Source organism: Gambusia affinis, linkage group LG04 (assembly GCF_019740435.1).
Source record: "Gambusia affinis linkage group LG04, SWU_Gaff_1.0, whole genome shotgun sequence".
Classification (NCBI taxonomy): domain Eukaryota; kingdom Metazoa; phylum Chordata; class Actinopteri; order Cyprinodontiformes; family Poeciliidae; genus Gambusia; species Gambusia affinis.
Window position 1 is genome coordinate 26,780,429 of NC_057871.1, and position 142,699 is coordinate 26,923,127.

The 142,699-nt window shown below is 39.4% G+C and overlaps 5 protein-coding genes and 1 long non-coding RNA gene across 8 annotated transcripts; 3 read left to right on the top strand and 3 right to left on the bottom strand.

The window, feature by feature from the left end:
* Positions 1–1,040: 1,040 nt before the first annotated feature.
* Positions 1,041–76,718, bottom strand: LOC122830330 (voltage-dependent calcium channel gamma-2 subunit-like). The gene is made up of 4 exons (XM_044115600.1): positions 74,617–76,718; positions 18,143–18,226; positions 5,561–5,701; positions 1,041–3,405 (listed from the first exon to the last, which is right to left on the bottom strand). Exons 1-4 carry the CDS (start codon positions 74,825–74,827, stop codon positions 2,888–2,890), a joined length of 954 nt encoding a protein of 317 aa, XP_043971535.1. The 5' UTR covers positions 74,828–76,718; the 3' UTR covers positions 1,041–2,887.
* Positions 76,719–87,379: 10,661 nt separating this feature from the next.
* On the top strand, positions 87,380–92,684 carry LOC122830332 (protein CutA homolog). 3 transcript variants are annotated; one of them, XM_044115603.1, is made up of 9 exons: positions 87,380–87,957; positions 88,940–89,035; positions 89,273–89,461; positions 89,534–89,599; positions 90,551–90,699; positions 90,928–90,987; positions 91,098–91,143; positions 92,105–92,154; positions 92,348–92,684. In XM_044115603.1, exons 4-9 carry the CDS (start codon positions 89,537–89,539, stop codon positions 92,445–92,447), a joined length of 468 nt encoding a protein of 155 aa, XP_043971538.1. In that variant the 5' UTR covers positions 87,380–87,957; positions 88,940–89,035; positions 89,273–89,461; positions 89,534–89,536; the 3' UTR covers positions 92,448–92,684. The 3 variants fall into 3 exon arrangements, with proteins under 3 accessions (XP_043971538.1, XP_043971537.1, XP_043971539.1); XM_044115602.1 differs by lacking the exons at positions 87,380–87,957; positions 89,273–89,461; XM_044115604.1 differs by lacking the exons at positions 87,380–87,957; positions 89,273–89,461; positions 89,534–89,599.
* Positions 92,685–92,803: 119 nt separating this feature from the next.
* Positions 92,804–95,808, bottom strand: si:zfos-169g10.2 (somatostatin receptor type 5). Its single transcript, XM_044115601.1, has 2 exons — positions 95,009–95,808; positions 92,804–94,511 (listed from the first exon to the last, which is right to left on the bottom strand). Exons 1-2 carry the CDS (start codon positions 95,792–95,794, stop codon positions 93,837–93,839), a joined length of 1,461 nt encoding a protein of 486 aa, XP_043971536.1. The 5' UTR covers positions 95,795–95,808; the 3' UTR covers positions 92,804–93,836.
* Positions 95,809–115,559: 19,751 nt separating this feature from the next.
* Positions 115,560–116,625, top strand: LOC122830333 (anionic trypsin-like). Its single transcript, XM_044115606.1, has 4 exons — positions 115,560–115,626; positions 116,056–116,242; positions 116,413–116,444; positions 116,528–116,625. Exons 1-4 carry the CDS (start codon positions 115,587–115,589, stop codon positions 116,533–116,535), a joined length of 267 nt encoding a protein of 88 aa, XP_043971541.1. The 5' UTR covers positions 115,560–115,586; the 3' UTR covers positions 116,536–116,625.
* A 543-nt stretch (positions 116,626–117,168) lies between these two features.
* Positions 117,169–117,682, top strand: LOC122830334. The gene is made up of 2 exons (XR_006370508.1): positions 117,169–117,300; positions 117,414–117,682. It is a non-coding gene; the product is annotated as an uncharacterized LOC122830334 (long non-coding RNA).
* A 1,984-nt stretch (positions 117,683–119,666) lies between these two features.
* On the bottom strand, positions 119,667–139,137 carry rac2 (Rac family small GTPase 2). The gene is made up of 7 exons (XM_044115607.1): positions 138,981–139,137; positions 133,200–133,271; positions 123,701–123,818; positions 123,212–123,274; positions 122,172–122,331; positions 121,697–121,830; positions 119,667–120,220 (listed from the first exon to the last, which is right to left on the bottom strand). Exons 1-6 carry the CDS (start codon positions 139,013–139,015, stop codon positions 121,700–121,702), a joined length of 579 nt encoding a protein of 192 aa, XP_043971542.1. The 5' UTR covers positions 139,016–139,137; the 3' UTR covers positions 119,667–120,220; positions 121,697–121,699.
* Between the last annotated feature and the right edge of the window lie 3,562 nt (positions 139,138–142,699).

Consider the following 142,699-nt stretch of genomic DNA (forward strand, 5'->3'; position numbering starts at 1 on the left):
ACTGCTCTTCCTGAATCCGAGGTTCGACAATCCGACGGACCCTCCTCTCCAGAACCCCCGAATAGACCTTGCCAGGGAGGCTTAAGAGTGTGACCCCCCCTATAATTGTAGCACACCCTCCTGTCCCCCTTTTTGAATAGGGGGACCACCACCCCAGTCTGCCAATCCAGGGGAACTGCCCCCGATGTCCATGCGATATTGCAGAGTCGCGTTAGCCAACACAACCCTACAACATCCAGAGCCTTGAGGAACTCCGGGCGGATCTCATCCACCCCCGGGGCCCTGCCACGGAGGAACTTTTTAACCACCTCGGCGACCTCGACCCCAGAGATTGGAGAGCCCAACCCAGAGTTCCCAGGCTCAGCTTCCAAAATAGAAGGCATGTCGATGGGATTGAGGAGGTCTTCGAAGTATTCTGCCCACCGGCCCACAACATCCCGAGTTGAGGTCAGCAGCACACCATCCCCACTGTAGACAGTGTTGGTGCTGCACTGCTTCCCCCTCCTGAGACGCCGGATGGTGGACCAGAATCGCCTCGAAGCCGTACGGAAGTCTTCGTCCATGGCCTCTCCAAACTCCTCCCACACCCGGGTTTTTGCCTCAGCAACCACCCGAGACCTCCTTTCGCCGCTAAAAACAATTTTTTTCTGATCAAAAATTGCCGTTATGTTGAAACGGCAGTTAAACCTGTTGCTACCTTCGTGAGCCAAATTCAATTCCTGTACGATTTTTGAAAATACGCAAGTCTGGTTTTAAACCTCAATCGTTTTAAATGATTGAGGTTTAAGCCATTCCACAGTTTTAACAGGTTCGCCGTTACACACTTTGACTGATCTAGTCGTATCCAACCTGGTGCATTTTAATTTTTTAAAAAAAACTGCTGTTTAACATCTATTTGCTCCCAAATTAGTCATAGAATCACATTTGGATGAATAAGAGTCTCAGCAAACCACCCACTTAGCAAAGTAAAGGCTAACGCAAATAAAATAATTTAAAAACAAAAGTATATTGTGTTTTTTTTTGAGCACATATAAACAACACACTCACTTGGGTTCTTACAGGGGAGGGGTGAATTTTTATTCGTCATCAGGACTTGAAGCATCCAAGTTCAGAATCATTCAGTTTTGGCACCCTGAAAGATGTTAGACTTTTTTTTTTATTCTTTTTTTTTCCTTTTTTAAATATATATTCTCATTTACAACAACACAATGTTAAACCAAAGAAGCAAGAGAACTGAGATAAAGAAAAAGAGAGAGAGAGAAAAAAAAGACTAAGGCTGTATTTGAGTTGAACTTGAGATCATGAAAACAAAATGAAATAAAGGCAAAGATTTTCTTCTCTTAAAAATAGCCTTGATACGTTTGTCCAAAGTTTCGTTTTTGTTCCAAGCGAAGTAAAGCCCCCACTCCGAAGCCCTGAGCCCCCACCCCTAAAACAGGAAGAAAAATGGAAGAGACACAGTACTGTAACAGTTATTTCTATTTTTCCACTGCCCTTACTCGTACCATAGTCTAATTGTTCAAAAAGATAGGTTTCCTTAAAAGCAGATTTGATGATTTGTTTTATTTTTTTGATCAGCATGCATGTAAGTTGATAACTTCTGTTTCTTTTCCTTTGTTTTTTTTTTTCTTTTTGGAGTCACTTCCCTTCAGCTCGCCGGTAGCTGTGTTCTCTCACGCACTACCTTGTGTCTTTGGCAGTAGTGGCGTTTCATTGTCCACAGTCGTCTTCAAGTTTGCAGAGAAACTTATTCCCCTCGCCACCACAGTTCATTTCCTCGCTACCCCTTCCAGGGGCCAAAAGTAAATAAGTAAATAAATAGATACATTAATAAATTAAAACAGAAAAAGACGACAAACGGAAAAAAAAGGTAAACTTTTCACCTGTTAACCCTGAACAAATATGGCGGCCAGGGTTTTTTTTTTTCTTTTTTAATGGACTTCCAAATTGTTTTTTATATATATATATTTTACTTTATTATCATAACAAAATGTGATAATGTGTCTAATACTAACCAATTTCTATTGAATAGGCAGAAGTCCAACAGATGAACTAGTCATGCTGAAACCTCCATCTTGGTTTCAGTTTCCATGACGATTTTAGTTTTACTACAGTAACTCTTCCGTTACTTTACATTTTTTCTCTTGTGGATATTTTATATATAATTTTTGCACCAGGGAAGGCTAGTCATGATATAGTAACATATATATATTTATATATAATCAGTAGTAACTTATGTATCTTTTTTTTTTTAATGCAGCCTGAATTGCTCCCTGCTTGAATCCTTGAATCCCAAACCGCAGTAGGTTCACAGTTTAATGCGATTAAAGAACAAAATCAAGAGGAAACGCCAACTCAACGAAGGGGCAGGGTGTATGGGACTACACTGTGTGTGTGTGTGTGTGTGTGTGTGTGTAAGAGGGTGTGTGGTATGACAGTGCAAGGGCAGTTTCATAGGCTGGGCCAAAGGGGCAAATTGTGCACCCAGTAGATTTCGATTAGGAATTAAAGAAAACAAAACAAAACCTAATAACCTTGATAAAGGCAGTCTGGCCCAGCCTACCACTCCATGGATCCACAGCCCTGAGACAGCCACAGACCCCAGACACCCCCTCCTGTTTATCAACCTCCTCAAACATGTTTAAAACTCGTTAAACATTGTTCATGGGAAAATCATGCATGTTTCTTTTTTTTTTTTTATGCAATTTTACTTCTTTACGTTTTTTTCTTGTTTTTCTTTTAACCAGAAGCGCAACGATTATCTGAGGACCTCTGAAGAGCTCAGAACCTCGCCTCCATCCCCCCTTTTCCTCTCCAGTCTAATTCTGTCTGCCCTTCTTTACATTTGCTACTCTCCCCCAAAATCTATGGTCCGCCTTCCTCTTTCTCATACAGGTGTGGTGCGCCGGTTGGCCGCTGAGTCTTTGAGGTCCTTTTGAACGCAGTTGTGGACCTGTAGGAAGTTGTGGTCCCTTTCCGTAGAGTTATAGGTCGCTGTTGGGGTGCCCGTTTGGCCCTTGGGCAGAGTGTACATAGACAGCTCGGTGGAAGGCAGCGTCCCAAAGGCCTTCAGGCCCACCGGCGAGGCCTCGCGAGAGTGCGAGGGGTCCGTGGAGCGGGACGAAGAGCGCGAGCGGCGTCGATAGCGGTAACGGTAGCTCGGAATGCGCGTGATGGCAGCCCCTTGGAGGTAGTCTGCGGCCCGTGCGCCAACTCGCAACTCTCTGTGGCGGTCGATGAACATGTGCACCGCCAGCACACCAACCATCTCGGCCATGATGAAGGAGAGGGCGCCAAAGTAAAAGGACCAGCCGTACGAGTAGCTGTTCTTCTTGGAGTCACTCTTTGAAGGGTCACCGGCGTTGGCTGATATATATACAATGATTCCTATAATGTTGCTCAGTCCTGAAAGGAAGAAGTAAATATTGAATCAATAAAATTCAGTAAAAATCCAAATACATTTCTGTATTAAGAAAATAACAAGTTACCAGTAGAAGAGGGGTGATCAATAGGGTGATTGTAATCTACAAGTTGATTGTCAAGGAAATAAGGGTAGATCACATGACAAAAAAAAAAAAAAATAAATAAAATAGTCTATCATTCATCCTGTCACTTGATTGATATACAGCCTTACCAGTTGGTGGCGGTAAAGATCCTTTAGTTGCTGCCAACCAGCATTATAACATAAGAAGAAGGGAATTTTTTATAACACCTACGTCACTGTGCATGCACAAACAATGATGCTAAATGCAGCAGAATTGGCTGGCTAGCGAGTAACCTCCAATTTCTAGCTCTGGGTTTTTCCTCTTAAATTTAAGAAAGGTTATAAAAGAAAGAGGGGGAAGCTGGACCAAGTAAGAAGACAAAAATCTTTCACTTTCATGTGGAATTAAACGTTTAAAGAATTTCCAATATAATTGTAAATGAATTCTACAAATAGTAATTTTGTAGCATGGAGTGAATGTTTTTGACTTGTCATTTGTCATTTTCTAAGTAGCTTGCATGCTGAAAAAGTGTGAGCAGCCTGCTATAGAACGCCCAGCTGTACTTTGAGTGGTATTAACAAGTGAAACTTTCATCCAATATTAAGTACTCAGTAGTGGGGACCGCTAACTAAAAAGCTAGTCGCACTAAAAATAAAACACTAGACTGTAGTTCTACTAACGTGCTACACCAACATGGTATTTAACAGAATTTAATGCTAAAGTGCTAAAAGTAAATCAGCACTTTAGCATTTATCCACAAAAAATAACTTAGGGGGGGAGCTAAGTGCACTAATACGGAAGAGGATTAGGGCCACCGAAAAAAAGAACGAAATAAAGTCAGAATTCTGAGTTTAAAGTCAAGATTCTTTTTTATTTTTATTTTTTATTTATTTTTTTGGTGGCACTAATCCTCTTCCCTACACTAAAGATGATTCCTTGACAAATTAAACCAAACTGTCACTGAGAGGTGATCTGTGGAAAACACGTCTGAGCAGAAATTGTCTCGACTACCACAATATTTGTTCCTGGCAGGAGCAGAAGATTATAATGTAAAATGTATTATTTCTCAATATTAAAAATCTCTGACCTATAGGTATGTCTTTGCCCTTTACCTGTAGCTAATTACATTGTGTCTGTATGTGAAAAATACACATTTAATGGGAAAATAAAGAGTAAGGATGACTTAAAAAGAACCCTTAAAAGAAGATGGAATTGTTTTTAACTTTAGGATTGTTTCTATCTTTGCATCTTATTGAGCACAAAGCGCATTTAGGACATGACTGTATCTCAGCGGGTAGGACCTTCTCTCAACAGGAATGTAAATCAATATAATTTAATGCTAGGTCCATCCATGATGCCAGAGTGCAGCTCTAGGTAGAACACGCCATACCACTTTATTTCTACAACAAAACGTTTTATTTCACACCTTTTGTAAATCTTTTCAATCTGGTCCGGAATCAAAAGGACAAATCAGACCCAGCTAAAGAACTGTGCTTGTTTGAATTCTTGTTTCCCTGATTTCTCAAAGACCTGATTGAGATGGATCAAAGTAAACGAGTATCAGGGACGCCTTATTTTTAGAGTGCAATCCCAGTGGCCTCCTCCGAGCCGAGCAACAGGGTGAGAAAGAGAGACAGACGCAGCAAAAACCACAGAACAACAAAGACTTCTCAACTCGGAGGAGAACTAGTTATGTAGCGCAGCGCAGTAGGCCACGGCCTAGAAACGTAGCACACAGTTAGACACAAAGTGTTCGCAAACATGGCAACCTGCCCTCTCGTAGTCCGCACGGCTTCATCCCGAGGCACTCGTGACACGTACATCGAGCGCCAGGCAACTGACGGCCATCAGCATCAAGTCTAAACTTCTACTTCGTATTTTCGATCCACCTTGTCGGAGTTGTAAATTCTAACTTTTAAAGGAGTTCATTCTTACTCAAGAATGTCAATTCACCTCGCACCATCAAGTTTTATTTCTCATTTTCTCTTGGCCCGTTACTCGTCCTCCTTCAGTCCCTTCCTCCCTGTCCTGTCTTCACCCCTCCCCCACTCCTCTTCCTCGTCCTCCCTGCGTACCTGCAGAGACGAACAGAATGCCGGCGCTGAGGATGATGTTGTGGCGTGACTTGTAGAACTCACTGGCGGCGATGCAGAGCCCCCCCATGAAGAGGAGGATCACACTCAGGATGGGGAAGATGCTGGAGGCTCGTACGGCACCTGGGGGGACAAAGAGGCAAATTTTTTTTTTAAAAAGTCCTTACCGCTGCGCACAAGCCGGACATTTGTTTGATTTCGTATTAGTGCAGTTGTATGTAAGGGAAGAGGGGATAAAAGGAGTAAATTTCTGGCAAAAATGAAGAAATTTCTGAGCTCCAAAGGTTGAAAATATACGGTACCTAAAAAAAACCCCTCAGAAATTTCAATATGTCTTTTAGAGAAACATCTCAAAATTTCAGTTTCAAAAGTAAAAAACTTTTACCCATCATTTCTTTTCTGTTTTATTTTTTTAAGCAAAAATGAACCCCCCGTTGTGAATCACTATTTGTGAATGTTGCTTGTGCCTCAGATTTGCGAGTGTACCATAAATGCAAAGGTTCCCCTAGGAACCAGTGTAGTTGCAATAATTAAAGTGACTAATTATTTAAAATTATTAAAATTTATTGCGTTCAAATCAATAGCCTTCTTAGAATAACTTATGTATTTTATCGGTTAGGCGACGTCTAGAGACGGTCGGTTGCACTAGATTTCATTTGGGAGTCAGAATTAGACGGGATGAATACAAATGTAGAGTAGACTTTTCATAATTTTAGAAAAATGGGTATTCTTTTTCTCACTTTATAGTTATGTACTGCTTCATGTTTGTTTATTAGTCAAATTCCAAAAAAGACTCCAGTATGTGGTGGCAAGGTGACAAAAGTAGGAAAGCTAAAGAGCGTGAATATTTTTTCCAAGCCCCTGTCCTCGCGTCTGATAGGATTTATATTGGTAGTGGATGTAGACAGAGCTGAAAATCCATCATGCGAATTCATTCTGACTTGCCGAAGCTAGCACCTGTATGAACCAATGCCTGAATTGATGCCTAAGAAAACAGACACATTAAAGGAAAATGTGTAAAAAAAAATCCTGAAATTGTGAAAATACAACTGGTTTTAAACAATAAATTAACCGCCCCCCCTGCATATTAAAGAGAAATGTGAGAGCAGACAGGCAAAGGGGAAGACGAGAGGAAGAGCTCAAAGACTGCAGGCCTTCACTTCTCTGTGAAGCTGCTTTGCCTCCAGCAGTCGTCGTCTCACTGTCTCTCCCCGCTCTTTTTGCTCTTGTGCTTTAAGCTGAAGGAAGGCAGTTTAAAAGGAGGATTTTTTTATTTATTATTTTTTAAATATGCGAGCCTCCAGGCACACCCTGCCACCAAGCCGATCATGGCATAGACACAGAACGACGGAGAGGATTGAGCTGCGAGCGAATGCGCCGCATGGCAGCGGCATCAAGAGACACGCTCAGTATGTTTTTGGTTTCCTTTTAAAGCCTCCTTGAGGCCGCCGTGGAGGCTGACACTCCGTCTTTCTGGTTGTTGATTGATGTCGCGTTTTACATAATGCTAGCTTTCCACAGTCTACTGTGCCACTCACACAGCTATGCATGCAAACTCAAACTTTTCACACACATCTACAGGATCTGGAGGTAGGGCAATCTGATATGAGCATTTTTCTACTCAAGTCAAAACGTTACTGTACGGTTGTATGTTTGTAGCCTTCTGAAGCATACACTTTGTACTAAGAGAGTGGGGAATTTACTGGTAGTTATTTTGGAGCCTCTCTGTTGAATTATGTTCAGTCATAGTGAACAGTAAATCCCTAAATGTGTAAATTGGTGTTGTAGGCAGTATGTACATAGTTGGTTTGGTTTTCTGATTTGTCAGTTCCATTACTAGAATAACTGATTTTTGGTAAATCTCTGCTGACTACACCTTTAAATGTGTTTTAAAGAGACTCATCAAGCTCATTGCTTGTGTGTAGTGATAGATGAATGAAAGAAATCCAACAGGATATATGAAAGAAAACTGTGTTTTACCCTACAAGTCTGGTTTTTCTTTGGATACCCTTTGAAAATGCCTTTAGGAACCACATTCATGCGTTCCATTATAAATACTATGGGAATGTTTCACTACCAAATGGTAGGTAGGAGGCAGATTATGTGCTACATAGATGAACGTATTTTGCTACAAAATATGACAGATTATGTAGAAGTGTCTAGTGGGCTTTAGGTCCACATTGTTCCACATAGAGTATGTGCAAACCTTCAAAGAGAAAAGTGCACCAGAGTGTTTTGGGAGCTTTGTGTCCGATGGACATCTGGTCTGAGTCCGTCTCAAGTATGCGTGGAAGTCCAAGGAGTGGAGTACGCTCGAGTATGTTTGGAGCAACCTGAAATTGCTGCCAGATCAGTCACTCAACAGGTTGTTGCTAGGTAACAAAAGAACGGGTAAGTTAGTTGATGCCACCAACCTTTCTTAACTGGTCCGTAGGAGGTTGACCGGCTGAAGCCTTTCCTCTACCTACATCCCTCAGAGTGCTGTGCAGTTCTGGTTCATGGTTGTATCAGATGGATTTTCTATTGATATTGGTCAAGTGTCTATCACAACAGATATCCTTTTATTGACCAGCCATATGGGATTGGTTTCATGGACTCATAACTGGAGCCAAGCCCTACATTATCAAAGCTAAATGTTGGAATGAATGGTGGAAAGCCTGCTGCCACTGGACTTCAAAGCAGTGGAAAAACGTTCTCCAGCACTTGACCTATCAGACCTCCTCTGTCTGCATCTGGAAATACACCAGACGAGTCTGGGTTTGGCATTTGCCAGAAGACCAGCACTTGTGTGATTTCTTTGCATCAAGTTTAAAGATTGTCAGCAAGCATGAAAACAACCTGGGGCTGTGTTCAGGAATTGAACCTGGGGTCTTCGTTCCTTAGTGCATCACGCGAACATATTTTGAGCAATGTACCCAGCTTTGAGGGAACTGTTTGGGAATGGCCTCTTCATGTTCCAACTTAACTGTGAACCACTGTACAAAGCCAGGTCAATAAAGAGATGCACCAGTGGGTTTGGTGAGGAAGAACTTGCCTTGTACAACATCAGTGTCTCACAAGTCTGCTTCTGGAAGGATTGCTAAAACATTCCTGTGAAGACGATCCTTGACATCATGGAAAGTCTTTGCAGAAGGTGCCATAGCTACAGAGGGTGGCCGAGATAATATTGATTTCTGTGGATTAGGAAAGAGAGGCCACTTAAATCCTATGAGCAGCAAGGCAAAAATAGCACATATGGATAAATGGTGTCCAAATGTTTGATGCGGTAAGCAACTAAGATTCAAAGAAAAATTTGTCATCTTATGATTGTTGGTGGCTACACTGGTAGGAATTTGCCTCATAATGGATGGGTTGCCAGTTGCTCTTGAGCACGAAACTTCAGCTGCCTTGCCCGTGGGTGATGACCAGAGGGCCCAGTGCACGGCAGCCTCTCCTCTCATCAGACTGCTCCAGCGCAGCTGTGGCTATTTTACAGTATCTTGCCACCATTGGTACATCAATGTGTGTGTGAATGTAGCATGAAGCATTTTGTGGTCTTCTGGACTTGATAAAGCACTATACAAGTACTAAACCGTCATCCCCCTGTTTTGACTGTACAGGACTGTGAGGTGATTGAGTTTTTCATGGGAGGCTTACTAACTCTAGACTATTTACTGCCATGAAATTGGTTTGTAATATTGTTTCAATTTTTCCCCCTTGGACATTACAAGATTAATGAGTCAGCGATGTTTCGAAGTAGGCCTATTACAATAAATCAAAAGTCAAGTCTATTTATCCAAAAGGACGGGGTAGAAAATCTCAATGAGGTTGTTATTGATTAGGATTTTCCTAATGGTCAAAGGAAGAATCTAGCAGCTCAGTAATGTTGTTTTTGCTTATAAATCTTAACCTAAACTAAATTGCTAGGTTGAGTTTATCTTTAAGCAGCACCCACACTTATACAACGGATGCACAACACAATAGAGGTCAGTCCTGCATCTTCTCCTTCCATCGTCCCTTTATTCGTCCCTCTTCCTGGATGCTTCTGCTGCAGTGGTGTGTGTTTGTTTGTGTGTGTCTCTCACTGACTTATGGTTTCATTAGTTGCAGCAAAGGGGAGCCTTGTAATTGTTGCTGAATTATGGAGGCGGGGGTGGACATTGCCATGGGAGCTCCCCAGGTTCACACAAACCCACAGTTTAATGTGTATGCACAATCCATCGTCCATAAACCCTCCTATTACTTCATCTCTCTCTCTCACACACACACACACGTAGAAACTCATCCTCACTCAACAAGCTACAAAGTGAACACATTCATCGATCAACCTACCACCTACTCACTCACTCTCTAAAGTGGGGTGTTTCCTATACACACTGCACGTTGCTCATGCAGGAGCAGTCTGCTCGCTCTGCCACATGCGCGCTCTTTCTCTCTCTCACACACACACACACACAAACACACACGCATAATTCGCCCACGAAGGAGAACCCAGCAGCAAAGAACATGTGGGATCAGGAACTCAGTGAAACAGCTTCAAGGGAGTAGCTCTCCACACGCACGCGTGTGTGTGTGCATCTGCATGCAGGGTTGAGAAGCATGGAGTCGTGTCGCTGGAATGGAAGAAAGTAACCAGAACGAGCGCTGTACGCTGACCATCGGACGAGTGTTTGCATGTGCCTGGTTGAATATGTGCAGATGTTGTGCGTTTTGTAATGACTATAGTACACACACACACACACACACACACACACACACACACACACACACGGAGTTCACACAGCCTGCCAGTCATTATCATGCCATATTACTCATGTAAATCGTGATATGCCCCCAATGTCAGGACTCGGGAGCCAAAAATAGCAGCAGAGGCAGAAATGAGTCAGATGACGTCATCAAAGCGGGGTGAGGGAGGACGGGTGACGTCACGTGTTTCCTAGCATCCCGACCCGAAACATTAGCATTTTCAACAAGCATCCAGCTTTCTAATTTTAGCAACACAAACAGAAACACAGCCGCAGCACTTCTGCTTCGGCGGTTTCGGAGCAAATTGGGAGTCATCAAGTTTGTTTTTTTTGTTGTTTTTTTTTTGGTTTCTGTCTTTGTGAGTTTTAGATGTTAGGATCGAGCAGATGTTTGAGATACAAATCCCGTTGAAAGCAACTGGACAAAAACAAACTTACATCTCAAAAAGTTTCATCTGAAAATCACACAAGTGTGTTAACAACAAATACCTTTATTTGCAGCCTTCATTGACAGACTGGAAATGGGTAGAGAGAGAGAGAGAGAGACATGCAGCACAAATCGAGCCGGACAACATGACTAAAAACGTATCACCATCAAAGGGTGCTATATCTGCCAATCTCAATGATTATTAATCAGTTTTTTGTTTTAAATATCTCAAATACAGTCAGGCTGGTGTCGTGACCTTTCCTGTTTTATCCACAGTTTAACCCCACAATGTTTTTTTTTTTCTATTTTTATGCAGTTATGAGGCACGTTAGAGAAACGTGAAGCTACTACTGCATCGGTTACTCAACAGGTTGTTGCTAGGTAACCAGTTGAATGAGTGCGTTAGCTGATCCCTCGAATCTTTTTGATCTTTTTAGCTAGGCTGAAGCCTTTCCTCTGTCTAGATTCCCCAGAATGCTGTGCGGTCCCAGATCAAAGTTTGGTGAAATTATTGAACATTGTATCAGACGTATTATATATATGTCCAAATATATATCCTTACACATGACACCCCAACAAATTTACAATTTTTCAGAAGATGCTAATAAACATTTCTTTGTTTCTCTCATCCTGCTTCTCATGTTTTTGAATCAATTTATTTTTTTTTAACAATCTGTTCAAGAGTCTAAAAGTATTACAGCCTCGTTTTTGTCTCCACGGCGTTACATTCATTTAGTCGTCTCTTTTATCAAACGTGGTTAGCAAATGTCAGTCATTCAAAGGACTACCCGCTGAATGCTCTGTTTGCAGTTGAATTCAACAAAAATCTCTGCTTTAAATCAAATTCTTATTTAAACAGAGGCCAAAAAGCAAGAATAATCCATGTACAAAGTGAAAGAACATAGAAAATTTATAAAACAATATCACAAAAGCACAACTACCCCGAGAAACATTTGAAAAAATTGGCTAAATTTGAAGTTGCTGAACATTTATACAAAACAATGGCTCAGGACATAGAAAGATATGAGAGTCATGTTTGCTCATGAGACTTTTGTTACACCGTCAGTCTCCGGTCTTCATTTTATTAACTGCCTCAGTTGAACTCCCTCCAAATCCTTCTAACAATCTTGTGACCTGGTGTCTATTTTAAGCCACCAATGGTCCGCCGCCTGCAGCCATTTTTAAAGCCGCCCGTTCCCACGGCATTTAGGTTGGGATCCAAATCCCAATGCAGGACTCCAATTCACAGAAAAAGACGCATCCTGAGCCCCCAAAATAAAAATCTGAAAACGTCTTTTATTTAATAGCATTTTTTTTTTTTTATCTCCAGCATAAACATTTAAATGTTATAAAAATCCCTCACGCTGTGCGCCCAAATAACTTTGCACTTTAGGGTGACCTTATTCATTTTAGTAATTACTTGACTTGACTGTTTCTGAACGTTGTAAGCCAAAAAAATATATAAAAATTAGCACCCAGGACGCCCACTGTCTTTAAATGGACCTGAAATGACCTCACGTCCAGACAACATGCCAACATTTCCGTACAAAGTGGATCTGACTTTGGAGTAAAATCCACCTGAGCAGGCTTGGCGCCGTCATTGAGCTACGTTTTATTTATAACCAACATAAAGCAGTAACAAAATGAGCCTGTTCCTGAGAGGCGCGAATTAAATACAGGATATGAAAAATGAGGAAGAAATAACGCGACAAAGAAAAATAAAGTATTAAAAACAGAATGATAACAGAGGAAAAATGAACAATGAATCAAAAAAGTAAACTAATGAAGGAGAGATTTCAAAAAATGGAAAATTAAGTAGTCCTATAATGCTGTTAAAATTTTTTTTAAAAATGGTACATTTTATAATCAAATAAGTTGGTAAAGTTAATTTTTGGGGTACAATATTTGGCACATAAATGACTTTATCAAGCCTTTTATTTATTTCTATATTATTGCCAGTTTTTACAGGATCGCCATACAACGAGGCATTCTGTCTCTAGTTTTTTCTCACCATCATAAAACACAATCTGTTTATTAAAACTAGAGTCTGAATAAAGAAACTCTATCAAAATTACAGACTTCTCTTGTTTTCTGGCAACAAAAGCTGAAATAGAGAACTGCTTTACTTTACTTATTCCTTTTAAAGTGCCAAGAACAGATGATTTAAACAGATTTTAAAAGCATAATGTGTACTTGGATGATTCATGATGATTTGTTTTTTGGAGATATAAGTTAACAAAAAAAAAATATCCTTAAATTATGTTTGTCACATTGTTTAGGGTTTTGATTTTTCTTATTTCCAGACCAAACTAATATTGACTGCAAACTTAGTCGATATTTCATTAATGTAACCCCCCCACACGCACACACACAATTTTACAATTCCATTAAATAAGAACCGCAATTAAAATCACTTGTGAATAGATTTGTTTACTCGATGAATCATAAAAAAAAAAAAAAACACCTTCCAGCTTCGTGTCGTCTTCGTCTTTTTCAGTAGTTGTTGATCATGTGACTTGTATGATGCGAAACATTGTGCTTCCAATGCAATTTTGCAAAATACACTAATTTCGATACAGCCGAAAAAAAAAACACCTCATCCTAGTGCAAAAACTTTTCATCAAAAAACAAAAACGTGATTCTTTTTTTTTTTTTTTTTTCAAAATTACAGCGTTTCCAAAAAGCAAATTGAATTTCCTAAATCCAATTTGCCCAATTAGCTGGTGAATGGAAACGCAGCGCTCTGGCGTAAACGACGTAACACGAGAAAGCTCGAGCTAAAGCGAAAGACCAAAAGCGGCTGGTGCAGCGTGAGGTCGAACACGCTGAAACGAAGGATGGCTGCGTCTCGTAGTACAACTGCAGCAGCATGAAGGCTGACTGCTCTCTCTGTTACATAACCACGCATGCAAATTCACCAGGAGAGGAGCAGAGAGGAAGAGGAGGGGGCGAGGGGAGACTGAAGAGACCCCCGGGTTGGGGGGGAAGCGAGAGACGGAGAATGAGAGAACAGGAGGAGATGAAGAATTCAAACTGAATGACAGCTTCCAGCCTTTACGTCACAGTGACCCGCTACCGTTTCGGTCGTCGCACGCCGTCTAACGTGCTTCGCTTTTGTTTGTGATTAATCACGTTCCTGTTCTTCTCTGAAAATGTCAGCCACGTTCAGGGATGAGGATTTCCTTTGATTTTTTTCCCTGAATTTCCAGACCTGCTGCAGCGTCTTCACAACTCGGTCCTGAGGCAGGCAGATTCAGCTGCATCAAGCACAAATGTATCGGCGCTTTAGTCGAGACGTGTTGATGCCAGAGTGAGATTGAAAGGAGGATCCGTGTGATATTAACCATGTTGGAACTAGCTACAGTTTTTTTTTTAACCTATTGGAATTTATAACAACTTGTGAGTCACTGAAATACATGCATTTTTCATTAACACCTTAATTCGTTGAAGTTCCACTTTGTAACAATACGTAAAACTCAAAGCGTTTCGTCTTTTTACAAGAACATTTCTTGTTTTTACAACAAAAAGTCCATTCTTCTGACACTGAACGACTTTTTAAAAAGGCATAAAGGGCATCTCTCTCTGACTCGCCGACTCCAAGCGTCCCACAAGGTGTTGCCGTTTTACTGTTACAACCTTTCTAGTTAAAAGGAGGACATGCTTTGGTTTTAACGAGATACAAAACCAGTTTTACAAAGCTTCTCGTTTTAACAGATGTTACTCCTGCATTCATTTTCTATCTGTGGCAGTTCGACGCTTCCGTAAAAATGTTATTGATTGTTCAAATTTTAACTCTGAACAATCGCAAAACCCCCCTAAAACATTCATATGATAATATTTTAGCATGTTCTGCTCTGCAGGTAATTTGTAACGTCCAACCTCAAAGACATGGAGCTCATTGAACGTAACTCTTCAAAATAACAGTGGAAACGAGCAAAACTGGTCTGCAGCTAGAACAAGGGCTTGATTGCAGTAATTCATTGCTTTATGAGAAAGTATGGATAACACGTGACACATCAGTTAAAAACAAAAGTTAAATTTTTGTTTTAAACTGAGGTGATCCACTTCTCACATTGTTTCACTGTCTTGTGAGGGTTGCCTTTCTCATTTCTTAGTCAACTGAGCCATGTTTTATGCCATTGCATATAAGGTTTTTAGGAAACGCTTAGCTTAATCGTGACTATAATCTCCCCGTATAATTGAAAATGATAAACCCTGCTTAATTATTTGTTTCTCCAAATTTTGGACCGAAAGCGGTTTGATGGTTGCCAGGTAGTTTTCAACACGAAATCCTTAATCTGTTAGCGACATCCAATGTTTTAAAGCAAAAATCAGACAAAAATCTGCAAAACAGCACAACTTTAGTAGCAATGATGCCGTTTCAACAGAGAGAGTTCTCATATATAAATATTGTAGAACGATAAAGTGCTGTGGAGGACTCTGCAACCAAACCTTTCATTTAATTATCATTTGCCATAAAAGACAGTTTTTTTGTTTGTTTTTTTGTCATTGAGATTATTATTGCTGTTGTAGACATGCTTCAGCACTGATTTACTGATCAAAGTCGTCTGGAAAACAGATAGAAGGAATGAATAAGAAAGAGCCTGAAAGCCTGTTTGGGTTTTAGTGCCTAATGGGTTGTGTTACTAATGAATGAAATAATTATTGTGCAGTAGTTTCTTCACGTAGAGAAACATCTGCCGTAACAAAACTGCCATTTGTGAAGAATTTTCAGTGAAATCAAAAAATATACAAAGACAAAAACATCAGTTATTTCTCCTCTATGAACTACCGTCTTCTATAACCTGCATGGTAGTTTAAGAAAGCTTCCAGATTATGAAACTAGTTCAGGTGAACAACCATACACTCACCAGAACAATAATTTATCACCCCTAAAGATTGTGCGTAACTTCTTTTTCAGTCCATTTTCAGCCTAGTCAGCCTTTCTGGAATTACTAATTACAGACTAGCTGCGTTTCAATTGACCATATTATTGCGCAAATCGGAAGCATGAAAATAAATTTGCGCAATGGAAACAATCTAGTAAAAAACTTATATTCCTTTGATAAAATGTTTTTGAGGTGGTTCTACGAATCTGTCGAAATGATCGTATTTCGCAAAAATACACGAGTCACGTGATCAACAACCAGATGTTACTACTGGCAGAAACGACGAAGAAGTCGACAGGAAGCAGCGGGAGGATGATGGCACAGTCGGTTTTTTTGTTTTTTTTTTAGCGGCTTATGGTGTAAGCAAACTTATTCACTTGTGATTTTAATTGCCTTTCTTGTGTTTTTTATACAACATTTTGCGCACATTTGTAATGAAACGCAGCTAGTGAAACACATCAATTGACCAAGTCAGCAAACATCGTAACCCTCTCTATTATTTTTCAGAAAAAAATGAAGAAACACCATTTTGATGGAATAATAAGTATGCACAACAATACCATAAAATCTAATCTTTTTAAGTTATTAAAATAAACTAATTTGGGTGTTTGGTGGAAAGTTTTTATTTGAAAAGGTTCAAAAACTTTCCAAAAAAAATAAAATAAATAAAGTTTGAACACTGGCTAATGTTTCTCTCCTATTCTGCCATCTTCCCATGCTCCACCTCACCGTCTCCATCCGGCTGCGTTCAGACAGGCTTGAAGGCCAGAGACGGACAGACAGATGGGTGGAAAGAAAAGCGAGAGGAGGTTGAGAGAGAGACATACGGGAGGAAGGAGGAGAGTGAGACGTGTGACCCACTTTGCAGAGCCTAGAGTATTTATAGAAGTAAGTGTCCTAATTGGTGAGCCACTGGGAGAGCAACAGCACCGAACTGGTGCCCTACTCCCAGTCCTTCACCTCTTCAACCTTTTCCTCCTGCAGTCCTTTCACTTTCCTCCCTTGCCCCGTTCCTCCTGTATTCAGTCTGAAGACCTCATCACTCTTTCTTGTGCCATTTCCGCCTCCTACACTTCACTGATCAGTGACCTTCTCTTCATCCTTGTTCTTCCATTTCACCCCTCCTCCTCCTCCGCTGCTCGGATTTTTACCTCGCCCTCTCTCCGGTTTCACCTCCTCATCAGTGATCATTCATAGTAAAAATATTTGAAGAACCAACTTTTGCGAGAATTATTGGATTAAGAGCATCTGTTGGCATCAATCCTGAAATCCTCAGTTTCATATTTGATTTAAAAGAGCTTTGTGAGCTTCTCAGAGCTAGCTTGGAAAAAACCAGCTCTTTGATTGGCCCGGCTGAAATTCTGCCGGAGAAATCCACTTCAATGGGAGAAAGCCCAAACAGAGCAGCGATGTCAATTTTCTGTAGTCCGCCTGAAGGTTTTGGAGCGGAGGAAGTGAACTAAGCCGTTCTGTTCTGTCCATGTTAGCCACTCTTCCAAACACTGAATCAACATCAACAGCCACCTCGTTTGGATCGCCACTTCTCTTTTGCGCAGGCAATTTCCGGTAAGCTTCGTAGCGTCAAACTGATGGATTACACACGTCACAGGCAAACGTTAGCAGCTGAGTAAAATTTAAAAACCCCAACAGAATCCACGCCTCCAGGAAGCAATCATTTGTTAACAGGCGGGGGTCCAGACTCACTGCACGAAGGGGAGCGTACAACAAGGGTCTGGTTTTTACCAGGCTCTCCCTGACCTGGCTGGAGGTTTTTTTTTTTTTTTTTTTGCTTAAACACTATTTACAAATATTAGGTCTGCTAATGTTAAAGCATTATATCAACATGGTATTTATTGGAAGCTAATGGAAATTAGCCAAAGCGCTGAACTGAACCGTCTGTCAATGACAACCCTTTTCAAAGTTGGAAAAAGAAGCTAAAGCGCTAAATGAAAAATTAGCTCTGCTATAAGCATATTATCAGACTATTCTGTCATACACTAAATAGATAAGTAAAAGTAGATAATCCTACGAAAGAATTTAATTACACACATGGCGTCAAAGGTTATTGATTACAGTACAGGGCTAAATAAAAATTGTCCTGTTTTTCAGCTGTTTTTATGTAAGATAAAAACATTTCAGTTGGAGGATAAAGTGCATTAAAGTTTGTTGATGGATTTTGATAGTTAATTATCAAAATCATAATTTTGATAATTATGATTATAATTATATAATCATAATTATAAGTGCCTTGAAAAGTGCCTTTTCAAGGCACTTATAATTTTCTTGTAATTTTCTTATTTTCTTGTAATTTTCTTATAATTTTCTTATAATTTTCTTATAATTTTCTTGTAATTTTCTTGTAATTTTCTTGTAATTTTCTTGTAATTTTCTTATAATTTTCTTGTCCTTCAGTGCCTTTTCAGGGCACTGAAGGACAAGAAAACCCAAACTCCCTCCATCTGAGGCCAAGGAATAAATAAAACCGTGGAATAAAACACAAATATGGAGGAAAGGGAGAACTCACGTAGGAAGTACTCTGAAGCATCTGCCTCATAGTCCGCATCCTCGGGGAAGTGGTCTATCTGCTTACACATCCCCTTAAAAGAACCTGGATGAGGGAAGAAAATAAAGAAAACTTAGAAAAATTGGCAGCTAAAAACAAACAACAAAATGGGTAGATGTGTAAAATCAGTGTTTCCCAGAGAAAACCGACTGGAAAGTGAAGGGAATAACATTAGAAACGATTGTCATCTTTGGAAATAAAAAACATTAAAAGGACAAACGGCTGTCAAGGGGGTGAAACGTGTCGAGGGCTTCTGCTAAATGAAGGCGTGTCCTTGTGTGAGGGATGATGGAGTTGAGGGCAGGAGAGAATTAGCCAAGAAAATAGAAGGACAGAATGCAGCTCATTAAGACAGAGCGTGTGAGGGGGAGTTCGTGTGTGTGTGTGTCGGTGTGTGTGTGCGCGCGCGTATGTGTGTGGCTTGGTTCAGCTCCAGTGCTAATTGTATGCCCTCCCAAACCACTGCAATTAAACCGGCCCTTGTTAATTGGCAATTAGAGGACGAAAGAGCAGCACTTGGCTTTCAGATGGGCAGCAGTTAACATAAACACACACACACACACACACACTTAAATATACCTCACGCTAGCAGCCATATGCTACACATGCGAGTACTTAAGGCTGCAGCGCTGCGTCTCGGTGAAGGAACTGAAATGGAAACTTAAAATCTGGACATTTGAGACATAATCAATTAAATTGCACCCTCAACTATAAATGTTGTGAATTTGATTATTTTCATTACCTCAGACAAAAAATATTCTTCTTTTTTTTTTCTCTCTTTTTGTATTAGTGAACTTTATTGAAAAGGTTTAAGAAAATAAATCAGCATTTTGCATAATTATTAGTCAAATTTCAGCTTACAAATTCTGTTCTTTTCCATGGAGAACGGTGGTGAATGTCAGTGGCATGCAAGTCAGGAATAGCTTATGAAATAATTTCACATAAAATAAGTGAAGGATTTCAGTTGTTACGTTGTGACCATAGTTTGCTTATCGCTCTGAAAATTGTGCTCATTGGGTTCATTTGCCAATTTGCCGTCTGTCGTTGACGTTTGCTTCTTCCTTATGGTACTAGAAAATAAACCATTTCATACATACAAACTTAACTCCTCATGTACAGGTTTGTTTCAGTTTATTATTGTCATGAAATATGAGGATTAAGATTCAAATCTTGAAGAGGGAAAAAGGATGCATCTATGGTCAGTACAAACCAGGACAAAACATAAATGTACATATTCAAAAAGCACTGGATCTCTTCCGTTTGTGGCAACATTTTTATTTCTCCACCGGATTCACTAAATACAAACAGCTGCAAATACACCAATCAAATCGACCAGATGGGAGCAGAGCGCACCTCCATTACTTTGTCAGACCACAGACGTTTTACCTTTAGCCACAAACGGAACGAAGTCAATGAATTGATTAAAAGCGATAAATTGTATTTTTATTAACTTAGAAGGTTGGGTTTAGCTAAAAGGACCAGAAGAACCAGAAGAATAGCATCAGAGTCGCATTTCTAAACCAATTTGATGTCGCAGATTGAAAGACATCTGGAAATGAAAAGCCGTGAAGTTAAAAATGTACCACATAATAAGTTTGTCACATGTAGTCAATCCAAAATGTCAGTACTATCTTCTAACGACATGAAAATAAAAGCACAGCACATTTGCTTCATTACATATTTAAAAACAGGGCTCAGTCAAGCAAAGAGATTATTCAATGTGCTTCGCCTTGTTATCAAGTCTTCTCTGCTGAGATTAGTTCTGTTTATTAATCTCTGCATGTGAACAGTGCTGAATGCCTTAATGTGTGTGTGTGTGTGTGTGTTTTTGAAAAGCTTTGCGATTTTAAAAAATATCGTTTGATAGGAGAAAATATGAGATTCTTATTTTTGTACAGCTACCAGTTTAGCAAGTTTCTGTTCTATGCCTCAATTAGCACCGGCATTCAGAAGATGTTGTGTTTCTGATCCTTGACAATGCAAAGTTATTTGCTTTGACGGTAATTTCCATATTTTCAAATGAAACCAGGCCTTTCCTTAAAAGCATGAATAACTTCCACATTGGTGCTAATTGCTCTTTTTGGCTGTATTTAGCTATTTTTAGTTTTAACTAGGCACATTTTTTCAAGTTGTGTGTCCAACAAAAACATTTCTTACTCATAAAATAAACTGCAGTATTCTAGTACTCCGACAAGGTATTCTGGTCTAGCATTTTGCAACATAAATTGTTTGCTTTAGCTACTTTTTTTAGGGTACAGTTAACCTTTGAATTCTTAAATTGCTGTACTTAACACGTTTATGAGAGTAGTTTTATAATTTACGTCTTAATAGGTGAAATTTGAGTTTCCTTTCAGAAAGAAAACAGTGTTGTTCATAAGGTTTAAACAACCTTGTATTTTTCTCTTTCCTCCACGTCCTGTCCTTACGGAAGAGGATTAGGGCCACCGAAAAAAAAAAAAAAATTCTGACTTTATTCTCAGAATTCTGACTTTAAAGTCAGAATTATTATTTTTTTTTTTTTCGGTGGCCCTAATCCTCTTCCATATGTCCAGCAGCATCTTATCTGGGGGCCAAAAATGGTTTAGTTTTCAAAAGTGGAACTTTGCAACCCAATCCTGCACCGGATAAAGGAAAAAAAAACAAAAAAACAACAACTTTATTTACTCATATTGAAATATATCAAAAGTTTAGCAAAGCAACAGATGTAATACTTCACTCACAATACAATTATTGATTTAAATTTTTTTTTTTTTTTTTTTACTAAAACAGTAGAATTGCAGCCTCTCTGTGATCCCCTTTTGTTAGATTTTACTGAGTAACTTAGGTAAATATGTTCATATATTTTATCAAAAACCGATATTGTTGCGTTGTGATGTGTTAACACATTCTCCAAATAACAACAGTGACCGCTTTGCGAATGGCGTACTCCGTGAATCGGTACACCAAATGACTATAATTTAACACGTCTGCGCCTACCAGCGTCATAAAACTTTCGATATAGCGATTGCTAGGTGACATACAAAGTAGAAGATTCAGCGAAGACATTGTTCACATCACTCCCACTGCTTTAATTACAATACTATTTGTGTCTGTGTTTGTGTTTAATTTATTGCTGTGAGCGCCGGTGCTTTCATGTGATTATCTCACAATTTGACAAACGCATCACTGTGTAGGAATTCCATCGTGCTTTTCATTTTTCCACCAACACAGTCCCCTCTCTCTCTCTCTCTGTCTGTTTCTCTCTCTTGTTCTTCTCTCCGTCTATCCCGTTCACACGCTCCCTCACTTACTCCAACACATGCCCACCCACGCTGCACCACAAGCACATGTAATCTGGAACTGCATTTTCCCTGTCCTTCTCGCTTCTGTCTCACTCGCTCACACACAGCCTCCTCTCTGAGTCTTTCACCTGTCCTCCCGTCGGTCTTTCACATGCGTAGATGTTGCCGCCTGCACTCTGGAGACCAGATTCTCATTGGAACGGAGCTGGCTGCCACGAGCCCTTCCTTCATCCTCTGCTCTTCTCTTTGTCCTTATGCCTTGTGCGGTTCAAGTTAAAAGAACATTTTACTGCACCAACGTTGAAGAAGCTTGTACAGTACATTTTGTGTTAGCTTTGTGAGCCATCTGAAAGAAGCATCTGAAGGCTTTTGGATTAAATGTCTCTGAGATTTTGAAGAAGATCTTCAAACACTAGACTAGAGTGATAAAATGTTATTGAAGACTTGATGCACCATGAGCCATTCCTCCCTCCAGCTTCTGACTCTTGTTTTTGGTTGCATTTACCCAGAATGCCCTGCACTACGGTTCGCTTCCTGGTTTTGGAGCGGCATCCAGTCTGCTTGACATTCAAACCGCGCCAGAGTTCACTTCAATCAAACCAAGATCTAGGTTTTTGTCAGAATTCGAGATTCATTTCTTTTGGTTGTGCAGGTGTGAGTACACTCAACTGAGCCCTGGTTCGGTCCAAACATCCGGAACCAGAGCCACTTTTTGAGGCGTCTCTGTCCGCTTCCAAACAAATTCTGGTGCGAGTACAGATTGGTTGAATCCAAACCAAATGCAGGAACTGCGTCTTTTTGGACTTCACGAGTCACCGCTGCTGGATAACCTGATCAGATTTGAATATCCTACTCTAATTGTACCCTATCTGCCATTTTCTGTTTAGCGATGCTGCTACCAGCATGTTGTGGGCCTGGGCATGCAGAGCTTCTAGTCTCATCACGAAACATGTGTTTGACATTTTGTTTCATTTCTTTATTTCAGTTTGTTTGGTGTTGGATTAATTGACTCTTACCTTTCTGGTGTGTCTCTTCAGAAGGGTGGAGCAGAAAGGGAGCATGCCATGTCAACTAAGAGGGGCAATGCTCCGGAAGTTATATTAAGTTTAATTTAATTTCTTGATTGACCATTTAGATTAGTTTGTTTCTAATTTGCATGCATGTAAACATTTATTTGTACCATTTATTTTGTGTTGGGTTTGTTTGTCACCCCTTCACCTGGTGTGGGTGGAATTGGCCAAAAGATGAAGCCGGCTCCTTTGTTTCGCAGTGTAGAATGGGCGTCGGTGTAATGGTGACCTGCAGCACCAATAAAGCTACTCGTACTATATTTTGTTTCCTTGCCTCACCTCGTTTCGACGCAGTGCCTCCGTTGGTCAAAGGGACATTAACCCATTCCCACACAAAACAACCGAGGCAGACAACAAACCGGCAACCCCCTGTTTATAGGATGAACTCCTACCACCGTCGCCCCCATCGTCCCAAATGCAACAAGCAGGACTTCCAAAGGTTGTTTTCTCTCTGTGCTTTGTCCTGCAACTGTCCTTTCTGTCCAATTGATGGCCACCCACATGGCTTTGTTTGCAAAGTGTAGTCCACATGCAAAAACACACATTGTAAAAGCAAACCGCACCAAATGGAAAACATAAAGTCCACTTTTGTTCCTGACCAAACAAGTGAATACATCAAATATATAGAATAAACTAGCTCAAGGCATAGGTAGGTAACCTAGGTAACCCCAAGCCACCAGGGGGCTCCCTAAAACACATAATGTTTCACAAGAGAAAAAATATGCCAAAACTTCGAATTCCTAGTTATGTTTATAAAAAAAGAATACAAAATGTACATGGACATCTTATAGAAAAATGTACTATAAGTTTATTAAAAAATTCAAATTTAGCATGGATTTAAAAGAACTGAGAGATAAGCTAATTGTAGCCATGCGGCCATTTGTTCAACATTACCTTAAGTTTTTGTTTTTATGTACACTAGACTTGTACATTGACAATGAATAATTAAAATTTTCCACATATATTCCTGAAACTAATTAACCGCACCTTTCAATCTGGTCTCTAAACCACCAAAAGCCTTTTTAGAATGACTCATCTTCTGTCACGTGTAATGATAATCTATGGCCTTGATGCGCTGAGCACAGCAACCACCTTGGTGTAGAGATAGATGTACACACTACTGTCAAAGTTGAGATTTCACACACAAACACACACGCAATGACACTCAGGTCATAGCATCTCACCAGGAGTTTCTCTCCCTTCTTGTTTTTCTTTCTCTGTGTGACCCTATCAGAGGTCAGTTCTCAGACAGCTCATTAGGGCAGAAGATCTCGAAGGGTTAATCACCCTGGTGGTGTTTAATACCTTCTTGGTTACTGAAAGGTCCAGTGACCAGTTCTGTCTCTTTGCACTCCAGGACAACCTGCCCATTATTACTGTAAATAGCAAGAAATGATGCATTGCACCACAGTGATCTGTTTGCTTTTTACATTACATCCCCAGACCCGCTGGTCAAAGACACCATCTGCAGTTGACACATTAAACAAACCAGTCAAAAATAAAACCATGACCATCTCTCTTGGCATGCCAAAGGCACAACAGCAGCAAAATTATGGCTGCGCCAATACACTATCGAGATTGGAAATTGGCCTGATGTCAGCCAAAAAACGATTAGCCCACATGCAAACCCACTGGTTAATAATAAATGGGCCAGTTGTTTTCATAGCGATTATTGTTGGCTTTGCTTTGTTTGAGTAATATCACTTGATCGAGCCGTTTCTAACATTCCACTCCACAAAATAAGTAATACAAGTATGTAAGATTCATGCTGATATTGCATTGACCAATACTTAAAGCTGTAGAATCGGTATCGTAGTGGAAGTGAAAAAGGGTGTGTCGAGACACTCCTGACTTTAACGCCACACATTCAACCAGCTCTTTTAAAAAAAAAACGTCATCGAAAGGTTTGAGTTTTTAGTGGTTAGTAGAATAGATGTTTAATAAATAACATAACGTCATTTGCTTTTGTGTCAAGCAAACCACATTCTTTGATTTGGTCGGTTTTATTGAAGGTACAAAGCGCAGACAAGAAAGCGTGGTGAATTTTTGGGTGTTGTGCTTTGGGACGCACCATTAATCTCACGGACAAAAATGTGATGTGCCAGACAAATTTGTGAAAATACAATTCCCCTATATGGGTTAGAGAGCCAACGTGAGCCAATGATTACAATAAGAGGCAACATTGATAATACAGTTAACATTAAGGTTTTTTTTTTTCATGTACAGCGAAGCACCAATCCACTTTTTTCACTTTCATCTGAGGTTTAGTATCGACCGATACAGAAAATCAAATTTTACATACTTTAAGTATGTTAACAACATAACTTTAATTTATTATTCAGTGGAGTTGGGAGTAGAATGTAAAAGAAACAAAGAAACTGAAACTGCAACTAACTTTCTTTCAAACGTTTCAGAAAGTGCAATTAGGTATTGTGAATATAATGTAAAATGAACAATAATAACTGACGTGACTCAGAGTACTAAGCATCGAATATAGAGAGCAGCCCTTCTGGATTGGCCACATTATCACAAGACCAGAGCATCTCTAGCTGTGGAGGGTTTACCTGAACCCAAAACCTGCTTAGACTGCCAATCTGCTTTAGATCGTGAAGGATCTCTGCAAAAAGAAAACGCGCGCGAGCACATAAATATTTCATTTTGTTTACTCTGTACACGCCCTTCCTATATTTTAATTTGGCGTTTTCAACAACTGTTGTGTCATGACATAACCAGCATGTCTTTGTTAACACAACCATCTGCATATTTCAGATATGCGCCGACGTCGACCCGGCTTTCCCCTCTTCTCTGTGAAACCATTCTGTTCTCCCTCCGTCTCTGGGCCTGTTGTCATAATGAAGCGTCGCTCTCCCAAATTGCCCCTTTTAAATTATACATTCAGCTTAAACGTGGAAGAGATACTATTATTCTAAAATCAGCCTGCACCTCTGGGGTCAAAGTGGCTTTGGCATCCGCTTACAAGGTGGGGGGGTAAGGGAGCTGATTTATGCTAATACAAGGAGACCTTAATGACCCTCTTCTCATGAGCCAATCAGAGCCCTGCTGACAGGCTGACCTCACAGCCGTTGAGGATAAGTTAATGTAATGTGATAAAGCACTCACAGGCAACCTTTTATATGGTATTAACATCTTAACCCTTATTGCAATATGAAATGTATTTTTCTTTCTGTGTATGTGTGTGTGTGTGTGTGTGTGTGTGTGTGTGTGTCTTTTCTCAACCAGCTGTTATGTAAATACTTGGCTACGTTTTTTTCTCTTATTTCATACAGTAATTACAGATCAGTCTATCTGTGTACTAAACTGCTAATTAGAGACCTTACAGCCAAAGTGTTTCATTAGCTCAGGCTGTAGGATTACAAAGGTGAGCCACAGAAAATTTCACAAGTCTTTTTTTTTCTTTTTCTTCATCTATTAATATAAATTCATAGCTGACTTTTTGCACATCGTTCATAATCTTTAAACAATTACTGCGTTTGTGCTTCAAAAGAAGCTCCATTTGCAAATTGACTTAGTCGTTTCCTTTCTTCCTCTCTTTTGGTCCTTTCTTTCTTTCTGAATCTATCCTATTGTTTTTCTGTCTTTACTTCGGTCTTTCTTTCATTATGTCTGTCTCTTTCTTTCTTTCCATCATTGTTTTTTTTCTTTTTCTACTTCTCTTTCTTTCTTTCCAGCTAATAATGCCACATTCATGGGTGTTTGAAAAGTCAGAGTTTCCAGTTACTTACCTCCCCACCCCAAAAAAAAATTTCCCAAATCCTCAACAAGAAGTTTATTTTAATAGTAGAAATAAACAAAATGCTCTCAAAGGTAGTAGGCAAGTGACTGGCAGAATCTTTTTTTTTTTTTTTTTATCAATTTTTTAACTGTGGACGCAGGTTTGCATTTAAAAGAATAGTAGAACAAGCAAAACAGTCTGGATTTTTAAAACATCTAAGTTGTAACCCCAAGTTGTAAACTTGTGGCGTAAAAACACTGAAGCAAAAGCACATCAAACTGAGTTCAGGATTTTTGTCCAAAGCTTAGAGACATATAGGGAGCATTCAGACCAACCCAGGATTAGAGTCCTGAACCAGACTCTAATCCGTTTGTCTAAAAAGTCTGAATTTTTTGGGGGAGGTCAGAATGCAAATTTGAATTCCAAACCGGACTTAGAAAGCAAACTCCGATCCGCTTAAAAAGCCAGATCTCTGTCCGGTTTGAAAACCTGTCTGAATGCAACCTGACTAGAGACCGTTCCAAAAGCCGGAAGTTAGCAGGACATTCTGGTCAATATATTACTCTCTGCTCTGCGGGTTAACGAAGATGCTGTGTCGGTTGTCATGCCAACGGGTTTGCGTTCCGACACCAAGCATGGAAAAGCAGAATATAAATGGTCTGAAGTTGTTTTACAACTTTTTATCAGCGTATTGTCCCATTGCCGCAGTGCTCTGCAGCTGCTGTAATTTTTTAAACCTTTAATAAATAACAAAAACGGGACTAATTGCCTCGTTTGTTTGAACATAATCATCAAATAGGATGGAGGAATTTGCTTAGTCCTCTCTTGCATCTTGATAGAAACCAAGATGTTTTTAAACCTGACCTGAATCTGACTGAAAACAAAAGAAGTTCAGTCCTTCTTCCCCTGACCAAAATGTGAGTTGACTTTAAATATATTAATCAAAGGTCTTATATTTTTTTCTCATATGTAGTTTTTCTTTCTCGTGGGACTTTTCTGTCTGCATTGCGTTCCGTGAAGTTAATATCTTTGGACCTAAAGAGGAACAATCTGGAATCAAAGCATAGGTTCAGTTATTACAGCTGGAAAGATCAGAAACCTGAGAGAAGTGATGGACTCTGACTTAAACCCTCAGAGTCGCACAAAGACGATTACAAAGTCGGCCTTCTATCGCCCAAAGAATATTTCCAGGATTAAACAGCTAACGTCTAGAGAAGTGTTTCTCAAACCTTTTCAGGCTGACGACCACTTAACCCATTTAACAAACACTCACGGATTACCGGACCTGAAATTGCCCTGCGATAACACATCTTAATCTAAAACTCAACCTGAAATGAAAATATTAGTCTCTTAACTCACTCACTGTTGCTTTCTTTTCTCATCCTAATAAGAAGAGTGGTGCTGTTTGGTAAATGTGATTGGCCACAACAAAGCCATGAACAGGTCTGCTTTGGCATTTTGAGTTATTTACAGAAACTGAAAGTGTCTAAGCTTTCCAATGATGTAAAAAAAATAAATAAAAAGAAGAAGTTGTGCTTTACTACCAAGTGTGTGTATTAATGACATTTAGGGCTATTTGTGATTTAGAAGAATAGATTTGAGTTTCTTTAGCAGGAACAAAAACTCCTTTTCTGTACCGTTACATATAAAAATAATTCACCCATTTCTATAAATTGCATTTATTTATTTTATTAATCAAATTGAATCATTTTTAATTGAATAAAAATAATAGCTTTGAGCGTGTGAGCAGAACATACTAAGCAACTCCTGTTCTTGCCTCTCGGAAAGAAAAGGTCACGCTGAGGAAAACGAGGAACTCGAGGAGATGATGGAAAACCTTCGGAGAAAAACCGAGCGTTCCGAAGACAGAAAAGATTCCACGTCACGAGACCTTGAGTCAGAATATGAGATGCTCATCAGTGAAAACAACACTCTCAAAACACAGCTCAAGTCTCTATAGAAAATATAGAAAGTAGAGTTTAAAAACAAGTACTTGCGAAGTAGGGTGGAATGCTCGGGGGAAATAAGATCCAACCTGTGTTGTTCAAACTGTCATAAAAAGATCAGATACAGGTCGCATTACGGCAAAAAAAAAAGAAAAAAAAAAAAAGATGGAATTGGGCCACTTCAGTAACGCATTACTCTAATCTGACCTCTTGTTTCAGAAACAAGGAATTTAGCGCGTTACTATTTGTAATCCAATAATCAGATTAAGGTTGCGCATCCAAGTCACTGTGTGTTACTATATATTTCTCATTTTATTTTGTAAAAACATATATTGTCGCTTTCCTCATTTTTTTCTTGAGGAGTTGTGTCTCGTTTGTAACATCAGCGACACAAGCGTAAATAATGGAGGGGAAAGTTATGTGCGTTTTCTAGCTGGATAGATTTTTCATTGACTAATCAAGTTCCCTTTTCAAAGTAATTAACTGCAGCATGTATCATATGCACGAGTTTTATGATCTCAAAGTGGCACACTGTCCCAAAAAGCATCTTTTTCCATTTCCTCTTGAAGAAAACCTGTTGATTTCTAAACCTCCACCCTTCACACTCTCTTCCCTGACCTGCTATTTTCATAGTAAAAAGAGCTGCTTTAGTTGATTTAAAAAGTAATAACAGGTTACACCCATTTAAATAAACTAACTGAAGACCTCACCTGAGCTTCCTCAGTCTCTTCACCTTTCTTCAACGGCATCACTATTCTAGCACTGCCTTTCTCCCGATGAGATATTACACATAATATAATATAATATACATGTTGATAAATAGTGGAGGATGATCCGGCGTTGCGCAGCCATTGCTCGCACTGACATTACACTTTAAACAACACAAGTCTGCAATTTAGTGATGTCTCATTTATGTAGGAGCCGATTCTTCTGACCGGCTCTTTAATGTGAACGATGGGCCTGGAGTCTCACTGAGAACTGCTCTTTGTTTTGGTAAAGCTCTGCAGTAGCTATTATTACTCTATTTTATATATAAAAAAAAAATAAAATAAATGTAATCGTCGAATAAGCCTCTAATTGAAGACTAGTTGGTGTTGCGGTACGTGCGCCCGTGTTACGCTGCAGCTGTTGGGCTGCGTGTTGCTAACCTTTAAAAATAAAAAACTAAAAGGCCTCCGAGCGTCAAGCGTCACGGAGAATCATCAGCAGGTTGAAACAGAGATGCAGAGGGTTATTTGGTGTGTGACAGCAGTGTATTTTATTCTGCAACACAAAATAACTCAATTAGAAGTTATAGCCTACGTTGTGTAGCGGTAATTCACTACGAAACGTATAACCGCTACACGGTGGTTATGCGCATCCGTCTTAGCAACGGTTGTCCTTACCTCGCGTATTTTCCCAGATCAACATGTAGTCAAATACAGTAGACATTGTCTGTTTTAACAAAACCCTATAACGTAACTTAACTCAAGAAGTACCGCTACACAGCAGTTACACACGTCCGTCTGTTGTCTCCTAGCAACGGTCATCTTAATCATTGGTGGAGCGATACTGACCCCTATTGGCAACTATGTGAAACTCCGACTAGTGATGAATAATATGTTCCGTATTTTTATGACCAAAATTCTGAAATCTTTCTGATCTAACCCCAAGAACACAACGAGTAAACATCACAAAAAACACAAAACAATATTAATTTACATCAACTATTAGTCCAATGTGGCCTATGTGCCTCGCCTGTCTGTTCTGAACCTTTGTAGAAGCAGAAAATTCCTCATCCATGTACAGTCTTGTGTTTGCATCACTGCTATGTATTGACATTTATCATCATATGATTCCTCAGTCAACATATTGACATTTTTCAGTTCATACCTGTCTGTGTGGGCTTCATTCTCACATTTTTGTCATCTTTGTTCCTCACTATCTGCCTGCACTTTCACATGTTTGCTGTAGTTCAACTTGGTGGGTTGGTCTTTCAGTCATACACTTTTCTTTATGAACCTGTTGTACGTGGGTCATGGAAAGTTATAGTGAAGGTAATGGAGAGTCATGAAAAAGTCATGAAATTGTTTTTCTAAATACCAGTGGGAACCCTGTTTTAGTCTTAACCTTGACAGCTTTAATGAAACCTTTATTCAATAGACATTTGTTTATTTCACAAAATTTTACATGAACATAAATAGATTTATGGAATTGCATTGTGGGCTGCACAGTGGCGCAGTTGGTAGAGCTGTTGCCTTGCAGCAAGAAGGTCCTGGGTTCGATTCCCGGCCCGGGGTCTTTCTGCATGGAGTTTGCATGTTCTCCCTGTGCATGCGTGGGTTCTCTCCGGGTTCTCCGGCTTCCTCCCACAGTCCAAAAACATGAGTGTCAGGTTAATTGGTTTCTCTAAATTCTCCCTAGGTGTGAGTGTGTGTGTGAGTGTGTTGTTTGTCTTGTATGTCTCTGTGTTGCCCTGCGACAGACTGGTGAACCCCGCCTCTCGCCCGGGACGCAGCTGGAGATAGGAACCAGCAACCCTCCCGACCCCATTAGGGAAGAAGGGTGTTCAGATAATGGATGGATGGATGGATGGATGGAATTGCATTGTGCCATACAAATAATCTTGGGATTATTTGTATGGCTACAAATGAGAATAAAATTTATAATAAAAGCCAAAATATCTTATCAACAATGTAACACATTCCACCAATAAAAGTTGGACGCAGAAAGAACGGAGATAAGAGCAGAAAGCTCTCACTTCATTAAGCAACTTCTTGTGAGCTGCATTTCATTTTAATCTTTGAACCCCCGACAGCGTGTTTCATTTCTGCACAAATTCAGAACACATTCGACAATAGAAAGACCTATTAAAGATAATTGTAATAAATGTGGAATTAGATTCTTACCCCATTTGCTCTAACTAATTTAGAGTAAGCAATTACTTTTCCTATCAGCAGGCTCGCACATGTGCGCACCCACAACGCGTACAGTAGCTTGATGCGCGGCGGAAAAGAGCCACTCAGAGAACTGCTGGGTGAGGGGGTTACCATTGATTTATTTTTTATTTTTATTTTTTTGAGAAGGGGGACCTGTGTTCTGTAATGCTGCACAAAAAATTTATAAGAATAATATTTATTTATTCTTATATTTTTATTGGTTAAATAACTTGAATAACAGATTAAAAACAGTAAATATCTTTATTGCTGAACCCATTTGCTCATTTATTCAATAAATTAGCAGCAAAAAATGCTTTTGAATGAAAAATGTTGGTTGCACGTGCCTGACTTGTACTATGAATTAAAAACGATTTCGCTCCGTAAAAAGAGACGAAAAACTACTTAACCTTCCCAAACAAACTAGGAAACGATAAAACAATAAAGCTAAATACAATCACACTGAAGTCAATATTCATTTTAGACAGAACATTGAAAACACTGTTCAGTTTTTGTTAAACTGCATTCTACAGTAACGCTTTGGGAGTCAATTTAAATCTCCCATTAACATCCATAAAAGCTTTCCTTTGCCTCAAAGAAAAATTCCATTTTAAAGTGGTAAAACGGCGCAAAACACATTCTTCCTTTATGACAGAGGACAGAGCTGCAGCAGCTGTAGTTCTGCTGCTCACAGCGGGGCCTGGTGATGTGCCACCGGTGTGCAGCTCGCACAACTGGAACAAGAACAGCGGCGCTTTAGTCAGAGGCACGCTCGTCTCCAAATAGACCTGCAGGTTTTCTGATGAGCCTCTCGACTTACAAGTACAAAGTTTTGTAACCTTTCAGCCACAGGAGGAGCATTGACGCCAGGAAAAAAACAGAGCTGATAGATGAAGGCAGACTGACATTTACGGAGCGTGTGTATTCCTTTAAGACTGAACATTCCTGGGAAGCATGCAGAGCCGCAGTCTTGGTTGAGATAAGTGTATGCGCAGTGTAAGACAAAAATATTTAAACAACCCTAACGAAAATGGATGAATTCAAAATAATTCAATCATGAAAATAATTGTTAAATAACAACAGTGCATTCCTGCAGATAGCATCAGGTGCGCTGGCAGAAGCTCATCTTTTTCAAAGTTTATGTCTCGACATACTGCCACGACATAACAGTTTTAACAAATATGTAAAAAAAAAAAACAACAAAAAAAAAAACAGTTTTTTAAAACAAAGGTTACATGGTGCAGCTTTAATGAAGATGGTGCAAGACAACTATTACATTCATTTCATTTTGAGCTGTGATTTCTCTTAGAGCTAAAGTCTAAATTATAATAATTTTACTGAATAGTTCTGAATAGTAAATATTAAACTTCTCCCAGTTATTGTGAAAACACAAAATACTCAGGTGAACCAAAATGTATGCTAACACGACTGTGATAGAAATATGATGAAGATGTACGCTAGTTACCCTGAAGTTTCAAGACTATTTATTTATTTATTTTTATGAATCGGAAGACTGGTTTATTTATATAGGTTACAACTCGTCCTTTTAATAAACAAACCGTCTTTGAATGGGAGCAAAGCCAAACTCTAGGAAGAACCAGGCTGTCCCCCTTTTCCAGTTCTCCCACAACGCTCCATCCTGTCCCCTCACTGCTCTATCCTACTTTTGTTTAGTCAAACTTTCCGCAATGCTTCCCGTCTCCTCCTCCTCCTCCCACCCCGATGAATACCCTTGGCACAAAAACGAAAAAAGAAAAAAAAACGATGATAAAAAAGGGAGTGACAGGACCTAATAAAAGGAGGACAAGAGGAAAGAGGGGGAAATGAGATAAAGAAAGAGACAGCCGGAGCTGGGAAAAACAGAGGGGTGACGTGAGGAGGGGAAAAAAGTGATGGACTCACAGAGCTTTCTGGCATCACAGCAAAACTCGCTGATAAATGAGGTAAAAAAAGAAAAGTTTGTCCATTTATGAAATCATATAGAGTGGTGTTTGTTTCCCCGTAAACTGTTTTGTTGTGACTTTCTGTGCAGCAGAGATGGAGTAAAATGCGGGTCCAGACTGACGGTCCATTTTAAAGGATGTGCTAAAACCATTTAATGCTACATAGAAAAAAGTAAGCGTGTCACAATAATAAGCTCGTTACATATTCAAAACACAAAACCTTGCCTCATACCGGTCAGTCTTGCAGACGTGGTTGCACTCCTTTTGTCACGTTACAACGTTGAACCTCAACTCATTTAATTGGGACTTTAAATGGTTGACAAAAACATCCGCTGGCTTAATGTTCAAACACATTACCAATACTGACAAAAAATTCAGGCTATAAACTTCTACACTGAAGAGTGTTGTCTTTACGTCCTGTAGCTTACTTTTTTGGTGCACTCAGTGATCGGAAAAACTCTGGATTTCAACCTAATGAAGGTTTTTGGTTCCAAAAACTTTCATTAATTCCAAACACAAACTAAACGCCGTAGCAGTAGCTCTCACTGTCTCAGTGTCGTCACATGATTTCTTTCCGTTTCCTGCTTGACATCAACCCGTCAGATCAGATAAAGCTGAATATTGGCACCATTTCTCAGAGCACCTCTACATAAACCGTGTTGGTTTTGAACTGTGGGAGGAATCGCAGAGAAAACCCACGCGCTCATATGGAGCAAAGCAAACTGCACAGAGCCAAGGTTTGCACCAGCAACGTTCCCTCTGTAGCAGAAACGCAGCGCCAACCACCACACCGCTCTCTGTCTGCCAAAATCTATGCCTACTTCTTCATCGCAAAATCACCTGCATCTGTCGAGGCTATTTTAGCACCTTCAAATATTAATAATCAACCCTGAACATTCACCAGCTCTAAAAGCCCATTCTACTTAATTAACCTACAGATGTATTCAATAATTTAAGATGAAGTCATACTTTCAGCTCTGGAAGTGGCTCATATCCGCCTTGGTACGGTTAAAATGAGAATAAATGTTGGTTGCATACCAAAAATAATATATATATATATTTTGTATTTGTAATAGATTATAATTAGGTCTGTCACAATATTCGCTGGACGATAAATTGTCCCAGAAGATATCACAATAAACGATAATATTGTTTTGAGACCCTTTTCAACTTGTGGAATGGTAACGCCATAGTAATGCAAGTATACCCTTTAAAATTTTTTTATAAACTCCGAATTCTACATTTAGCACTTTACTTACTTTGTTTACATGCAAAATAAGTAAACAAAACAGCAAATGAATTATGACGTCTCTGTAAATAAGACTGTCTCCTAACGAAAGGGCTAACTGAGGCCAAAGCACCAGACTGAAGACGTTTGAGATATGAGAGACATGAAGAAAGGGGAAAAAACATAACTCACACAAATGGAAATTATCGAGCTCCATTTTAATTTATCGCGCGATTCGTTGATTTATTGTCTATTTCGACTACAACAAAGAAACAAGTTTTGGTCATCAATCCAACTTGAAATGCATTTTTACACCAGCGGAAGTGAAAACGAGTCAGAATCGGCCATTAGCTAATCAAAGCTAACCGACAAGACCAAAGCGACATAGTGGGTTCCTGACCAATGAAAATGAGAGAAGGCTTATCTTTTTTTTCCCCCAACCCCTTCATATTTCCAACGCCGCCTCTCCCACCTCCCCCTCCCCAATCCGGCGCCGTGTGCCTTTCCTTCCTCCTCCTCCTCCTCCTTCTCGCCCCACCACCATCCCATGCCCCCCAGTGTGTCTGTGATGGCGGTTGTGTAACATTACTAAAGAAACAGCACACCAGCGAGCATCATCATTGATGGTGAGGAGGGAGTGGGGGTTGGAGGGTGCTGAGCAGGAAGCACTGACCCAATATCTAATGAGAGAGCAAAAATATGAAGGGGAAAAAGAACAGAGGAAATTATAGAAATTAGAAAATGGAGAAACGGACGGCGGGAGGGAAACGTAGAAGCGAGGCATGAGAATTGGCGTTTGAATTCATGAAAAGACGAGGAGAGAGTGTGTGTGTGTTGAGATGGAGGAACAGAAAAAAGGGTAAAGAGGCTGGAGGGAGAGAGTGGGGAAGAAACAGGAAGGGGCAGACAATGAGTTCAGGCAACAAGAGTTGGGGCATTTCGGCTATAAATAGCCGTCATGCTAGCAGCAGTGCTGGGCTTCTTTGTCTCCCAATCTTTGATCCCCTGCATCCTTCAACCCACGTTCAACTGCACACCTCTCAACATGGTAGCAAATATACAGCAGATGAATATGTCAGAGACTAAATCCGAACGCGCTCAGATTGAGGTTGCTGTTCCAGCTTTGCGTGGTCAAGGAAGTTGGAATCGTAAAAAAAAAAAAAAACAACTAGCGTGAAGTTTAAAGAAACCATAGAATTGTCAAGGTTTCTTTGTCAAAATAACATGTAAAGACAATATATTTAAATGAGTGAAGTAGGCACAAGCTTAGCGCTGTGTTTACAGAATTTGTTGAAAATAAAACGTTACGTTGTCAGACATGAAAACGCCACACATAATTATTGCATAATTTATTTTTTGTACTTCTCTCTTGTTAATTATTTCGGTCAGCTCACAGTTTTGTACTCATCATATTTTCTGTTTGCATTTTTTGTATGCAAATACATAGTCCACATTTGAAATATTATAGTTTTGTTTTCATTGCATTCAAGTACCTTGATTAGATCGGTAAACCTTGGTGAGAATGTTTGTTTTTTTAAACCAACTAAAGAAATTTGGATTTCTGCCATCAGAGGCCAGATGAAGGATGATCTTACCACAGCAATTTAGGGCAATGTTGCAATATTTTAGAGCGATTATTTTCCAAGACAAATGTCAAAACAAACACAACCTACTGCATTGTTTATCTTTAACCAAATTTAAATTGAAAGCATTTTAGATTATTATTATTTTTTTTTTTTCATAGGAATGACCAGAGCAGGTCAGTAAAAAAAATTTGGGTGGGGTAGCTAAGAGAGTGAAAAAAAAGAAGTCGACTGTACAAGCCTTTTTATGACTGAACTTAAGGTGGTCAGCATTTTTCAAGAGGGTGCTGAAAAGAGACAAAATGGCCCTTAAGAATGTTTAAGAATGTTTCCTCTGAGGATAAAAATAGCTGTATTTTTTTTAATTGTGTCATGAATTTCCAAGCAAGCAGAGAAGCACTTCAGATTGGGGCAAAAAAAAAAAAAAAAAAAAAAAATTAATAAATAAAAAATTAAGCCTGCAGAAAACAGTGGGGCAGGTGAGGCCACAGCTGCTCTGACTGTATGTGCATCACTGTTGGGCATATGAGATAAGCATGAAAATATGATAAAATATCAGATTTAGAGCTCAAAGCTAATCTAACATAGGAACTAGATGACTGAAACATTATGAAGCTATGTTGCAGTTTTGGTTCAGTTAGTTCTACGCAGCGACATCAAAGCTAACATTTACACGTGGAGCGTTGTGAAGCGCTCACCAGAGTAATTCCTCTTTTTTTTAAAAAAACAAAAAAACAAAACGTGCTGACTCAGCAAAAATACGGGGCGAAGGGAGTATGTGTGAGCGCGACCCTCTGAAAGTGAATTTATTGATGTTCGCATACGTCCGCGTGACTCGGTGGAATGCATGCGCCGCGCGGTCCCGCATGCACCTGCGTGTGTGTGTGGGTGTGTGTGTGTTTGAAGAAGTGTGTCCCGGTCTGCATGTATTATAAATGAGCTGCTTGTGCATTGCATGTGCAGCGGTGCGTGCTGCTATAAGCATGTACCAAAAAAAACAAAAAAAACATGCACACACCCATCAGAATACGACCCATGAGCTGTTATCCACAGGGAAGACATGTTAACAGATCAGGCTACCACCAAGAGGATTGCTAAGAAACAACGCGGAGCTGCGTTTGTGTGTGTCCAGGTGTGTGTGCGTGTGTGTGTGTGTGTGTGAAGTCCCACTGAGTCAGTGGAAGGAAAGCAGGGGGTATGACTGTGAAGGGTGTGGGGGCTGGAGGCTATGACTCATCTACTGCATGGGCCTCTGGCTCTAGCTCGCCGGCTTCCCCTGCATAGCAACAGCTGTGCAAAAAAAAAAAAAAAAACAACTCACAGAGATCCATAGCAACCAGAGACGATAACGCACTGGACTGTAAACATCGCGCGGACCGGTCATGCCGACGAGGTCCGGCGCGAGCACTGATGAGATCTCAGGAGGTCGTTCGTGAAAACAATGTTCTCGATTCAACGTTTGCCGGGCAGAGAGCCAAGAGAAGGACATTTGTGATACGATTTTTATTTTCTTAAAGCATACATTTGCAGGCAGATAGAATAAATTATGTGGGGAAAACTAATTATGTGGGAAACTAAGCACGGTTGCAGACAAAGAAATGTTAAAAATAATTTGACTAAGACAAATATATCAGGCAAAACAAGTTTATGTGTACGGCATCATTTATACGCAATGGAAATTAAAGTGTTTAACATTAAAATAAAGAGGAATAAGACTTAAAACACTTAATGCATTAATAACATGAAGTACAATCAAGCGAAATCCTTTAAAACCCCCCAAATATAACTGATATACTTTAATGAAGAACTGTCAATATCTTTTTCAACACATACAGTATTTTTCTCTTGTTAAATATCTATGAAAGAAATACGGTGACGTTTTAGTGCCACAATAAAAAACATCCAAAAAATTTAATTACGAGAATAAAGTCCTAAAATTTCAATGATAAAGTTGCATGACACTTTAATGATATATTATGACTTTATTCTCATATTATTTTGTTCTTGTATTATTTCAACTTTATTTTTGTTACTCTATTCTCAAAATATTATGAGTCAATTGCTGCAATACTCCGATTTTATTTTATTTATTCTTAGTCTCGTAATTTTAGGCCTATTCACGTAAGAATAATACTCTGTTGTAAAGAAGATCAAAGAATCTGCTTGCATTTTTTTTTTTAATTCATGAGTTTTTTTAATCTAACATTGTTTAGCATGCTCTCTCTCAAAGAGCTTAAAGTTTGTGTTCATGTGAAGCTACAGACGGGTTTATGTGAAGCAAGTTTTGACGTCATCAACTTGCAAATGTTTCTCTTTGTCACCTTTGCACGGATCTTATTTCCTAAAAAAAAAAAAAAAAAAAAAAAGTTCCTCCATAACTCATGAGGGGTTCAACTGATGAGTATGTTTCTCTTTTTGTAAGCGTCTCTTTCGCCCCCTAACAAAATGGTGCTTTGGGCGACAAGCCATATCAAAACTACCACTGCCTGTACTGCAGTACGTTAAATACTGTGCTTGCAATGCATCCTGGGTAAAGCACATTTTCCATTCACCACAGGTTGTAACTAGATCACTATTTAAATTCTGTGTATATTTCCAATTTTGCCTTCTGACTGAATTGTAGAAGGAGACGGACGACTGTTTTTTCACAGAGACAGAGATCTTAATGCCACCTATAGCTCTCCATGTGGGTGGTAAAATCATAATCTATTGTTAGCAATGTGACATGTATCGCACATAAAGCTAAAACAATGAGGTAGTCCTTAAATCTCCCTGACATCTCATCAGGACTCATTTCTGGAGCTAAATGAATGAAAATATTACCTCTGAGCTTGTTTCGTTTTAAAGTGAAAAAAGAGCTGCGTTTCCTTTGATCAACAAATGTGAATTTGGATTCGGATATTTCAATTTTCTCAGTGGAAACATGCCAAATTTTTATAAACCCCAAGTTTTTTGTTTGTTTGTTTTTTTTAAAGAAAAAAAAAAAGAATTGTGCTAAGATGGCGCGGTTTTCCAACCACGTCAAAAATTAGCAAAACTGCAATGGAATAACTTTTTTTTTTTTTTTTGCATGACAAAAGTTACACCAATTCATCTACAGCAATAGCAAAGTGCTAATTTTAGGCCAGAGGTTCCCAAAGATGTTCTGGGCCCCCTTATGGATTACAATAAAATCCCCCCTAAAAGTGAAAAAAATATATATAAATGAACTGGGCACAGACATCGTTCAACCAGACATAAACCGAAACACATATTTTGTTTTCAAACTCCACTGAAGTTTATTTCACACCTCAGGTTGCAACAAAACAAACTACAAACCATCTTTACAGTGAAACACTTTTGTGTCTTTTCATTCATTCACAGGGTATGAATGAACATACCAAAGTGTGCGGGAAGCCCCACACATCTTAGACGAGTGGCAGCACTGGTAGAGAGATAACGACACAGTGCTGCAGAGCGCTAAGAGCCGCTCTAAACGAATCTGGTTTTAGCTTCAACAAAAGTAGGTTGTTGATGCTGCGCAATTCAAAAAGTAGTGAGTTCCATAGTTTATGATCAGCTGCAGCGAACGAGCGGGCTGCTGGACTTTGACACTTTCCAGGTCAAAGTCCAAAGGTCCAAGAAGAGCTACAGGTTCGAACTTGTTGTACTCATGGCGACTTCAATTTCTCCAAAACGTGGATTGTCGCTCCAGAGCCTGAATAAGACGCCGACATCTCCTGTTAGAGGATGAGCGTTAGCACCACGCCTGACTTCTGAATATAATGTATGCAACTGTTTACATCCATGATTTCCAGTCATATTTTTTAAACAGATTTATTAGCGTGTGATTTTAATTGTGGTTCTCATTTAATGGATGGACATTGTGTTTTGTCCACATTAGCAGAATATCAGAAAGGTTTTGAGCCCGTTTGTAATAGAAAAGCAGCTAATGACCATTTCTTGGGCTCTACAGCCGTTCTAAAGTTCTCTATCAGTCTTTTACAGAGAAAGCTTTTTTTTTTTGGTGATTTTCTGACAATAATCAGACCCCACTGTTGTTGCCATCATCAAAGTCTGAATGAAAGACAAAACCTCAGTGTCATGCAATCTAATGAAACACAAAAGACAAATGAAGGTGAAAGTCAGCATGTCCTCCATTAACACATTTCTAAAAAAGACAATCTTGTGGATTATCCCAGAGTGAACAATATTATTTGACTTTAATGGGCATACTTGGGCACCTGTAGTAATAACACTGACTTATTGCAACACTAGCAATTATCTTGCTACCTGAATGTAATTAGAAAAGCAACTCATTTGCACATACACATTATTTTGAGAAAAGCGAGCATTAAAACCCTGACTTTTCAATTGTTGGTAATTGCGCGCTGATTGCTGCGGCAGCCGAAGAGGCCACAAACGGCAATAGGTTGTGTCAAGTAAACAAAGCTAATAAGCTGTATTGGTGATGGATGACGCTTCCCAAACAGCTCGCCTACTGTCTCTTTTCCCCGAATTCAGCAACGCGGTAATTGAACGTTCTGTTTATTCTGTGGTCGGATGCGTTTGAGGTTGGGGGAACACAAACAAGCTTCTACTTTGTGGTTCCTCAATGTGCTTGCTGTGTCGACATTACCCATAACTAAGAGCCGCTCAATCCGGCATCAATCATCACCTTCGCGCCTCGCTCCTTCCCCCTCACACCTCACCTCCGTTCTCCCTGGCTCATTACAGATGTTGATCTCTGCACAGATGTTGTTTGGAAAGAGTTTGCGCCCAACACATCCACAGCTAGCTCTCCCGCCCTCGCAGATGTTGTTTGGCTCCTGTCTACCCGTCCACGTCTTTCTCTGCTTTTCTTTCCTTTCCTCTCCTTCTTACCTCTATTCTTTACCAGGATGTTGACCTTTGCATCTGTTCTTCCCTTTTATTTCCTTCATGGTCAAACTTCTATTGACAGAGGCAATCTCTCCTGCAATGATACTAAGCTTGAGGGGCGCAATTCCCCCATGAACATGTTTTGTCCTGAGCTTCTTCACATTTTGTGACTTTACAGCCAGAAATCTTCTTGTATTTTGCTGGAATTTTATGTGACAGCTCAACACAAAGTGGTACGTAGTTGTGAATTTAAAGGGACAATGAAACAGTAAATACAATTATAAAAAGTGCAGCACACATTTCTATTCTACCCTGAGATCTGGTCATATTTTTGGATCATTGTCTGGTTGAAATGGAAACCACTTTCCGTTTCTCTAGTGCTGTGCAGATTTTAAGATTTATTTTTTTTCACACTTGTTAGTCTGGTAGACTCTGATTGGGGAACAAACTTGCAACACTTGTTATATTTTCAAAAGGCGTGGCTCTCTTTTACGCTGCACTGTGCCGACTCTTTGAAAAACCTTTTTACTTCCTTGCCTGTGGTGGTGCTGCCATGAAAACCTCTGAAGAAGACACCGAGAGCAACTTCCTTCTTTACAAAATGTCAACAAAAAAGGGAGCGGCGTCAGATTGTAGCGATTTTAGCATTTCTCTTTTGTCTTTGGCAAAAGACCACTTGCCATTTCTCTCGCTAGACACATTCGTCTGTTTATGTTGCATTTACCCAGAATGCCCTTCTCTGTCACCTGCTTGGCATTCACATATGCATTCAAATTGCGCCAGCGTTCACGTCACCCAAAGTGAGACCAAGCTTGTGTAGGTGGATCAGAGTTCAATCGCCTCCCAAGAACAAACCGGACTTTTAAAGCAGACTGAACAGGGCCTGGTGTGAATGCACCTCGGGGGGTCTTTGTTCCAGGATCACCATGTATTTCACTTCATTCATCTCTCTATCAAATCAGACAGGTTTCCTATCCTTCCTGAAGAAAAACGAGGTCACAGCCAATTCTACCATCAGCATGTCTCAACATAGGTGTGGTGTGTTCAAGTGTTGGTTATCTCGTCAAACAGTACTTTACCTGGAGGCCAAAACGCTCAGTGTTGATCTTATCCTTTGAGGTCAGATTTGTGGAGAGCATGAGAAGTAATTAGATTATCTTGCCTGAGCTGTGGCTGTCTGCATCCTCTGGCGTTACCAAGGACTTCTTGGCAGCTTCCTTAAATAATCCTATTGTTGCCCCACCTTTCGGTTTAGGTGGTAGGTATGTAGTTTTGCCATACTATTTAAATTTTTAGGCGATGGATTGAACAGTGCTGTGTAAGAGGCTACGATATTGAAAAAGCAGTTTTATAGCCTAACCCTGGCTGTTGGGGGCTGTTTTTTTCCAGTAATGTTCTCCAGCAAACTTCTTGAGAGCTTTAAAGAACAACTCTATTTATACTAAGAGGACTATAGACGATCAGTCTCTTCAGAAAGCGACCGACTGTCACTGGCAGTCATCGGTGTATTCACCAAATTGCAGCCAACGTTTTTTACAAGGTAAAAAAAACATTAACATTCATATACTTCAGTGAGTAAGAATAGTAAGATTCAATCAAAATATTGCGTTATGGAGAAGGTATGCGTCGTGAGGAGCCATGGAGAAAATGCCGCACCATCATATAACCTACCATGTACGAAACAAACTATTAGCATCTAGACTTTTGTAAACTTTTCAGTCTGCTTTGATGTAAGAGAAAACTCTTTTTTTTGATATAATGACATGAGTCATGTGATGTGAATTCAGACAAAGTTAATGATTTGTTCAAATCAACAAATGTCAGGAAGAAGAAGGTTTCTTCTTCAGTTTCTAAGCTAGCTGGTTCCAACTCTTGTAAATGTCACGGTGTACGATCCCCAGCGAGTTGTGCTACTTCCACAGAAAACGTAGCTCAGCTTGAACAAGTAGGAGTAGAAATAATATTGGTAGTTGGTAAAAACAATCAATCACAGTTGCTTCATTCCAAACTCTCATCCCCCTCTTCTGACATCGTCATGTCGCCTCAAAGTGGTGATGTGACACAGCTGCAAAGGGTCAATACACGATGACTTTAGACAACTTCTGAAGGCAAATAGTAGCATTGAATTTTATTTAGAGATATCATAATAAATTGAGTGGCACGATTTTCTGTTTTCTTAAAAAAACAACAACAACTAAATGGCCCAACCATCGCCATGACAACAATGATTACTCATCCCTAAACAAGTGAAACAACAATGAACAACATCTAATCAGGCTCGACGCGCTGAAGGTGCGATTATACACACTGTCGATGCCTTCGCTGCCTCATGCAGACCATCTCTCCGTGTCTCCGTGTTGCTCAAAGTGCTGTGGGCACAATGATTAATATGCGACTATTGATTCCTCGAGAATGTGGGAGGGATTGAAAGAAAGCGAGGGAGGAGAGGAAGGAGCATCCAGTATTCTCGGTAGCGCCTCGCTGCAGCTCTCGCCTCCAGTGTTTCGTTTGAGGAGAAGAAGAAAGCCGAGTGCAGAGTTTGGATGCGCAAAATCACCTCCATCCATCCTTGTTTCTCTTTCCCTCCTGTCTCTTTCTTCTCCCAGCTCTTCTTTTTCATCTCTCGCTTTCTCCCTCCTCTTCCCCGCTCCCCCTCCCCTCCTCCAAACCCAACTCCCCTCCACTGCCTCCCGAGTGCCGCACTGTTTAATTTATCGGTGAATATTCAACAAATGCTGGAGCGCTCGGCAATAAGCAGGAAGGAACCACAGGAAGAGGCAGGCGAAGTGCTTAGAAAACAAAAATAAAAATATTAGCACCCTGGATCCGTTGAGTGCCAAAAAACTTAAAGCAAGAATCTGGTATTTAGCCGTATTACTTCAATACATCAGCTGAATACTGTATCTGCTCAAGTTGTAAAATTTTCTCCAAAACGAAAAAAACAACAACATGTTAATCAGGGCGCATTCGTTGTGTATAATTATACTTTTGAAAAGTTTTGGGCATCATTTCAGACTATCATCATTTCAGAATATTTTTTAAAACGTAGCATTTTATTAGTACAAACACAACAACAGGAGCAAGACCAGAGGAGATTTCATCAATATTCTGGATGAAAGTAGGAATTCTCTTTTTAGTTTTTATCCAAAAGAGTATAAGCTTCACAAATCAAAAGCTGTTTTAGGCAATCTCAGGGTTTCTCCCAACGTATTATGAGCCTTTGTGCTTTGAGTGGTCAGTACAGCTAGAAAATTGTAACATAAATTCAGTCAAATTTATCTTCAACCAAATTTGAGTCATTTTTTAAAAAGTTGGCTCCAAGAAACTTGTTTTTTCAGTGTATTCTGTGGGATTATCTTGGATGGAAAAATAAAATCTTCCACTGTGGGTAAATTATAACAATCACACAAAGAGGAATAAAAAAAAATAATAAAAAAAATTAGCAAAATTCAGGTTAAGGAGACACATTAGTTTGGATAGTTTTTTTTTATTTTTATTTTTAATTCACTTATCTTGGAAGAAATCTGAATGGGTGCAAATAGAAAATTATTCTTTTTTACCACATTATGCTATGTTACCTAAAGATCTTCATAAAGTTCTATGATAAAGGATGAAAGTCAACAAAAAGATTACTAGTGCTACTATTCTGCTAATTCTAATACTGATTACTATTGATTACTATTGATTCAAAAAGCTGCCTATCAGCTTTTTGAACTGTACACTACATTCATACGCAACAAATATCGCTTTACCCAAATGTGATGTGCTCCATTTTTAACAGATGTACGAGTCATCAGCCAAAATATTCCTGGATGGGCTCTTATCTGAGGTCCACAGGTCAAATACTTAGAAATCTCTTAGTTTTTTTTTTCTATTTATAAAATGCATGTAAACTAAAAGCTCACACCATATTGAATGAATAAAATCATCAATCAACATGATGCACTTTAATGCACTTTTCATGAGCTGACGCTAAGGGCAGATGAAGTTTGTGGACGTGGTCTTTGATGCATAAAGTCAGGAAAATCTCGTTAGTCCTTCATTTTCTGTTCATTATAAACATCAAAGAAGAAATAATGTGTGTGGTATAGTTAAAAAAAACAAAAAACAACAAAAAACAAATTAATCAGGTAATCAGAGCAAATTAGAAAAGACCTACTGTTACTTTTTACTCATATTTTTAATAGTAAAGATAATAAAAACAATAATATTGTTACGTTCCACAACAATTTAGGCGTACAACCATTAGCTGATGTAGGAAATTAACATTTTTAAAGATGATGTTGAACTAAGACAATCCAGAATATAATTACTACATTTTGTTGCAGAGATTGTGTTATTATCTACACGTCTCTCTACCGTCTCTTCGGTCTTTTTCCTGCAACCTGCTGCTCGGCGCCAAAACGCCACGCGAGCCGAGTGGCTGTGGGCCGTTTTGTGTCCACATGTCTGTGTCGCTGAACTCTGAGCACACTGCAGGAATCTGCTGAATAGTTTCTCCCTCCTCTGACTCAGCTCACGCACCGCCAGGCGTGCTGCACAGGACAGGCTACCTGTGCGGACACAGACCTGAAATTAAAGCTCCATCAAGACGGAACAAAACAAATCTGGATATCTTCATTCTAGTGCATTCTTTTCATATGTCTTTATCTTGAGGCAACAATTTAGTCCACGCCATTTAGATAAAAAAAATAAAATAAACCAATCCATTAAAAAAAGGACCCATCCATCACAAACAGGTGAACAATTATTCCAATATTTTTTTTAAAAAAGCTAGAAGTGTAATAATATCTCTATTTGTTGCAGTTGTCAGAACTCTTAAGATTTTGCTACATCGAAGCGGCACATAAATTTATACAAGGCACAAAGAGCTGCTACGTTCCTCGACTTGTGGAAGTTTGAGGAGTTTCTAAAAGTAATTGAGTTGCTTATAGTGCAGATTTTAGTTGTTTTTTTGCTAAATTTGAAACAGATTTTATATATTTAACCAATGACATACCCTTTTTAAGATAGAATAGAATAAAATATCTTCATTGTCACCGATTCTGTTCATTACCTTTATGGACAGAATTTCTAGGCGCAGCCAGGGTGTTGAGGGGATCCGTTTTGGTGGCCTTAGGATTGCATCTCTGCTTTTTGCGGATGATGTGGTCCTTTTGGCTTCATCGGGTCGTGATCTGCAGCTCTCGCTGGAGCGGTTCGCAGCCGAGTGCGAAGCGGCCGGGATGGCGATCAGTGCCTCCAAATCCGAGGCCATGGTCTTGAGGGTAGAGTGCCTTCTCCGGGTCAGGGGGGGTGTCCTGCCCCAAGTGGAGGAGTTCAAGTATCTCGGGATCTTGTTGAGGGAAGAAGGGAGCGGGAGATCGACAGGCGGATTGGTGCAGCGTCTGCCGTTAAGCGGGCGCTGTACCGGTCCGTCGTGGTGAAGAGAGAGCTGAGCCAAAAAGCGAAGCTCTCGATTTACCGGCCGATCTACGTTCCCACCCTCATCTATGGTCATGAGCTTTGGGTCATGACCAAAAGAACGAGATCACGAATACAAGCGGCCAAAATGGGTTTTCTCTGTAGGGTGTCTGGGTCTGGGCATCTGGTCAGGATGCCTCCTGGACGCCTCCCTGGTGAGGTGTTCTGGACACGTCCCACCGGGAGGAGGAAGACCCAGGACACGCTGGAGGGACTATGTCTCTCGGCTGGCCTGGGAACGTCTTGGGATTCCCCCAGAAGAGCTGGAACAAGTGGCTGGGGAGAGGGAAGTCTGGGCCTCCCTTCTGAAGCTGCTGACTCCGCGACCCGACCCCGGATAAGTGGAAGAAGATGGATGGAGTCCTCCAGGGGCGAACTGACATTTCAGTACAGCCCGTCGAAAACAAACAAACAAAAAAAAAAAAAAACAACAACATACGACGTGGGGTAGACAGGTGGCTTTAGTTCCCAATATGTTAATAAAATAAGAACATGGTTGTGTCTTTTCAGCATTATAAATTATTAAACAACCGAATATTTGTGGGGAAGAAAACAGGTTAAGCACAGCAGCAATTCCTGAGCAGATCACATCCCATTGCTGCGTTCAGCCAGGATCGCAAAGGCACCACTTGCCCATTACAACCAGTCTTTTACTGGGTCATTTAGCAGCTGCAGTCCAGCAATGAGCAGTTAAATGTCTGGGTGGCTGATTCACTCTGGTACTAACTTTACCGTCTCAGCGATGCTGTCCTGCAGGACCGCTAAGACGCAAAAGAAACCCAAATGCCACAGAAACTTTGCTGCCATACTTGTTTTTGCTGGGAAATGTAGACACTTATCTTGAGATATGATCATTTTAGCTACTGAATATTCTTTTTAGTTTAGCCAAAGTACGTCTAAAGTATCTAAAAATGTGTAAATAGTAGATGACTGTAAAAGATTTTCCTTAACAAATAATATAAAGCTGCAAAGTTAATTATTAAATGGATTAGAAGTTTTTTGTTTTTTTTTTAACACCCCTTCAGCACATATATGCCTTTGAGTGTAGTTGGATAATCAGAAAGGTTGAAGGATCAAGCAAGGAAAGCACTCAACTGCTAATTACAGCAATCACCAATCTTATTTGGCCTATTCTGGGGTTAAGACCCACTAATTCACCATGCTGAGAGCTGAACCGCTTCCCAAAGCAAATATATGTTTAGTTAAATAATATTAGGATTCCAATCTAACCCCTGCTGGGGAGGCAGATGGATTTCAGCTGGAGCTTTCACAATGACCTTGCTGAGAACAACACAGGACTCCAATAGGATTCTGAGCAGTAAAGAACCGTCCACTCAGAGACGGACACTGAGTTATCGCTGTCCAAGGTGGAGCTCAATTTCTTTTGTCTGCTCCTTTTTTTTTTTTTTTTTTATCTGGAGCCTTGATAGGTACGCAGTCCAGGTAGAAGTAGGGTGAAGACCGTCAGTCTGGACCACTAATAGACTGCATGACTTCAGCATGTGTGAAATGTGTGCAAACTAGACGCCCATGGGAAGATTAGAAGCAGAAACTCTTTTGAGAAACGTCTCTTTTGCTGGTGCAGTTTTAACACATTTAAGAGCAATGTAAAATCTACTAATGTCGAGGAGGCGTCTGACTTTTAAAGCCACAAATGTGAAGAGATGACCTGAAAGGTGACGGCCATTAGAACATTGGAGAGTTGGAGAACTTTGAAAATAAAAAATGTAAGTAAATAAAAACAACGAGCCACACTGACGACCTTACAAACAGAAGCCAGGAATGCAGTGGTTGGCGCATTTCAGCTAATAGCCAAGCTAATTTCTTGCTTAGTGCTTCAGCATTTTTGCTGCTTTTAAAAATATAAACATGGGGCGTGCTGTGGTGGTGCAGGGGGTTAGCACGCCCCACGCTTGGAGGCCCCAGTCCTCGACGCGGACGTCGCGGGTTCGACTCCCGGTCCCGACGACCGTTGCAGCATGTCCTCCCCCCCCTCCTCGCCTGCCCTCCTGTCTGCCTACTGTCACAAAAATATGAGCCACTAGCAGCGCAAAAACTCTTCAGAGAAAAAAATACATATAAAAACATGGTTGAATTTATTGTGTTAGCATTAGCTTTCACTAAGCACCATGTTGGTATATCGCTTTAGCATTTTTCTTAGCGTTGAAAATGTCAACGGGGTTTTACATTTTCAATTGCGTGCTTTAGCATCAACTTCCACTAATGCTACGCTGGTTTACCGCCTTAGAATTTAGTTATGAAAATAGCAACATATCAATTTAGCATCCACTACATGACATTTGGTGTAGCGCCTTAGTGTTACCGTTAACTTTGAAAATGTCAACGTAGCGCTTCAGCTTCCACTGAAAACCCTGTTAGTATAGCGTTTTAGCGTTTTGTTAGTTTTGAAAGAGTAAAAAGGGTTGAATCGACTTCTTTAGCACTGTCAGAACCGACGTTGATGATTGGCGCTTTAGGATTAGTGTAACTAACGTTTTAGTTAGCGGTGCCAACCACAAACTAAAAGGTAACTTCTCTTTCTTCCACTCAGCTGAGCCTCACACTACATCCAATCATTTCTGTAATTCCAAAGCAAATTAGTCACAATTATCAGTATCATCTGAATTCTATGTAAATGTGTTGCAAATATGCAAAAAAAAGAAAAAAAAAAAAGAAAAGTATGACAAGATGCAGTTATTACAGCAGAGCTTTAATAATCTAATGAACAAGTATGCGACTGCCTAATTTCTGTATGCAGCGCGTCACTCGTGGAGCTCCCAGGACTGAGATCCTTTCTAGTGTTTTTAAAAGCCGTGATTAAGAAAATTAGCAAATCTGACAACGCTCTTTATGGAATGATGTGACGAACAAATTACAGTCTGCTCCCAGAACGCAGGATGCACTCAGCGTTCGTACTGTGTTCACCCGCAGAACAGACACGAGATCATTCCAGTCTGCTTTGAAAAATCGCAGAAGTTCAGAGCACACGTACAGTATTATTTAGTAAATTGCTACAATATTATTAAAATGTATTTTATTTCAGTCACTCACTTCACTAAGTAAAACACATTATGCTGTTAAATTATTTCTAATTATGACTTTTTTTCCCAATTCACAGCTAATAGAACAGGATATTACAACATTAGGATGTAGTAACAAAACGATTTTTTAACATAGCTTAATGTGTAACATGTTTAATCGTAGTTTGTTTTCTTCAAAGGTACATTTAATCTGAATCCATATTCTAATTTATTGAACATGACTCTATGTCTCTGAGGGTTTCGTTATGGATTATTATTATTATTTTCTTGCTTTAAATCATTGGTTTCAGAAAAAAAAGAAGAATATTTTCTATTCAAATTTTGGGTTTCCACTCTGACAGACTGAGGTTGTCCGAGGTGTACCCCACCTCTCACCTGATGACCGTTGTACAAAGCTACTGGCAGCGGTGCCCATACAACTAGGGCTTCTTCATGGGGGCACAAAGCAGAAGAATAAACCAAAAACAAGCCAGCATTTCATCGTTTAATATGTCAAGTGAGTCACAGAGACAAAGAGTCACTTGCGGCTCCACAGCCCTGAAAACTGTGATTCTGCCTCAATACGGCCGAAGCTAAAAGTACAAAATCTCACATTTTAATTCGTTGCCACATTAAAACTGTGGAAGTAAAAATGCAATCGGTCCACAAGACTAATTAGTTATGGTTTTGTGCCAGTGGATATCATTGGACAGATTTCTGACTTTTTACCATAATGCTAGTTCAAGAAATATTAAGACCATTTGAAGAAGAGAGAAAAGTTAACTTGGTTAGCATTATGTGCTGTATGTGTAATGATGAACTTTAAAACACAGCTGGATGTAACACTCAGTGCTTGGTGGCCTAAATATTCTTGTTCTTGTTTCTGTGAATGGATATTTGTCTGATGTAATTAATTTGAATTATTCCTTATCAGAGGAACTGACGGTATGCTAGGTGGTAATTTACATTTTTAAACCCTTCTAAAACAGTAAGAAATGTTAATATTTTAATCACTCCTATTTGGCTCTATGTTCTCTATCGAGAATATAAGCTGTGTTTCCATCAACCATAAAATCGCACAATTTCAAATTGTTAAAATAAATTTGCTTCATGGAAACACACTGATTTTGAAAAAAACACCTATCAGTAGAAGGTTTTTGCGTTCTAAGATGAGATGGAAACACTTTTTTGAGCTACACGAGTCACATGATCAGCAGTCTGATGTTACTACCGGCAGAAACGACAAAGTAGACAACAGGAAGTGGTCGGAGAATAATTTTTCTTTTTTCAAACGACGTGCAGCTGGCTCCACCAGAGCTCTCACAGCATCAAACAGTTCATAAAAAGTTGTGAGTCATTCCATCGTGTTAAATCCATAGCGCTTCTCTGTAAAGATGCTTTTTGCGCCATCGCCTGAATCAGATGTTGCCATCTCCTCTGATTGGCTGATGGGCGATGAGCGCCAGCGCCACGGCTGAATTACGAATACATCTCATGTAACTGTTTACATCCATCGTTGCCGTGACTTGGCGCATGAACAAGGTTATTCATGTGTGACTTTCATTTAATTTCGTATTTAACGGGAACTCCACAATTGTGAAATTGTGTTTTTTCAACATTAGCAGAACATAGATAAAGATTTGTGTACATTTGTAATGAAAACTACGGTAGCCCAATCATGTTGATTTATTCTTTGAAATCATTCAAGTAAATGGAGGATAAGTCCATACAGAAGCATGTTCAGATTTTCTTGTACTGACAAAATGTCTTTACAACATTCAGATCAGGTTTGTGAGAACCAAATAACATAACTTCACTCCTCTGGATAACCTGAGCTCCTGTGTGTGTGTGTGGGTGTGTGTGTGTGTGGGTGTGTGTGTGTGTGTGAGCTGTCTATCCTATGTGGATGGATATAAATCTGTGTGTGAGGTTCAAGGAGTGTTGTTTTTTTTTTTAGATCACTCGCTGCCTAATTCATGTCGGTTAAACTATGAGCAAATGTTCTGTGTGCAGACGAGGAAGACTGTGATCTTACACACACTAACACACACACACATACACACGCCAGCGATCTGAGTCATATGGCTTACAGATGACAGCATTGTTACTCTGTCGGTTCGGCCATATGCTACGACTAGCAAACTTCATAACCGCTTCGCTAGCGTTCACACTGAAGCAGTTCAGATGATCTATCACTGATTATCACTGACATTGAGAGCCCGATGAGCCTTTTCTGCCCTACAGCAAATAGGCCTTTATGTAAAATATAAGACACACTTTTCTTTTTCTTTAAGTCAGCAGATATTTCAGAATTGAAATCATTCGCGGTGCCCAAATTAGACGTTCCCTCCCCTTGAACCGGCCGCAAATGTACAAAGTCAGGGCGATGTCCGCCGGTTGTTCCCGTCGGCTCCTCGTATCTTCAGGATTACAGAGCAGTCAGCCTGTCAGCACCTCTCCCACCAGGCGTTAAACAGGCTGTGTGGAGGTGCCAACAGCTCTCTGCGAAACTCTCAGCCCGGTAAACCGGAAGACAAAGCGCGTGACATACTGTTACTACCGCAGGACGCCGGGTCTCGCTGTGAAACACGGCACACGCAACTGTTTTAGGGGAAATCGCAGCAGTCGGGCCATAAACGGCCATTCCCAGGCAAGCAGCGCACCTCGGTGCTGCTTCTTTCAACCTCCAAATGATGCATTATTTTATTCCACCGAGCCGATGAACGCTTTGCAATTCTGCGAACTACAGATGGGTGCGGAGTCCATGTTCAACACGTTTGTGCTTTTCAGAACGCATCCACAGTCTCGTTCTGTATCACGTTTTACCGCCGGGATTGAACAGAAGAGTGATTGTTGTGGCTTAAGCTAGCATCAGGAGCATCGGATACGATTTGTTCATATGGAGGCAGGAGGAGAAGTAGAGCAACAACAAGGCGGAAGACCTTAAAGCCTTCACAGTTTTGGTCGTAGCTATAGTCACCACAGGAGATTTCTCAGGCAATTTGCATGGGAATCTTGTCCTTTTTTTTTTTTTTTACATAAAACAGTTGATTGACAGTTTATTCCATTTTGCTTTATGGGTTTTAAATAAGGAACCAATATCTGGAATGATCCAAATATTGAAAAAAAATTAAATAAAATCCAGATCTGTTCAGTCTAACTCTTTGTGCTCTGAGTAATGTCATGTTTTATTCTTGTACATTATATTTACTATTTCTAGTTGCACTTTCTGAAACCTTTAACAGAAGGTTGCTGTTTATTTTTTACGTTTGACCAAAGAAGTCAACATATTGTTTTCTGTAGTGTTAAGAAAAATGATTATTTCTAATGCTTTAAACAGTTAATTTTATGTCATGTGTAAAAGGTATCTTGAACATTCTATGTTGTATGAATTTATTTGTTTTAAACAGATATTGTGTGAAGAATTTACAGTTAAATTACCCAGCAGGGTAAATGTCAAAGGTCAGGAACTAGATGCAGATCAAAGGAGATCTTTTAGTATTGTTATCAGGGCTCAGGAAGCCACGAAATTAGCATCTATTGCAGGGCAGAAGCCTGTATGGTTCACAGAACATCAAAGGTTTTTTAGAACCACATCTGGCAGGGTTTAAACTAAAATGCAACATAGAATGTTGAGATCACTAACAGTTTTCTAAGTATTAATAGCAAGTTTATAATGAAAGTGCATTATCTAAGTTTAGAAGGGTGAATGCTGAATGTATTTGAAAATTGTACTGTCTATGATAATATCTGAACCAAATGGAAATTGTTTCAATGAAAATGTGTTGTTTAGTATTAGAAAACTGTTCAGGATTTTATGTGATAAAGCAAGGACTTAAATCTTTGGAAAATGCTGAATGCAGTAGACCAGAATTAGGTTTGTGAAGATAATCTTTCCTTAAACTAAATTACTTGATTTGGCCGGGAGGCACTCCGAATTTCACAGGTATCTGTTAGAGCCAGAAGACTAGGATGCAGCTGCTTGCTCCATTGTTCTTCTAGAGACCAAATGGCCTTTGATCTCTGGCGTGAAATTAAGGGAAGGTCTAAGTTCCTCTGAGTGTCCAGGGGAGCTCCTGGTTGGTCGAACCAGGGGTACGCCTTAATGAATACATTAACAAGGAGAGAAACGCCTCCACTATAAAAAGATTGAACACGATAATAATAATTCAGATCGCTGTTATTTCCTGCCGTTTTGGCATTCAGCCTTCTCCAAAGACATGTCTTTGCTTTTTCTTTCTCTGTCTCTGTCTTAATTCTTTTGTCTCAGGTAATGAATGTATGTCTCTGTAACTCTGCAGTTTTCTTGTTAACTCATACGTTGCTTGTTGTGAGATTAAACGCTGTAACTCTGTGACGTCATCACGCATGTTGCTCCTGATTGGCTCACACTCCTCGCTGGAAGAACCCGGGAAATAGGAAGAAATAGAGAGCCAAGCTTTTTCCAAATTAAGCTAACATAGTAATTTTCTTCCTTTAACATTTGGGGGCTCGTGGGTGCCTTGCGAGCTGTGTGTCCCGGAGTAATCTGTGTCGGACCGAGTGCTGCATTGTGGTAAGAAACCTTTTGTTGTTTTCATATCAGGCGCTGCGGCCCGACAGTGGTTGTTACCGGTATATGTGTGTGACCTCACAGATCTGCGGCAGTGTTTATAGTTTTTATTGTACGTGTTTGTTGTATATACTTGGAATAAATGAAATTCAGAGAATCGTGGCGGATTCAGGCAGCAGAAGTGACGCGTCTGTGCCGTAAAAAGGCTGGGTTGAGATTCTGATCTTTCTCCCGGGGGATTGTTTCTGTGCCTCCAAAAGATATTCAGAGGACTGTGGCGGGTCCAAAACTGTCGGAGCGACGTCGCCGCGGTTTAAATGGCTGGGTTTAGGACTTTTAACCTGAAGGAATGTTACTGAGCCTTCGAAAGAAAGTGAATAAAGTAGTTGGGTTTAGTACTTTTAAGTCCCGAAGGAATTTTAGTTTTTAGCCTTCAAAAGAAAGTAAGTGAATAAATTAGTTCGGTTTAGTACTTTTAACCTGAAGGAATTTTAGTTTTTAGCCTTCAAAAGAAAGTAAGTGAATAAAGTAGTTGGGTTTAGTACTTTTAAGTCCCGAAGGAATTTTAGTTTTTAGCCTTCAAAAGAAAGTAAGTGAATAAATTAGTTCGGTTTAGTACTTTTAACCTGAAGGAATTTTAGTTTTGAGCCTTCAAAAGAAAGTAAGTGAATAAATTAGTTGGGTTTAGTGCTTTTAACCTGAAGGACTTTTAGTTTTGAGCCTTCGAAAGAAAGTAATTAAATAAATGAATAAAAAACAAAAAAGAAACAATCATAACTGATGCTACTTATTTTTTCGGCGCCTGATTGTTTTTCTTTGTTTATTTTATTTATTTTTTTCTCTCTGTATTTTATGTCAGTGTGTTTTGTGTTTTCTGTGTTTGTCCGTGGTGATTTCGGACCTAAGCTGCTGTTCAGTGTGGCGTGTCCCTGCTGAGCTCTGCGCGTGTGTGTATGTGCTGATTGGTGTGTGTGGCCCGCTGTGTTGTCAAGCGCTGTCTGTTCTGATTGGTCTGGGTGGAACGATGCTGATTTGTGTTGATTTTTGCTGCATTTTAGTGTGAAGTGCTTATGGACAATGTGTTGCAAAAGATGTTGTTGGTCATTCTTCTGGTCTGACTCCGTGGATAACTTTGCGGGCACGGATCGCTGGCTTGATTATTATTTATGAGCGACAGCTTGGTCTGAATTCGCTTGCTGTCCAGGCGGATGATTTGAAAATCACGTTAGGCCATGTGGTCCGTTGACGGGTTGAATTTATACTGCTGAAAAGTGTTTGGATTTCATTTTGTGTGTTTGTTTCAAACTAGCTGTGGTTAAAGGGGTTCCCATACAGCCGCCGCTGGCGGAAGGAGAACGACGCGCTCCAAACCTGCTGGCAGTCGGGTCTTTCTGACCTGTCGAAAAGTCCTAGGGAGTACGATTCTCCGCTAGGCGAGCGTTATAGGTCAGCTCCTTCTGTCCGCCGCTGGTTGTTGGGATTCAAACCGAGTTGAAGCAATAATTACTCTTTGGAACGTTTTCTTTCACTGCTGTTTCGAGGTGCACAGATTACAGTTTTTGGGATGCCCTATGTTGTTCGTACTATGAACTGAATTATTTATTTGGATAAATGATACTAGCAGGCAGACTGAACTGCACTGTAAAGATTGAAAGGTTATTGCAAGATGGAATCCTGATAAAATATAACATTTGAACGTACTGAAAATAAATTATGGGTTCTAACGTTCTCTAATTGATAGAACTACGACTTGAAATATAAATGAAGAATAAACTATGACTATGCGGACATAGAGGATTGTGGTAATGCTGTATTGTCAAATTACTAGCTGACTACATACAAAATAATTTGAATAAATAAATGAATGTATAAATAAATTAGTGAATTGATAAATAAAATAAGATAACATCAAAACCCTGACACATTTGGTTGGAATCTGTCCTGAGAAACACCACACATGAGTAAAATTGGATTTGGCTTCGAGTGCACTAGGCTTATATAATGTCAAATTGACCCCAAATTTAATGTAATGACTGAGGTCAAAATTTATAGGTTTTTGCTAAATTTTTAAGATTTGCTGTAAATAAATAACATTGCGCCTGAAATAACCCTTTTTTGGTTAATGGGGAACGAATAACCTTCTGTGGCACTGGTGCAACATTAATGTCGGAATATTTCCGCCAGGCCCTGTTTTGAATAGATGTCCCTCCCTATGTCGCTGCCATGTTGAATACATAGGTTGGAATGCTGTGATTATATAAGATGGGGGTTGCATTTGTTCCATGATTTGCAGATTTCTCAGGTTGAGGAGAGAGAGGTGGAGAAGTAGAATAATGATTTTTTTGGACAATTACTGAGGCTTCGGTTGGACTCCTGCTGCAGTGACACATCCTGGGTTAAAAGGGTGCAACTCCATGTTGGCAGCCTGCTCTTCCAGCGTGGGGTGAGGAAAGAAGGAGAGCGTCTGTTTGATAGGGGTGCGAGGCTTGCGAAGCAGAGACGGGTGTTTTTATGTAAAAGCTAACTAATTAACTCCTGTTTGCTTCTTTCTTTTTCCTCTGTCTGAGACTCGCTGCGGTGCGTCTGACCCCTGACCTCAACTCAAACCAGTCTTGCCATGGCCGACATGGTCCCTCCTCGTCACTAGCTGATGACAGCACTCAAGGAGACAGAGAAGAGTTCTATCACCTTCAGTCACTGATGCGCTGCTGGTCTTACAGTTCCGATGCCTGTGAACTGTGATTCAGAAAATTCCTGCATGGTGTCCTGCTGGACATTGGACTGAAACTAGATTCCTGTTTGGGTGCAATTGAACTCGTACAACCTCCGCTGACCAACCCCCTGACATCAGCGTGGAGACGTAAAATGATGTGCTTCTAAGATGAAGACAACGAACTGAACTGTTTGATGCTGTCTAACTGTTTGGACATTGACAGAGGGACATTCTGGACAACTCAAGGTCCGACATCAGAGCCAGTTACATGTGACTGCGGAGAGTTCAGAGAAAGGGGGGAGGATTGCACCTCAGTGACGCCAGACCCAGGGGGAGGACGGAGAAGTGGGACAGAGAGGTGTCGTTTGCAGATAAGTGTTTTAAACTTGTATCCTGTCCTGTTTTCTGCTTTGGCCAACCTGGACCCGAAGCGCTTGTCCCATGTGGGCCGGCTTCTGTTCTTCCTCATGTCACTCTGTTTTACCAGGGCCGGACTGAATGGTTGCATTTGTGTGACAAAAGGGGGTGTTGCTGCTGTAGTATTCTGACGTATGTTTAATCGTTTCGGTTTATAATGCATGATGATGCAGTTCCACATATTTCTTTGGAAGTTAAGGGGCGTGGTAAAACGCTTCCTTGAAGTTCTATTGTTGTTCCTGATCTCTTTCTCCTCTTTTACAGACATATGCAGCATGCTGTGTTTGGCTGTGGACTCTGCGATTACGGTGCATGTTCAACCTCCTAGACATGGTGGCAGGGAGGTGTCTGATCATCTTCCCAATTCTGTTTGGATGTTTCTTTAACACAACCGATTGTTAATCTGGTTTTGTCTCAGAAACAGGGGGGTGAGAGGAGAATTCTCTAATATGCGAGCACAATACTAGATCCTATGGAGAAGAGACAAATAGCTCAGCAGGAAATAACAGGCAGCTGTAATGCAAATCATTCTCTCCCCCATCACCTAAAGTAGCTCCTGACAAAATATCAGAATATATGTCACAATTTTAGTAGTGAAACAACAAGAGGCACCCCAAGAAGATTTATAAGTTGAAATTGAAATTGGATGGAACTAAAAAACATGTTGTATGATATAAGTGCAAAAATCCTGATGAAGTAGCAGAGGAATTGGGAGTTTTTCTCTTGGAATCCCAATTAGCTTTCTTTCCTGCCATAAAAGTTCCTTCTACAAGGTGAGGAAAATTCATGAAGGAGGTGTCAAGTAGTTTTATGGCCCATCTGACTCTAGAGATAAGGAGAGTTGCTTGAAGTTTTGGTGTCTTCAATTCGGAGAATTCTTTAGAGTGAATTATTAAAAAAGTTAATATAAAGTGAATAATGAAATAATATGGAATATATTAAATGTAGATTTTTCAGCATCGAAATGCTGAGTTTGATTGGTAAACAGGCTTTGACAAACATTAATTAAATTTTCTAGGAAAAGCTGGTAAAAGAAAATATATTTCTTAAAATATTTTACATAAATACAAATAATACTTTGGTGGTGTGGTCTTTCTAAGGGCATTTTCTGGCTAAATATTCAAATTCAGGTTTTAATGTTTTAATAAATTCTTTACGGTTGCTCAGATTACCCTGAAGGTTGGGAAAGTTAAAGATGAGTAGAACTATGGAGTAACTGTTTAGACGTTAAAGAGTTCCAAGGGAGCTAATACATGATGAAATTTTACTTATTAACAATCATTAACGAGTTAGAATGAAATAATGTGCTTCAAAACTGTAATGTGAAATGTTCTGGGGAAAATTTGAGTAATCTTGTGGGTTAAATTCATCCTACAAATAATTAATCTATTTGTTCTGAAAGTTTCTCTCAGAAAAAGGGCCGAGACTTTGGCCAAAACAACATAATAAAGATAAAAGGTTAACTATGAAAATTATTAAATTATCCTGAAAATAAAATAAAATGAGAAGGAAAAGGTCTTTAAACTATTAGGTTTTGCAAATAAGTGGACATTTAAAGGGTTTTTCTGATTGAAGGAATTGGTTTATAATTAAATTTAAACCTCTAATTGATGATAATTGTGGAGTTAAATAGCAGTGTTTTGTGGAACGTTGAAGTATTTGTTGCATCTTAATTGAATATATAAATTAGAATTTCACTCTGAGACACAATATTGAATATGCAGTTATTGAAATTGGTGAGAAGTTTTGACAAAAAGGAAATTATTAATTGGGTTCTAATATAACTTTTGAGAAATATCTTTTAGAATGCACATGTTAATTAAAATCTTGGAGACTAAATTTATAAAATAGTAAAACATTTAAGGCTACACATTTGAAAAATTCTTGTAGCTTTCGTAATTCTTGATTGAATAAATTTGAACAAAGAAGAATACGATGTGAAAAGACTGACGGTTTTGTGACTGACCATGACTAGACTAAATGTTTCATGTTCTGTTTGTTGTGTTATCGTCTGTCTGTGAATATATGGTATGAATATGTGTGATTAGAACAGAATATAAATTGTGGAATAGAACTGGCAAACTAATTGTATATCGTCCCCAATTACAAGGCAAGAGAGACTGAATTAAATTATCGTAGAAATTGGCTGAACTATGTGCACATAAGAATTGAATTGAGTAGATGTTTTGCCTATTACTTCGAGGCCTGTCTGTCTAGTAACCATTCAACAGGGTTTTTCTCCATTTGAGCTTCGTAACCGAAGGAAGTTACGTGGACTGCCGGCCCACATTACCAGGATGAAAAGGTGAATCTGCACATTTGTCGCATAACGACTGCTTTAATGAGTTACAGGTCCTGGGAGTGGAATTTGCATAATATCAGACGTGACAGGAACGTCCAGGCTCGAGACCAGTTCCTGGACTCGACTGGGTGCCCCTGGAGCTCATCAAACGGAAGCGGTCTGAACCTCGCTTCACCGGACCACACTGCGTTGTGGAGAGGACATCCCATGCTGTTCGTCTACAAGGGAAAGGAGACGCCTGGCTCCATTGGAGTCAGTGCACGGCAGCCGAGGAGCCACAACGCGCGTTCTGAGTGATACAGGAGGACCTGCAGCATCAAGCTTCAGTTGAGGAGCACAGCCAGGCACGGCCAGAAGCAGACGTGGATCTACTGTCCCAAGAAGCAGTGTAGCAGGGTTTCTGTCGTGGCCACTTCATCTTCCTGAAATTCGAGGTTTACAGGGCTCGGAAAAGGAGATTTTATTTTCTCTGTTCCGATGTCCTTCCATGGGGAGAAGGAGTTTTCATCTTTTGTTTTTTTTTTTAAAAAGGATCTCACTGAAATGAGGCATAATAATCCGATTTTCAGTGGAGCAACGGACGCTCAGTTTGTCAACTGAGCTGTATCACGACGGGAAGACGACCGATCAGGATGCAAGAGGATCATCATCAGCTTCACATATTTTTTCTTGCGTTTTCTCGTTTATTGCGAACTTTCGTTTTTTGCGCATGTTTTTGGTCATTTCTTGACAAAGAATTCATATTTTTTCAAGGACTATTGAAGGATATTTTATTGTGAAAAAAAAACAACAAGAAATAGTGTTTTGTAATTTTATGTGTTTATGGTTTTTGCATTTTATGTTTTGAGCTGTTGTTTGTACTGTGTTTTCGTTCTATGGTGATTGTGGAGTTTTATGATTTGTCATATTTTTAAACCCATAGGTATGTTTTACTCTTAGATTTAATTGGTTGAAATTTTGTGGTTCAACGGGTAAGTATTAAAATTGTGGGTTGCCACAGGTTTCCATTTGACAGGTTCGGATGATGGAGTTCGGCTTCAGACACATGGATGGGCGGTGTAAGTCTTATTACAGTTTCAGTGAGGAGAGACGCAGTGGCCCACCTCCTTCATCCCCTTTATCAGATGTTTTTTGTGGTCTTTCTGGTGGGGAGTTGTGGAGCTGGGATATTCTATTTCAAAAGGGGGACTGTTATATAATTTGGCTACTGATATATAATTGAGTGTACTATATAAGTTTGACTACTACATAGTTTTTGGTTCCTCTATTTGAAGCCTTGATGAATTTATTTGTTGAGATCTTATTTGAAGATCTCAAAAGGGGGACTGTTAAGAAAAATGATTATTTCTAATGCTTTAAACAGTTAATTTTATGTCATGTGTAAAAGGTATCTTGAACATTCTATGTTGTATGAATTTATTTGTTTTAAACAGATATTGTGTGAAGAATTTACAGTTAAATTACCCAGCAGGGTAAATGTCAAAGGTCAGGAACTAGATGCAGATCAAAGGAGATCTTTTAGTATTGTTATCAGGGCTCAGGAAGCCACGAAATTAGCATCTATTGCAGGGCAGAAGCCTGTATGGTTCACAGAACATCAAAGGTTTTTTAGAACCACATCTGGCAGGGTTTAAACTAAAATGCAACATAGAATGTTGAGATCACTAACAGTTTTCTAAGTATTAATAGCAAGTTTATAATGAAAGTGCATTATCTAAGTTTAGAAGGGTGAATGCTGAATGTATTTGAAAATTGTACTGTCTATGATAATATCTGAACCAAATGGAAATTGTTTCAATGAAAATGTGTTGTTTAGTATTAGAAAACTGTTCAGGATTTTATGTGATAAAGCAAGGACTTAAATCTTTGGAAAATGCTGAATGCAGTAGACCAGAATTAGGTTTGTGAAGATAATCTTTCCTTAAACTAAATTACTTGATTTGGCCGGGAGGCACTCCGAATTTCACAGGTATCTGTTAGAGCCAGAAGACTAGGATGCAGCTGCTTGCTCCATTGTTCTTCTAGAGACCAAATGGCCTTTGATCTCTGGCGTGAAATTAAGGGAAGGTCTAAGTTCCTCTGAGTGTCCAGGGGAGCTCCTGGTTGGTCGAACCAGGGGTACGCCTTAATGAATACATTAACAAGGAGAGAAACGCCTCCACTATAAAAAGATTGAACACGATAATAATAATTTAGATCGCTGTTATTTCCTGCCGTTTTGGCATTCAGCCTTCTCCAAAGACATGTCTTTGCTTTTTCTTTCTCTGTCTCTGTCTTAATTCTTTTGTCTCAGGTAATGAATGTATGTCTCTGTAACTCTGCAGTTTTCTTGTTAACTCATACGTTGCTTGTTGTGAGATTAGACGCTGTAACTCTGTGACGTCATCACGCATGTTGCTCCTGATTGGCACACACTCCTCGCTGGAAGAACCCGGGAAATAGGAAGAAATAGAGAGCCAAGCTTTTTCCAAATTAAGCTAACTTAGTAATATTTCTTCCTTCAACAGTAGGTTTCAGTTTATTATTTATGTCACATTGGCTGTTGAACGTATAGTTATACTGACTGAGCAAATTAAAGTTGTGTTGCTTTTACATGTTTGACCACGCTTGTGAAGCTATCTCTGTGTTTAAGTGTGAGTTATCAAATACATTTATAATTCAGAACATTTAAGGCTGCGTTTTAAAAAAAGAAACATTTTAAGTTAACTCAGCTGTTTTCTGTATCGGATCGGTATCGGCCGATACTACACCTCAGACATCGGTTTCGGTATCAGAAGTGGAAAAAGTGGGTCGGTGCAATTAGCGGTGAGCGATATGGACTTAGAAAAATGTTATCGCAATATTCTGTGGTAATGTTGTGATTAAAAACTGAGGTAAAAAACGTTTTTTTAGGTAACTGTGTGACTGTTTCCATTCCTTCCCCCATTTGAAGCAGGCGTCTTCAGGACGACACTAACGTAAAGAAGTGAGATTTAATTAAATGTACTTTTGAATTTACTGAATTTTATTGGCCCTCTTGTGAAAAAAATGTGGAGGAAATGGTAAAAATGAAATTTGGAATACTACTATTAGTTTAGTTTTTTATTTAAGATCATTAATTGAAATGATAGAGACAACAATAAATTAAAAACCTTCAAATTATTAATTTTTTTTACATTAAATGTTAAACAATACGATAAATTACCCACCTTAAAGGCGCAAGACAAAAAAAGAGGGGAAGGGAAAAGGGAGGTGGATGAACCTTGACGGGTAAATCAGCTTAAAATGTCACACAGGTGAAAATATAGAAAGCAACACGAGAGACTGGAGGAACAGTTTCTGTAGACCGGATTAGGATTAATGTTTTGTCTAAGTTGCTCATTTGTGCTAAAACAACACAAAAAAATCACAAATTGTCTTTTCTTTATTTTTTTTGTCTTTCTTTCTTTCTTTTTTTACAACCTTCCAATAAAGCTGAGAACAGTAGAGGATTTCAGGCAACATGTTGTGCATAAAACTCCCACACTATTATGTAATTCCTGTCTCTTTCATTTGATATACTTTCACCCACCGCAGCTGCTTCTTTAACCCAAATGCAGAGTTTCCACTCTGGTTTGTTTTATCTAAACATTGGAGAAATGTTGAAACGGTCGCAATTCTCTTCAAGCCTTCTAGAAATGTTCAGGGATTTACAGAAATGTCCTGGACGTGAACAGAAACCCAAATTAAATTTAAACAGTCTGATCTCTCTTCCGCTGCATCGACACACCGTCATTATTAGCTCATGAAATTACTAAACTCATTTGAGAGAAACTTCGGTGTCACTCGCAACAATGGCTTCTTTGAATTTGACAGATCAGCATAAAGCTCCTCAAAAGAGTTTGGGGGGAAAAAGTAGCTATTGTGGTTTTTTTATATTTCGGGCAATTGACTGCGACGCTAAAACTGTAAAATATATAAATGTAATAAAACAAAAAGTGTCCTGAAAAGGAGAGAGACCCACAATCGATATTATTATTATTATTATTATTATTATTATTATTATTATTATTGGCAATTTTTAGGAAGAGTGTTTCAAATGATTTCCCAGTAATTGTCAGGGCCTTTTAGTTTTCATGTAGAATAGAAATGATCTTTGTCTTGACGTTGACAACAAATTGAATCCTGTGTGTTTATCAGCTGCTGAAGATGCAGGCGTCAGTTCAGAGGGATTACAAAATAAAAGCACGCTTGATTTTTGTTGTTGTCGTTGTTTTTTTAACTTTTGGATCCAGATTTGAAACTGAAAGATTAGGTCAATTAGCTGCATCAACCTAATGTTGAGAATGAAGTTAGTTAACAAATTCAGCTGCTTGTTAGTTAAAGTCTTATTAGTATGAAAGAGTATTAATAGTCATTATATTATCAGAATAAAGACACAATATTACCAGAAGAAAGTCATAATGTTTGTTCTCATATTATACGACTTTTTTCCTCTTATTTTTTTCTCATATTACTATGACATTTTTCTCCTAACATTGCGACTACTTCATCGTGTGGCTTCAATCTCAAATTATTAACAATTTATTCCCGTAATATTATATCTTCATTCTCATATTAGCAGGACTCTTCTTGTGTTATTTCAACTTTATTTTAGTAATGACTTCAGTTCTCATATAATTACAACTTTTTTAATGTATTATTTTATGAGTTTGTGTTTGTTACGACTTTTTATCCACCTATTATTTTTGACTTTATCTTTGTAACATTACGACTTTACCCTTTAATGTTCAGACTTTATTCTCATATTCTTAGGACTCTTTTCAGATATTATTAGTACTTTATTCTCGCAATATTATGACTTTATTCTTATATTTTTACAACTTTTTCCCCACATATTATTTTACTTTGACTTAATTCTTTTATATCTTAATGACTTCATTCTCATATTATTACAGCTCTTTTTAGCCTGGTCCTAATACTCCACTGTATATTAAAGAATTAACTAAAAACAGGGATTATTCATTTTACACCTGTTATTATTTTTACTTGCTTATCAATCCAAGTTATGAATTATCTTCTCCAATCCACGTTTTGAGAGCCTTGATGTCAGACGTTAGTCTCCAACCGGGTTTGGACTGATCCATATTTGACCCAGGAATGGGACGTAATGAAACCTAAATCGAGATATTTTTAACCCAGCAGGCTTTAGGATGTAAAACTAATTTCTGCTTTGTATACGGATGTAAAAACAACCTGAGGAACAAGTCCTGCTAACACTTCATTCATAGAATAAAAGTAAAGAAAACAGCAGAACAATATAACGCCTTTATAACTGAGTTCTCTTACTTCTAGCATTGATACAATCATCTTGTGGCCTCAAAACGCCGGTAGGGAGCTGCTGCTCCAGTTTCTCACATGGCCTATTTGTGACTTCCTATTTACTCAACAGCTAACTTTTCAACCAAAAACTGGTAAGAAAAAAAAAAAAAAAATGACCACCAAGTGGTGCATTTTCCAAGGCGATGTCAGTTATTATTTTTTATCTTTTCCACACTGAATAAAGTAGAGGGCGTTCAGCGGGGCTAACCCTTGCAGTGCAGATTACAAACAACAAAAACAAAGTTTCCATCAAAACTTTTCACTCTTGAAACTCAGATATGCGGCAGCTCACTCAGCATTTCACTGAGGACTTTCTCCTTGGTGTGTGTGCTGGGCTGCACATTATACCAACATCAGCGCTCTGGCACACTGTTGCTTCTGTTCACACTGCTAACTGCTAACAGCTAACAGCTAACAGCTCTGTCCTGTTGCATAACCCTGTTGGCTAAACACCTCAGCATCTGCGACAGAGCGAGCACACAACAGAGCAGATGAACTTGTGCAGCTTTTTATGTCATTCTTACAGGTTAACGCAGAACGCTTTTGGTCATACAGAAAACATATTTAAAAAATGAGATTTACTCAACAAATTAGTTTTCTAAGACACAAACTAGCCAAAACACCAGTAACCATGATAGCAATATTATAGTGTTTTGTTAAATTGAACAAAACACTCGTTCTCCTTTGTTGCCACTTTAAAGGGGCAGCATTATTTACTTTCCAGGTACATTTTATATCACAGTCAAGTAACAAAGTTACTTTCAGTTGTCATAAAAATATGGCATGCATGCATGTCAAATATGGCTTAAAGGAAATTGGACTTCATAATTTAATGCCTTGAAGTTGGATCTCTGTGTCTTTAAGAATCTCCTGCTCTTTCTGAAACTCCGCCTTCAGGAAGTCATCACAACATGGCTCCTCTAATAACCCTTTAACAATGTTCTTACCAGCGTTTCATTGGGAAGTGGCTCCTATAATGAACTCAGCAGATGCTCATTTCCTCCAGGTGTTTGCTAATTGCTGCTGGCTAGTCTGTGGGAGCTGAGGGGGGCAGTCACCACTGAGGGGCGTTCTGTGAAGCAGAAGCTCTGAAACTGTAGCTCAGGGCTAGGTGGTTTGTACGGCTGAAAGGTTGCCATGGCAATACAAAAATTTCTCAAACATACATTAAGGTATCACAGCAAAACAACAGGTGTGTTTTTAATAAAAGAATAACATCATAACATGAAGCACAGCTCTAAAAAGTTGATTTTACACAATAACACTATTTGTAAATATGGGTTGTTAGATTACAATTTCACAACATAAGTTCCTTTTATAAAGAATTAATTCAAAATTGTTCTTTTGTTTAATGAAGTGATTACACTAGAAATGTAAAAATGAAGAAATTGTCATAATCTGGGATATTTCTTTTAAATAATAAAGTACGGAAAAATGAAAATAAAACAAAAAAACCCCAGATTTTTTTGTTAGCTTCCTTTGTCAGACATGTTTCTGTGTCTCTTCCGCATGTTTTAATGGTGCATGTAAACATGTCCTATTTGTGGGTGTGTGTGGGTGTGTGTGTGTGCGTGTGCGCGTGTGCGTGTGTGTGTGTGTGAGACTGACACCCCCTTCCACGGAGCACAGCAAAGTGTGTGTCAGTCCCAGGTGGTGTGTGTGCACATTGGTAAACAATCCCTTTGATTGAGAGACCGTGATGTCCGTTTGACAGGCGGCCTTGTGCTGTCAACAGACTGCTGCATCGCCATAGTTACACTGTGTCATGTGGCCGCCACCGCCGTGAAAGAGGACAAATGCTGCAAATAGAAACTGGGAGCAATTCTAGTAATTTGGTAAGCAGGAGGTCCAGGTAAAAAGGTTGGTGTTGTTTTTAAGTCTGAGTTTAGTAAAAACAAAACAGAACAAAAAAAAAAACAAAACAGCCAAAACATTAAAAGTTAAGAGTAAATACTTGAAATGATCACAAAAATTAAAGCTTAAAAATTCACGGCATATTTTAAACCTTTATTTGACAGAAAAGGTCTAACCTGGTCCCACAACCTGATAATGCTACCTATTATCAATATCTGTGTAATTTTGTCCTGTTAGCATCAAAAAGTGTTTTATTTTTAATAGTTTGACTCATGTAAAGTGCCTACATATGAGAGTCGATGTTACGTTTATTTGAATTTATGAGGCAAAAAATTAAAGGTGAAGCCTGAAAACTTCAGTTGCTGTCAAACCCGTCTTCCTGTATTGCCATGTATGTCGCCACATTGAGAAATGTCTCATAGTCAAGACTACATGTGATGAAACGAAGCAGATTTTTTTGGAGCATCAAATCCGTTTCACATCCTTCAAATATTTGCGTTGTGAGCTTCATGAGCTCTGGGTTTAAGTGGTGAACATGTATTTTGAGCCGGGGTGTGGAAATAAGTAATGGGACGTACTTCAACAGTGACGTCACGGTCTTTTCATAGTTAAAAATCAGCTGGCCATCTGAAAATGAAATGTTTTTGGTTATGTAATTACAGGCCAAATTAATCAGAAAGTAGGTCATGCTGTCAGTTTCACTTTCGGTTTTGACCGTCCGACATGCCGAGGTCAGTGAATCTTCATCAGAGCAGACTGAGCGCCTGCATGGTGTCTCATTAGATGGATTTAAGTTACCATTTCGACACTGCTGGGGTTGTTAGCAGTGGCATTGATGTAGAAGTGGCACTGAGGCTGTAGACGTTTTCTCTAAGCTGGACTAGACTCCACATCTTAGCTTAGTCTGTTTTCAAATTATGTCACTTGTTTCCAAATTGATTATTAACATTGCAAAAACCTGACCCAATGACTGACATGCACGAGCTTCCATCTATGCCGGATAATAAAAGTTAGTCTTTGGGTTACGATTCAGGATTCTACGCTAAGATAATAAAACCCCTCTGTTGGTGGCTGCTGCTGAAAAGCCAGTTTGAACATGAACCTTCAGTTCTCTCAGGTGCACCAGCTCCTTTCCCCGAAACATATAGTCTGTCAAACACACCTCACTTCGCTCTCAAAGCTGCCGTCACAGAGATTAATGGCAGCATTTAGAGCCTGCTGAGTTCCACCTGCCACGGCCCGGTTCCCCGGGGCCGATCCGGTCTGTGCCTTTGGACGACAGAGACCGTCCCGGGGCAAGATCCATCACGGATAGCTGGACCACCAACATGGAGCCATTCATCCAGCATGACAGGCGAGCCGGGCGAATCCGAGTGGAGCCGACTGCGTAGCTGTTTAACACGGGATCGGTCCGATATGAGGTCAGGTGAGAGCTGGAACTTTGATGGAAATAAATGTAAACGTAAATGTGTGTAATTTTTTTAGGGCAGATATGAGCCACGATGAAAAACAAGAGGTGGTCTAACAGATTATTAGGATCTGTGCGTGAAGGAAGACATTCATACATTTCTTTGTTGTGTTTCAGTGATCTATTGTGTTTTAGGTCTAAAGCAAGATTTCCTTTGAAGTTTGATTTGTCACAACTAGAACAATGACGGGGACATTTTGACAAGCTGGTCAAAATGTGTTAGAATTAAGTAAAGTAAAACAGAGAAACCTTTTCTGTTCAGAAAATAAACTTAATAAAACCAACAAATATTTAATATGTGAGGCGTTACATGACCTCTAAAACCAGGTGATCCAACTTAAAAAAAAAATTAGTTTATCCAAGTAAATGTATTAAGATTATTAAGTTGTCATGTTTGTCAAACATAAAGTCAATTTGACAAACTTAATGTGTCTACATGTAACAAATTAACTACTGTTTTATTTCATTGTGAACTGAAAAGTAGTTCACAAATAAAAATGTCTGTTTTCTTATAATCATTTCTTATGACGGGCACTAAATGATAAAGTTTTTAAAGAGGACGGAAGAGGTTTCCTGCTGTCTTCAAGTTGGTTTTCTTTGAATTCGAGCCTTCGCCGTCTTTACTGTTGTGGCGAAGCTGAAAAGTTAAAAATAATCTAAAAGTCAGTCGTTTGTTTATTGAGAAATATGTGAAGAGACTCTGTGGTTGGGGCATATTGACGACTGAATTTGACAGCTGTCTTGGCCTGTCAGTCACTTCTATTACAGTATCAACAGCAGACCGCCCACAGAGCGCCGCTTGATGCTGCCGCACGCCTCCCTGTGAAGGAGGAACGACGGCTTTTTATGCCCTCACCCGGCTTTTCTTCGTAAAAACGCCACAAATAGCATGTTGTTTATTTTTTAAGAGTTTGAACTTTGCTCGTTCTGAAACTTGGTCAGGTTTTGTAATTGGAGATACCCGTGTTGTTGTTGTTGTTTTACAAAATGATGCATTTTACGAGGTTAATTTACATTTCACGTTTGTTCTTCAACAAATGAGCTGTTCTAAAGTTAATCTCATGCTCTACGCCCAGTCTCAGCACAAGGTAAAGGATCATTTTTTAATTAATTGTGGAATAAACAGAAAACATATCAATTAAAGGAGAATTTTTGCAATTGTCACAATTAAATAAAATTCCACATATTGTGCAACATGACCTGTGGCAATAAATAATCAACACACAAAGGTTTCGGATGTTTGATAATGTTTGATATTAAGAAAATATCACTGTCTGACAAAAAGAAAATAACACCTGCCAGCATAAAGTTTTAAAAATTATAATTTTCCACCCTAAGTAGCTTTTTAAAAAAAATTTTTTAACCAACGTAAATTTAATGCAGGTAATCAGTCAGTCATTGAAAATGGACAATTTTCCCAGATAAGTTACTGAAAAACTATTTTTCAATTTCTTAAATGAACCAAAACTGAAAGCATTTTTTTTCTGTCCATAGGTCATTTGAACAACCAGCCTGTCATCCACAGCAGTAATGTCTTCCCACCAGCCTGTATTCAGTCTCCTTGGTAACCAACATCTGAACTAGCCAAACGGTGCTGGCAACGTCTATCGCAACTGAGTTTCAACTTCAACCAATGCCAATGTTTCACATCAGGCTTGATGATGTCTCACACACAATGAAGGACATGAGCAACTAGACTGCTAGCATGTGCACCTGGATTGAGGCCTGTTGCTATGGAGCTAGTTACAAACAAGAACAGCAGCGATCCTTTATGTGAAGACGTATGTACTGCATGTCCAGTGGAAAGAAATTTCCTTCTGGAATTCAAGTCTTGAACATTAACAGAAAAACATCAGCGGTCTACTGTCAACTTGGACGGCTCCAAGCGCACATGCTAACAGGCATGCTACCTAGCGTCCAGCTGCTCTGTAAGCAAACCACATTCTGTGCGTCCTCACTCAGTCAGCCCTGTCAACTCATCACCTCACCGATAATAAAACAGAACAGAATATATTTTATTATCCCCTGGAGGAAAGTTGTCATGAACTCCAGGATGCACAGCAGCAGCTGCCCAGATATTCAATAAATACGCATACAGGTAGGGTGACCAAACGTCTGTATTTCCCGGGACATGTCCATTTTGGTAGAGGTGGGTACAGAAAATAACAACACAATAGCATTAAAAGAAAAAGCCACAAAATGTTCTAGGGGAATGATAACAGGAATTGTCCAAAATGGATTCAAATGTAGTCAAAATTACAACTTTGTGTTTGATGTACTGTAGCGCAATCGTTTATTATTTCCAATTATTTTAATTTGTGTTTCTACCTACTGCAGTGGCCTTCTACCTATTACAGCTTCCTGACAGAGTCTTGATAAAGGAGATCGTGTGGATTTATTTTTTTCTAAACAGGATTACTTCAATCACCAGATTACCGATCGTTTGTGCTCCCCAGACACTGAAACTCTTACTGGAGCTTTAGATAAACTGACAGTCTGCATCCTTTTTCTTTCTTCTTTCTTCTTTTTAAAACGAAAGGATTATTTTTGTTATCTGATTCCCTGCAATTAGTTATCACACAATCCTAGAATATCACTAGCTGCGGCTTTAGATAATGGGACTCGACAGTAAGGACAGGAAAATTACCGGACGAGTTGGCTGGAACAAAAAACTAAAGTCAGAGCTGTAGGGGGGAAAGGAGGGCATCATTTCAATATTATGACAGAACTTTATTTTTACATCTGTATTCAAGTTGAAGCATAAAAACGATCTAATTTCACAGTAAAAAACCCCAAAACAAAACAAGGTCACGCTAACAGGTAACGACGGGAGCAAAAACTTAAACAACTTCTCAGCACATTGTGTACATCGTGTCCCCGGCATTAAGCGGAAACTGCAGCGAAGCTGTGATGTATTACGTTAAAAGGTGCAGCGAGATAGGTTAGATAGAACATGGGCCTGCGTGTTAAAGAAAGCATAAGATGCCTGAGGGCGTGTGACAGCAAACCAGAGCTGCTTAGTTTTCTCTCTCTCCCTTTTTCTTCTCCTGTCTTTCTTTGCACCTCCCAGTTGTCCCCTTCTCCTCCTCGCTCCTCTCTCCTCGGCGCACAGTTTGTATGGCAACTGTAGCTCCGATGGCAATGCAAGGCGTTCGAGCTGGATGTCTTTCAAAATCTCTGCTCTTAATCGTTTCGAGTCTCTGGTGCCAAGGACACTGAGTGTGCCGAGAATGTGCAAAGTAAAGCCACTTTGCAAAGAAAATAAGAGCTTCTCTTGAACAAACGTGTCGATGTTTTTGATGTGGTTCAGCATATTTCATGATTTCATACTACAGTATATGTTTTCGAGGACATAAACATGGTATCGTATGGCTCGAGTAAAAATTGTTGGTTTCTATTCCTAGAAACATTCAGACAATAAACTGCTAATGCAGTTTATTGTCACTAATGTGGCAATGTGACCTAGCAATCTGGGAAATCAGGGTAATTAAATTAAATTCAAATAATAAATTATTATTTTTTTTACATTATTTAGTGCTTATTTAGTAAGAGAAGTCATTTAGTAAGTAATAATAGCAGCATTTCTATTGACCAAATCGGAATTACAAAAATAAATTTGATTCATGGGAGCACGCCAGTTCAGAAAAAAAAACACAACACGTTTTTCGATTTAAAACGTTTTGGAGCGAGGATGAGACGGTTTTTCGGCTGTCTTGAAATTAATGTGTACAGCAAAACTGCCATGGGAAAATGCTTTTTGCATCACACGAGTTACGAAATCCAGGACCTGACAAGCATGATGATGGCTTGTCTTTTAATGACTTATCACATGAACAAAACTTTTTCACATGTGACTTTAATTGCGTTTCTTATTGAATGGAAACCACACAATTGCGAAATTGTGTGGTTTTATTTTTATTCTTTTGACATATCGACAACAATAAGATTTATATCTCAATCTTATTGTTGAAACCAACATGTAGTCTTTGATATTCCAACTTATTAAAGCCGTAGACATAGTTCAAAAAACATATATACGTTATTTAGATATATATGTACCTAAATAATGAAGAATGTTACAACTGCAAATTCCTTAACGATTTCAAAAAAACTTCTCAAAAGCTTTGTTTGTCCAGTTGAGAGCAAATGACGCAACTACTTTACAAATCAAAGAACAATCTTTTTTTTTTTCAGTTTTGAATAGTTTATCAATTAAATTAGCTGTCAAATACAAACATAAACTAAATATTTGTTTTACCTTTACCCTTCCATATTAAGTCATGCATGAGCTACATAATTCAAATATAGTTCAATGTAAAGGCAATGTAAAATGAAGTTTTCCACTTTCTGTAAGACGCTCTTTACATTAATACGTTGCATACTACAGAGTTGGATTACATAAACACAGGAATTCTCATCTTCCATAAAGTGTCATAAAGTAAATCCTTAACTGGGAAACGTATAGATTTAAATGTTACCTTATTCAAAAGTTCTGACTGACTTTTAAAACACAAACAGGATTGTATTTCCATAAGCAAGCAGGTTTTTGAGTATTCACAATTAAGGCTCTGAAAATGTCACTAGAAGAGCAATGACGTAACGCCACACGCAAGGTGGTTTCCCTCTATTTTAAACCCTCATTCAAAATAACGTCAAAAGCTATTCCTGTGAAAATCTCCCACAGACACAAAGGACCAAATGAATCATGGGAGAAATCCCACAAATGCCGTAAATCTATGTCATCAGCCCATGGCTTTGACTTGTGAATCAGGTGAATGTGGGGCCTGGTATGTTCTGATTCAGTCTGATGATAGATAGAAGAGGACCGGTCTCTCTGTGTGTGTGTGTGTGTATACATGTGTGTGTCTGTGTGTGTCGATGTACTGTGTCAAATCTGTTTCACACTTAAGGAGACATTTCACAGTTTCCCTATTGTATAATCACAAACAAACTCACACTGCAAGACACATATGCTTTGAGCTCTCTTTTTTTTTTTTTTTTTCCTAACTTAACTGAACATATGTCTGACCAAGCGACCAAACTCACGCCACAGTCTATCTCGTTTATGTCTATCTCAAATGTCCAGAATGGTAGCAGGTGTACCCGACCTTTGTCTGAGTTTTGAACCTTACTGTGTCTTCACACCTGAGAGTCAGGTAGACTCGGTTCGATTGGGGACCAAAATTGCAACATTTGTTACATTTTCAGCTGGTGTCGTTCTCTTTCACGCTGCACTGTGCCAAACAATTCAAACCATCTGAAGAACCTGTGGTGGCGTCGCACCAAAAACCACTGAAGAAAGCAACAGAAAAAGCTTAGAAGAAGATATAAGCGCAACTTCCTTATTCACAAAATGTCAACAAAAATGGAGTAGCCTCAGATTTTAGCGGTTGTAGGATTTCACTTTTCTTTAGCCAAAGATGACGAGCCATTTCTCCCGCTAGCAATATACTCACAAATTTGTTTTGGTTGTATTTTTCCCAGAATGCCCTGTGTTATAGTCCGCTTCCTAACTAGAGGACGATTAAAGCGGGCTAAACAGGGCTGGTGTGAATGTAACCCTTACAGAAGGTCAGATGTTTTATATATATATATATATAATAACCCTTTAAACTGTCATAACCAAATAACTGCTGGTTCACAGCTGATTTATCTCCAGATTGCTGAAATTAGGATTGTGGGTTTCATTCATCAGTAGTTGTGGGCTTTTTCACCAAAATGGTTCCAGTGCTAGAGACTAGTGGTAGAGCGTATAGCAGCAGGTTCATGTGTGTCCACTGACCAAACCTGACCTGAAGGACTGGTGCTAACCTTTCACAGCCTGGCTGTTGGACACAGCAGCCAATCCAAACTTTGTGAGCCCCAACATTTAAAATGCCAGAATTTCGCTTTTCTTCAGCTCCGGTGACGTCGGACATTAAACAATGATAAATCTTCTTCTAAAAAGTTGCGTTGGACTCGTATCCAAACCTAGCCCCTTCTTGCTGCTTCTTGTGGTACTGACTGTTGCTCCGCTATCCAGCCTTTATCCTTTCCTGTGATTACTTAATGATCTTTACGTCATCACTCAGTTGCCCGAATCAAATTCAGTACACCGTCCCTTCAATGTAATAGTCAGTTAGGCAAACAACTCCCCTGTGTAGAGCAAATCTGCGCTGATGCTGCAAGGCAACCAATTCCACTATGCCAGAAAAAACAAGGTTACCAAACATCCTTTCTAAGACCAAAATCAAGAGTCCATTTGTCAGCTAAAATATTATATTGTCCATGACTTCTGCAGAGGACGTGAAGTTTGTACCAGTTATGGGTGGTGGGAAGGAGATGTGAGTGAACCGTACACCTTTTTTGAACATAGATAGATAGATAGATAGATAGATAGATAGATAGATAGATAGATAGATAGATAGATAGATAGATAGATAGATAGATAGATAGATAGATAGATAGATAGATAGATAGATAGATAGATAGATAGATAGATAGATAGATAGATAGATAGATAGATAGATAGATAGATAGATAGATAGATAGATAGATAAAATAAAATTATTGCAGAGTACATAAGAAGAGTGTGGGTTTGTGATTTTCTGTGTAGGCATGCAGGTGCAAATGCAGGACCATGTGAAAATGAGTGTGGGCATGAAGGGACTGATCTGCTCACGGCGGCATTGTTGGTGGGTCTGTGTTACATGTGTTACATATATTTACGTGTACGCATACATGGCTACCTTTAAGTCTTTGGCTCACCTTCTAGGCAGCACGTCCTCCAGAGGCCCGAGTGCGTCATAACCTCCTCGTTCTTCTTGCTCGTCTCGTTCTCGTTGGTGCTCTTGATCTTGCAGACGCCGCGCGAGTACAGCCAGTAGTCCGTCCCCACAGCGATGGTCATGAGGCTGAAGGCAGCAAAGGCCCCCACTGTGGTCAGCAGCATCTGAACTCCGCGGTCAAACACACCCATGTTGCCACATTCCACGAAAGGGGTCCCCCCTTTCCTTTTGATGTACAGGAAGTAAATATTTGTGAGTTTGCGTCGCCACGCCAGCTCGGAAAGCGGGGGGTGGGCTGCGTCGGGCGGACGACGGTAGCGGGGGACGGCTGGGGGGGCGGGGGAGTTAGGGGAGCTCGGGGGAAATCGTATGGTTGGTTTTTGGGGGGGGCCGGCACAAAGACGAAAAACAAAATAAAAAATTCGGAAGACGGTTAAGGTTTCAGGTGGATTTCCAGCTGTTTGACCCGACAAAAAGGGGGTCAAACACCCTTTGGCAATGACGGCAACAGCCTTAAGAGGTAAAGTTCTCTAAATTCTGTACTTCTGATGGCAGTAAGTTGCCCTACTCCGGAAATAAAAAAAGGCTGACCTAAAAACACGAGTTTCAGCAGATTCCACAAGAGACCTGGTCTGGGATCGGGGCCTACTTTGTTGAGTTTGAAGGCCTCTAAATGTCAAACTCTGAAAAAGGCCAAGATAATGAGGGGAATGGAGGACTTTGACTGCTTCAGACCTAATTTTGGCTTTCTGAGCTAACTGAAGGCATCAGATACATTACAGTCCTCACAGCTTTAATGGTGTGGTGATGGAATGATGTACGTGGCACGAGAAGACGATCTCATGCTGCGTACGCCGACTTTCTTACAGACCCAAACTTTCATGCACACACCTGTACACGCATGAGCACCCAGAAGCACACAGTTCCAGTTTGAATTAATTGATACCGAAAAGGGATTAAGGGGGGAGTGGCGGTGGAGTGTGGTTAAGACAAACACAGTTGGCGGCCTGGTTTCCTTCAAAATAACTCCCCCCCCCAAACTCCGAAAGAAACAGAAGCAGCGATCACAAATGGAGAATGACACAAGACTAATTTGGTGTGATCAAAAGGATAAGCAAACTGTATAGATTTATCTCGAGCATGATTTGGATAACCGAGCTGTAACATAACACATTATGGGGTAAGAGGGACGATGGAAGGCAGGCAAGACAGACAGGCAGGGCCAGGGATGTATGAGGAAATTAGCACTAGATGTCTTAAAAGAAAGTCAAAGTAGCAGAATCAAACATCAATCAAACAACAAGGGTAAAACGAAAAAATAACGCAAAATATCAGCAAGTAATATGACTGCCATGGAGCCCATTCCTTAAGAGATGATGGAGCACAAAAACAAGGAAGAGATGCCCCTCTCTCTCTAAAAAAAGGAAGAAAAAAAGAAAAGGGACAGATAAATGAAAGAGAAGAAAAATACAGTTTGGAGAAGAAAAAAAATCTAACAACAGCCTGTTTAGTTCTGAAATTACGATCCCCAGTTTCCATATGTGGTCCCTAGACCTTTCTCCGGCAACAGCGGAAATCTGCTGTCAGGGGATCGGGGCAGCGGCAGCGACGGTACACCGTGGATAGAGGGGCGCATCCAGGCAGAGAGGCCGAGCATCACCGGTCATGCAGCCGCTCGCGGCTGGAGAAGAACACGGTGGAGATGAGCGAAGCTTTCCCGGTGCCCCGGAGCCTCTTCTTCCCGCATGAAAACGACGAGTCCCAGCGCTTTCTGTTACGGCCAGCCGGAGAATAGCGAGAGGACACAGAGACGGCCACTAACTGTCATCCCGTAAAAATGATGAAACATTATCGAAAACGCGTTGTTTTTTTTGTTGTTTTGTTTTTTCCTTTTGGAAGAGCTGGCGTGGCGCGACGCGTTTGTGTGCGCGCGAGAGACGGAAGGAGAGAGAGCGAGCGAAAGAGCGCGCGTGAGAGAAATGGGAGATGGTGGGGGGGGGATCAAGTAGAGCAACACATCAATCCTTGGTTTCCTGGTTTCTCTTCTTCGCAGAGCTGAGATAGAAGTGGAGAAAAGAGAGGAGGAGGTGGAAGAGAAAGAGAAAGAGGAGGAGGAGGGTGAGGAGAAGGGGGTGGATTATGGTTAGAAGCGGGGGATGAAAAAAATCTACAGTGCCACAGAGCGAGGAAGAAGCGGAGAGAGCGCGAGGAAGATGTTCGGCGCGCAGCGGCAGCAGCAGCAGCAGCAGCGCTGTACGCAAAAACAAGCGCCCCCACCTTCTCCTTAGTAGATAAACAAATAAATACAGACGTTCAAGTCAAACCTAGCCTGCTTTCCAAAAGAAGAAAAAATCACGTTTGGCCATTTTACAACCACAACTTTCAGAATATTTGATCAGGAACTTAAGTGACAAAGCAGCACGAATTGAAAGGAAGATAATTTTTCTGAGTTCTGTTGCACATACAAATCTGAGAAGCATACTGATGCCGTCCACTTAACTCTGGCAGCTCTAAGTTGAATCTAGTGCAGCAAAAATGCCTTTAGAAGTTTTCTAAATAGTAAATAGAGAGCACCTGGATGTGGTTTAATGTTAATAACAATGCAGGTGTTGAGTGAAAGTCTTAGAGTCACGTTTATTTGTATGGCACATTTCAGCAACAGTGCCTTACACCATAAAAACATAACACATGAAACAAGCAGCAAATATTGCATTTTGGCAGGACAAACACTAGTTTGATGGTCCACAAATCTGAGGTTTCTGAAAAAGTGCTAAGAAAAACAAAAATTAACCAAGTAGAATAATTCAGTTTGCCACAGTGGAGACATAACAGACGAAGCAAATATTTAAAAGAAGCAGGAGAGCAGCACAGAGTTATGTGTGGAGGGAAAATTAACATTGCACATGACACTGAAAACACCTGTCACCGATCAGTTTGATACCAGGACCAGTCCGATACCGGGCCCGGTATTGGTATCAGACAATACCCTGTATCGGTATCTTTATCAGTATCAAGACTGGTACTGATCCCAATACTTCTTTGAGTTCGATATAATCATCAAACGTCTAATATTTAGGTGTGTTTTTTTATTATTATTCTGTTTTACGTTTGAACAGAAATAATTGAAAGTTTATTGATTTCCACAAAATATTTCAATAACACAATTTGTTTGCATTATTCCTAAATAAGCAAAGTGAAAAAAAAGTGACCCAAAAATCCAAACCAATATTTTTTTTTTGAGGTAGAGTTGCAAAACTATGATACAAAAACCAAATAATGTTTTAAGAGGAAATTTGAAACTTAAGCACTGATCTTATGTTAGTGTTGGTCTAATACCAATACCGATTTGGCATCTATATTATCAATATTTTGGATCGATTCACCCAGCTCTGCTTGAAACTGGGGCATCGAGTTATCTCTGAAAATACAACCAGGTTTTGATTGACCCACATGCTAGAATGGCATAGTCAAAGTCCAGATCTGTATTCCAGTAGGAATCTTTGAGAAAACTTGACAATAAAGATTCTGTCTGAAATGTGCTAAAAGCGTAATGTAAGTTGTGTTGGAGTTAAACAGATGTTCTTTGGTCATTTTCAGAACATTAAAAGCTACATAAAACCATGAATACCCAACAATATGCCGCTTAACACTGACAGATATGATCAAATACATCATATAATGATAAGGTGCAAAATATAACTCAGGCTTAAGACATCTATCTACAGCGGATGAAAGATATCTAAGGAGGATTTCTCAGAAATACATATATATAAAAAAACCTCTATTCAGTCTTTACATCCCGGAAGGTTTATAAAACAACAACCTCAAAAAAGAAGACAAAACATTCCTCTGTCAGTATTTGGACTGAAGATGAGAGAAAAATGGGGTTAAAAGTCAAAAACAAACTTTGTGTTGCTAGCATAATTTGCAGACATTTGCATCCGGTTGCAAAGTGTACTTTTACGGACCTCGTTGTTGATTCTTGTACTTGAATTGTTAAGTGATCTGGACGCTCCATAAACCAGGCGCCCTGAGCTCCGGCCTCTTCCCTGTCAGCTCCCACAGCTTCACTTTCCCTGCTGCCTGTGTGACTCCTAACGTTTGACCTCCTAACAGAAGACATTCCTCCTGACGGGGATCAATAAGGTGTGACCTTGTTATCAGAGGTTATGATTTTCCTTTTTCTCGCGGGCTGCTGTGTATTCTAATTTCCTGGGGAAGGGGAATGGGAGACATGTTTAATGAAAGGCGGGGAGCGGCGATCGTAAAACACCTGACTGAGCGGTTAGAGGCTCGGATGGCTGCGACCGAAGCAGATGTACGAGGCCGTAAAAGTCGCCGATCCGTGGTCTGTACGTCTGACACGCTCTTCTGTTTCACATCCACTGGCCGCTCTGGAAAGACAACGAAATTTCACAACTACACGCAGATTTATAGCATGTTTTCTTTGTTTGTTTGTTTTGTTTTTGGTTTGGGGTGATCTTGAAGCTAATTTCCTCAAAATCACAACTTGTTTTATTTATTTATTTATTTATTTATTTGAGGTTTTAAAGTGTTTTAGGGAGGTTTCTGCACTCTGTTTTTAATGTTGGTCACTTTTAAGCAAATTGCTATTTAGAGAATTAGCAAAAAATGGCATGTTTAGTTTTGTTTTGACCGTTTTGTGCTGCTGCTGCTGCTTGTTGGTGCTGCTCCGGCGGTAGGTGGAATCCTGGCAGCTGTCTCCCTCTTTTGATAGGCTGCACTGTTGCCACATGTTCATACGGATAAGCAGAGACACAGGAACAAGTCATGCTAACACAAAGGTACCGGCCGATCAATCCATAATTGTTTCAAAAATACTTTACTAATCGTGGAGGGAGATTTAATTTTCTTCAAAGACTCGCAGATGCTACAATCTCCTGCAGCAGTCAGTATTCCAGTGGTTCGAAACAACCCTTTGTCTGAAGATGCACTGTTGACGTTCAGAGTAGTTAATAATTGGTTAAAATATTCCATTATTTAATGATTTTGTTGAAATTTGCTGAAAATGCTAGGCAAAAATAATGGCTTTGATCAAAACAAAAAAATTTATAACATTTCTGTTCTTACAAAATAAGAAGGGGAAAAAAAAACATGAATAAAAATGCAGCTCTCACCAACTTAATGCAATCCAACTCAATTTACCCCTCAGGTAGAAACTGTGATGGAGGCAAAGTGTCTATCAGAGGAAGTTCTAAAAGACAAACACGGTGTTTGCATATCGATGGTTTTCAACTCAAACAACCAGGTTAATTCCTAATAAACACCTGCTATTCCAAAGAGAACAAGTTGGATTAATCGCTATAATGTCCTAACTTGTAGTTTTTGTTTTCAGTTTTCTCTGTCAACGCTCAAATGTTTTTTACCCTTTAAGTTAATTCCTCAAAATAAATGAAAGAGCAACGCAAGTTTCTAGTTGCATATCTATTCTTTGCATGCTTTGTTTTTAATCAAGTAGAAGTGTCCTAAAGACAAAGGGATTATTAGAAATTGAATTATTCATTCTGTGTTGGTTTTTTTCCCTTTTCTACTTAAAGGATGTTGAACTTTTGTCCAACGAGACTCACCTAACTGAATGACGCAAAGCATTTGGCCTAATGAAATTTCAAGCGCCGACTGAATTGCAATTAGGGCCCCCGGACGGCTCGACGGGGCCGCAGCCGACGCACAGAGAGCGACGAGTATTAACAGCTCCTGGAATCCAGTGACGCAGAACGACAGAGCCGGAGCCGTTTATGCGGCTGCGGTTGGGGGCGGGAGGGAGGGAAACGGTCTCCATATTGGCTGGTGTTCCTCTTCCTCCGGGGTCTAGAGGACATGTTTAACATTCTGCTCGACTCCTCCTCCTCCTCTCATCCAGCCACAGCCTCAAGTCCCTGCTGCACTCTGGTTACTGATGGCCAGAGATGAGAGGAGAAGCACAGCAAATCCCTTCATCCTGACCACCGCCACATCGTCGCGGCATTGTTGTGTTCGCCTCCTGCGAGCACGGAAACCCGACGGAGGATTTGGGGGGGTTTTTCACCCTCTGTGTTCGTTTATTCAGATCTTTAAGATCTCCTTGTCCATTTGAGAGAATCCAAGTCTTGAAATTTGCCTCGAATCAAAATTTGTTTTTCTAGCACTTTTCTGAAGTAGTGATGAAAAACAAAAAAAAAAAGGAAACATACGTGTGACTTTCCAGCTGTTGCACCTGCCTAGTTTTGACCTTCTGGTCTGAATAGGACAAAAAAAAAATTTTGCATCTGAAATCAAACTGAGGATCGAATGTCAAACAGAACATCGATAATCCAACCAAATACAACCAGTGGTCTGGATCTGCAGAATATCAGAGTCTATGTCTTTATACCTACAGCTCTGGAAACATTTAAGAGGCCACAGCACTGGACCCCATTAAAAACCTCCCGGTTATTATACCAAGTAGCAATTTCTGAACTCTTTCTGAGTTAAAACAGTAGAGTTGTTGTTTCTAAATGAATATCAGCTTGTTTTCTTTGTATTATTTTCTTTGCATCGTCTTTTTAATTTTTTTTTACCATTTCAAATACAAACATTTTGCTTGGAATTTCAGAGACATGTTGTTAGCAGTGCACAGAATAAAAGAGCAATCTTCATTTTACTCAAACATAAACCTATAAGAAGTTAAATCATAGAAACTAATCCTTTGCAGCTGTCTTCATCTTTTCCCCCAGACCTGTGTATCCAGGGCCGGCACTTGCCATTTAAATTTAAATTTCTCTGATACAAATTTAGATTCTCAAAGCTGTCAGTTAAACCTCCAGTACATTTAGTACTTTAGTCATTTGTGTTCGTCACAGTAGCAGTTTCTCATTCCGTCCAACAGATTACAAATCCTTTTGGACATGTCTCAATTGTTTCCATGCTGTTGTTTTTTTTTTTTTTTTTTTGCTTATATTCTGTCAGTTAAAAATGAACTATATTAATTTACAATAAAACTAATAGTCGTCACTTCATTGTTTGAGTCACTGTAAGCCAAAGTGTTGGACTGGTTCTCAAAATCCGACAGTTGTATGTTGTGTTTTCCCCTCATTCTTTCTAGAACAACTCCCAGCAGTTTCTCGCTCATCACCAACATCATCAGCTGATATTGTTTACAGTTGTGCACAGCTTTACTCAAGTAGCATTTCCCCTTTTGTTCTAAATAAGTCGGCACCTTGAACAAACGCCATGAACAAATTAGAATCGCAGAAGAGCATGTGAGGTCGAAATGCAAAGCATCATGTTCAGCGTCTGCTTCGCATTTGCCTCACTTACTGTGACTGTAGATTTTACCAGAGAGTCATGGATTCAACATTTTACAATGACGCAAAACTTTTATGAACTGCGTGACACTTTGAGAGCTCTGGTGGAGCCACAGCTGGTGCTGCTATGGATTGTAGCAGCCTGCGCCACCCACTGGACATAGGGAGAAACAACAGCCTCAGCTTCCTGCTCCATGTTACACTAAATATCCGCTAACGGTGCTACTGATCGCTAACAGTATCAGGCAGGAGTATTAACCCGACCACGTCCCTACATCCAGTGTGTGGCGCAGGTTGCTACAATCCATAGTAGCCACAAAGGCACAGCCACTAGGAGGAAACAAACGCACCCAGTACTACACTTTCGTTCTATTGGCTGAGAGGTTGCCAGGCAACGGTGCATTTTTGCTCCAGAACCAAGCAGAGATTGTTTCATAAGCGAGCAGAGACTAAGTCTAAGTGCCAGGAGAGGTTTTGAGTCCAAGCGTTACAAGTTTTGAGAAGAGAGACATGAACTCCTGCTTTCAAAATGAAAATGAGTTGTTCTTGGATTATGGCAGGAAAATTCCCCCAAAGACATGCATTTGTCAAACACGCGACTCGTGTGGTGCGAGGAAAAGCGTTTCCGTTGCAGTATTGCGGGACACAAAACCACCTAGAACCTCCATCCTAGAACTATTTTTTTTTATCCAAAAAAAAGCACATTTATTTTCATAATTTCTATTCTATGGTTAATGGAAATGCTCGCAAAATTCCTCACGAGCAACGTTCATTGATTCTAGTTGTTGTTTTCTATACATTCGTTATGTCTTGGCCTCTGAATTCATCTAGAAATATAAAAAATACCTCTTTTTCTGTTGTATGCTTACTAGTATTAGCCAGGAAAATGAGCTGTGCGTGCTTCGTCCGTCAGTCCATGGAGCTGAAAGTCAGTGAGGATAGACGCTCTATTTTTTAAGGCCTGAGTGGCATTTTCCTGGGAAAAGAGGAGACAGTTAGTGGAAAGGATGGTGCAGCGTGAGCTTTGCGCAGGAGCAGCTGCTCTGCATTTTAGATTTAAAGTGCTTTAATTTATGCAGGTCTATGAGTATTTCAACAGCTCTCATACAGGAGACCTGTTTGTACCCGTCTCATTTAGGTCACCGCCGCTGCTCTCTCTTCTCCCACCGCCGTTTCATCCGTCTTTGTTCTCTCTTTTTGTCACATTTCGGTCTTGCCTTCCACCGTCTGGTTTTCGCACAAGCGCCTTTTCCTCCTTCCTGGGCCTCTTGACGCCTGAGGACGAACCAGGGTGTCCTGTACCTCGCGCTCTCATCGGGAATCTAAAGTTTGCATGAGTGACTCGGCGTTACCCGCTGCAAACTGGCCTACTTCAAAAGCTCCCTCTTCGCCCCCCTCTTTCGTCTAATCTTCGTTGCCACCAGCAAAGTGAAAACCAGACGGGTAGAGACAGCAGTTTGGTATAAATACTGCGGAGAGGGAGCAGAACGGCACAGGTTTGGAAATGTAAGGAGCAAATTAACATTATTTCATAAACCAAAGTGCACACGTGTATTTTATTATTTTGACACAAATCGATCAGAAACTGCTTATGGTGTTAAGGTGCATTATGTAACTTTCATAAAAATGTGGGGGGTTTTTTCCCAGTTTTTTTAAAACTGTCGCCATATCATGACAATATGCAATGAGACAGTTTGCGAAAACATCGATCTCATTCGCCTCCTCCCTGAGCTACTGTTGCCGTCTGAAGAAATGCATCAAAAACAACCAATCAGAGCCAGGAGGCGGGTCTTTACGCTGTCGATCAACCTCATGTATCTCGTGCTAAATGTGCTAATGGCAGAGAAACAACTCACCGTTACAGGAGAACCGTTTATCTGTTGTCATTTGCGGCCATGCTGATTCAACAGTGGACTGTTAGATGAGGTCGGCATCATGGAGGTGATGGACAGCACTAAGACCCGCCTCCTGGCTCTGATTGGTTGTTTTTAGTTAAGATTGGGAGAAAGAGGAGGAGCTCAATATTTTTTTTCCTCACAGATTATCTGTCTCAAACCATACTGTACCAACAAATATGTAAAAAACAAAACAAAACAAAAAAAACAAAATTAATGCAAACGTAAAGGACTTATTGTTGGAGTAAAAACAAATAAAACCAAACTTTTCAGCAAGGCACCCTGCTCTTTGTGGTGGTTTAGAATCAGAACCGTATAGTGTTGGAGAGAAAAAGAAATCTAATTAAGCCCATTGCTCTTCTTCCCCATTTTTCCTTTGTTCTCATTATCTGTGGTAGCGCATAGTCCAATCATTTATACATTTACTTTTTAGTGCACGTTGCGAAATTAGGGCATCTGTAAGAAGGCAGGAAGGCTGCACAATGAATCTAACTAGGTCAGATACGGAGAGCATTCGGTTAGATTTATACAAAGCAGAAAACTGGAACGATTCTCTATCAGGACTCTTTTTTTTTAATGCAGGAGATTTTCTGTATGGCTTTACATTAGGAACCCTCTAACCCTGAAATCCAAATCTTATGATGGAAAATGTTAGCTACAACAAAACGCATGTCTGTTGCTAACCACACCACTGACTTCTCTTTACATTAGAAGTAAATAAAACTACATCTGTCCATAACTTTGACTCAAAAGGAGACATCGGTTTACCCAAATCAGCTTTTATGTAATGTTGTAAACTTGCATGAATACCAGAGTGTTTTCGAGGAAAAGAGGGATCAAAATCCTGATCTTGTTGCTGAGAGTCAACCACATCTTTTAAAATCCCTATTAAAGTTTTGGATCTACAGTTATTTACATTTCCTATTTTCTTGGTTTAATTAAAATATTGCATCTTTCACATATTGTCGACCAAGTCGAATGAATTCACAATCTCAACTTTTTTATATATTTTAGTTTTCTATTTAAAAGCTAAACTAATAGGTATTACTATTAATAGTATAAATATATTTATATATATTTTTTACAAATTTATATCATGTATATATGCTATATACATGATATAAATTTTATTATTATATTATTGCATTATATATTTTAATATATATAATGTATAGCTCTGGAAAAAATGAAAGAGACCACTGCAAAATGATCACTTTCTCTCATATTACTCTTTACAGGTTTATGCTTGAGTAAAACGAAGATTGTTCATTTATTCTATGAACTACTGACAACTTGTCTCTGGCATTCCAAGCAAAGGTTTAGTATTAATTTGCAGAAAATGAGAAATGGTCCAAATAAAAAAAAGATGCAGTGGTCTGATACTTCAAATAACGCAAAGAAAACAAGTTGATATTCATTTAGAAACAACAACACTAAAGAGTTCAGAAATCAATATTTGGTGGAATAACCAGGAAGTTTTCAATGGGGTTCAGTGCTGTGGTTTCTTTCCAGATATGTGTGTGTCTCTCTCTCTCTCTCTGTGTGTGTGTGTGTGTGTGTCTGGGCCAAAATCTTGGCCCTTGAGTACTTTTGAGTTGACTATTTGTCCTGTGTGACAAAACGTTTGAACAAAACTCCTCTAGTTTCTCTTTTCCTTGTTGTCGTCAGGACTGACTGTTTTTACCTTTTACTTTCTCTGGTGGATTGTCTCTGAAACTCTGATTTCTAAGGTGAGCTCCTTCCCAATGTGATGGGATAATGTATTTTGGTTTTGTTTTGATGGCACATATGCATATTTCTGCGCTTATCACAATCCTAGACAGAAATCTGCCTTAATTCAGCCCTTTTCTTTTCTTTTCTTTTCATTTCATTTCTTTTCTTTCCCTTCCTTCTTTTTCCTTTCTGTTTCCGTTCTGTTGTCTTGTCTTTTCTAATTTCCTTCCCTTCCCTTCCTCCGCTTCCCTTTCGCCTGGTTTCCGCTGCGCCGACACATCGGTCTGACCTTCAGTTGAACAGATCCCAATCATACCTCAGAGTCAGAAGCCTGCAGCTGCCTGTGGATGATTGGTGGCACATTATTTCTAACCTTTTTAATCTTCCTGGCAAATATAAAACTTAGGATTTCCCTGGAGTGTTATTAAGAGAAGCAGAATCCAATGCTGCTCAGAGCGAATCAGATGCAGGTTGTCTAAGTTAATCATGACAGGTTGATTTGACATTTTGACAGTGGAGTGTTGTAAGGACTAGGCAATATGAACATAAAGGTAAATTAAAAGGAATTTGCTCATAGTTAGGCATCAATATCCACCAATAATCTTTGAGGATCTAACTGAGCATGTATGATATTTAGTTCTGCAACTTTTTAACTATTAATATTCTCCACGATATTCTTTATACTTTAAAACTTACCTTTAAATTGAACACCTACTTTCTTTTAACTAACTCCCTTCAATTTTTTCATAATTTTTTTCTTATGTACTTATCAGTCTAACACCATATTGTTCCCCATTAACCACCGTCATTATCGAGACACTTTTCAAAATAAAATCACTTCCTGCTATACTTTTTTAGAATTTCCGCATTCACCTTTATGTTCTTTTCGTTCTTTTTAACCGTCATTAAAACAACAACGTGTGGACCACTGTTTTGACTTGACAGCAGAGCTTTACAACACAATTATAGCACACAATTTCTAAATAATCTTGTGATGAATTTATGTGATAATAATTAAGAAGAAGAAAAGCCTCTTGTTTTAATGTGCTATGTTGTAAAGAAAGGGACGGTAGCTGCTTCTGTATGTTTTCCGTTACATGTGCAAAAGTTTGTCAATGTAATATATTAAAAAAACCCACAAATTTGGAATTGTGCCATTTCCATTAAATTAGAAACTAAATTAAAATCACACAAGAATCAAATTGTTCACACAATAAGTAATTAAAAACATGTCACGCCATGATCCTCCGACTACTTCCTGTCTTCTTCGTCTTTTCTGCCAGTAGTAACATCCTGTTGTTGATCGTGACTCGTGTGTCGCCAAAATAAAAAAAAGAAAAGAAAAGAAAAAAAGCGTTTCCATTGCAGTTTTCCAAAAGAAATCAATTTTGATAATGCCAACAAAAAAAAAAAAGAACTCCTCATCCATAAAACCAAATCTTTTTTGGTGATATAACCCAGTGTTTCCCAATTCCAGTCCTCAGGGCCCCCCTGCCTGCATGTTTTAGATGTGCCTCTATACCAGAACAGGCTGATTCAAATGATTGCATGACATCTTCTGCAGCCACCAAGTACTGCAGGAGCCTGTTAATCACCCAAAGATTCAATCCAGGTGTGTGGCAGAAGGGAAACACCTAAAACATGCAGGGCAGGGGGGCCTGAGGACTGGAATTGGGAAACACTGCTATAACCTTTCCTTATCATAGAACGAAAGGTTTTCGAAATGGGCGTGTTTTTACAAAGCGGAAGTTGACATCTCGGCTTCAACCTCCTTTAGTTGAAGTCTGGCCTCATCTACTCTTATCTCTCTCTCTCTCTGTCTCTTTCTCTCTGTCTCGCTCTCTCTCTCCCCGGAAGTTAAAGGGCTAGTCAAGCCTTATTAGAATGCAGAGGAGGAAGGCTCTGCTGCAAATTGAAAACATATTGATTCTCCTCATGCTTTCAGGCAGAAGGGGCCAAAAGAGAGAGGTGGAAGCAGGAGATGGACAGGAGCAAAATGAGTCGCTGCTATATTTCTATAATAAATGCACACAGGCGCGGTTTCAATTGGTAAAAGAACCACCCTCCGGATTCGAAGCGCCAAGTTAGGGGATGCCTTCTTGCGTGGATTGACAATTTGTTTGCTCTTTTATTATTATTATTTTCTCTCTCTCTTTTTTTTTTTTTTCGCGTGTGAGAGCACGCTGTCATGTCCGGTTGAGGTGGCGAGAGGCCGCAGGATTCCAATACGAAAGGACAGCGCATAACCCGTACAGATGTGCTGACTGCACAGTTTCCATGGGAACAAATCTACCCCACCCACCCACCAATCTTCACCACCACCAACGCTCCTCGTTGCAAAACCCTGACGAGCTCATCTAACGCTCCCCGCTTCGTCTTCATGTGTGTCCAGCAGTTCCTGGTTCACTTCTTACATCAGCTGCAGCTCAGGCCTGTCTTCTTCCGAGTGTTCATATGAAATGTTTGTGCATATGAGAGTGTGTGCGTGCGTGTGTGCGTGTAAACACCAGTGTAGGTGCAATGCTTGTCTTCTCCTTTAATCAAGGATGAAGCAAAAGACAGGGCAGCGTGGGCGAATTTGCTAAGGCTGTCGCTTTTAGGAGCAGGAGCCGTCCGTAAATCCACAACTACAAATAAATTGTTGTGGATGCGTGGCGTTGTGGAACACTTCAAAACAGAAACCTGCTCACCGTTTCTAAAGGAATATAACTGACATAAGCAATCTACCATAAAGGACATCATGATAATAAAAAAAGAAAAGAAAAAAAAGGTAGAAATCTTGTATTTTGAGTAAAAGCTGCCATCTTGTGGCTGTTTGCTGAAGTGTTGGTTCTCTCTTGTAATTTTTAAAATAGGCTACTTCTTTAAGTGCAACTTTTTCCTTGCAGCTCCCAGACCCAAAAGTCCTCAGTTGGAGAGCCATATATACTGTACATATTTATGTATGGAAGAAAGATGTAAACGTGTATGTTTGTAAATCACTACTCTGCATTGGTGTGTAATCGGTACATCAGTTATTTTACATCATTCTTGCCATAGCATGTCTTAGCCAGCACATGTACAATTTATGCACATTAGTACCTATATTGATGACATCTATCTATCTATCTATCTATCTATCTATCTATCTATCTATCTATCTATCTATCTATCTATCTATCTATCTATCTATCTATCTATCTATCTATCTATCTATCTATCTATCTATCTATCTATCTATCTATCTATCTATCTATCTATCTATCTATCTATCTATCTATCTATCTATCTATCTATCTATGTCGTAAAACTATACATAAACATAATATATGCAGTCATACGTCATTGAGTTTAAAAGAAATCATGTTAACTTTAAAATAATTTCAATTTTTTTAAATTCTAATTTTCCGTCATGTGAAAATTGCTTTTACAGAGAGAGCAGGTTACGGCTGATTGACGACAGTTTCACAAACATACCACTGTCACAATTTGCGGCAGCGAGAAAGAGGGAGAGTGGCACTGTCGTAAGGTAAAGTTGCTCAAGAAAAACAGAAAAAAAACATGTTTCGTTTTCTGAAAAGTATGAATATAGTGCTGTCCTCTAGTTTCTCTTTTCCTTGTTGTCGTCAGTGTTTTTTTGTTGTTGAACTGTTTATCTTACGTCTTGCGCCTGCGTGTCATATTTGAATCCTTTACCACTGGTTTTGGGTTAATATGCAGCGCTCGTAAGTCTGAAATTAACGCATTTTTATGTATTGTGTTGCAGTTTTCGACCTCATGAATATGTGATAGTAACCGCTGTGACGTCAGGCTTGTGAAGCGACATAACTCCGTTTCAAGCGTTATGAATAAGACGTAAAGGGGAATGAATTTACCCAAAACCTGAACACTCACATAGATTGGCAACTCATTTCTTGTACTGCTGTCCTCTGTTGGAAATAATCGGTTTGACAAAGTACGCATTAGCAAATAAAACAAGATTATGATACATGAGACGTGCGTGCGAAAATTGTTAATATCTACACAGGCGATGCGCATTGGAGTACCCGGTGCAGAGACATTCCAGAGTGGATCCTTAAAAGCTCTGATTTTGGTGAGAATGGATTAATTTTGACCTTTTGGCTTTTATTGAATGCATACATGAATTACTGAGCTGAAAACGTATTTGCTCTCCATGTTATTCAGGTTTTTTGTTCTTTTGCCACATTGTATGGAGCCCAGGCTGCATAACATGGAAATAGTTTGGATCCTCAAGCAGATTTTAATATTGAACAAAGACTGTCTGTGTAAATACTAAAACAGTCTTATATGAAAGCGTGACCCCTCTGTTGTTAGGTGAGGAATTTGACCTTTAGAATTAAGAAATTACAGCGATCTTTAAAAAGCCTGATTTGTTCATTTCTATTTTGGTTAATACAGATTTTGTTCACAAAGTCACTATATTTACTGTAACTTATAATACTATAAAATTGGTTTCTCATGTAGGGATTGACCAATATCCCAACAAAATAATAGTAATAAAAACAATTGGGGCCAATTTCTTTGTGCACCCTTGGAAATTACTTATAACCTTTCTGAAAGCATGAGGTAGGCTAAAGAGCTCAAACACCAACACTAATGGCTCAGGCTAAAGAAATTCAAGAGTAGAGTTGAAACAAACTTACTGATGTCTATCAGTCTGGAAAGAGTTACAAAGCCATCCGAAGGGATTTGAGCAAGTCACAACGAGAGCCACATCCACAATATTATCGAATAGGAAATCTGTGACCAGAATGATATCAAAACCTCATCCAGGAAGTGACAAAACAACCCAGAGCAACATCTAAAGCAGTGCAAATGTCATTTTACACTGAAGCATCAGTTATTAAACTGGAGTAGATTCTCTACGTAACGTAACGAAAGGTCTAGAAGAAGAATGTCTGACCTTCAGTTTGTGACCTTAATATCGAACCCACTTGAGTCATGCTGCAGGACAATGACCTGAAGTATCAATCTTTAAGTGGGGCACTACTTATTCCCGGCTGTGTGTGTTTGTGTATTTCAGACGGCGCTCCTGAGTGTGTTTATGTTCCAGCTGCTGAGGACTGTTGGACTGCGAGCGTTCTCCATGGCATCCGAGACGTACATGGCGGGCACACACTCTGCTGCTTTCGTCACCTGTCCAAATGACACTGTAGCTAAAGACTTGGCTAGGTGAGGCCATGCTGTAAATGTCTGATTTAACAATGAGAGAAAAAAGCTTGTTTGAGTCAGTAACTGATGAAACTGTATATAGTACTTATTTGTGGATAAAAAGCTTAAACTCTTTTAGTCATGCAGTTGACAATATGTTGTATTTTGTCCACATATGTTTTTAAGTGTAATATTAATTATTTACCTTTAAATGTATACAGTTGCTTATTGTTTTCAATTATCCCCCAGGGGGATCGTGGAAAGGAAACTGGCTGCTTGTGTGAACATTGTCCCAGCGATTAAATCGGTGTAAGTTTTCACCTCATTGTCTTTAAAGGTGAAGTTTTTGTAACATATTTTGCTCCCTATTGATTAAAAAAATAAGAATCTCAAGCCTTGTCTTTTATGTCTTTTTCTAGATATGAATGGCAGGGAAAGATAGAAGAGGATAATGAAGTACTACTGGTGAGTGCTGACTCAGACTTATTAAAATCCACACTGGAATTGAAACTGTAGCACATTAAGTACATTGGTTTTATTTTTCCAAACACTTGTATAATATGAATAAAATATTTACAACATATGCAGCATATGTGGATATAAAATGCTAATCTAAAATCTGAAGATGCAAAATTTGTGATCAAATACCGTTTAAACTAGAAGGTTACACACTCTGAAAAGAAGACACAATCAGTTTCTCTGACCTAAAACCAGAGAGGTTTGGTCTGAAGGTAAATCAGATCAAACCTCTCTGGTTTTAGGTCAGCCAAAATCAGCAAAATTATTTCTATTAGCTAAATGCCACAATAATGAGAAAAAGAATAAGTCAGAGTTGATTTCTTAATGTCTTCAAAATCAGACATCTGTTGTTCTACACGTAGGGTTAGGGTTAATGAGGCGTCATGAAAACACTTCCATAATGGCTTTTCTGATGCCGAATATCAAGTTTTAACTCGCACTTGGTGAATAAATTATGACAGCATGTTATTTATGTCAGATTATTTCTACAGAAGGAAACCAGTTCATGATTGATCTCCACGTGCAATTGATTTTAAAGCCAAATGCATCATTTTGGTGTTTATAAGCTTATGTATAGTAAATGGAGGATGGTGTAGTACCGATGGTTTCAAAGTCATCTTAAGTGGAACCTAATGTGTTCAGAAGCTAGGTAAAACCCTAGCTATGCTAGTTTTAATATGTCTAATATATTTATACTGTACATACTTAATCCATGTAGTGTAACTGATTTTTTAGAAAATCAGTTACACTACAATTTGCTAATATTTTCTGCTCAACAAAAAAAAACCCAGTTGGACAAACTTTATTCAACATTAGCTCATGCTCAGCATTTTGACATTTGTGTCCAAGATCCAGTATAGAGCATGTTTTTATAAAATCTATCTGATGTTGTGTCTTTCCTATTTAGATGATCAAAACAAGAAGTTCCAGAGTGCCTGCTCTTGCTGAATATGTCCGGTGGGTTTTCAGTTTTTGCCAAATTTTGAACATTTGCTGCAGTCAAATCTAACAGGATAATTATGGCTTCTATCTGATCCATTAGTTGCCATCGTTTATGCAGTCAAAGAGTACAACCTTAAGTACTGGTGTTGATGTGTTCGGCGTAGTGCAATGTGTTGACTGAATATGAAGTGGTTGTTTTTCTCACCAGCTCCAACCATCCCTACGAGGTGGCCGAGGTCATCAGTCTGCCCATTGAGCAGGGCAACCCACCTTACCTCAAGTGGATAGGAGATGTTGTGCCTGAGTAGAAATAGATGGATGGGTAAATGTAAAAAAAGAAACAGAAATGCAACTGTTACCAAACTGTAGAAAACATAGATGAACGTGATGATTGTGAAATTAAAAGACAAACAATATGCTTTCTTACCACTAGAGGGCAGCATGTGTTTCGTTTCCGAAATTAAACAGTTGCTGCTTTGGCCTGTTGGAAGCGGTTTATTGCTGGCTTCTTGGGCTGCAATGTGAAATACATTTTTCTAAAATAATTATTTTGTGCTTTGTCGTTTGTTATATTCAATGTTGACCCACTCAGCTTAAAAGTAGTTAGAGTGACAAAGCTTACAACACAAGGTATTCCCATTTATTGAGTGCAATGTCAACACACTAAACACTTTATGTTGTTTCTCACCATTCACACAGAATGTCCAGTACACATTTTATACCCAATATGTTAATTTTGGTTTGATCTATAAGTTTTAAATAATTCAGAAAATACATATTTCACCGCAAAATACAATACTACTATATTGACCATTACATTGAAATAATTTAACTGATCCAGGCTATAATGAAGTAAACATTTCTGTATCAATTAAGCTTTAAAAGCTTAATTATGTATCAACACTTAATTATCTAAGCGCCTTTATTTCAGCACAATCATACAAAGGATATTTAAACATAACATTAAAGGTATGCTACTGTAATATGTAAAACATTTCAACCTGAAGGAAAACAGACTTTAAGTGACCGTATCAGAGGCTCACTTTTACTCTTATTACATATCTTTCATTGTAAATTATGGGAATTAGTTGATTTTTAGAAAAATATATCCCAGATATTTAACAATGCTCAGTTCAATCTGCATGCTATTTCACAAAACACTCATATGTCTGTACATTGAACACTTACTGTTAGAGGATTTAGCAGCTGAACACTTGACATTTTTGTCATTTCACAGTAGGTCAATCATTATCTGCCATCTACCACAGACAACATGATTCATACGGTGTATAAGACTTTCAGCACAAGTTGTTCCTTGTTTAAGAGTTAAGATCACCTCTAAAGTACTAGCAATATGTGCTGTAATAAAGCCTTTCCCATATAAAGGTGAGAAGTTTCATCAGCCTGGTGAGCCTTTTTGTCAAAAACCTAACCTTCAGGAACATCTGGTCATAATACTGAAAATGTCAGGAAAAAGTAAATGCCAGCAGCAATAACTGAAAAATTTCAACCAGTTTCCCCAAAATGAGGGTTTAGATGAAGGTCCTCTCAGATTTTGATGGGCTGACACCTCAAAGTTAGTTACACCACGTATAAAAATGTTTGCATTAAAACAGAAAGTCTCTAAATTTTAAATTGCACAATGCAAATGTACAGAGGCCCCATTCTTACATGTACAGAGGCCCTGTCATCAACTCTTACAGATAGCTGATATCGAGCACAGACTTTTTGCCTGTGGCTTCTTCAGTTTGTGAGTTCCTGTTCTGACTTTTATTGGCTTTACAATGAGCTACCTGAAGAGCATCATCACCTGGAGTCAGTTCAGGACTAGCTTCCTGTATGACAGGGGATTTACCATCATCTTCTGCTTTGGAGTTTTGTCCTTTATGTGACAATCTGCTCCTTTCTCTCATTTGCACATCTCCCTCTGCTCCAGCCACTTCCTCCAGTACATCATTTTCACCACAATATTTCCCATGCATGTTGGTGATTCTCTTCTGCGATAGGAGTACGATGCCGCCCCACTCCTCCGTCGGCCGCTGTACCTCGGTGCCAGCCTTTTCGTTGTTCTTCACCTTGCGTGAAGCGCGGCACAAGGCCTTCCTGAAGCCTCTCTTGAAGTTGTCTGACAGAAAACCGTACAGTATGGGGTTGGCGCAGCTATTTGCATATGAAAGCACGACGACAAAATAGTAGAGCCCCCTGAAGTCTCCGGGCAGGACCACGAGCAGGTTTAAGACGTTGAGGGCATAGAACGGTAGCCAACAGAAAACGAACACTGCTACGACCACCACCACCATTCGTGTGATTTTTCGCTCCGACCTCCTGCGTCTGGAGGATGTGGTCTGGGTCCGCCTCCCAACATTCCTCACCTGGAAGGGAAAAAAAAGAAAGAAAATCAACGAGCTTTATTCTTAACTACATTGTTGTTCTTTACTATACTGATTCAAAATCTAACTGAGGATGTGGAATGAGGAATATTTAGAAAGACCAATCAACCTAGCAGTCGTGTTTTTGGACTGGGGAGCTCATTCTTTTCTTTTGTCTTTTCCGACATATTCTTTGAAAGTTAATGTAGACCAGGTATGTAGTACCCAAAATTATGTCAAAAACGTAATTTTATATTTCATAGACATAAACAGCGACATTTAAAAGAGTCAAATCTTGAGTTATCTAATGGTACTCTGAATTTCTTTTGAAGTAGTAGAAGAGCTTAGGTCTACTTATGCAGTGTTTTTGTTCAATTTAGTTAAGTATTAAAAGATATTAGTGAGATTACTTAATTTTTTATTTTATAAGTTACTAAGTCCAAAAGGACCTAAAGAAGTGGGTATTGGAAGCAGCGCAGGAACTTAGGGAAAGGTCCTACCTTGACAATGATCAGCAGGTAGCATAAAGAGATGACAAGCAAAGGACAGAAGAAGCCAACAGTGCACGTGTAAACAATAAAAGATGTTTTCCACACTTCGGCTGGTTCAGGCCACACAATGCTGCAGTTCCCATCATCCTTCAGAACATCGGCGAAGACCACCACCGGCAGCACCACCACAAAGGACACCAGCCAAACTGTGGCACTGATAGCCTTTGCTACATGGGGGCGTCGCCACCAGGAGGCCCGGATTGGGTGGACGACAGCCAAGTATCGATCCACTGACATCACGGTGAGACAAAAGATGCTGGTGAACTGGTTGAAGGCGTCCACTGTCATCACAACACGGCACATCAGTGAGCCAAAGGGCCAAGAGAGGAGAGCATTCTGCACAGCCAAAAAGGGCAAACCTAGCATAAAAAGTTCATCTGCGATGGCAAGATTGAGGATGTAGATGTTTGTGACCGACTCATTCTTGGTGTAGTTTACGATGACGTGGATGACCAGAGTGTTTCCCAGTAAGCCAACTATACACACTATGCCATAAATAAGAGGAATGAAGATTCCTGCCAACCCAGGGAGGGATGTGGGTGTGCTTTTAGTAGAGTTTAAACAACTGCTATTAAATAGGAAAGATTCCTCATCTTGACCGATGCTGGGGAGTGGTGCGTAGGGGACGGTGGAGAACAAGGGGCGGTAGTAGAGAAGGACCGAGTTGTTGTTACAGGCTGCAGTGGTTCCTTCCTGTGGCACTAGGGGAAGCTGGGTGGCCTGGATGAGCTCCATTGAGGTTTTAAAAGATATCACACATTAGTCTATGGAAAGATTCATCTCTAACTTGGTGCGTAGGGGACGGTGGAGAACAAGGGGCGGTAGTAGAGAAGGACCGAGTTGTTGTTACAGGCTGCAGTGGTTCCTTCCTGTGGCACTAGGGGAACCTGGGTGGCCTGGATGAGCTCCATTGAGGTTTTAAAAGATATCACACATTAGTCAAGCCTGTGGGATCTCATCAATGACACATCAGTAGCCCTAAAAGGAAAAGAAGAAAGAAAATATTCAGAACATTGGAGATATGAAGAGCTTCTAAAGGGATTGTTACATCAAAAATGTAACTTGATATTTAGCCGAAGATTTGATAAACTAAAGTTATTATATATACTAACTGATTGGTAGGGTGGGTTCCAGGCCTTTCAATCGAAAAGTCAAAATAAAGGAGACCATATTAAATTTTTACTCCCTAAAACTGTTATTATTATTTAAACATGGAGTCTCTGTAAACCTTCGGATGTTGGTGCAAAATCAAGAGAGTAAATTCTGTTATGTGACAAGTTCAGTCCTGCCATAACTATGAGGTCATGTTTTATATCTCATCCCCTGTTCCATAGGCTATTTCTTCTGTTTTTGGGTTAAGGGTCTACATTACATTGTTCTATTGAGTATGGACAATGTTTTCCATACCAATCAGTCTTAGACTGACATTTTAATGTATCATATACAGTCTATGATTGTCCCCAAAAGTGGTCAAAGGAAAATCACTCCCATGTGAGCCACTTGCAGCTTTCAGCATGTTGAGATCAACATGCTGAATATGAATTTCTGTTACAATTGCACTACTTCTATGTTTGTGTAGCACTTATACAGGGTTTATATTGCAGCTCTGAGCTACTAAGCTCATGCTACAGAATATTACAACGTTGGAAATCAATCGGAGACAGGGCTGTGGAAATTTGTGCTGATTTCTTGTTTTTGTTTTTTTTTGCTTTCCCCAATCTGCAATAGTGCAGTTTTCAAATTATGATTTCATTCAGATAAAGAAAAGAAAAAATAAACAACCTGCACTGTGGACAAGTCCGAAATCGTGAATTAATTGCGATTAAGCAGAACTTTTTGACAGCTGAGTTCAATTTGAACAAACCAAACCCAAACCTGATGACTGCAAGGTCTTTAGAATAAATAAGTTGGTTAAATGGAACCTGTCTGGAAACAGGAAGTAGTCTAAAAAATCTAATAAAACCAACCTATCCTTGTTTGGTCTGAAGAAATTAAAGAAGAAATCAGAGAATAAGTGACATTTATTATTTTAGAAAGGGTTACTCTCCTGGGAACGTTCCCAATGTGAGTCTCAAAGTGTTAGAAATTGCTTTTTTGTTTTCATTTCTTATTTTCTGAAGTTGCTGAGGTGTTAGCAACAAGCAGGGCCCCATGTTGCATAGAGTTATATTTTGAGTGTCTGGCCTACTTAAAGTTTTAATAGAGCCAATAAACTAGATTGCACTATTTTAATTGAATGCAGTACATATTACCTGATGCCTAACACTGACCAAATTAGTCTTTTATCGTAGCACAACACATTCATAAGAACTTTCTAATCAGTGAATATTAACGTATATAGGTCAGGTTTTTGTAGGTAACAATTAACCGTAGGAGACGTTGATGTTACATCAGGAAAAAAGTTTGAAAAAGTTTGCTGTCATGTCTGTGGGGCCTCCTGTCGCATACTAAAACGCTGATCAGCTGCACTGGCCCTCCTTCTGTCACAACAAAAACAAACCGGCGACGACACAACCACTCAAAGTACTCAGTCTGATTAGCAGAAGACTTGTTTATAAAGCCATCCTCTGCTTCTTAATAACTACCATGCCACCCACAGGCACACCCTCGTCCCTTACAGCAGCCACTAATAATTGGATGAGCGTTGGAAACAGGATGCACCGACCTATGGAGAGGAAAAAAAATTACTCAACCATGGCCACATGCAGATATGGGGTAAATGTACAAGGGGAAATAAATGACACTGCAGGAGATGGACTGGGTCAGGGAGGTATAACAATAAAACATGTCAGTATTTCCTACAGTGTTACTCACTGAACCAGAAGTGTTATCTTAAAATATTTGGGATTAATTGTTAGTTTTTAAAAGAAAATGCAAAAGTAACTACATACATTTTAAGCTGAAGCACCTTAATGAATAACTACTGCCCTTATTACCTTGTATTAATTATCTCTCTTTATAAGTTTTGTAATGCAAACAGAAATAAATGCACATTCATAAATGCCTCCATGCATGTACATTCAAACCACACTCTTAAAAGTTTTTTTTTTTTTTTGCAAACATGACTACAGAACAAAGCCCCCCAAAAATGTGGCCCCATCATCTAACTTTATTCCTTTGTTTGGATTAAAATATGTGATCAGAAGGAGGAAATATGATCCTGGCCTGAGAACAGAGGACTAAACGCCAAAAATAAACAGCTGAAAACTAGCTTTAAACAAATTAAAGAGTTGTACCAACTCACACAGCTCCATACAAATTCAATAGTTTAGTTTTATCATCATCATCACCATCTTTGTTGCTATGAGTGCAATTAGAAAATCTAAGAAAGAAAATGAGTATCTTGATTTACTTGCCGAGAGCTTGCAATGGAAAGGAGGATGGGGAAAAAAAGGGCACTTCTGGTGCTCCAACCCCTGAAGACATATTTGTTTAAACAGGATGATGCTGTAGGTTGGATGAAAAATCCCCTCAAATGAGTCACTGGTGGGTGTGGGGCTGGGAGTGGGAGAGATGATTGGAATGTGGATGGTGTGATGTAGAGCAGGGACTACTGATGAGATAATTAGAGGAACTCATGATCCTTTGTCTTGGGTAAAAAAAATTAAAAAACGTGAACGGAGTGGAGAAAGGATGCATCAGTCTGACAACGAAGTAAAGAATCACTGGAAAAAAAAACATTTATTATAAGCCAATATGGATTCAAATGGATTAGGATAAAATCATTCAGACACACCAACACAGGACATTAATGAAAACAGCATTTTCATTGATTGTTTCTATATAGGGATACATTGAATGAAGTACTACAGTAAAACCAATTAACCAATCATTTTAAAGCAAGTAGCCCCTCGTCTACACTCCTGGTAAATCAATACGGCCATTTAACTGAGGATCTACAGCAATGTTTAGAAATCAACCAACAAACCATCAGAGTGTTAAAACTACAGAGATTTTGGATATCACTGCAAAAGTAAATTCAGTTGGTTGGAAAAAGAGAAAGGAAAACTAAGCACAGTGCTAATTAGTAATTGAGTTTATTACTAGCTTATAGACAAATATATCTTTATATCCTTACACACACATATATTCACATGCATAGATAAATATATACTCAGTAAAAGTAAAAAAAAAGTATGTAAGAGTAAAGAATTTAGTAGAAAGGCTAAGTACTGAGTAACTGATCGTATCATCTGATTGAATTTGTACAAAATGATACAATGAAACTCACAAAAATAAACACTTATGTGCAAATCATGGCACTTTAAAGCTTAAGGGGGACAAAAAGAGTAAAAATTAGTAACAGAAATACATGTAGAAGAAATACATTTCCAAATCCAATTGTTTCACATCATGAAGCCATAGAAAAACTGTAGGAGAAGCTCTTCAAATGCCTTTTTAGTAATTCTGATTTAAATAAAGGACTTTTGTTTACTAGATTATTAATTAAACATTTAGATGCCAACATTGACTTTTTTTGAGTGATTAAAAGAAGAGAAGTACTTAAACAAAGGCCATTCAGTCAAAAATGTAGGTACCCTTAACTTGTGTGCTTGGTAAACTAAGAAAATAAAGTCAATTGTACCAGTGGAAAAAGTTTCATAAAGTGGTCAAATATCCAGCAAGAATTGTACAACATGCTGAGCAATGTTTACAGAATCATCTTGTCAAGATGTGACTTTCTAAAGGGCATAAATGTATACCCTATTATTGAGGTTATATGTATGCATTTCATTTTTGGTATATAAGAGGTTATATAAAAAAAAAAGATCAAATAAACCATAAAAGCTCAAAATTTATGTGACATTTATTCCTATAACGTGATTTCTACTGGAACTGGAGAAATCATTTGACATGTTTGCACGCTGCAGGCATATTAACACACACACACGCACCACACACGCACCACACACACACACACACACACACATCTTTTTCTCTCTTTGCCACACCATCCCATCCTAATCTCAGAGAAACACAACACCAACAGACTGACAATCTTTCTAACCAAAATGAATCTCCTCCCAGTGTCAGCCGCATTGTACGACCAGATCCAGGAAAAGAAATATCCACTTAGATGTTGCTATGGTAAAATAAGGTCAAGACAAGCCTTAAAAGACCTGGTGTGGAACAAATCAAGGAGATAAATAGGAACATGAATGAATGCTGAGTCAAGCGTCTGCCCCCTTTACACTGAGCCACAAAGGCAACGCTCAGCCTTGTCTGATACGACATGTGAGCGATGCGTCTTGGATGCTAAATTTGCCTCATGTGTTTCTGTTGAATGTAGATAGAAAATAATTTAAAACGGTTCTGGAACATTTTTTCAGTTTTCATTTGTTTATAACGGGGAAGAAAAAAAAAAGGTGGAGTGAAACGTTAATAGAATTACCTTTTTGTCTCCCTGTGAGCCTTTGGGCGGCGTTCTACTGGCTAATCTGGTCCCGACTCATCACAAATATTAAAAATAGTAAAGTAATAAACACTTATTCTTCAAAGCAAAACCTCTGTGCATAAAGCTGTGCAAGATTATTAGGTATTACACTAATATTCCCCTCTGTGACGTCTCACCTATTTCTAACGTTTTGAATCCTCTGTCACAAATTTTACAAACAGGATTTGGCAGCCATTAGGAACGCACGCAGCCCTCACTTTTCAAGTTTACATATCCAATTTCCAGCCTTTGTTTGACTGCAAGGTGATTAAAGGAAACATTTTGAAAATGAATGCTGGCTGTTTTGAGTGACTGGGACAGCAATTATTGGTGAATACATTACCATCTTTCTGTGAAAACGTCAGCGGCATGCTCAAATTATATCCAAGTGGCGCTTTTCTCGCTTCTATTTGAGGCTACATTAGTCTGGAAAAAAAAGTGTTGCTGAATAGATGCGGTTTTAGTAAGAAATAACGTATAGATAACATTGGTAGCATGTTTTGAGGAAGGCAGAAAGCATGAGGACAATGGTGCTTCTTTCTAGGTGGCGCTTGGATAATTATGTCAAGCAATGAGGAGTGAATTATCAGCTTTAAGAATTGGACCCAAAGTTTTTATACCCTTGTAACTTCATAAGTCAGAGCCCAGAATTGAAAATGAGATCTATAAACCAATAGGGTATACAGTGCCAAGCTTCTGTGTTTTTCATTTGGATTGCATGTGATAAATCAACACAAAGTGGAAATGGAATAAAACATGGTCTGCAAAGTTCTTCCAAAAAATATGGCATGCCCCATATTTTTACTTAATTCAAACCAACAGGTGTGTCAAGTAGAGCAAAGATCAGCTAATCGCTCCGATCTATAGACAAACACTTTAAGAGAAATGTTTTTATTGGTGTGTTTTAGCTGACACAGACTGATCAGCTCCGATTTACATAAATTTGGATGTTCAACGGTCAACCAAAACCTACACATGAAAGTGATGCCATTCACTGACTGACAGGCAGACTGGCCCACCAGGCTGACAGCTGTCAGCACCCCTGTTGCCATCTCAGCCATTGTTTTGGTATATTTAGCATTAAAAAAAAAAGTGCATCTTCCAAAATCACAATTGGCAGTGGTGGCTTTATAAAGATCAGTGATCATCAGCTAGAAAACTGGAATAGATGCAACCCTACTTTCTTTTAATAACAGCGATCACCCTGTAGAACAATTGATCGCTGCAATCAATGTAATGATCATTAATACAAGGTAATAATGTACTTAATAGCTACACAGGAGATCTTGGATGTTTACATTTTCACAGAAAATGTTCTTTATTTGTCTTTTATGTACTCTATTTGTATCTCTTTATTTCTGTATCTTTTATATCTGCTTTTCTCCATCTTCCAAACTTTAACTACTGCGTCTCTTTGTCTCTCATACATGCCTGGTTGTGCACCTCTTAGTTTTTGTAACTCGTCACAGTTTGCACGTCTCCTTTCCATCAAAATGAATAATTTTGAAGGTGTTCTCACAAAGCAGGTTCACCTCATGGCATTGATGAGATCTGTCTATGAGGGATCATTTTCAGAGAATACTGCATCAACAAATGAGTCAAGTAAAAGGTTGTGACTGCAAACATCCATCCATAGTTTTAAAGGAGTGGTTTGGATTAAAATCCTGTTTTGAAGTCCAGACCTAAATTGAACACAGTTTGTGTTGTTTGTCATTGACTGAGCTTGAGCTACTTCACAAGCAAAAATTTTTTTTTTTTTCCTCATGTGCAAACCTGGTTGAAAATGTTGCAAAACGTGGCAAAATAAAAATATTGAGCCTGGAGGTTGAATATAAATATATGACCTTTAGTTAGATTTTAATACTTAATAAAAAATAAACCTATTCTTTTCCTAACATCAAAATATGCATCATTTCTCACAGGTTGTTAACATGAAATCTGCTTGAACTCTGCAATAAGATCCAGGGGTATTAATATTTTTTGCAACAACGCGCCACCTTTTGTTACAGCAGTTTTACTGCAATCTCAACTCGTCTTACTGTATGACCAAGCTGCATGTCTTTCTTATAAAACCTACATTTGAAACCGAGGTCACTCTGAATACAGGAGTGTTTATTTGAACTGAGCCAGTGTTGCTGCTGGGGGACATTTATACAGCTCTGGGAAATGTTCATTTCCATCACAGTGAGAAATATTTAACCAAATCTATTCTTCTGCATCTCATTGCTCATTTAATCTCCAGTTAGGGTTTTTATATTAATATTTTAATGATCTTCTCTTGTACAGGAATGTCTTTCTGGCAGCTGGATGGTTCGAACTCTGAACTTTTCAGAATCAACATTCCAGCTCAGAGAGAATGAATTGTTTTATCAACATAACGCTGTTTTGAGCTCTGCTTTGTTTGCTACAGATGGGAGTCTACGGAAATCAGACATCAAAGCTTTAACTGATTTTGAACAAGACTGTTTCCTGACTGGAAAAAAAAACCTCAAACTATGAATCAGTGATGAATTAATTTTAAATTTTTTGCAGTATATCAATTCTGTTTCTGGGAAGCCTCTTTCCATTAACAATAATGCAAACCGATGCCGCTTCCTGACTGCCCATTGTGTTGAAGTTTGCATAATTCCTCGATCTTTAAGACACAGACTGACTCCACACTCAACATCAAACAAATGCTTGTCTGATGTGCATTTATTCTGAGAAATTAATTTATGCATGGTGACTAATTATGTCCTAAGTATAAGTAAAATACCACTAGGATGCCAATGCATTGATAATGAAGGGACATTTTTGCTAATGGTACATTTCATTCAATTGGGGGGAAAAGTGGCAGCGTCTGGTGATTTATGAATCATAAAGCCTGGTTCAATTAGTGCTGGTTTTGTTAATTTGATTAGTCCCAACATTAGACGCTCTGGCTTATTGTTAGCAGCTATTCTCTGAGAGACAGAAACAGGTCTGAAAAATATGGGTTCCATGGATACGCTTTACATAACAATGGACCTGCACTGAATGAAATCCACCTCTCAAATCATAACCTGAAGTTCACAAACATTTCAGATGATTATCAGTTTGGTCTTTAAAGACCAAACCTTTTAGAATATGTTTCTAGCAGCTCTACACATATTGAGACTGATTATTTTTTGCCCATTTTACATTGTGCAATAAATCAGGCTCAGTATGACCTGCACAGGGCTTTGACTGGACCATTCTAACATGAAGCTTTGGTCTAGCTCTGGCTGCAAACTTAAGAGTTTCTTTCCTGCAGGAGGATGAATCTCCCTCTAAGCCTGCGATACGCAACTAATCAATTATTTGCATAATAAATTACAATTAAGTTGACAATTTCCATTTTAATGATTAATATTTTTGAAAGCCGGTTTTTGTTTACAGGAACTCCATAATCTGTTTTATTTGTGGTTTTTATTTTGGGTATTTAACATGTCTTCCAGTTCCAGTGTGAAATGTTCTGTACAAAATTAAGGTTTATTAGTCTTTGAGAGGACAAACTTGCATTATTATGCCATTACCAATATACTGAAAACGGTCTCAAAACAACATTACTGTTGGTCCAGAAATGATTCTAATAAATAATGTTGTTCATTGCCTACTGCGAAAAACACTATTATTTATTGCAATAATTTGTGGGATAATTTTTAATTCTGTAAAATGTGCAAATGTGACAGGCCTAGATGTACATGCATTATTTTGAGATTATAAATATATAAGTGGTCTCAATATGTATATATATTAAATGGTCTCAAAATGACAATATAATTGTTTTATCGCAATAATTTGTGGGATAATTTATAATCCAGTGAAGTTAATTAACAAGTCTCCATCCTAGTCTGGAGTGTCTAACAGATTTCCTCCAGGATCAGCTTGTTTTTATCTTTTAATGCATTGGCTCATCAAACCTTGCCTAATTCTTGTTTCCTGCTAAAGGAAGGCCTACCCACAGCATAATGCTAGCACAACTATGCTTCAGGGAAGCCAGGCTAATTGTTTTTTTTGTTTGCTTTTTATGCCCATATGAGGTCAAAAAGTGCAGTTTTTGTCTTGTCTGACTACATTTTTGCTTTATTTCCTACAGTGTTCGTCTTTTTTGTCTGACGGTGAACATCTTGTCAGTCTCCTTTAGATTTGAGGAGTGAATGACAAAAAAAATTTAGCCTTTCTGGGAAGCTCTGGTAAAATACAGCTGAAATGTGAAGCCGTAACGTGACAAAATGCTCTAGCATCGCAGAGCGAAGAAACAAATTCAATGGCTATGAATACTTTTGCCAGGTGCTGTAAATAGAACCACTATTTACATAACTAGCATTATGCTCTACTTAAGTCTCATTATCAGAGAAACTGAGTTCCGTTTGGCAGAGCAAACAGTGAGAAGTGGGGTCATGTTTCTCAAACATACCGACTTTTACGAGCAACTGTAAGGATTGTCGCGTTCCCAGAGAATGCAGCACGAAAAGATTACACAATCGCTGCAGTTCATGTCTACTCCAGGGCTAAGAAAAAGGGTTTACCATGCGAGAAGACAAAGCAAGCAAGTTCGAAGACGTTACATCCAGGAACGAAAAAGCACATAGGCTACGAAAGAGACAACATCAGCTAACAGGTGTATCAGTCAGTCCTTATCAGTCTTATTCCCCAGGGGAGTCTACCGCGTTTGTTGCAATCCCTTAACCGGATTTGCAGTCTTTGGATCCAGTTTCATTACAGCCACGGAGCCGCCTTCACATTTTTCATTACAAAGACTGACAGCGGCTCATAGATCTGCCACAATCTGATCAATACTCCCACTAGATCTTCACGCTGATCTCGAGGTGGAAATGGTAAACACCGTCACCGAAGGGTGGTTCGTTGCTCAAAAACTGGAGGAAAAAAAAACAGTAGAACTCTCAATGTATGTTTGATATGTTTTACCACAGCACATGAGAGAAAAGAATACATAAACTGTTCAATTCTACAACTGCAACAATTATTTTTGGCCTTCCCACACAATGTTTTGCACACATGCATCTATACAAATTTGTGCCAAATTGACTAGGTGCAAAAAAAAAACCGGGTAAAAAGCTTTAAAAGCTACTAAGTGGACATTGAGCAATTACATAAAAAGCTTCTGTATCTACCCACAGCTACGGCTGACGACAGTCAAAGAGGCTGGGAGAAAAAAGGGTCACCAGAGATTATTTGTTTTCCTTTTCATTCCAGCTTCATTTAACAGTTTAAAAATCAAAGTGAGAGCCAAAGTGGGATATTTTTTGTTTCTCTCCACTCTTACCTTTTGCTCCCAACCTCTTTTATTTTGCTCTTTTTCTTCTTTGTTTTTGAACCTGGCTGATGCATCCTCTCAGACCACACCTGACGTCCCATTAGTTTCCTTGATTTGTCACCAGAATGGGGCTGAAACGATTCTTCGAATGATTCGAGTGCCTCGATTATTAAAATTCCTTGAGGAAAATTTACCTGCCTCAAAGCTTCGTTAGTTTATGGTTTATATATTAGCTCACCGTGTTCTGGCCGGAACATTATTTGCGTTACGCGTAGCTCTGACTTCCGCCTCTGAGTTGTTAACGAAAGCTAAGTGTCAGCGGCACAACGTCCAATCTCCAAGTTCGGCCGTGGGGATTTTATTGATTGATGACAATGCCCAGGTCTTCATCGTTGTTGGGGGACCAATAAGCATCCTTAAATTGAGTGGCACGATGCCAGGAGAACGGCAGCCTTTCTTCTCCGGGAGCTGCTGGTTGAAAGTGAACTGCAGGAGTATTTATACAGGTGAGCGGATAGACTGAACACGGCGGGCGGCTGAGTAGCTGATGGTTGCAGTGCAAGTGCAGCTTTACGGACGAACAACACAATAAATTTCATTTTATCCCGGTCTGAACAAACAGGTGGCGAAAAGCATCGTGGCGGTACATGGCTGGTAGATGACATTTTTAGAGTGACGGACAAAGGTGCCGTAAATATCCTGTACTGTCCCCACTGGACTTACGTTCACCACCTCAAGCCCCCCACTCCAGGCAGAGCATAGACATTTTTATAAGTGTATTTGTGAGCTTGCCTCTTTATTATTAAATCTAATATAATGTCAGATCTTTGTATAACTTGTCTTCAGGTTAACTTAGAAAGTGAGCTATTATTGTTACAGGTTAGTTTTCTAAACTACAAAAAGTAACTGTTAGTGATGCTCAAATATGAAACATTGGACTGATATTGATATCTGATTTACCAATATTTTATTTTCTCAACTTTTTTTAATCGTAAGAATAATCGATAGATTACTCGATTACTAAAATACTCGTTTACAACAGCCCTACACCAGAGTGCAGGAGAAGGTGGAAAGAGAAGTGAGGTTGGAGTGAGAAATTTATGATCCATTCTCTGCAAATCACCGTGGATACGCAGCTGAACTGGTGACGCTTCATCTGTGATTTCCCACCCGTTTAAAAAAAATACCTGAAGACCACACAGAGTGAGAAATGATCTACTCAGTCAATTGAGGAATCAAATGACTGAAAGTGGTCCCAAAACTGGTCTGCTCCTCTTCCTCTACCCTGTTTTTCTATCTAATCTCCTTTTTTGTAGGTTAACTCATTTTTTCATCTCACAAACCCATCTTGACACTCTGTTCCCACTTGCCTCCTCTGGATTTAATCAACCCGACCTCCCTCTTTCTAACTCATCACAATATCTGTCAGTTTCACTTTTTAGGAAGCATTCACACCAGATCTGCTTTAATCTGCTTTAATACAACTCCAGTCCGTCTGCCTAGAAAATCCAGATTGTTTGCGGAGGTGGGAATGCGCAATTGAACTCTGACCCACCTGCAAACCTTGGTCTCGGTTTGGTTGAAGGGAACTCTCGTGCTGTTCGGATGCACATGTGAATGCAGACTGCAGCGCAGAGCATTTTGGCCATAACACGATGCAAACGATGTGTATACAAGAAATTTATCTTGAGATTATGAAAGGCTGTGTATGAGTTAAATGTACTATTGGCAAGTAACAATGCAAATATTGGAGAAATAGAAACTCTTAAGTGAAGGGTTAACTTGCTATGTTGCACTTCAATGTCCCTGAAGGCATCATGTTGAGGCCTTTTAAGATTAACAGTCATGAACGTCTGAGTGACTACCAGGTGATATACACTTGGCCAGGTGCACTTTGATCACCTTTCACCTTCACATCTGCTTTCATAGTTCCTTCCATAGATTTTAAAAAATGTCTGAAATTTTCCTCTGGCTTTCTGGTCCACTGTTGGGATGTTACAGAAATTTATCAGATGCACATCTGTGATGTTCCGTCATATTCCAAAATGTGCTCTGTTATATTATATTGTATTGACGTCTGGTGATTGTTGGAAAACAATAAACTATCATATTCCACAAACAAATTTGAGAAGGTTTAAAGTCTCTGACACAGTGGATTATATTGCTCATAGTGGCCATCAGAAGATGCGTACACTGTGACTATGAAAGGATGGACATGAGCAGCAACACTACTCAGGTAGGCTGTGACTCGTTTTGTACTAAAATGGTACAAAATGAGTACAAAAAATGTCCCCCACACCATTTAAGTCTGCCTTTTCAACAGCCTTAAATGTTGATAAAATATATTATGCTTACAGACATTAATGTTATTTATGCCAAATTTTGACCATACCATCTAAATGGTACAGCAGAAATTGAGACCCATCAGCTCTGGCAAAAATTTTCAATCTGTTACTCTCACACTTCTGACAGCCTGACTAAACTGCAGCCTCAGTTTCCAAAATCCAGTCCCCTCTGGCACATAACAACACTGCATTTTATTCCACACAACTGCTGCTCACTTTATATTTCAAACTATTTTTTGTACACAGCAAGAGACATCTATAAGTTTCTGAAATCTGTCTGACATTGAGCCTTCAATGTCATTTAAATCCCGTTTGGTTTAAACTTCAGCGATTCTTCCACACATCTAGAACCTAAACGAGTTGCTGCCATGACACAGGATACCTCACTGCTTTAACAGGTGTATATAATTAATTGGGTGGTGAGAATATATTTTTACTGCCTGGTTAAACGAAGAAGGAATTGAAGACGGAATTACTCTTACACTTGATAGCAGAAACAAGACTCTCAATATCTCGCAAGCGGTTTAATAAAGAAAAAAAAATCACGCCACTTGTTGATAAAGGAAAAAAAAAAAAGAAAATATAAAGGCGCATGTAAACATTAACTGCGGAAATAATAATTTTGAGATGCTCGATAAGCCAACGTGAAAGGCAAGCTAACGCCTGTGATTTATTGTTTTACATACTTTGAGGAATAAAACATGATTATAGAACACGAAACAATACAGCCAAACAGGCAAAACTGTAATAAAAAATATATATACATAGATACCTTTTTCCATATAGTCGTTTTGTTCACCGTCCAGGTGAAGTCGGAGTTGGACCGGCAGTAAATAAAGTGAACGTGCAAACTGCCGCGTTCGTCTGCGAGCTTCGTCCGCGTGCAGCTGAGGGATGCTAGGAGACCCCCACCTTCCTCTTCATCCTCTTCCTCCTCTTCCTCCTCCACCTCTCCATCCCGCTCACCTACTCGACTTCCCCATCAACTCTCCTCCCCGACCCGACACACGCACACACACACACACACGCACGCGCACACACACACACTTCGCAGGAGCAGACAGAGCTCGCGAGGGACTTCCATTATATCAGCAATCGCAAAAAAACACACCAGTCACGATTCAGATGGGAACCGCTGAGATTTTACGCCACTTAATTGAAATAAACTCTTTTTTTTTTCTCCACACAAAAACGGAACCTCGACTGATTAGGTTCTTTTCTTTCCTCTTTGTTTGTATCGCAGCTGCAGCGGGGAGAAGTCAAGAAAATACAAGGGGGAGGAAAAAAACAATCAGGGAAAAAAAAGTAGTCGAAACACAGTGTTACAGTAAACAGTAATGTATTACATCTACTGGCAATAAATACATGCTATTAAAACACCTGTTGGGTTTTTGTATTCTCCAAATTAACGTGAACAGCACATTTAGAATGCTTTGGAAAAGTATTCAAAGTCACTGAAGTTTGATTTTAAATTTTGTGACAATTGCGGATCCTACTTGAAGTAGAAGGAAAGTAAAACATGTGTGGCAAGTAAAAGAGAGGCAACCCCCCCCAAAACAACTAATAGTAATGTATATTTGAGTCTTCTGTCAATGCTAAGTTTTCCCACATTTCATTGCAATTGAAGCTGTTTGTGTTTTGGAAAATCAATCACCATTGTACAATAGAGATTGAAATTGTCACCCATTTAAAAACAATAGCACAAATGGAGGTGGATTAAATAGAACAATATTCCTGCAGCTCTAAGGAGTACTGCGTCAGTTGTCAGCGCTCAGTCAATTGTCAGCGTTTGGGATATTGTTGTAGAAGCTCATCGTTTTCTAAGCCTCTCCTCAACCTCATCCGTTTCCGGTTTCTCTACCAAACTTGAAAAGATTGAAAAGAACATCTGGATTTATATAGAGGTTGGTTAAATTGCAAACAGACTAATCTTTTCTGAATTTCGTCTGCAAGCTTTTTGGAAAACCCTGTTTGCTTTTGCTTCCACTTCAAATTTATGTGCTACTTTGTGTCGGTCTGTTTTTGTACAAAAATCCAAATAAGTGGTTTAAGATTTAGTTGAAGATTTATGAATACCTCTGCAGTAGTAACCTTAAAATTAATAGCTTTACTTCTGTTAATAACTTTCCCCCCCATCCTCAGAAATTGCCTTATTTCAGTAGTTTTAGTTTAAGCATACATTTTCGTCATGAAATTCTAGGATTTTGTAGGCAGAGATGTTTTTTTTCTCTAAAGGGAGGTAAACTGTCACACAAACAAGTTATGCATTGTAGAGCTTCTCAGGGACGAACACCTTTTGATTCGCTGAGAACAAAACAAGTCGTGATTGCACACTTAAAGTGGAAAACTTTAACAAACTGCATGAAAAGGAGGCTGGAGCCGTTTTGCTCTCCAAGGTTTTGAAACAAAGCGCCGACTGCCGGCTGTGGATGGTTAGGCAACTCATGACCAAGGCATCGCACTATGGATACAGTAAAAATATGATGCAAGACAAAACAACTTGATAAGAAAAACAACTGTGGTGAATGATTCCTCTTTACTTTGTATCATTTTTATATCGATTGTGTATGCTTTTCTATGTTTTTCATTAGTGTACAATTCATTTGTTTTTGATCTATCGCCTCTGCTGTGGAGTTATTTTATTTTGAATTCGTTACATGATTTGTGTATGTTACGCATTTTTAGCGTGTGCGTGGACCTGCTGAAGATCGGATGCAGAGAAGTGCAACTGAAGGGCCTCCGAAGAAATAAATAAAGACAAAATAAGTAAATAAATCAATAAAAATGTTGTCTGTTTTGCTCAGTTTAAAATGCCACCGTCACCACCAGCCAAACAGCTCAGTCCCGTCTGCACAATACTTGAAAGTCGGTAAATTATTCTCAGTTATTTGTCTCTGCTGGTTGTTGGGTTTGTTGCTGTGGTCAAATTGGCCCAGTTTTTCCCTTTGTCTGGCCATGAAATGTTTCTCCAGAAGGCATTTTGTTTTTCAGCGTGAGCAGCCGCTAATTTCAGTCAACACTGAGAGTTTGGATTTTGAATCTGGGGCTTCTCTCCCGGTCGATGCACTCTCAGCTCCTGGTGATGCAAAACTTGCTTCACTGCCGACACAAACACCCAACCTCCTCCTCCTCTGTCTGTCTGTCTGTCGGTGACAGTTTGGGTCAAGATGGCCGAAACTTGGACACAATTAGGAGGTTTGGGGGGTTCAACAGGATAATAACAGAGTGAAAACGTTGTTCTGGAATCAATGAAGCAGAGTAAAACCAAAGCTTTCCTGACATCTTGTGAACGACTCTATGACACTGTTTTAGTGTAAAAATAACAGATTTTAAGAAGCTTCAGCCTTCTTACTCTGAAAAGTGTTTAAGTATGTAATCAATAAAACATAAGCAGGACACTTCATAGTACATTCAGCATGTCTGACAGCTTCTCTGCACATACTTCACTGTTGAAGAGTGAGTCTCGGTGTGTGTGTGTGTGTGTGTGTGTGTGTTTGCGTTTTCTGGACCTTGTCTAAAGCAAAAGGAGTAATATCATAAATGACAGCAAAACAGCTCCAAGCTGGTTTTTTAAAATTATTATTATTATTTTCTCCATTATTTGCTGAGGGCGCTGTGGGGGAAAAAAAAAAAAAAAAAGAAAGTACCTCAACTACAGTTTTTGTAATGATGGTGAAAAGACAGCATATTCTGACATCATGCAGGACAAACTGTTGACAACTCACACAACAAGCAGGTGTAAAAATCAGGCTTTCCTGTGTAGAAATCATGGAGGTCATGCAGACAGTCGCGTGAAAAAGAGAACGAATCTGCTTTGGCTGCTTTGCCAAATTCAAGACAGTAACATATTTGCAAAATATGAAACGCAATAAATTTCATCAGTGGGTATAACAGCAAACCCTGAGGTAAAACGAATTGCTGGTATTTATCCTTCTAAATTGTTATTTTACTGAGAACTGCTAAAAAGCTCCATGAAGGCCTTTGAATTCATAACCACTGGATTCTGACTTGAGCCATAACAGATTGTGAAAAAACTTTCATATTTTCAGTAGATGAAATCACATGTAGCTCTCACAGAATGTTGTTTTTTTATATATTATCTACTGTTAGCAGTATTTGTTTGACTGCTCATAAGAAATACACCCAGGTCAATATTGCCTCAACAACTCGCAGGTAATTTGATTCTCCAGTCAGGCTCAAAGATTACCAGGGACTGAGAGCGACCCGGTGACAGAGGCCATGCCACTGACGTTCCCTGACTCGGCACACTTTCCAGCTGGGGTGAAATCTATCGACCTTCCTGACTGTGTAAATCAACCTGGGGGGGCTAAATCAGACCTTACTGGCTGTTTTTTTATTCTGACTCTTGTCTGTTTACGCTGGGACTGCAGGTGTTGTTGATGAATGTCTGTGCAAAGTAATTTCTAGTGTTTAAGATATTATGTGCAGTGGCAGTTCAGTTTTTTTTTTTTATCCTGCTTTGCTCTTGGAAAAAGAAAAAAGCAAGTTTTGTAGGTTGGTTGTAATAACTGCAAAGAAAGCAAATAAATAAATAAATACATCCTTACACCATATTTAGGCATTAATATGTTTATTCGACATGTTTATTTCCGCCTCTTCTCACTTCTGCCTTGGGAATGAATCTTTGTTTCTGATCTGGCTTCCTGTTCTGTTTCACATGAAATCTTGATGCCAAAGGTGAATGTCACGATGATGCATCAACAACATAACACTCCTAACAGAGAAAGAGGATCTTTGTTGCGGCGCATAAAGTGTGCTTGAGCTCACTTCAGTTTGGCCTGCACCTGCTGTACACCCACATCATTCTGATGTAGAGCGATATGAAGTGGTTCTGAATCGAACAAGTAAAGAAAATTCTTAATAACGTCTTAGTGACAGGAAGGGGAATGAAAAATACCCATAAAACCCACAACAATAGCAGACTGAACTATTTGGTCATAATTTTATAGAAAAGTTGCCGTGTGAAGTTATGCACACACAGGATCCAGATCCAACCCTGATCCAAGAAACTGCTTCCAGACAACCACTGGTTTTAGCTGGTGCAGTTGTCAACATAAATCATCCATCCATCCATCCATCCATTTTCTGTTCATCCTTGTCCCTAATGGGGTCGGGAGGGTTGCTGGTGTCTCTCCAGAGGCGGGTTCACCCTGGACAGGTCGCCAGTCTGTCGCAGGGCAACACAGAGACATACAGGACAAACAACCATTCACACACACACTCACACCCAGGGAGAATTTAGAGAGACCAATTAACCTGACAGTCACGTTTTTGGACTGTGGGAGGAAGCCGGAGAACCCGGACAGAACCCACCATGCACAGGGAGAACATGCAAACTCCATGCAGAAAGACCCCGGGCCGGGAATCGAACCCAGGACCTTCTTGCTGCAAGGCAACAGCTCTACCAACTGCGCCACTGTGCAGCCCAACATAAATCACTAAATCTGAAAAGTAAGCTGGCATATAACACTACGACAACTAGACAACAAGGTTAGGAAAAAGAGTTGATTAAAAAACAAACAAAAAAAAAAAAAAACAAATAGCCAGGGCGAGGAAAGTAGTTTGGCTATGCTAGCTTGACTTTGACAACTTTAACGTGTAGATGTGCTGTGGAATTCGGTGTATTTCGGTTCAGTTAAGAAAAAAGGCGATCCACTCACCAACTCTCTGACTGATCGTCAGTAGAGCGCCGCTGTGGTACGATAGCTACCACATCAGTAGCTAATCTACCACAGGGATCACTTATTAATAATCACATTGATGACAGAAAGACAAGCGTCAAGCCCGAAAACAAAACTGTTATTATAAATATTTGTGTACAGTTTCAAATGCAAAAACTGTATTATTTTAGTTTCTAGACTAAAATAATCCTTAGGTGTCAAAAACAAAACCTAGTCTTTAAAGAAATGAACTCTTACTGTAAATAAAATACAATCCTTTTCAGCACTAGTTATATCGTTGTATTTTCTACATTTGTTGGCTGATATGTAAAAAGCAAATGTTAAACTTGAAGCTGTTTTCATGCTAACAGCTCTAGTATGTTTCCTCCCTGATATGAAACATTTCTTCCCCTTATTACTTCTGTTTTAAAGGTGACTGCTTGTTGTTTCCATGTTCTCCCTTCAGTGAGTCACATTAATTGTTGGAACTTTTACTTTCCACCATGAATAGCCAAAAAACTGAACTGTTTAACTCTAGTAGTCTAACGAATTTCACTATGATTATTATACCATTTATTGTCACTAACGTATATCTGTCAGAATTATTCCAAGCAAAAACCTGAAGGCTTCAACTTTTTGCTAAAGTGCCAACTTTCAGAAATCAACATAGTTTTTATGATTGCTTAGCTCTGTTACAAAAAACAAAAGGATTTAATAAGGATTTAATAATTAATCATTTAATTATTAATTTAATTATTAATGAATTATGCAAAACATTGTCTGGTGTACTTTTTACTTGTCATTCTCAGATGTATTTTATTTTATTTTATTTTTTACTTGTGGTCTCATAAAATGTTTTTATGCTAAAAGGTTTAATTTCCACGCCAAGACGTCTGTCTGCACCCTATCTTTACTTAGGTTATTTTAATTAAAACATCTTATATTTTAACACTTTTAAAAAACACCTTTGTTCACAGACACGACTGTGAGTTTCATTTGTCTGATGATCTATCGTACAGTAAAGATCTTTCATCAATTGATCAAGTTAATTTGTAGCATATTTCAGAGACGCAGCAGTTCAAAGTGCCTTACATTATGAAAAGATAAAAAGAAAACATCATAAACACATCGTAAAGTCTGCTGTCATTAGAATCGTCAGTACGATGGGAAGCGATGTCGTAAAGTTTAAGCTGTAGGTTAATAACTATCATCACTTATTGTTTTCTTTCAGCAGTCCAAAAACATGACTGTCAGGTTAATTGGTCTCTTTAAATTCTCCCCAGGTGTGTGTGTGTGTGTGTGTGTGTGTGTGTGTGTGTGTGAATGGTTGTTTGTCCTGTTTGTCTCTGTGTTGCCCTGCAACAGACTGGCGACCTGTCCAGGGTGAACCCGCCTCTCGCCCGTAGTGTTAGATAGACACCAGCAACCCTCCTGACCCCACTAGGGACAAAGGTGTTAGAAAATAAATGGATGGACATTGACATGGCAAAGAAAGGGAAAAAAAGATCAAAATTTATTTGAGATATTATAAATAATGCCCAAGAAGCCTGCTTCTACACCTGGAGAAAGGGAGCAAAGAAACAATAGTTTATATTATATGCACTCTATACTATACAATATGTGTCCTTTGCTAATGTTGTGCAATGTCACTAACCATTGCACAATGAGGCAGCAGAAATATGGTTGCCTGACAAATGAATTTGTGTTGATAAGTCTTTGAAATGTGATTGGTTGGTGGACACATTTGTAGAGTATAAAAGGTTCGTTGGGTCACCGGTCTTTAGGCACCATGGCTGCCTTGATGGTTCTCCTGGTTCTGCTGTGGCTCGGTGAGTGTCACATGTTGCAATTGACCGTTTTTTATTTGGTATCTCTTGTTTGCAGGTAAACACTGATGTTTCTGGAGGTGGGTTTTCCTGTTAAATGCTGAAAGTAACCCATGGAAACTGGAAGAAAAAGATGTGTATTGTGCATAATAATTACATTTTGGTATGAAATTATCTACCTTTCAGACATGTGGAATGAGAATTGCTTTCCATAAAGTTGAGTTTAAGTTTTAACGTGACTGTTGCGAGCTTTTCAATAAAATTAAAGGTGTGGTGGGCAAAGGAAGGTCTGTCAGGTCTCTGGCACAAAAACCAAATGTGAACCTCATATGAAAGTTTGTGAAAGTTAGTAGATAATTCCAGAAAATGCTCTGACTTGATCAATTTCAACCCCGAAACTGAACCTCGTCATTCGATAACTTTGACCTTTAGGTGTCCCGACAAGCTCAAAGGTCGATCTGCAAAAGAGAGTCATCGGGGGTCAACGATGCAGACAGGATGAGCGCCGTTATCATGTTCTCTTAAAAACAGAAGACAGTAAGGGCAAAAGTTTTTGTGGAGGCTCTCTACTGCGTAACGGCTGGATCCTGACTGCAGCTCACTGCTGGAAAAGTGGACGGTAAGAACATCTGCATATTTTCCCACTGAGGAATTCTGATGTAGATCTTTGTAAAACCCACTATTACAACTGTTGGTAACGTAAAAATATAACCAAACCTTTCTCAAACTAATATTTGTTTTATCATGCATCTCAAAAAAATAAATAAAAATCTACCAACTTTATTGCAGGACCGTTGATGCATTTTTAGGATTCCACATGGGTAACAATGCTCCAGTACGCATACCACTGGGTTTCTTTAAAAAACCTAAAGTTTATAAAGTCGGATTCTTGTTCAACAAAAAGAAACATGACTTGATGCTGCTGAAGCTCCCTGACACGGCAACGATTCCAGCTGGAGTGACAACGATCGATCTTCCTGACTGCTCAAACCAGCCTAAGATGTGAGTAAGAAATGAAGCGTCTTTGACTGTCATGAAAAGTGTCGGATAAATAAATTTGACGCATTATAATATTATTGTTATAAATGAAGCACTGTTGGAGTTCTTTCAGACTACATATTGGTCCAGGTAACTACATTTTCAACACGGATAGGGAGAGTTAGCGAGTAGATTGAGAAAATGCTACTAGGGCATCAGGTCTCTTGTTACAATAATAATAATAAGATTGTTAAAATTACTGATTACCCTCTACAGGAAATGTTTTCTCCCACCATGATGAATAATGTTGACATGTTTGTGTGATTACTTGTTGGTGTTAAGATGTTTTAAAACTTTTTCTTGATAAATTTCAGAAACGATGAGGTGCAGATTGCAGGTCAAGGTTCGACTTTTGGAAGCTTTTTTACCAAAAGACGTGAGTTGTTTTTTTTCCTTTCTTTTTATATTTTGTAGACATTATATAAGGCTATAAACAGTCTATTGTGATTCTGAATGTGTAATAATTTTACATTGAAATAATTTATATAATTAAGATACTCTTTTTCTCCAGGACATACACCAGTTCTTCAGTGTGGGAATATTAATAAGATTAACTGTCCTCAACAAATATTTTCCATAAACTCGTACATTTACCAATATTTGTTTTGTGGCAAAACTCCAGGAGTGGATATTTGCTCTGTAAGTTGACATTGCAAAATAATAAGAGAAAAAAACACACATTTTTAAAGACACGTCTTCACTTTATTAAATTTGACCACAGTTTTCTGAAGTGTAGCGTTTGTCTGTCACAGGGCGACTCTGGTGGAGGAGTTGAGTACAACGGCAGGATTTATGGTGTCCAAGTTTTAGTTGGAAAATTTCCATGCAGGAAACCAGCATTATTCATGGATCTCTGTCATCCAGACTATCTGAGCTGGATTGAAAAAACTATTGGACCACCTCCAAACCCAGGATTTGATGTCCAAATTGTTCATTTTGTTTGATCTACGCATGAATATTAAACCTTAACCTGGTTGAAAAAAATAAAAATAAAAATGAAAGCAGCTATAGCATCCGAACACTTTGCATTGAACAATGTTGTCTTATTCTAACTTATTTCCCAGTGGTTACTGTTTTTAAACAACTGGAGCATTTTCATCTTTAACTCCTTGTTGTTTAATCTACAGTGTGAAAAATGACAATAAAAACAACCAATGAACTCCTTAGAAACATTTTCCAATCTCCAAAACAAAATTCAGGACTCTAGCATTTGTGTGCTTATAAATCTATTTCATTAATTTTATATAACACACTTTCTTTCTAACAGAAACTAATTTATTATTTAATCGATAACAAAATTAATCAAGGAATTTTCCATCACCAGTAACTTAGATAATGCTTTCCCAGAGCATAATTATTAAATCCTAGAGGGAGCTAAGCTTCTCATCTTAGCGTCAGTAACATCACATGTAGTACAAAAATGTTTTTTTGGTAAACTACCGTTACCACAGTAACTCACCAAATACACAAAATGAAAGAGTGAAACAAAAATCCTAAGGCATGTACTGGAAGCAGAGAGGGACGATCTTGAGTGAAGATAATGATTTCATTTATGATTTTTCTGCCTGTAGAGAAGAAAAATGCAAACATCTGAAGGACATAAAGACTGTTGAAATGTTCTAGCCTGTTAGCATATCCTTTATTTTTGATTTGATGTGTCTTTTATGATTGTTTATGCAGACTTATGAGGCAGGATCCCATAAAGAACAGAACACAGCTGCATTTATCCTTTGATACCTTGGATTTTTTCTAACATGGTCTTACCCCACATCTGATCTCTGTTTAGATTTATTTGCAAGTGACACAAAGACGTTGCTGTCAAATTTCATTTGGTGTACAAAAACACTACATCAACTAAGTGTGTGTGTATTAATGATAAAATTAAAATAAATATGAGCCTACAACAGTTTATTAAACTAGAAATTCAAAGCAAATATTAGGAAACAGACCTATTACCCCCCAACAAAAGAAAACTGTAATAACTTTCATCTACATGGGGACGTAGATGGCAGCTTAACCTCGTAAGATCAGAGCAATTTAGGCGTTTTAACAGCTGAAAACATAAAATGATTCATTTTTATCTCAAGCGTTTACTTAATTTCCTCAGGAGAGATCTGGCAAGTTAGTTTCATCCAGAACGAGTCTTAACGTTTGTGATCGAAGGGGTAGATTGGATCTTACGTCATACCTTGTCCACATTTGTGGACATAAATAAAATGATTAAAATCAGTTTCTATCATCAGCTAAGTGGATGTGCAGAAGACTAAACTCTGGATGAAATACTGATCTGTCAGGAGAAATAATTAAATTGAGGTTTGGACCACATTCTTGATTTTGAAAGGTTAATATAACCGTGAGTTGCAGCCGTAGTACATTGTGGGTTTGGACTGTAAGTTGTTGGTGACATCCTTTAATAATGGTCAGTTGTGTAATTTGTTAATTTTGTTCATTGTTGATAATAAAAACATCCAAACTAATCTTCTTACTGGGCCTCAACTTGCGTGATTCTGGCAGACAAAGGTTTGTATAATCTTTTACTGGAGGTGCAGCCTGCTTCACACACCTCTGCCTCTAATAACACTGTTAGTTACATTACATTCAGAAATGGTCAACAAAGAAATGTCATTATATCCTTAACCTCGGCTTTGAGGTTTAGAAAACTGACGCACCCTGAACCTCAGACAGAGAGCGGCGAGTGCGTTCCACCAGGCGACGAGACGGATAGAAGTTCATTCTCACCATCAGTCAGGTTTCCCGCTGGTGATCACCGCAAATGAATCAGATTGATGTTATTGCCACAACGTCTTGCCCTTCAGGAAGGCTAAGTGAGACGGATGACGCTCATAACAGATGGCGGGAACGCCATCGGATAAATCACCATTATCTCAGACGCCAGCTCATCCGTTGCTGCAGTGGCCATGCAGACCGTGATGCACATCTGGCAGCGCAACACACTTGAAAAAACAATTTTTCAGATTTCACAAATGAAATCACATAATTCACTCTCATGGAAAACTTCACTTTGTTTGTGAGTTTTTATTATTATTTTTAAACACCATAACAAATATATCTATTTATTACAACACTTTTGATCAAGATGTTTTTTTATTCATGCGTTTTTATTAAGCGTCTCGACGATACACCTTGAACACATCTCATGGAAACACTGCTTGCTTTTCTTGCTTGCAATAAGAATGGTTACTCTGATATGTTGCACAATGACTTTTCTTTTTTAGGATTGTAAATTAGACACACCAAAAAAAGTAACACATACATTTCTCATAAGCTCATAGAGTGATAACACATAGAGTGTGCAAACCTGGGACAGTTACTATGAGAATTTTCCATATTAGACAGAGAAGTTGAATCTCTTGCAGCATCCTTATTGCTCAGTATTTGAAGGCTGCTAATAGATGGTTGCTGCTATTTAATCGTAACTGTCCAGGTGTTTTATAAAATTACAGTGGAGATTTATAAGAAACTTTGATAAAAGAACTTTAAAATCTTCTCTTAAGGCAGAGTCAGCAGTCTGAATGCCTGGCGTTGCTCCTTTCCTCTCCTGTAAGAGTTCAAATACAACGTCCATAAATCACACACTGAAGCAGAAATGTAAATCATACAGGATATTCATTGAAAAACATGTTCTCAAAATTAATAAAAGTTTTTTTTTTGTTTTATTTATTACAGCAGCTCAGGGACTTAATATTCCATATCTTACTCTGGTAAAAAAAAAAAAGATAATTTCTCAGCATATTGCTTTTCTACTGTACAGCAAGGATGCAATTACTGTATTAATTCCAAAACAGCAGGAAACCAAAATCAAGTCATTAATATATATATATATAATTATTATTATAATTGAATCCTGAGCTTTTTAGCTTCTAACATGGTAGGCTACCAGTGGAGTAGCTGTTGCTAACCGTCTTGTTTATCAAAGTCTTGGTTTACTGGAAGGCTTAAATGTTTGCGCTCCTTCTTCCCAGCTAATTGGAAAGCTTCCCTGATGTGTTCACAATAATTATTGATGTTTTGCTATAGTAAAGAACTTAATTTGACTAATAATAACAGCTACTCTTAAGTGCTAACTTAGGAGTAGCTAGCACTCAAGCTAGCTGTTCTAGCTTAGCTAGCTAGTGCAGGCAGGTTTAAGAAAACAATATGTTTATTTTTCACTTTCTCTGTTATGACTCTGCTACTTTTTTTGTCCAAGTGTTGTAGATTAGGATATTATTACTGTTAGTGAGAAGTAGTGAAATAAATGAGATGACTGAGTGAATACGGTGTTGCTGGAGATGGAAACTGAGGTGACAGGTGTGAACTAAGGTTCATTTATGTCTAAACGCCAAGTAACAACGACTTCTATTTGCTTGGAAAACTGAATGAATGGTTAACAGCTGCAGATACACATGCAGAATTTAGTACGTCACGTAAGAGACTTGTGTTTTTGTTTTTTGACCGTCAACATGTACAGACATGTACGGTTGCTAACTCTGAGGGCATTCCTCCTTAGTATTTGCCTAAAATAATTCAATTCAGGTTGTTCATTAGTGATGGTAGGATGGAGCAGGAAGTGGCTGGATGGGTCAGGTCTTTGTTTGGGGCAATGCTACCTCATCTACAGTCATGAGCTAGCAGTCCTGGCAGCTAATATTTCTCCATACAGACCAGAAGGTTGTGTTTGGGTTTGATGCTGAATCTTCTGCATATTCTGTAGTTATTGTAGATATTAGAGTTGGAACCCAAAACAGCAATCAAAGTAATGAAGTCTGCCACCATCCGGTTGGTTTAGGAGTTATTTTCCAGTGGAGCCTAAAGGCAGACTGACGACCAATTTCTACAGCAGCTCCACCTGTACATCATGTTTTCATCAAGGTCATTTCTAATTCTTCAGAAACTTTGTTTCGGTAATTCTACCTTTATTTTTTATTTTTTAACTGTGACTCATTTTATTCTCCTTGTCCATGTTGCAAACTGTACAAAACGTTCGTTTTCCTAAACATCCTGCCCCCTTTCTCTTTCTCCATGTGTTCCTCACCTTTTACAGCATTGAACAAGACGTCTTCTTGACCTTGGCAGGCTGGGGACAGAGCACGGCCCGGATGGCCTCATCGAACACAGTTTTCAAGCCGCGCTGAGTCAAGGCAGAGCACTCCAGGTACTTTACGGCATCTAAACACACAGAGAATGACACATACACACAGATAAACCTTCAAATAACGCATATATTCAACAACAGGGTAAATCACAGCGATTTCTTGTTTTAGGATAGTAAAGGAAGGACATGAAGACATTCAAAACGTTAAAAAAACATCACAAGTGCAACTTACCCATCTCTTTTTTGTAAGGATGTTTTGGCTCTAGTGGCCTTTATTTCATAGTAGACAAGAGGGTTGTGAGAGAGGGAGAAGACATTTGGCAAAAGTCAAAGAGCCGTGACAAGAGCTGAAGTTTCCGGACATGGGTTGCATTGTTCGCTCTACTCAACACACCACCGCCAAGCCCCAACTTACCTATCTCCTTAGCCAGAGCGAGACCCTGTGGGTAAGTGATGGGGGCCAGCTTCTTTTCCTTCAGCTTCTCAATGGTCTCCTTCTCATCCCTCAGATCCAGCTTGGTGCCCACCAGGATGATGGGGGTGGATGGGCAGTGGTGACGAACCTCTGGGTACCACTGAAAACAAAGACAGTCACCAACAGAACTTTATCTAAGTGCTGCAATGCGAGTCAAAAATAGCCGCATTTCACTTCTTTAAGAATAAACAGGTTATTGTCAGAATTGCAGTTGTGACCTTTCATCTTTATGTCACAGACGTTTCTCCCATTTGTGTCCTGCCTCATCGTCATTTTTTTCTCATCCACTCGTCCCTTTGTCACTTCTACACTCACTTCTTCCTGTCCATTAGTCTGTAATGGATGTGGTATTTGACTGACAAATGCAGCCATCTTAATAGCATTGCTTGCACCAACGCCACCTGATTGACGCACACTAGTTGTGAGAATTACCAAATGAATCATGCTGCTGCTACCTTTACTGGGTTCTTGTTAGGCATTTATTATACTCAAACAATTATGAAAGTTGCTTCTTGAGCTTTAACTTCTAGGTTTTTCAATTAGGATCAAATTTTGAGTAAATAACCAAACTGAAATCGATCTATATGATAGTGATGTATTGTAAGTGATGTGATTATGCAGTTCTGGATATGATTTGAACCTTTACCTGATAAAAAGAGCCTTGACATGACATTGTTGCAAACTGATAAACCGAACTGAATTGACTCAAACTGGAGACAAGTGATTGTTGGTTTCGATAAGTGTGATTACACCAGCTTTATTTTCTTAAGAAAAGTCTTCTTCCCTGATTACTTTTAGAAATATAAATGTTATTTCAATGTACCAACATAAACCCTTTATAACAGTTTTATCTTGTTGTTTGCATCTTGGGGCTTCTTGTAAATCACTTTGTGTTGCATGTCATTGTATCATATGTTGCCACACAAATTAGAAGTAATTGACTTAAAGAAAGCTTTTTGGTGCAAGAAATTGAAACTCACCTTGGCTCTGACGTTCTCATACGAGGCTGGGCTGACCAGGGAAAAACAGATGAGGAAGACGTCCTAGATAGACCGAGAAAAAAAGAAAAACATTGTTTATCTTAAACCTATGTGGTTGAAGGGATATTTAATCATCAGTTTAAACATCTACTGACATAAATTACCAGATATTGATCTGGCAACTTGTCTCTCCATACCATCTTTAAAAATCTGTATGTAGCAGTCTCTTATCACCTCAATATTTTTTTGAAAGACAGATGGTTCATTTCCTTTTACTGTCTGCATCATCATGAACAAACACTTTTCTTTTATTTCCCTCCCTGTTGCTCCAATCAGTGAAAACACGGCTTCGTCAGACTGACATTTGGTATAAATTTGACAGCTGCAATTTAAATTGCATCACTCTCCACAGCTGGGGTTTAAGATGGATTTTGTTTTCTAATGAAACGCCTGGCGTGTGTACTCGGTCATGTGGAAATGACTGCATACCGTCTGTGGATAGGACAGCGGGCGGAGCCTGTCGTAATCTTCCTGTCCTGCTGTATCCCAGAGGCCCAAGTTCACCGGCTTGCTGTCCACCATCACATTAGCCGAGTAGTTGTCAAAGCTGTCGAAAACACAGAAGGTCAGTCATCCGTCAGAGAGCCAGTAAGTTAGCCTTCAACTTAAGCAATTTAAGCAGTCAGTTGATTTGTTGGCGCCACAGAAACACACTAAAGATATATAAAAAAAATCCTGAACAATTTGAAATAGGAAAGGACACAATGAAGAAGAAGAAGAAGAAAAAAAAGAAATATAGCGCAGTGAGCGCGAGCCCCATACGGAGACCTCGTACCGAGGTCGACTCCAGTCCTCGGTTCCTTTTGCTGCATGTCTTTACCCCCTTTCCTAACATAATACTTTCAAATAACGCCTACGTGCGCCAAATAATAATAATAATAATAATAATAATAATAATAATAATAATAATAATAATAATAATAATAATAATAATAATAATAATAAGAAGAAGAAGAAGAAGAAGAAGAAGAAGAAGAAGATTTTTTTTTGATTTTTAACAATACATTTATTGTACAAAAAATCAACAATATAAACGTTACATGAATCAGGTCAAAGATACTAAAATAAATAAATATTTACAATAACACTTTGTTATATTTTAGTTCTCCCTGCTCAGAAATGATGCACAAAACATTATTAAAAGCCCACAGTTCTAAAAACCCCGTCAAATTACCGGTGACTCTGTAGAAACAAAACTCTAACCTCAACCTAGCCCTGATGTTCACCTTCCACAGAGTCACCACGTCGAGTTGAGGTCCACCCTGCATTTTGTCCCGTCGAGTTATATAAATAGCCATCTTGGCCTCGGCTAATAAATAATTTAAAATCCGGGATTTAAAACTAGTGGATCGACTATAATGTACACCATTTATAAAAACAGAATTGGTAAAAACCACGCCAAAGAGGCTAAAAATGCTCGCTAAAAAATTTAAAAAACTAGTTAAACGTACACAATCCATAAAAACATGAAAAACACTCTCGGACAAACTGCAAAAAGGACACTCGTTTAAAACCCCAGGACTGATGACCGATAAAAACGAGTTTGTGGCGATGGCGCCGTGCAGGATCCGCCACTGCAGATCACCAGTCCTTTTCTTTATTGGAGGCTTGTATAAAGTCCTCCACTGAGGTTTTTGCCCTCCCAGTTTGTCAGTCCATACACTGACGGATCTTTTGCAAAGAGTTCTCTTGTTTAGGATCTTTACACAGTATTTGTACATTATTTTTGGCCCCGTTTTGCTTAAGTCCATCTCTAATCCTGGGCTTTGCAGCAGGGGGCCACTCTCCTCCCCAAAATTGGGATCCAGGGACACGGCAGGGAACAGGTCATTCGGATCTGGCAGGCACTCTTTTGTGGCGTGTAATTGTAGCAGCCGCCGCTCCCCAGCCGTCATTCGCTCCTTCACCTTCTCCAGGAAGCGCTGCGTCAGCCTGGCGGAACGGATCCCCAACAGCGAGCCGACCTCCTGGACGTTGTCAAAGTCCGGTCCAGCCACCTCCACCAGGCGCCGCAGGGTTACCGTTCCTGATCTGGACAGCACCTCAGAAAGGCCCGGCACGGTGCTGTCGCAGACGTCTAATCTTGCTCCACAGACCAACGGTTCTTCTAAAAGCCAATGCAGAGAATTATGCGATTTTGTCCTGTGCGATTTAAAAAAAGCACAGGATCTTAAAACACTTTGATAAAATTGAGGCAACCCCTTTAATTTTAAAAAACTAAAATCAGTTAAAAACAGAGCAGCATCCAGTCCCAGAAAATTAACACGTCTGAGAATGCAACTGGCCACGTCTCTCCATACAGGGGAATCTGTCAAATACTTCTGGATGAACTGTAATCTAAAAGTAGCCGTTCTACTGGCCAGGTGGACGAGGCCCTGACCCCCCTCCTCTCTCGGTAAAAACAAAACAGACTGTGGCACCCAGTGTAGACCGTTCCAAAAGAAGTTAACCATCTCTGTTTGGATTTTTACAAGTAGCCCAGATGGTGGGTCTAACACAGCAAGTTTGTGCCACAGCTGTGAAGCAACTAGATTGTTTAAAACCAGCACTCTACCTCGGTAGGACATTTGTGAATGTAGCCATTTCCATTTTGATAACTTGTTTTTAATTTTTTCTTCAATATTTTCCCAGTTCTTTTTTACAACATGTTTATCGCCTAAAAACACACCGAGATATTTAAAACCATCCTTTTTCCATAAAAGACCCTGAGGGAGAACTGGGAGCCCGTCGGACCACTCGCCGACTGCCAGGGCTTCGCTCTTTCCCCAGTTCACCCTCGCAGCGGACAGAGTTGAAAACTTTTTCGTGATCTCGGTTAAAACAGTGACATCCCGCTGATCTTTAATAAAAACAACGACATCGTCAGCATAGGCAGATAAAACCATATTGTTCCTAAAACCGGGTAAAATCAGACCATGAACAGTCGAGCGTATTTTCTGGAGGAGGGGTTCCAGGGAGAGTGCGTAGAGCATCCCCGAGAGCGCCGCAGCCCTGTCGAACGCCTCTACACACCCTAAAAGGAGCACACAGGCTGCCGTTGATCTTCAGCACACTCTCAATGTCACTGTACAAAACCTGGATCTTGGCGATAAGACCCTCGCCGAACCCAAACCTCCTCATGGTTTCCCAGAGGAAGCCGTGTTCGACGCGGTCGAATGCCTTTTCTTGATCGAGTGAAATCAAGCCCGTTTGCAAACCCAATGAACCGGAGACCTCCAAAACGTCCCGAATTAGGTAGATGTTATCTACCATGGACCTGCTGGGGACACAATAGGTCTGATCCCGGTGGATGACCTGCTCCATAGCCCTTCCCAGCCTAGTGGCCAGGGCCTTGGAGAGGATTTTGTAGTCGGTGCAGAGGAGGGACACGGGGCGCCAGTTCTTGATGTCCTGCAGGTTCCCCTTTTGGGCAGCAGGGTGATCACTGCCCTCGGCAGGACAAGGAGTGAACCAGTAAGCAGGCTCTCGTTGTAGACGTCCAGCAAGTCTTGGGCCAGAAGATCCCAGTAGGCCTTGTAGAACTCCACCGTGAGCCCGTCACGCCTGGGGACTTCTGGCCCTGCATGCTGAGGAGGGCTGTGTGGAGCTCCTGGAGCCCCAGAGGGCGCTCCAGCTCGGTGTTTGTCTCCTCGGAGACCTGAGGCAGTTCGTCACAGAACTCCTTCAGCAGTTCCTCGTTCTCTTTATATTCACTGTGGAACAGAGAACGGTAAAACTCCACAGCCCTCCTCCTGATCTGCCCTGGTTCACTCAGTTGCTGCCCCGTGTCCGACAGCAAAGAGTGGATCTGCTTCCTCTGCCCGTGCTTCCTCTCCAAGCTGAAAAAGAAGCTAGAGGGAGCATCCATCTCCGTGATGTTCTGGATCCGGGACCTGACCAATGTGCCTTGGACTTTATTCTCCAGCAGGTTTGCTAAAACTAGCCTTTTAGATTTGAGAGCTTCAATGTGCTCTCGATTTCCTGTGGATTCACTAAGTTCTAACTCCACGATGTTCATCTCCAGATCTCTAATAGATCCGGTGATGTCACGAGTGACATTGAGAGTATGCTGCTGACTCAGCAGTTTTATTTGCACTTTACCATGGTCCCACCACTGTCTCAGGCTGGTAAAATCAGACTTTCTCTGTCTAAAACCCGTCCAAAAATAACCTAAAATCTCTTTAAAACCCAGATCATAAGTTAAAGCCGAGTTAAAATGCCAGTAAGCGCTTCTAGGTAAAATGTTTCTGATAAAAACACTACCTAAAAGCAAAGAGTGATCGGTAAAGCCACCCGGTAAATCTGGCATGTTTTAAACACGTTAAAATGGTGTTTAAAACAATAAAAACGATCAAGTCGAGCTAAAGAGATTCGGTTTTCTTTAATGTGGGACCATGTGTACTGCCTGGAGCCTGCATGCATCCTCCTCCATACGTCCACCAGGCCGTGAGATCAGACCAGCTGCCGCAGAGCATGTTGGGCCGCTGGATGCGGCTCTGCATGATTACGATCTAAAAACTCGTTTTCCGTACAATTAAAATCCCCACCTATAAAAACATAATCTTCCGACCCACAATCACCCAGCCTTTCCCCAATTTTTTCAAAAAAACGCTTTTTCTCTGCATTGGTGATGGGAGCATAAATATTGATAAAAACCAGGCTAAAATGATCAAATTTTGTTTTGACTAAAAGACACCTCCCTTGAACGACGTGCTCAACTTCTGTGGAGTTTGGGGTGAAAGCTCTGGAGAACAGAAAACCCACCCCTGCACTCTGGGAGGTGCCGTGACTTAAAATGACCTCCCCCCTCCACTCTCTGCCCCAGTCTGTTTCTATTAAGGAATCACTGTGAGTTTCTTGTAAAAAAATGATGTCAATTTTCTTTTGGTTTAATGTTTGGTATATCAATGCACGTTTCTCTGCTTCCCTCGCCCCGTTAAGATTCAAAGATGCAATTTTAAAAGAATCCATATTGGGTAAGAAGCTAAAACCAAAACATAAAAACCTTATAAAAAATAATAAAATACTACTGTACATCATTTTCACTCAAAATTGTTTCCTAGCTTTGGACATTATTTTCTTTAATCTAAAAACTTCTGTATCTGTAAAACCTGATACCTCTTTGTTTCTTATATGATATCTTGCAGAAAAGTAAAACAGTCTCAAATTTGGAAAATAACTTTCTATTTTTACTCCCCTCAATCCTTTGGTTTGTTGCAAAAATGTTCTGTAAGATTCTACCGGGTACCTTGGTTCTTTACTGCTACTTTGGGTTATGGACACCTCACTCGTGTCAGAGAACCAGTCCTCATTGTCGCTGCTGTCTGACACCTCCTTCCTGTCTGCAACCAGCTTACTGGCCTGTTTACTGGCTTGCACAGCAGCCACCACATTTTTCCTTTTGCTGCGCCTTTTTATGGGGGTAGAAGCCTCCAGCTCCATCCCCTCCTCTGTTTCACCTGTCTCTCCCTCCGCTCCTGCTCCAACAACCGACTCTACACTGTTCCTCCTTTCATTCTGTCCACCCACCTCCTCCTCTACTCTCTCTCCCTGACCTCCACACACTAAGTGCTCCTCATCGCCCTTCACCTCCTCCTGCTCTCCCTGCACACCGTCTTTCTCCCCCTCAACACTTCCACCCTCACCACCATTCACCCCATCACCACACACCACCGTGCTCTCATCCATACCCACACACACACTCATTCCCAAAGCTCCCTCACTCACGACTTTACCTCTCTCCAGCTCTCCTGCAACGGGCTCCTCTACCACCACCGCGGGTTCCTCCGCCGCCTCCACGGCCTCCTCCGCAGCAGCCGCGGGTTCCTCCTCGGTGGGAGCGGGTTTCCCCGCAGCAGCCGCGGGTTCTTCCGCAGCGGCAGCGGGTTTCCCCGCAGCGGCAGCGGGCTCCTCCGCTGCCCTACCCTCACTAGGCGGGTTTCCAGGCTGCTCAGCAGCCGCCTGCTGCTTCGCCGGACCCGGCGGGGCCGGTCCGGCCCTGTCTGGGCACATTTTTATGATGTGGCCCTCTTGACCACAACCAAAACATTTCATGCTTGAAGACGTAGCAAACAAAACATAGTCAAAGTCATCAATCCGTACATGAAAACGTAAGTTGAGCTCCTCATCTTTACGATTAAGAATCATAAACAGTTGTCTCCTGTGGGAGACAACATGTTTCAGCAAAGGTGATTTGCACCCTGTCGGGACTTTTTTGAGCGGCGACACCACCTTACCGTGCCTAGACAACTCTTTAATCAAAAACTCGTCACTTATAAACGGAGGGACGTTTGACAGCGTTACCTTCGTTGCAGGTAAGGTAAGTGGCGAGACTTGTAAAAACAAATCGCCGACAGAAACGCCCACCTCTACTAGCTGTTGAGCCTGCTCAACTTTTTCCACAAAACACACCACCGCTCCATTCATCCGTGCTGCCGACCTTATGCTCCCGTGCCCAATCACATCACCCACAGCCAAACAAACTTCCTCCACGCTGCACGGAGAACCAGCACCCACCTTGATGCCGTTCTTCCGTGTCAGCGTGGAGAAAGACCCACCACCAACCACCATGGCGTCCTAAGACGCCGGCCTGACGGCCACACCCGAACCCACAAAAACCCCCTTAAAACGTGACAAACTAACACAAAATTACAATTAAACAAGTAACACAAACACCCAGTGAATAAACAGTAAGAAAAAACCAAAGATAGAAAAATACACAATCGCTCGCTCTTTCACTCTTCTTCCGCTCTTCCGCACTCACCCTCCTCTCACACGAAGAAGAAGAAGAAGAAGAAGAAGAAGAAGAAGAAGAAGAAGACTAGAAAACGAAGAAATACATAAAAATAATTCCTCTTGGAAAGGACCCAAGAGACTTTGTGATGTCATAAAACAATAAGAATAAGTCATTTTTTTAGGCGCTATTTACAGATCAAAATTTTAAGCAACACTGCCACTTAGTGGCCGAAATTAAACACTACAGACTCCTCTTTGAGCAGGTGTATTTTTCACCAAAATGAATTTTGAAATAAAAACACAGCAAGGTTTTTGCTTCAAAACAAAGCTGAACTGAAAAAGAAATATATATTTTTTCTAAAGCTAAGAACATAAAACTACAATGTAAAGCTAAGCCAAAGCATGACAATGCATGTTTGACTTCCTCTTCCAGGGTCAGAGTTACGTTTCCCTTCAGCTTCAGTTTTGCTTCTGTGCCACACATTTTCTCAAATTAGAAACTGTCAGTTTCAAACTTGCAGCAATTAAAAAGTTAATTGTTTTCTGATTTATTTATTTTGCTATTTTACTGATTTTGGTAAGAAAAAAATAAATTAGGTAGCTCCAAATACTTAATTGTTTACATCTATCATTGGTGATTATTGTGTGGCAAAGTCTCTTTCTGTCTGGTGCTGTAGTTTTGGATCTGTGGGTTTGCCTTAAATTATAGATCAAGCCAACTGATACCACTGAAACAATTTAAGAAAAAAATAACAGATGTTTAAATCCAAAAGATTTAGTCGTTCCTATTACTTTTTAAAGGGGCAGTAATGTCCACATTTGAGGCAGGAAACTCCAGTTGTTTAAAATAAGCCATCTCTGTTAAACATGAAAAACCAACATTAAAACTGAAGAGGTTGCTGGTCTTCAAACCAAGTGGTTTCACTACAATTTACCAAACATGTGAAAGCGACAGCTTATCTAACAATAGTGTCATTATCAATAAAGACAATAAAATGACCTAAAAGAGTTAGAGGATGAACAGAAAGGAAGAGTTTAACCTAGACTGCACTGTTACTTGGATGATCCTAACAAGGACAATGACGCTTGGACCTCTAAACCAAAAATTAGAATAAAATAATCCCCTGAAACATGATATATCTTTAAGAATAGTACATGAAGAAGCTAGCCTATTTTCTTTCTTTTAATCACTGAATAACAAATAAAAAGCACCAATAAATTTATAGGGGAACATTTTCAGAGGTGGTCCAATGTCACAGTATACGGCCAAAACAAAACACTATGGTAGACTTTCAGGCATTTGTAGAACAGTCATTATGTTTGGGAAGCTGGCATTTAAACATGGTTCTCTAAAAAGAAATTTAAGAAAATGGGTGAGGTATGAATAGGAACAGCAATAAGGAAAAGGACGTTTTAAAAAATGTGAACAGACAGAAAATGACAGTATACCCACAAAGCTAGCAGTGCAGAACCTCAAAAATATAAATATTTACATGAGCTTGCTGATCAAAGTTTGACCTGAACGCATGAGAGTAATAATTTTATTTAACTAGTTTAGAAAATCAGGAAGTTGCAGAATATCCAAACTGTGATGTGACTTTAATTGCTGATTACTTTTGTGTTAAATACTTCATTCGAAACTCATTTTACTTAGCATAATAATTGTGTCTGATGTACTCAAATGTGAAAACTAAAATTTCCATAAGGTTTTAGCTTACAGAAATAGACTGACAGACATTATTTCTAGCATAATATATCTTTCATGTAACTCACAGAGTCTGCTTCTGATTGGCTTATTAGCCCCTTATGACGACTCCGCCCCCAGAGACAAACTCTGCAGAGTAAGCAATTGTGGCTACGTTTACACCACTGTCTAAAAACTGCCGCTATTTTCAGATGTTGATTGGAGAGAAGTTCGATGTTTAGACTAGACCACCAAGACTCTTCAAATCCACTGCAGCTGTCATGCCAGGCCACCACATGGTGCTGTGATTTGACCATATCCTTGAACTTTTGACCATTAGCATCCACTTCGTTTAAAACCGTGACCCGTCTCATGTAACACATGTAGTTCTTATCAGAAACAGCACACACAGCACAATACGAGCCGCCATTGTTTTCAGTGTTATTTTGCCCATGCATGCATTCTGCACATGTGCGCTTTCACACCTCCTCTAGCCTCCTCTAGCTAGGGGTTTTTACAGAAAAGTTTCACTCTGAGACCTGGTTTCAAGAAGTGCCGCTGTCAGAGACTCCGGTAGCTGGAGGCGAGCAGCTGGATCATAAAACTTAAGAAGTATGTTAGCTTATAGGTAATGTAGCTGTAAGCTAACAAGATGCTAGTTTGTTAAGCTAACATAGCTCACAAGCTAATTTAGGAATGTTAGCTAAGATATTTGTTATCTTAACAAGCTAATGTATGTTAGCAGTAGGGCCCAACTAGTAGCTTAGCAAGCAACAGTATCTTAGACAGTAGCTTAACATACTGGTAGCTAAGCTACAGTTTGACATACTGCAGCTTGTTAAGCTACAGGTTGGGGTTGTCTGCTAGCAAACTGTAGTTTAATCATCAAGTGTAACTAAATTATATCAGTGGAACTAGTCTTTACTCCTCAATTGTGGAAAAAAAAATGGCCAAAAAAAGAGTACTTCCCCACTCTGCCCTGCTTTTGGTTTCCAAGAGGAAAAAAACGATGAGCTGATAAAATTTCTGGTTTCTGCTGAAGGATGCAAAATAGTTTTTATTTTTATTTTGTCAAGATCATTCTTTTTTTCTTTTTACAAATTGAGTCATGATCTGTCAGAGTACATGTGCAGCATTTGCACTGTGATGCCTCTCATGAAGCGCTCTGTGGTGTTGGTGGGTCAGTGGCACAGTGACACGTAGAAAGGAAATGTGAGTGAAAAGTCTCTTCCTGTTGCGCCTCTCCTAAGCCTCGAAGGCGCTCGAGTTTGAAAAGAGGCTTGTCTTCCTCTGAGTGTTGCTGCCTGTCCCGACCTGTCCCTGTTAGCGCTTCCAGATATCTACAGCTGCACGTGTTGGTTGTTGTTGTCATAAAGACGACAGAAGTCAAAATGTTTCAAATTGTTCAGGAGTTGTTTGTGTTGCTCCAGATAAATGTCCATGTATGTCTGGATTTTAGGTGCAACCTTAAAACCTAAAAGCAGAAAATGTGTGTGTGTGTGTGCGTGGGTGTGTGTGTGTTATACTCACACAGTAGGAATGTACTCCCCAGGGAAGGCATTGGTGGTATAGCTGATGAGAAGACATGTTTTACCCACAGCTCTGTAACAAAAGGAACAACAACAATCACTCAGGGTAATGTCAATAAATGTCACTGTAGAGCACATGTGTCAAACTCAAGGCCTGGGGGCCAAATCTGGCCCTCATTAGCTGCTTATGAGGCACTCTAGTCTCCAAAGGGATGCATAAATAGAACAGTTGTGTGCTCAAATATTATTTTATCACTCAAATCAAAGCAGTTTTTTCATTATTATTTTTGCATGTTGCCAAAATACATCAATCAGTCCCTCCAGTTTTTTGCGAATCCGCCATCATGACAGTTCACACAAAAATCAATAGATGCTTAAGTGGTCTAACTCCCACCTGCAGGTGGCAGTAGTCACAACAATCTATGGTAGCTGCAGAGTAGCACAGCGCAAGGGAGGGAGGGCGCCATGCAAGATTGTGATTGACAGCGCTAAGTTCCGCCTCCTGGCTCTGATTGGTTGTTTCTCGTTTGCACTGGGAGAACGCAGAATATCTGCCTCGTGCCAAACTGTCGCAACGTCTTGACAGTTTCAACAACTACATATATATATATATATATTTAAAAGTTAAATACTTTATTGAGGTCAAGTTATACTTCGTAATTGATACGGCGAGTTACAAAAAGCAAATATTGCTAAATTCCTTGCAGATATTTTTAAATCAGAACCAGATCCTTGGGGTACTGATCAATGTGAAGATGTTCAGCACTATTTAATTTTAAAATGTAGTCACTGAATGCAGAAACACCTTTTTATTAGTATTTTTGTTGATAGGTTTCTATCATTCTGGCCCTTTGAGGAGATTCGTAACATGACCCAAAATAATAATGAGTTTGACAACCTGATATAGCATGTTTATTTCAATGCAACATATTTATTGATTAAATCTACATAATGCAACCAGAATTAGAAGAAAAGAAAGAAAGACATCTTGCACTGACAGGAAATGATGCATCAAGCACAGAACTGAAATTAGTTACTGCGGCTGTCACCTACTTATTTGCAGAATTGTTTAAAAGTGGTGAAAAAAAACACAAACAAAAAAAGCAAAACAGGTTTTCAAACTTTAAGAAGCTTGCCCGGTTTGGATCCCGTGACATTTCAAGCCATAAAGAATTGCATGAAAAGATTGCAGAACTTGCTAAACTTATTCCGAGTTGCAAAACGCTGCATTCAAGATGGATGCGTTCAAGAGCCACCTTAGACTCAGGGCGCAGAATAAAACAACTTTAAAGTAAACCGTAAAAGCATCACTGCAGGGCTGTAAAACGAGGCGGAGTGGGAGTGATTACGGGAGCTCGCCAAATGTGCTGCTTCAACAACCGCAGTGACGGAGCAGCGCAGGAGAGAGGCCGGTCAACAAGCACCAACTGGCCCGCTTCTAGTTTTGTTCCAGGAATTTGCTCTTAGTGTTTAACAACAACAACGTGTCGCCGATTCGCAGAAAAAATAATAATTATAATGAAAAAAAAAAATCAAGCAGACGAGTCTGAATAAAACTTCAGAGGAATTTGAACGTGTTTTCCGCTGAAAGTACATCTCTTGATGTTGTGTCTGAAATGTTCTCGTTTTCTAACAAGGTGAGGTTTTTCTCCCCACATACTGATGTTTTTATATAATTATGATTGTTCACCGCAGCACATATTGACACGCAACTGTTTCTCCTCCTAAGGACCAGCTTCTGACAAAGTCATAAAACAAGATATCTATCTATCCATCCATGCATCCATCCATCCATCCATGCATGCATGCATGCATCCATCCATCCATGCATCCATCCATCCATCCATGCATCCATCCATCCATCCATCCATCCGGTAAATTGAAAAAGTTCAGCACAAAGCCAGATGCTGAGTAAAGGACGAGTTTTAAACGATTGCATTCTATGACTTATTGCCATTATCTGTGCGTCTGCGTGTGTGTGCGTGTGCAAGTTGAGTGGTGAAGTGTATGAGTGTCAGAAAGGAAGTGTTTCAGCAGCATCAGTTGAAGCTGAAAACAGGAACCAGCCATTTTAAGCTCAAACTCTAAATCTAAAGTGAAATCACTGAAATCCTAAAACAAACCTTTTGGTTTATTCTCCTCTTTTTATGCTTTACCTTGTTTCATATTTTTGCATATTTTATGAGTCTTTTTTGTTTTCAGTCCAGAACAACAGCACTAGTTAAACACACTGAGACATAAAACAAAAATGCTGCCAACAAATATGTTTACAACAATGAGGGTCTGTTTTAGAGATCCAGAGTATAGTAGGTAAAACTTCAGCAAACCAACATAGAAATGTGAATTATTGTATCACCCTGGTGCACTAACATAATAGCAGAAACTTTACTGGAAGATATATTTACCATGCAACAGTTTCTGATGTAAGAGGACATACAATTTGATCTCCAAACTAAGTCTGGCCACCATTTTTTTTAACATGTTGAACAATTCTGTGGCATGAGCATTTTAATTTTATACAAGAGCTGCTCATCTATGATCACACATATTAATCTCATCCAATGCTATGCAGACGTTCAGTATGCACTGATGAAGATGGCCAAGGTGAGCAAACAGAAGTTGACCCTAATTGCTTTATGAATTCAGCCAATAATTATCCGAGTTCTCTGCATAAAGAATGGCCTGTGACATTTTTTGCTAAAACATCTTTTGGTAAAAAAACAAAAAACCCCAATAGTCTTTCACTCCAAGATCAGGCAATTATTAAAAATAGAAGAACATAACATCATGGCAACAGTAATTTGCAGATGCACACTGTAAATATTAAACTTGCAATACACATTTCTGTAAGTTTCATACCATAGAAGAAAACCAAAAGTGTACAACGCGATGAGATCAGCCTTATGGTTATCGCCTGAATAAATGTCGACATTGTGGTTTGAATTAAGCTACGCTTCATATTTTCAGCCAATATGAAATTCATTCCCATTACTTTCACTTCTTTATGTTTTGCTGAGTCTGACATAAAAAAGGCAAACGTTTCTGAAGTGTTTTAGTTTCTATTAACACGCATGTTGATGCAGAGTAAACATACATTTTTCTTCTCTGCTGTCATTTCCTGCAAGTGTTTTTTTTGGTTTCTCGTCAGACTTGTTTCTCGTGTAGTCGTACTACGATGTTCCATGAGATCCAAACTGCACCATCTTCTCATAAAGTCCCTCTGATAGGTTGACAAATGTCCCTGATTTTGGTCCCAGCCTGTCATTAATTGGCGATGGCGGCTGACCCGTTGAGTGCAGACAGTCGTACACTATCAGACTTTTATGATTATTGATTACGGTTTGTACTGGAAGTAGAAATACTTGTCAAATAAAAATGTCCGTGTTGTAGGTCAGGTGAGAGAGTAGCTGTCGTTTAGTCAGTCCATTGCTGGTTTCCTCCCAGTCACCCAGAATACTCTAAATCAACCTACAGTGGAACTTAGGAAAATGTTTTGGACGGAGGTACCTGCTAAAAATATGAGATATAAACACTGTTAAAGAGGCAGGACTGTGTTAAATTGACTTTTGTTTTTCTACTTTCAACAACGTTATAATGTTACCCACTCATCACAAACATGCCAGGAGTATTGCCTTAATTCTTCAATTCATGTTTGAGAAATCATTTAATCTCCATGGCAACCATGCAAAACGCCTGGTTGGACCTCGTTCCGCCTTTGAGGACAAAGCTCCTCAGAGCTGCAGTTTTCCAAGCCTCACAGAGGTCCTCTCCCCCCGCTCGGTTCCTTCAGACTAGCCAGCAGCAATTAGCAAACACCTGGTTGAACTGAGGATCCGCTGAGTTCGTTATAGAGGGTACTTGTCAGTGAAACACTGGTATAAATGTTGTTAAAGGGTCAATAGAGGAGCCATGTTGCGATGACTTCCTGAAGGCGGAGTTTAAGAAAGAGCAGGAGTTTTTAAAGAGACAGTGGCCCAATTTCAACTTTAAGTTATGAAGTCGTATTCCTTTTAGGTCCTGTTGCCTGCATATTGCATTTTTATAACAACTGAAACTAACATAGTGACATTTTATAGCCAAATTAAGTAACTATGTGCCTGGAAAACACGTAATACTGCACCGGTAAAATTTTTTTACTTAATGGCAACAGAGCATGGATGGATTTTAAAAAGTTGATAAAGTTGCAATTTTTGCAAGTGTAGTCTTTGCTTTGTACCATTTGCCTCCTAAATACTGAATTCCTTCACTGAAATACTGCTATTGGTAAAAGCTTCATCGGCTTAAAATGCCATGGATTTAACTAGTCTATCTTAGAAAGTGACAGTTTTACATTTATTGGTATTTCTGATCAATTTTGAAATAATGTCATGAAATGTGGAGCTCTCTTCATCGCAAAAAATATCATGCAAAAATCTTTCAACTAAGACATCCTTCTTTGCTCACATTTCTAAAATACGTTTAGAATTGCATATTTTACAGGTCAAACTGTAACCACTTTGACTCGCAAAGGACTTTAAATCGTGGTTTGTTTTCTTCCCATCAGGTTATAAATATTTAAAGCGGTCGAGTTTAACGTGAAGGTTATATGGAGATTCAAAGAGCAAACTTCCCTGCAATCTAAAACCGACTTCCTCTTTCTGGAGCTGCACTGCCAGACCGACAGACACGTGTTCACCCAAAACGCACAGCTGCTCCACTTCTTTTAATAGTTTCCACAAGGTCCAGCTTACAAGCCTGAGCGCAACATGGCGTTGTGTCACCAGCGCAACTGAAGTCTCTGCTGCTGCATCAACGGAAAGTGTTGATGCTGCCGTCAGAGCAATAAAATAAAATTGCTAGCTTTTTCTGGCAGGTTTTTGGACGCCTGTTCCTAAAGTCATGATGTATTTTTAATCATTAAAAGAGGAGCGTTTTGAGTGGTGTGTTTTTGACACTCATCCCCACACCAATAAAGTAAAAACTCCTACCGTTGACTAATCATTTATTCTTTTCCACTTATTTCTTTGACCTTTGGTTTGTCACTCAGTTCGCTTTCACATTTTTGGCAGTGGAAGCGTCACCACCCCATGCTTTGACTTTTACTGATAAGCAACGTTATTCATATGTTGTTGCTTAGTTCCTCTGCGCCTGCTTGACATCTCTAAATCAGAGATGTGCAACCGGAAGCTCAGCACATGAGGAAATGCAGCAGCACTACCTGTGTGAAACCTCCGATGGGTTAACTGTCTTTTTCATCGCTCAACCAGGCAAGGAAAGTAGCGAAAAGATCACCTCAAAGATGCTGCTTTGAGAAGCAAGTTGTTTTTTATTTATGTGACACATGGTTCAAGTTCATACAGAAGAGTTTCAAGCAATTAAATTCTGTTTTTTGTTTTTTTTATTTTCTCCTTTAATGAACAGCTGTTTCAATCCACTCTCTAAAAAGGGCAGAGACTTTTACTTTGCTCCTTCAATGCCTTTTCCTGCATGTTGTGACCTGCACAGCTCATTCAGTGCCCTCACAGCAAAATCAGTACCATCAAAGGAAAAAAAAAAACACACACAGGGAGAAGGCTACGGGTTTAACATGAGACCTTCTTCATCTGAGTTCTCAATGCATCACTGCGGAAGTTGGTGAAACTCTGATTGAGCCTCGTTTCTCTGCTGGAATCCTGACACCTAAGCTCAGGTTCTGGCATCATCGTCACCATCATCAACTCCATCGACCGATCTAAACTCTGAGGCAACCCCAGAAGGCAGCTGAAGCTAAGGCAAGAAAAGTGAAGAAGAAATAATGGCGTACCCATCTCCAACGACCACACATTTGATCGCCTGCATCCTGTTCCGCTCAGCTTCGTCTCTGCTCCGCTCTGCGACACACAAACTCAGAGAGGAGAGGTTGAAAGACTCCGATCAGCATGCAACTACAGGAAATTGTTGCACGCCTCCCTCTCTCGCTCTCTTTCCCTCCCTCTTCGCCTCTCCCCTCATGCACCCTTTGCTACCTCTTCTTCTTCTTCTTCTTCTCTCATGCTCACCCTCCTCCTTACTCGTTGCATACATCTTCTCTTCCTGTTTGCTTTTCTTTCTCTCATTTTTTCTTCTTCTTCTTCCTCTTCAGAGCGGCAGAACTTTGAAGCGTTTTCTCACAGAAATGTTTTAACGATTGTTTATGATGAAATTGATAAAGAAAATGACAATTCAAACAGAAAAAAAAAAAAAAAAAAGAAAGAGGAAGACTGTCCGTTGATTATAACAACTCAATTTGAAACTTCCTCCTTTGTCTTGCAGTCACTCTGAACCAGCACTACTCTGTTTCTCCTTCCTCTTGAAACACAAAGGTTTGGACTTAAAATCCGTGAGTTTGGGGGGAAAAATGCATTAGAGATTGACAGTAACACAGTCTTGCTTGCCATTCTCAACAGGACCGTTCAGCACATAAACACCAATCTGTTATTATCTTCCACTTGTCTTGAGACCATTTTGATCCAATGCCCAAAGCACCAGAACTGACCGTTTTCCATGAGGACCAGTGGTTCTGTTCCAAACTTTCCTCTAGATCATGGAGTTCTGCATCGTACAACTACGGCCGGTTCAATAGATTTAATGGACAAAGTAAATTTCGCACACTTGTACCGGTAATAGGTAATGTTTTACATTACTGCAAGGGACCAAAGTGCTGTACAGCATAAGTATAAACATTTAAATTATAAGTGTCATTACAAAACTGCAAAATACTTCCAAAACAGATATAACAGACCCAACGACACATCTTGTAAATGACGATTCTGGTATTGACTTTACAGAAAAATGCCGCAAAGTTTGTCTTGCAGGCCTAATTACAGGAAGATAGAGCACATAACACCAGTTTTAAAGTCTCTCCACTGGCTCCCTGTAGCTCAAAGAATAGACTTTAAAATACTGTTGTTAGTTTATAAATCACTGAATGGTTTAGCACCACAATACATTAAAGATCTGCTGCTGTTGTATCAACCTTCCAGAACTCTCAGGTCTTCTGGTTCTGGTTCTGCTCTGCATCCCCAGAACCAGAACCAAACGAGGAGAAGCGGCATTTAGCATCTATGCACCAAAAATCTGGAACAAACTTCCAGAAAACTGTAAAACAGCTGAAACACTGACTTCCTTTAAATCTCAACTAAAAACCCACTTGTTTAGAGTTGTATTTGAAACGTAATCAATTACAAATTTATTGACGGAAACTGACTTGATGTTCTGTTTTGATTGTTGATTCTATGTTGCATTGTGTTTTTGTGTTTGATTTGATGTAAAGCACTTTGAAATGCTTTGCTGCTGAAATGTGCTATACAAATAAAATTTGATTGATTGATTGATTGATAATGGCAGCTAGCTGGTTTAGCTAATTGCAAAACTAGCTAATTTTTGATTGACGACAAATAAGACATATTGTTCCACACAATAGTCATCAATGACAAACACACACTTTGAATAGGGTAATGTTAGCTAGTACTTTTTATAAGTTCCTTGGGATGATGTGTTTTGAATTGACATTATATATAAATAAACTGAACTGAGAAAATGAGCTCACCTAGCTAGCTAGCTAATGCTAATATTTCACTACATCTCTTTCACACAATACAAATACACACAACGTGGCTGAAATATGACGATATTTACATGAATCAGATGTTGCTGTTTAACAAAATGGTTCGTTGAGTCCTTGGGCAAAACATTTTAGCTTTTACCGTATCAGTAACAGATTTTTTTTTTTCTTTATTGGCCTGTTATTAGCAAGAGCTGTGGGATCTGGGAAAGGTTTTTTCTTTTTTAACTGAGATTGATGGATGAGGTGGTGAGGCAGACGCAGCAGACCCAGGTTGAAAATGAAAAGAAGATGTTTAATCAAATCAAACTTTATTTGTAGAGCACATTTCAGCAGCAAGGCATTTCAAAGTGCTTCACATCAAATCAAACACAAAAAAAGTCAGTGTGATGATGAATAGTCAACAAAAACAGTCCAAAAGGCCAGGCAGCACTGCTGAGCAGATTACCAGGGCTTAACACAGGTAGCAACTGGCTACACGAATGGACAGGAATGAATTGACGCATACAAACAACTAGGGCCCCACGAGGAACAAAGGACACAGGTGGGGTTAAATACACAGAGGGTAATCACGGAACGAGACACACCTGGGAATAATCAACGGGAAAACAGGGGAGACACAGAAAACTCCAAATAAATACATGGAAAAACACAGATTGTGACAGCGATAGAACAGCTGTTTTAAATTCACAGGACCATAAGGACAAAGTGTTGTAAAAATAAAAAAAATAAAATAAAATAGAAACAGCAGACAGCGTCCTCTAGAGGGGTGGAGACTTAAAAACAAAGTCAAGCATCAAATGGGGGAACCTGTTGGGTTTAAGTGACTCTCATGTAAAGAAGACAGTCACAGGCTTAATCTTGACAAAAATTAGACTGAGCTCACCAGCCAGAACCTGGTTGATGAGCTCAGTTGGGCCCCAGCGAACGGGCGAGAACCAGGGCTTTCACATGCTAATATTTGCTAATGTAATGGATCTTATAGATATAATGAGGTCTTAGAAATTACAACGTTCATCTTAACATCTGTGTTTTATAGCTGATTAATCCTGTTTAAGGTCTAAGGATAACAATAACTCCAACTCTACTTTACAAAAACACCAAATCTTACTAAGTATTTTTTTTTACCTAGTTTCTAGTGCAAATATTTTAGTACACTTCAAATAAGAGAAAAGTTAACTTCATTAATGTACAATTAACTTTTCAGCAATGGTCATAAACTATGTAATTTGTTTTTCCTCCATTTTCTAAGTTTCTGTAGTGTAGATGTAGATAAAATTAATTTCACAGTCTGATGTGGTACATTAGACGGAACAAAATAACTTTGGGTCACTGGTGACAGTGAATTATTCCTTAATATTGATGATAAAGTACCAGTTCCACTGGCAGAATATTTCACTTATTACATGGGAAAAATATATTTTTATAAATGAAAATTTTTTTTTATTTTTATTAATATTCAAGAATTATTTGCTTTTAACAAGCTCCCATATCTTGCTTTTGAGGTGTAAACTTACACAAGTTTAAGATAGCGTAGATTTGAGTTTTGTTTCGAATTTACATGTTTGTTTCACACAACATGAGCAACGCAACTGTGTAAATTACATTCCGTATGTACTTATGTTCTGCTTGTTTTTTCTGTTTCAGAGAACAACGAACACACCCAGCAGCAGTACCCGTGATTTCGTTTGTTGACCATAAGATGGCGCTTTAGCACCACCTGCCATATTTTTACCTCTAACAGTTGCTCTGCTCCGCTCACAGACCTTGTTCTCCTTTCAGCATTTTTTTTTTTGTTCCCTTTTTAGCTAGAACTTCCCCCCACCCTCATTTAGTAAAAAATAAATTCTGATGCAACTGCAACATAATCTCAAGATGTCTGAAATGCAGCAGCACGTACACAATTAATGATACTTCAATGTGTGGATATATCGGAGGAT

Excerpts from the sequence above, each read along its gene's own strand:
- LOC122830330 (XM_044115600.1), bottom strand. The coding sequence starts at position 74,827 with ATGGGTGTGTTTGACCGCGGAGTTCAGATGCTGCTGACCACAGTGGGG. Across the intron at positions 18,227-74,616 it reads GAGGACGTGCTGCCTAGAAG|GTTCTTTTAAGGGGATGTGT; the intron begins GTGAGCCAAAGA and ends TCCCTCATCCAG. Across the intron at positions 3,406-5,560 it reads CATTCTGTTCGTCTCTGCAG|GACTGAGCAACATTATAGGA; the intron begins GTACGCAGGGAG and ends TCTTCCTTTCAG.
- LOC122830332 (XM_044115603.1), top strand. The coding sequence starts at position 89,537 with ATGCGCATTGGAGTACCCGGTGCAGAGACATTCCAGAGTGGATCCTTA. Across the intron at positions 89,600-90,550 it reads CCTTAAAAGCTCTGATTTTG|ACGGCGCTCCTGAGTGTGTT; the intron begins GTGAGAATGGAT and ends TGTGTATTTCAG. Across the intron at positions 91,144-92,104 it reads AGGATAATGAAGTACTACTG|ATGATCAAAACAAGAAGTTC; the intron begins GTGAGTGCTGAC and ends TTTCCTATTTAG.
- si:zfos-169g10.2 (XM_044115601.1), bottom strand. The coding sequence starts at position 95,794 with ATGGAGCTCATCCAGGCCACCCAGCTTCCCCTAGTGCCACAGGAAGGA. Across the intron at positions 94,512-95,008 it reads ACCTGCTGATCATTGTCAAG|GTGAGGAATGTTGGGAGGCG; the intron begins GTAGGACCTTTC and ends TTTCCCTTCCAG.
- LOC122830333 (XM_044115606.1), top strand. The coding sequence starts at position 115,587 with ATGGCTGCCTTGATGGTTCTCCTGGTTCTGCTGTGGCTCG. Across the intron at positions 115,627-116,055 it reads CCTGGTTCTGCTGTGGCTCG|GTGTCCCGACAAGCTCAAAG; the intron begins GTGAGTGTCACA and ends TTTGACCTTTAG. Across the intron at positions 116,243-116,412 it reads CACTGCTGGAAAAGTGGACG|GACCGTTGATGCATTTTTAG; the intron begins GTAAGAACATCT and ends ACTTTATTGCAG.
- rac2 (XM_044115607.1), bottom strand. The coding sequence starts at position 139,015 with ATGCAGGCGATCAAATGTGTGGTCGTTGGAGATGG. Across the intron at positions 123,819-133,199 it reads GGGGAGTACATTCCTACTGT|CTTTGACAACTACTCGGCTA; the intron begins GTGAGTATAACA and ends TGTTTTCGACAG. Across the intron at positions 121,831-122,171 it reads CGCTCTGGCTAAGGAGATAG|ATGCCGTAAAGTACCTGGAG; the intron begins GTAAGTTGGGGC and ends CTGTGTGTTTAG.